The sequence below is a fragment of the Natator depressus genome, chromosome 1, assembly GCF_965152275.1.
Source record: "Natator depressus isolate rNatDep1 chromosome 1, rNatDep2.hap1, whole genome shotgun sequence".
In the NCBI taxonomy this organism is placed as follows: Eukaryota; Metazoa; Chordata; order Testudines; family Cheloniidae; genus Natator; species Natator depressus.
In genome coordinates this window covers 28,112,986-28,224,778 of record NC_134234.1, presented here as the reverse complement: position 1 = coordinate 28,224,778, position 111,793 = coordinate 28,112,986, and the positions used below count along the sequence as shown (strand labels likewise).

At 42.4% G+C, this 111,793-nt stretch overlaps 5 protein-coding genes across 18 annotated transcripts; 3 read left to right on the top strand and 2 right to left on the bottom strand.

Moving 5' to 3' along the window:
- Positions 1-1,547: 1,547 nt before the first annotated feature.
- On the bottom strand, positions 1,548-19,990 carry C1H11orf97 (chromosome 1 C11orf97 homolog). 3 transcript variants are annotated; one of them, XM_074956828.1, is made up of 5 exons: positions 19,829-19,951; positions 18,636-18,943; positions 17,612-17,716; positions 4,562-4,687; positions 1,548-3,348 (listed from the first exon to the last, which is right to left on the bottom strand). In XM_074956828.1, the coding sequence occupies exons 2-5, from the start codon at positions 18,790-18,792 to the stop codon at positions 3,344-3,346; spliced, it is 393 nt and encodes a 130-aa protein (XP_074812929.1). In that variant the 5' UTR covers positions 18,793-18,943; positions 19,829-19,951; the 3' UTR covers positions 1,548-3,343. The 3 variants fall into 3 exon arrangements, with proteins under 3 accessions (XP_074812929.1, XP_074812942.1, XP_074812935.1); XM_074956841.1 differs by lacking the exon at positions 18,636-18,943 and having other exon boundaries at positions 19,829-19,990; XM_074956834.1 differs by lacking the exon at positions 19,829-19,951 and having other exon boundaries at positions 18,636-19,124.
- A 4,727-nt stretch (positions 19,991-24,717) lies between these two features.
- ANKRD49 (ankyrin repeat domain 49) lies at positions 24,718-29,106 on the bottom strand. 7 transcript variants are annotated; one of them, XM_074956815.1, is made up of 3 exons: positions 29,010-29,106; positions 27,270-27,555; positions 24,718-25,781 (listed from the first exon to the last, which is right to left on the bottom strand). In XM_074956815.1, exons 2-3 carry the CDS (start codon positions 27,540-27,542, stop codon positions 25,320-25,322), a joined length of 735 nt encoding a protein of 244 aa, XP_074812916.1. In that variant the 5' UTR covers positions 27,543-27,555; positions 29,010-29,106; the 3' UTR covers positions 24,718-25,319. The 7 variants fall into 7 exon arrangements, with proteins under 7 accessions (XP_074812916.1, XP_074812903.1, XP_074812895.1 ...); XM_074956802.1 differs by having other exon boundaries at positions 27,270-27,637; positions 28,958-29,093; XM_074956794.1 differs by having other exon boundaries at positions 28,903-29,056.
- A 20-nt stretch (positions 29,107-29,126) lies between these two features.
- On the top strand, positions 29,127-84,973 carry MRE11 (MRE11 homolog, double strand break repair nuclease). Of its 6 annotated transcripts, none has more exons than XM_074956758.1 (20): positions 29,127-29,246; positions 30,177-30,257; positions 30,770-30,902; positions 32,011-32,171; positions 33,438-33,525; positions 34,412-34,553; positions 40,654-40,768; positions 42,374-42,559; positions 43,078-43,249; positions 43,808-43,888; positions 44,410-44,536; positions 51,972-52,072; positions 61,486-61,659; positions 64,000-64,062; positions 66,790-67,012; positions 68,525-68,608; positions 72,117-72,175; positions 78,111-78,178; positions 79,021-79,099; positions 83,283-84,973. In XM_074956758.1, exons 2-20 carry the CDS (start codon positions 30,238-30,240, stop codon positions 83,334-83,336), a joined length of 2,130 nt encoding a protein of 709 aa, XP_074812859.1. In that variant the 5' UTR covers positions 29,127-29,246; positions 30,177-30,237; the 3' UTR covers positions 83,337-84,973. The 6 variants fall into 6 exon arrangements, with proteins under 6 accessions (XP_074812859.1, XP_074812833.1, XP_074812866.1 ...); XM_074956732.1 differs by having other exon boundaries at positions 51,969-52,072; positions 83,283-84,971; XM_074956747.1 differs by lacking the exon at positions 29,127-29,246 and adding an exon at positions 29,527-29,793 and having other exon boundaries at positions 51,969-52,072; positions 83,283-84,971.
- A 4,237-nt stretch (positions 84,974-89,210) lies between these two features.
- On the top strand, positions 89,211-91,270 carry LOC141981537 (zinc finger and SCAN domain-containing protein 29-like). The gene is made up of 2 exons (XM_074943190.1): positions 89,211-89,859; positions 90,831-91,270. Exons 1-2 carry the CDS (start codon positions 89,493-89,495, stop codon positions 91,040-91,042), a joined length of 579 nt encoding a protein of 192 aa, XP_074799291.1. The 5' UTR covers positions 89,211-89,492; the 3' UTR covers positions 91,043-91,270.
- A 6,821-nt stretch (positions 91,271-98,091) lies between these two features.
- GPR83 (G protein-coupled receptor 83) lies at positions 98,092-107,922 on the top strand. The gene is made up of 5 exons (XM_074955905.1): positions 98,092-98,120; positions 98,424-98,488; positions 98,586-98,932; positions 101,663-101,796; positions 102,642-107,922. The coding sequence occupies exons 1-5, from the start codon at positions 98,092-98,094 to the stop codon at positions 103,264-103,266; spliced, it is 1,200 nt and encodes a 399-aa protein (XP_074812006.1). The 3' UTR covers positions 103,267-107,922.
- Positions 107,923-111,793: the final 3,871 nt, after the last annotated feature.

Genomic DNA, 111,793 nt, shown 5'->3' with positions numbered 1-111,793 from the left:
CCAGTGCTTCACCACCCTGACAGCTAGAAAGTTTTTCCTAATGTCCAACCTAAACCGCCCTGACTGCAATTTAACCCCATTGCTTCTAGTCCTGTCCTCAGAGGTTAAGGAGCACAATTTTTCTCCCTCTTCCTTGTAACAACCTTTTAGGTACTTGAAAACTGTTATCGTGGCCCCTTCTCAGTCTTCTCTTCTCCAAACTAAACAAACCTATTTTTTTCAATCTTCCCTCATAGGTCATGTTTTCTAGACCTTTAATCTTTTTTTTTTTTTTTGCTCTTCTCTGGACTCTCTCCAATTTGTCCAAACTTTCCTGAAATGTGGCACCTAGAACTGAACACAATATTCCAGTAAAGACCTAATCAGTGTGGAGTAGAGCACAAGAATTACTTCTCGTCTTCTTACAATACTCCTGCTAATACATCCCAGAACGGTATTTGCTTGTTTTGCAACAGCGTTACACTGTTGACTCATATTTAGCTTGTGGTCCACTATGACCCCCAGATTGCTTTCTGCAGTACTCCTTCCTAGGCAGTCATTTCCCATTTTGTATGTGTGCAACTGATAGTTCCTTGCTAAGTGGAGTACTTTGCAGTGCCCTTATTGAATTTCATCCCATTTACTTCAGACCAAAGATAGGAGTTGCAGAGGGAGCAAAGTAACAGGAATGAAAGATGATTTTGTCAGCAGTTTTTTGGCTGGATTAAGGGTGGGCCAGATTAGTATGGAAAAGACCCAAGGTGATGTGGACGTGGATGATTAATATGGCTGTTGGGTAAAAAGGAAGACTGTTCATATGGAATTTAGCACTCATCAGTGTGAAATGAAGACAATAACAACTTTGCTCTTACAAAAGAGGCAAATTTTCATGTTTGGTTCATTATTATGTTAACTGATGGTTTTAAGGGTGTATCCTCAGCAAGACCATGGCAGCTGCATGTGCCCAGCACCTCTCAGGATCAGGCCACATGAAAGGTATGGACTAGCAGCCTGCACAAAGTATGAGGAGCCAGGAACTCCTGAGCTCCAGCTCTCTCATTGACCTCGGGCAAGTCACTTAACCCCCATGCCTCAGTTTGCCCATCTGTAAAATGAAAATAATATTTGCTTACTTCACAAGTGTGTTGTGAGAATACTTGTGAAGTTCTCTGAAGATGAAAACTCTGGGATAAGGGCTAAAGGTTATTCAAAATGGAGTAAACCGTGAAACAAGTAGTTGAGAATATGCTGTAACTGTTCCTATCAATAAGTAATGGATTTCTCATTAACCATTTCTTTTTACCTCACTGTAATAATGCCTAAAGGCTGCAGTTAATGGATTTATTATTTCTGGGTTCCGTGGTGCCCATTTCTATTCTCTTTAACACCAGAATAACTTTGCTGTGTAAATATTAGACATTATGGGGGGGTGGTTATGTTCAACCTTTATTAAATGAGGATCTTGATTCACAATATTTTAATTTTGGGCCTACAAGATTCTGCCATCAATAAATGAGCCCAGACAAAGGAGGTTAAAACACTTGTCAATTGTTTTATAATCTTGCTGTGGGGATTGGTATCACTTTACAGTAAAATTGCCAGAAAGAGGGCCAAAAATACCAGCATTAATACACTTTACCCTCAAACACATTTCACTGTTCACACGTGGCAAATGCATCTTGTATTGTGGAGTTGTGCTGGCCAAGATACGTGCAGGTTTCCTTTCAGCTCAGAGATGGATGTTACAGTAATATCAGGTGACTAAGAAATACAACGTTAAGTAACAACTGAGCAGAACAGTGAGCCCAACACTTTAGATGGGCAGCCCTACATTTTCAGAAGTGACTAGTGATTTGGAGCGGCCAACTGGAGAGACCAAAAAAGGCTCAGATTTTGACAGGGCAGGTGCTCAGCATTTTGTGAAAACCAGGCCCCTCTAAGGTGTCTCAAGTTGGACACCCAAAACCTATTTGCTTTTGAAAATTCAGGCCACAGGACAAATGTCAAGGAAAGACAATAAAATATAGCAGCAGTAATATATACAGGAAATTCACTAACGTCCGCATTGTAGGTATCTCTTCTTGATTCTCCCTCTCTTCCACTTCTTACCACCTCCTTTTCTCTCTTCTTTTATCCATTTTATTGCTTCTCCTTCATTTCTATTTAATTTTCTTATTTGAATCTTTCCTTCCCCTGAAAAGCAGCATCTCCCTCTCCTTCTTTGCCTCTCTCCTATTTGCCCCGTTCTGTTATCTACCCTGCTTGTTCTCCCTAGGTTGCCTCTGTCCCCTTATTCCTCCTCTTCTGCTCTTTCCTACTTTGGCCTCCCTTGTCTCTCTGTTCCTTCTTGCTTCTCCCCTATATTGCATGGTCTCCGGATGGTCCTCCTCTCTCTCCTTCCCCTCGTCCCACTCTTTCCCATGCATTTTCCCTGTCTCTCTACCCCCAGGATATTTGCCTCTCCCCTCACACCTCTGGTTTCCATTCTTTTGCCCCTTCCCTTTTTTTCCTGGGGATCCCCTTATTCCTCCATTAAATTTCTCAGGCTCCTTGCCTATGCCCCTTATTTTTCAACCTTGCCCCATTACCCTAGTCTGTGTCCAGTTCCCCTCTTCTCTACCCTAGGATCTCACCAGCTTCTCTTTCCCCCAACTTAAGCATTCCTCCAGTCGCTTTCAGATGAGAGGGAGTGTACAGCTGGTGCTGTCATTGCTGTATGTATGTGTGAAGGGGGATGTGTTGGTGACCATGAGAGCTGAAGCCAGATCACATAGTATTAGGATAACTAACTATCAGCTGTGGGTGTGATTTTTTACTGAACTAGCTATACCAGTATAACCTATAGTGTGGACACAGTTATACCAGTATAAAGGTGTCTTATATCACTATTGCTTATTCCCCAGCCCCTTCCCATATGGGAAAAAGCTCTACTGGGATAAGCACTTTATATGTCTCTAACTGCATCCACACTAGGGGAAATGTGCCACTTTAACTATACTGCTACAATTTTTCTATGTAGACAAGACCTTAGTACAAGATCATTTGCCCAATATGTTAATTTGACGTAAAAAAACATCAATAAACCTGAGTGGCTGATCTTTACCTGCCAATGCCTGCAAATAGACAGGTTTGGCAATCAAGCCTTTACACATTCAACACCTTCTAGCTACAGCGCTCTGTAGTTAGAGCTGATCAGGTGCCAATACAGATGGCTTTATTATTTTATTGTACAAAATATAATACACAGTCTATATCGTGGTACTTTGAGTTTGCTGGAACAAAATAATCATAGGCTTGGTAACACATGGAGGTGCCTGCCCTGACCCATGTCCTCCAGAAAGGGAGAAGTTGCTTTTCATTGGAGCTATCCTAGAGGGAAAAAATATATGGAAACAACAGAAATTAGTACAGATTTTACTTGGCAGGGGATATTTTTAAACAGCCTTTGCCTCAGAATTCTAGCACATTTTATATTTGTAAGGAAGCAGGACAAGACAAAGCAAGCACTGTGTGTTGAAATCCACTGTGGAGCAGTGCACACAGCACAGCATGCGACCTTTGAGGGAAGGAGAGTAACGGTGGGGGTTGGGGAAAAATAAGGTGTAGATACTGTGTATATCTGTTTGTAAGCCAACAATTTATGGGCCCCCCAAAAATGAGTTCTTATGGGATCGATAATAGGTTAATCATAGAATCACATGCCCGGGCAGGAGGAGAGAGCTGCTACAGAAGAGCTGAAGCAAGTCCTGCCTGGAGTGCCCACTCCCCAGCCTGGTGAAGAGGAGCCCCACTCAACCACACAGTATGCAGAGAGTATGAACTCTGCATGATCCCCCTGGCCCTAGCAGCACTGCCCTGACGGAGCTTATAAACTCTGTATGCCCCTGAGCTTGGCAGCTTTCTCCCCACCACAAAGTCTACAAATTCCTCAGGAAGAGAGCTGCTGGGCATAGTGAGCATGCTATGCTGATAGCTGGGAGAGGACAGGCCCATCGGACTGAAGAGGCCCCTTGGGGATTGTAAGGGAAAAGAGAAACCTCCCCAAGCTGCCCACTACCCTCCCAACATACAAAGAAGGAAATGACCGAGATCTCACCCCAACCTCGTATCTCTCCAATGGGAGATGTGCAGAGGAACGGGGTCACTGCATTCCAAGACCTGCAGAAAACTCTGAATCCCATGAAGAGAGGAAAGCAAGTGTGACTCAGGAGCCACATAGAGCTATTGAGATCCACCCACCAACATGAATAAAAAGTAAGTATTCTACATCTTCAAGCAAAGTCCTTAGCACATGAGCTTAAGGTGACTCAACAAAGCAGCACTAAGCAGCTTTCCCATGTAGGGTCTGCAACCCAGTGCCCTGCTATTTGCTGAAGGAAAAGAAGGGGTTGGTTGATCTGTTAAAAAATGCCAAGATGCTATGGTGATGGGGGCCATATTGGTACCTAGGTAAATAGAATAAAACCAAGCAAGGTACAATTGCTATCTGTTTAATAGGTTTGTAGTGTATTATAAAACAGTGTCATCCTAATATTGCAAAATGAGGTGTTACAGTTGAAATCTACTGATTACTGTCTCTTACTTCTTATTCCTCCGTGCCTGGAATAGTACTTGGGCTGTGAAAGTAAAGTGTTTCTGTTCTGTGATGTTGGCTTCAAGCCTCCCACGGAGAAATTTCTTTTCAAACTCCATATTCCTTCCAGAGCCACTGTTAACAATGTATTAGAACAATACCATTAAAATGGATTATTCTAGCTTGGTTTGTTTTACTTTTCACCTAGGCTGCTGTAAAAGAATTAATATAAACCACTTTTAAAACAAATATCTTTAGTCAACGTAATGAACAGAAACGAGATAATTTACTAGAAACAGACGAACACTACACAAAAGATATAGCACACAATTTACTTAACATACTTTAATTTTCTAACATTTTGGATCAACAGTTATTGAATTAAAGGTTTTCATTAACTCCTTCCCCAAACAACACCAAGAGAAGCTCTACAAACTCATCCTCCAAGAACCCACACAAGGGACCTTCTACCAGCCATGGCACTCTTACTAAGGAATATAGGGACTCATAGAAACCATCCTCAAACCACTCACCATACCAAGGCCCAGCTTCCTCCAGGACATAACCAACTTCCACCACAAATGCTGCAACGTTAATAACCTACCTCAGTACACCATCCTTGCCGCCATGGATGTCACTTCCCTATATGTCAACATCCCTCACAATGACAGCATAGCTGTTTGCCTCACATATTTACAAGACAATAGACAACTCTGGGCTATCCACTCCAAACACATCACTAAACTCATCCATTTCATCCTCATCCATAACAATTTTTACATTCAACAACAAACACGTTGCCCATAACATGGGAACAGCCAGAGGTACGAGGATGGCTCCCCAATATGCCAACCTCTTCTTGGGCCACCTTGAAGAAGAATTTCTGGGCAAATGCACCACAAACCAATAATATACCTGAGATACACTGATGATATTTTCATCCTCTGAAGAGATGACTTAAACTCCCTCATAGATTTCCGTCACAACTTCAACAGCTATCACCAGTCCATTAAACTCTCTCTAGAACACTCCCATACCAGCATCAGCTTCCTAGACACCATGATCAGCTTCAACAATGGAACCCTACAGATAACTATACACAAGAAACTCACAGATCACCACACCTACCTTCATAGATCCAGTAACCACCCCAAACACACCAAGAAATCTGTTATCTACAGCCAGACACTCAGATACCACAGAATATGCTCTGAGGAGAAAGTCCAGGATATACTCCTTAAAATACTCAAAACTACCTTCACCAACCAAGGACACTCCACCAGAGAAGTAGATTACATCAGGGAATGGGTCCCCCAAATGCCCCAAGAGAATCTGCTTCAATACAAAAATAAAATCCCTTCTGACCACATACTACTAGTTGTCACCTACCACCCCACACTGGAATCCACACGGGGTATAATAAGGCTAAGATTTTGTCATGGGTTTTTTAGTAAAAGTCACAGACAGGACGCAGGCAATAAACAATAAATCATGGAAGTCCGAGCCCCGCAACCTGGCGCCAACAGCCTGAGCCCTGCTGTGCAGGGCTGAAGTTATGGAGGTCATGCAAAATCACGGAATCTGTGACCTCCATGACCAACTCATAGTCTTAGTGTATCATCAAACTATCAACCCATACTTGATGGGGATCCTATCGTGAAAGACACACCAATTCAGACCCTGCCAGAACAACAGATGCAAAACCTGCAGACATATCTCCACTACTATAATGATCAACACCCCCTACAAAACACCTTTCAAGATCCATGGTCCTACACATGCCTATCACAACATGTGGTGTCAGAGGTGCTGGGAAAAATTGTATAGTGGGGGTACTGAGAGCCATTGAACCAAACAGTAAATGATGGAAACCACTTCAAGCCAAGGGGTGCAGCAGCACCCTCAGTTCCAGCACCTATGTGCGGCATCCCTCATCCAGTGCACTAAATTCCAAAATAGCAACTGTGTGTGTGAAACCAGACAATCATTATGCTCTGGAATGAATTTACACAGGAAAACGTTAAAAGACAACAACAAACCTTTTGTTAGAACACAAAAACGCCCTGTGGGTGAACTCTATATCTGACCTATCAGCCCTCATCCTCAAAAGAAACCTGCACAACACTTTCAAAAGACGAGGCTGGGAGCTTAAATTCATTACTCAACTAGACACCAAAAATCATGGATTGAACAGAGATGCTGGATTTATGGCTTATTACAACAATCTGTAGCCCACTAACCCCCTCTTTTTGTCCTATGACTGCAGAGATTGTTAACGGGCCACTCTAGCTTGAATGGTCCCTTATACTATGTGCTAACTACCTATGCTAAACACTCTATTCCACCTGGCATTTTGCTGTGACTCTGGGAGTTCCTTTCCCAGTCCTGAAGAAGAGTTCTGTGTGGCTTGATAGCTTGTCTCTCAGGACAAGCCTACACTTAAAACACTGCATCAGCGCATCTTTGCTGATGCAGTTGCGCCACTGTAGCACTTTAATGAAGACGCTCTACGCCGACAGGACAGAGCTCTCCTGTCAGCATAGTTAATCCACCTCCCTGAGAGGCGGTAGTTATGTCCGCAGGAGAAGCTCTCCCACCGACATAGTGCTGTCTGCATGGAGGATAAAAATCAGTATAACTACGTCACTCAGGGGAGTGGATTTTTCATACCCCATAGCGATACAGCTATACCGATATAGGTATGTAGCGCAGACCAGACCTCACCAACAGAAGTTGGTTCAATATAAGATATTACCTCACCCACCTTGTCTCCCTACCAATGGTACCTTTCAATTCCAAGTGTGCTGGTGATTTATGTTACAATAGAAACAGTGCCTTTCTATATCTCCTCCCATCTAAGGATAAAGTCTTTTTATCAAAGATGATTGCCCACGCAGCCCCCTGAAAAATCAAGAGCTTCTACAGGAACTAGCAGGATGAGTGCGTGCAGACAGGAACAAGGTTTTTAAACAGACATTAACTCAGGTGCAAGCATATTTTAAAATAACAGAAAATTCAACTCTCCGTAAGCTTGGAGAGATTTTTGAAAAAGGAATAACTCATGTGGAAAGAGTTTTATTAATAGGAATTCAGACTGATTTTACCCTAGTACTGTGACGATATTAACGAGCATGTTGTAATGATTAAAGAAAAAGCCTTTTGTGATACTATGTATGAGGAGCAGGACACTATTACAATTAACTGTATAAGCCTATTAAAAACTAAGGATCCAGTCCCTTGGTATACGGTGCATTCTCAACCCACAGTGCAGTCAGTGGTAGTTGAGAACTCTCAGTACTTTCCTGGATCAGACCCTCTAATGGTCTTGTGCGGTTTTAAATGCATTTTACTAGCCCCTGCCTGTTACATAATCAGACAGATATCTCATTAATATGTTCATTCAAACAACCATTTACATAAGGGAAGCGAATGTGTGCATTCTATTACAGAATGGGTGGATGGACCTGGTAGATATGCTGTAAAAGCAGACTTCCTGGATGAACTAAGTAAATATGGTAGATTCATCAAATAATTTTAAAACTAATGTTCACCCCAAAAATAACACATTGGTTTTAATATTTGTGCAAATATTTGATTAAAATGTATTGAAGGTACAATCTTGCACCTGCAGGGAGATGTGCTGAATGACCTACATGGCCTTTTCCATCTCTACCATCAATAATTTTATGCTACCTAACATTTCACAGCTAGACAGCAATATTGCTAGATAACAGTGTGGTGCTCACAGTCAGCTGGAAAACATTCAAAATCTCACTAACGTTTAAAAGGCAGGTAAAGGAGGCGTTGAAAGGGATTAAGTAAAAATGTGGAAGAACAATAAAGAGGTTTATATTTATTATGTGGTGACTCAAAGTCCTGTAGGTGCAGATTCATTCACCTTACTATAAACTACTCTTGCATTCACTGGGAGTTTGGCCAAATCTGCGATTGCCCATTGAGCAGGAAAAAACAGCCTGAGAGAACAGATTGCAAAAAGGAACTGTTTAAGCTTCATTTACCAATAATCCTTCACATCAGCTACCAGTCAGAGCTGCTGGGTTTAGCTGTAGGAATACATAGTCATGAAACAACTGTAATATAAAGGTTAAACAATAATTAAATAAGCAAACAAAAAATATGCTGAGATGCCTTTCAGTGTAGTCAATGGAGATTTCAAAAGCAATTTAATAATGAAAAGCCAGTTAGTGACATCAGCTAAAAAATGTTCCAAGAATGTTTCAGTGGGATCTGCCAAACACCCTCCTTCCTTATTCCCAATCTGGTATATTACTATGGATCTTCTTAAACTGCAATGTGATCCTCTCATGCCTTGAGGGCAAAATCTTGCCCTCCTAGCCCACCCGAAACTCACACTGACTTCAATGGAATATTGAGTATGTATGCAAGGAATGCAAGATTGGATCTTGAGTCTGCAAGTTAGTGGTCTCACTCTCTTTGTCCAAAGACCATTGCAATGTTGCATAATAAGGACTTGGTAGGAGTCAGGAACTCTTACCCCAAAGCCTCCATTCAGGGTGGAGGATGTATGTTTGTTTTTCACAGAAAGGGAATTTAAGGTATATTGGGAACACACAAGATTAATGTTTAGCAACCAAACTGTATGGTAGGAGAGTTGAAAACATAGCCTCCCATGTTTTCACTGGAAAAAAGGTTGTGTTTTTACACTGCGATAGCCATCTGAGTAAAATCCTAGTGGAGACAAAGCACTGTAGTTTTAACTCAATATAGCTAGTTCTCAAGGGGGAGTATTGACCCTGAGTAGCTATATTGGTATAGCTATAGGTAAAACTACCTATGTCATGTCTCCATTAGGATTTTACATTGAGATAGCTTTCGCAATGTAAAAAAACACACCTTTTTTGCAGTGACGATAAAACCTGAGTTACAGTGAATCTAGAGGGGTGTAATTTACATATTCAAGGGGTGGGAAGATGGAGGATACTTCTTAGACTTACCTCTGAATTTAGCTTTTGGTCACATACAAGCTTGGCACAATAATTTTGATGGATAATATCAATATTTGTTTTTAAGCATGTTTTTATTTTTATTGATTTGAATTTTCACAGCTGCAGGAAATCCTGGGCCAGATCACATAATAATTATTTAATGACAGTAAACATTGAGATTCAAAAAGCTAAAGCTTTATAGAAGGGCTGTCAATTAATTGCAGTTAACTCAAGTAATTAACACAAAACAAATTAACTAGATTAAAAAAATAGTTGTGATTAATTGCAGTTTTAATAGCACTGTTAAATTAGTATTCTATTATTGTTTATTATAAATATTTTGGATGCTTTTCTACATTTTCAAATATATTGATTTCAATTACAACACAGAATACAAAGTGTACAGTGCTCACTTTATATTATATCGATTACAAATATTTGCTCTGTAAAAAGATAAACAAAAGAAATAGAATTTTTTCAATTCACCTCATACAAGTATTATAGTGCAATCTCTTTATCGTGAAAGAGCAACTTACAAATGTAGACTTTTCTGTTACAAAGCTGTGCTCAAAAACAAAACAATGTAAAACTTGAGAGCCTACAAGTCCACTCAGTCCTACTATTTGTTCAACCAATTGCTAAGACAAACAAGTTTGTTTACATTTATGGGAGATAATGCTGCCCACTTCTTATTTATAGTATCACCTGAAAGTGAGAACAGTGATGCTTGTTAAAAAAAAATAATGCAGTCATAAATATAAAGGGAAGGGTAACCACCTTTCTGTATACAGTGCTATAAAATCCCTCCTGGCCAGAGGCAAAACCCATTCACCTGTAAAGGGTTAAGAAGCTAAGGTAACCTAGTTGGCACCTGACCCAAAATGACCAATGAGAGGATAAAATTCTTTCAAATCTGGAGCGGGGGGAACAAAGGGTCTTCTATCTGTGTGATGCTTTTACCGGGAACAGATCAGGAATGCAGACTTACAACTCCTGTTAATGACAGGTTTCAGAGTAACAGCCGTGTTAGTCTGTATTCGCAAAAAGAAAAGGAGTACTTGTGGCACCTTAGAGACTAAACAATTTATCTGAGCATAAGCTTTCGTGAGCTACAGCTCACTTCATCAGGTGCTTCCGATGCTTCGTGGTTTTACCCACATTCTGCCATATATTTCATGTTATGGAAGCCTCAGATGACGGCCCAACATATGTTGTTCAATTTAAGAACACTTTCACTGCAGATTTGACAAAATACAAAGAAGGTACCAATGTGAGATTTCTAAAGATAGCTACAGCACCCAACCCCATGTTTAAGAAGCTGAAATGCCTTCCAAAATCTGAGAGGGATGAGGTGTGGAACATGTTGTCGGAAGTCTTAAAAGAGCAATACCCCGAAACTACAGTATCCAAACCACCAACAAAGAAAATCAACTGTCTGTTGGTGGCATGGTAGCCTGCAGGGGGCGGGCATTGGGGCTGTCTGCTTGTTTGTTTCAGGGAAGCCTGGCTGTTTAAAAATAGCCATAGCTTCGCGAACCAGCTGAGCGGCGGCGAACCAGCTGAGCAGCGGGGGACAGCAGAGCAGCACACAGCAGGAGTTTGCCTGGGATTGGTGAGTATCCGAGTGCTTGTTTGCTGAGTAAGTATCCGAGTGTGTGGGTGTGTTTGCTGGGAGGGCAGCGTGAGAGCCTGAGCGAGTGCCTGATTGGCTGGTAGCCTGCAGGGGGCGGGCATTGGGGCTGTCTGCTTGTTTGTTTCAGGGAAGCCTGGCTGTTTAAAAATAGCCAGAGCTTCGGGAACCAGCTGAGTGGCGGCGAACCAGCTGAGCAGCGGGGGACAGCAGAGCAGCACACAGCAGGAGTTTGCCTGGGAGTTCGCCTGGAGTGAGCCCAGTGAGGCTTACATCTTGCCAACTCCTCTGAGGAACCTCATAGTAGGAAGGTGATATGGAAGGGGGGGTTTCAGCTGTTGTGACCTGCACTGGATGTGCCATGTTTGTCTTTCTTCCACAGGATAGAAGCGACTTTGTCTGTACAAAGTGCAAGCTGGTCTCCATATTGGAAGAGAAGATTGAAGGTCTGGAGCAACAGATAACGACCCTGCGTTGCATACGAGAAACTGAGGATTTCCTGGACAAAAGTCAGGATATGCTTCTACGGGCACAAAGCTCTAAAGATTTAGAGCAGGTTGCACAGCGGAGCCAAGAGGCCAGTGAAGAAGCTTGGCAACATGTGACCTCCAGAAGAAGAAGGGGGAATGTCCGGGCTTCAGCAACACGGACACAGGTAACTAACCACTTTCATGTTCTCTCCACAGGTACTAATGCGGAGAGTGGACCAGATGATACGTCTGAGGGAAGGGAGCAGAAGGAGACTCTGCTGGTTGGAAGGCATGAGATGCACTGTCCTGAGATGGGGGGTTCCACGACCACCACTCCCAAGAGAAGGAGGCGGGTGGTGGTGGTCGGGGACTCTCTCCTCCGGGGGACTGAGTCATCTATCTGCCGCCCTGACCGGGAAAACCGAGAAGTCTGCTGCTTGCCAGGGGCTAAGATTCGCGATGTGACGGAGAGACTGCCGAGACTCATCAAGCCCTCGGATCGCTACCCCTTCCTGCTTCTCCACGTGGGCACCAATGATACTGCCAAGAATGACCTTGAGCGGATCACTGCGGACTACGTGGCTCTGGGAAGAAGGATAAAGGAGTTTGAGGCGCAAGTGGTGTTCTCGTCCATCCTCCCCGTGGAAGGAAAAGGCCAGGGCAGGGACCGTTGAATCGTGGAAGTCAACGAATGGCTACACAGGTGGTGTCGGAGAGAAGGCTTTGGATTCTTTGACCATGGGATGGTGTTCTGTGAAGGAGGAGTGCTGGGCAGAGACGGGCTCCATCTTACGAAGAGAGGGAAGAGCATCTTTGCGAGCAGGCTGGCTAACCTAGTAAGGAGGGCTTTAAACTAGGTTCACCGGGGGAAGGAGACCAAAGCCCTGAGGTAAGTGGGAAAACGGGATACCGAGAGGAAGCACAGGCAGGAACGTCTGTGAGGGGAGGGCTCCTGCCTCATACTGAGAATGAGGGGCGATCAGCAGGTTATCTCAAGTGCTTATATACGAATGCACAAAGCCTTGGAAACAAGCAGGGAGAACTGGAGGTCCTGGTGATGTCAGGGAATTATGACGTGATTGGAATAACAGAGACTTGGTGGGATAACTCACATGACTGGAGTACTATCATGGATGGTTATAAACTGTTCAGGAAGGACAGGCAGGGCAGAAAAGGTGGGGGAATAGCACTGTATGTAAGGGAGCAGTATGACTGCTCAGAGCTCCGGTACGAAACTGCAGAAAAACCTGAGTGTCTCTGGATTAAGTTTAGAAGTGTGAGTAACAAGAGTGATGTAGTGGTGGGAGTCTGCTATAGACCACCGGACCAGGGGGATGAGGTGGATGAGGCTTTCTTCCGGCAACTCGCAGAAGCTACTAGATCGCACGCCCTGGTTCTCATGGGTGATTTTAATTTTCCTGATATTTGCTGGGAGAGCAATACAGCGGGGCATAGACAATCCAGGAAGTTTTTGGAAAGCGTAGGGGACAATTTCCTGGTGTAAGTGCTAGACGAGCCAACTGGGGGGGAGCTTTTCTTGACCTGCTGCTCACAAACAGGGAAGAATTAGTGGGGGAAGCAAAAGTGGATGGGAATCTGGGAGGCAGTGACCATGAGATGGTCAAGTTCAGGATCCTGACACAGGGAAGAAAGGTAAGCAGCAGGATACAACCCTGGACTTCAGGAAAGCAGACTTCAACTCCCTCAGGGAGCGGATGGGTAGGATCCCCTGGGGGACTAACATGAAGGGGAAAGGAGTCCAGGAGAGCTGGCTGTATTTCAAGGAATCCCTGTTGAGGTTACAGGGACAAACCATCCCGATGAGTCGAAAGAATAGTAAATATGGCAGGCGACCAGCTTGGCTTAATGGTGAAATCCTAGCGGATATTAAACATAAAAAAGAAGCTTACAAGAAGTGGAAGGTTGGACATATGACCAGGGAAGAGTATAAAAATATTGCTCGGGCATGTAGGAATGAAATCAGGAGGGCCAAATCGCACCTGGAGCTGCAGCTAGCAAGAGATGTCAAGAGTAACAAGAAGGGTTTCTTCAGGTATATTGGCAACAAGAAGAAAGCCAAGGAAAGTGTGGGCCCCTTACTGAATGAGGGAGGCAACCTAGTGACAGAGGATGTGGAAAAAGCTAATGTGCTCAATGCTTTTTTTGCCTCTGTCTTCACTAACAAGGACAGCTCCCAGACTGCTGCGCTGGGCATCGCAACATGGGGAGTAGATGGCTAGCCCTCTGTGGAGAAAGAGGTGGTTAGGGACTATTTAGAAAAGCTGGACGTGCACAAGTCCATGGGGCTGGATGAGTTGCATCCGAGAGTGCTAAAGGAATTGGCGGATGTGATTGCAGAGCCATTGGCCATTATCTTTGAAAACTCGTGGTGAACGGGGGAAGTCCCAGATGACTGGAAAAAGGCTAATGTAGTGCCAATCTTTAAAAAAGGGAACAAGGAGGATCCTGGGAACTACAGGCCGGTCAGCCTCACCTCAGTCCCCGGAAAAATCATGGAGCAGGTCCTCAAGGAATCAATCCTGAAGCACTTACACGAGAGGAAAGTGATCAGGAACAGTCAGCATGGATTCACCAAGGGAAGGTCATGCCTGACTAATCTAATCGCCTTCTATGATGAGATTACTGATTCTGTGGATGAAGGGAAAGCAGTGGATGTATTGTTTCTTGACTTTAGCAAAGCTTTTGACACGGTCTCCCACAGTATTCTTGTCAGCAAGTTAAAGAAGTATGGGCTGGATGAATGTACTATAAGGTGGGTAGAAAGTTGGCTAGATTGTCGGGCTCAACGGGTAGTGATCAATGGCTCCATGTCTAGTTGGCAGCCGGTGTCAAGTGGAGTGCCCCAGGGGTCGGTCCTGGGGCCGGTTTTGTTCAATATCTTCATAAATGATCTGGAGGATGGTGTGGATTGCACTCTCAGCAAATTTGCGGATGATACTAAACTGGGAGGAGTGGTAGATACGCTGGAGGGCAGAGATAGGATACAGAGGGACCTAGACAAATTGGAGGATTGGGCCAAAAGAAACCTGATGAGGTTCAATAAGGATAAGTGCAGGGTCCTGCACTTAGGACGGAAGAACCCAATGCACAGCTACAGACTAGGGAGCGAATGGCTAGGCAGCAGTTCTGCGGAAAAGGACCTAGGGGTTACAGTGGACGAGAAGCTGGATATGAGTCAGCAGTGTGCCCTTGTTGCCAAGAAGGCCAATGGCATTTTGGGATGTATAAGTAGGGGCATAGCGAGCAGATCGAGGGACGTGATCGTTCCCCTCTATTCGACATTGGTGAGGCCTCATCTGGAGTACTGTGTCCAGTTTTGGGCCCCACACTACAAGAAGGATGTGGATAAATTGGAGAGAGTCCAGCGAAGGGCAACAAAAATGATTAGGGGTCTGGAACACATGACTTATGAGGAGAGGCTGAGGGAACTGGGATTGTTTAGTCTGCGGAAGAGAAGAATGAGGGGGGATTTGATAGCTGCTTTCAACTACCTGAGAGGTGGTTCCAGAGAGGATGGTTCTAGACTATTCTCAGTGGTAGAAGAGGACAGGACAAGGAGTAATGGTCTCAAGTTGCAGTGGGGGAGGTTTAGGTTGGATATTAGGAAAAACTTTTTCACTAGGAGGGTGGTGAAACACTGGAATGCGTTACCTAGGGAGGTGGTAGAATCTCCTTCCTTGGAAGTTTTTAAGGTCAGGCTTGACAAAGCCTTGGCTGGGATGATTTGATTGGGGATTGGTCCTGCTTTGAGCAGGGGGTTGGACTAGATGACCTCCTGAGGTCCCTTCCAACCCTGATATTCTATGATTCTATCTGAGTCAGATACCGAAAATGAAGGTGCGTCGGTTCGCACTGCTTTGGATCGTACCAAGTAGAACACACCTGTTCTCACTTTCAGGTAACATTGTAAATAAGAACCAGACAGCATCTTTAGAAATCTCCCCCAAGATTATTTTTTTAATGAGCATCATCAGCATGGAAGCATGTCCTCTGGAATGGTGGTCGAAGCACGAAGGGGCATACGAATGTTTAGGCATATCTGGCACGTAAATACCTCGCAACACCGGCTACTACAATGCCATGCAAATGACTGTTCTCACTTTCAGGTGGCATTATAAATAAGAAGCGGGCAGCATTAATCTTCTACAAATATAAACAAACTCGTTTGTCTTAGCTATCGGATGAATAAGTAGCGGACCGAGTGGATTTGTAGGCTCTAAAGTTTTACATTGTTTTGGTTTTGAATGCAGTTATGTAAAACAAAAATAAATAAATAATTCCACATTTGTAAGTTACACTTCCACAATAAAGAGATTGCACTATAGTACTTGTATGAAGTGAACTGAAAAATACTATTTTTTATCTTTTTTACAGTGCAAATGTCTGTAATAGAAATAATAAAATGAGCACTGTACACTTTGTATTCTGTGTTGTAATTGAAAACAATATTATTTGAAAAGAAAGAAAAACATCCAAATACAATTAAATTGGTATTCTATTATTGTTTAACAGTGCAATTAAAACTGTAATTAATTGTAACTATTTTTTCATCTTGTGATTAATTGCAATTTTTTAAAATCGTTTGACAGCCCTATTTTATAGGTGTTAAAAAACAAATTGTCAACATCATATATCAAAATATTCAACGTAAATATTCTTAAATCAAACTCTTATCTATTACCATTATCTTACTTTGCCTATAGGTAAATTTTGCTTATTATTAATGGAATTATTTTTATCAGTTTCTGTATGTACAGTGCAATCAACATTTATGGATAAAAATCTAATCCTTTAAAACCAAGTCCTATATCAAAAGGAAAAGTACAGTATAACAGTAGCATAAGTGAAACCTATCCAGAAAATGATTGTTACGGAAGCACCCTCTTTATGTGATACACAATCACTAGCAGCGCTAAAACAGGATGCTACAGAAGAAACAGTAGCCTTGTTTGTGCAGGACAATTTTAGTCTCAAATGATGGGATTTGGGAAACTCTGTTAATAGATTCAGGGAGACACAAATCAAGGCTGGAGAGATCTTAAACAATAAAATAGCCACAAGGATATGTTTTGAACATGTGACTTAAAAATAGACGGATCATATGTTCTTAAAATGATTTTAACTAGGTATAGACCGGAGCATATTAATTGAAGAAAATGATACTCAAGGTATGTTTTGAGACCTGCCATAGGATTTATTTAAACACACTCTGGGTCTTATCCAGAAAGTACCATCGGGGCCATGCAAGCCCTAAAAAGTTGCTGCAGATCCTGGTTCTCTAGCAGTCTGATTTGCTCAATGGAAAGACTGAAATGTCCTGGAAACCGATACACTGAAAATAACATTCATATCCCACGTGGCAAGTTGCAGAGCTGACTGGGAAGCAGAGATCTCTTTGCCTCTTGTAGTCTAGGTGTCATATTTTAAAACACTCTTCTGCCCCTTGTAATTACACTTCAAATGGGAATTGAAGAGTAGCATAAACCTCTTGCATGACCACAAGCAAATCAGACAAGTTCCTAAATCCACAGTCTGAGTAGCTGCAATTTAATTTCATAAAATATGGAGTTAGAAATATGCTGAACTCAGTGTTTAAGAAACAAAGAGAAAGAGCTATTTTCTCTGTGCAATGGTGTCAAGAAGGTAACATAGGTATATTTGCCATGAGAAAATTTGAGAAATATCAGGTTACTGAATCACATGGTCTTTTCCGGGTTCTATGTTGCATAATGTCAAGCTGATGAATTGCATGGACTTCTATGTACTCTGTATGTTCCCCAAGTTTTAGAATGATGGAACAAATAACGGGCCATAAGGATTTCTCCAAGTTCTGTACATTCCCATAAGGATGATAATCAACATCATGGCTTTGCTTTAATGAACTGACCTGGTTTTCAGCATACTCTCTCATCAGCATTTTAGATTCCATTTCCCAAACAAACACTTCTTATTTTCTGACTATAGAGATTACCTGCAGCTGGATGTTTAATTTGGCATCCATCTCTCCGAAAATAAAGCTCTTCTTCAAGTACTTCCTTAACTCTCTTAGGTGGCTCAACATATACAAATTTCTTCCCTGTTTGCAAAACATATTGCAAAAAATTGGTTACTTTAAAGCCCCAAACTGTTAATGTACATCTTGTTTTATCCTATTCTATTAATGTTTTTAATACACCTTCCCACTTCTCATCATTTAGAGATATCCAGAGGTATGCAGTCAGGTCCAGATATTCCAAGCGTGGGTGGCACCATGGCTCCCAATATTATGGCCAAAGGGGAACTGTTTGCAAACCTTTGCAGGGTTCAGAAAGTGCAAGACTGTGCTTGGATTCACTGAACCACCGTGACATGGCACTGCAACTTTTGAGACTATGGTACAGTACATCTAGACTACAAACAGCAGCCTGTGGCAGTGAGTCTTGGAGTCCGAGGTCTACAGACTCGGGCTCATGGGGCTCATGCTACAGCGCTAAAAACAGCTATGTAGACATTGCAGCTTGTGCTAGAGCCCCTACCCCCATCCGCTCCCCAGGGTCTCTGTGAGCTGCAGTTATCTTTAGCACTGTATTGTGAGCTCAACGAGCCAGAGTCTGTAGACCTGGGCTCTGAGACTTGCTGTCATGGGCCGCCATTTGCAGCATACATGCACCATGACCCCGTGATGTTGTTCCAGCACATGGAGAACCCAGGGGAATGGCAGTGAAGGGTAAACGGGCAGGTCACACCCCTGCCCAAGGAAAAGACAGTGTCCTCGGCAGGGTGGGGATGTCTGAGACTCCCTGGTGAAGGCTACTGCTCACTATAGGGTGGGGATGGGGTAGGAAAAGACCCCCAGGAGGAAGAGTGAAGGGGCAGGAGAGACTACACAGGAATAGTGAGGTGCCCCTACAGGGAGATATGGGAAGACACCCTCAAGGAAAGGCACTGCAGGGAAGGATGAGCTGGGAAGGGGGGAGACCACTAGAGCAGTAGTCTCCAAAGTGGGGTGCACACACCCCAGGGGGTGAGCCAGAGGATCCCAGGGGGTGCGCAGCAGGAGGAGCGCTGCCGGACGGCACTTCGCCATTTTTTTTCTTCGGTAGCAGCTCTGCACGACTGCAGCAGGCCTTCCTCTCTGGCAGCATGCCCGCGACAGGTCTTCCCCTCTCCCATCTTCGGCGGCACGCCTGCGGCAAGTCTTCCCCTCTGTGGTAAGTCTTCCCCTCTCCTTTCTTCGGCAGCACCGTGGGGGTGCACGATCCAAAAACTTTGGAGACCACTGCACTAGGGCAGTGGTCTTCAATCTTTTTTCATGTGCAGACCTCTAAAACATTTCAAATGGAGGTGTGGAGCCCTTTGAAAATCTATTGTCTGTATATATAGCTGAACAGATTCAGTCAGTTTTCAGTCGAAGTCTTTCATGGAACCCTTAAATAGTCTGTGGACCATCAGGGGTTCATGGACCAAAGGTTGAAAACGACTATACTAGGGAAAGGAAGGTGATGGGTTGTTTGGGACCCCATGGGGAGGCAATCTCACCCACATTGAAGGGCTGGAAAAGATGGGGTGAGACACCCCGCCCCCCCGAAAGGGGCTGGAGTGACACCACCAGGGCCAAGGCTGTGCCCACTACTGGGGAATGGATGGGGAGATGGGACCCCAGAGCAGGACAGTCCCACTTGAAGGGGGATGGATAGTGAGATGGGATTCCAGGGCAGAACAGTGCCCTTTGCAGGGGGAATGAATGGGACATGTGACCACAGGGGTGGGGCAGGGCAGCAGCCCTGCTGGGGGATGGCTGGGGAGATGAGACCCGAGGGCAGGGCAGTGGATGGGAGCCGGGACCCGAGGACAGGGCAGTGCCCCTGCAGGGGGGCGGACGGCAGCCAAGACACACCAGGGCAGGGCTGTGCCCCTGCAGGGGGGCGGACGGCAGCCAAGACACGCCAGGGCAGGGCAGTGCCCCTGCAGGGGGGCGGACGGGAGCCAAGACACGCCAGGGCAGGGCAGTGCCCCTGCAGGGGGGCGGACGGGAGCCAAGACACGCCAGGGCACGGCTGTGCCCCTGCAGGGGGATGGACGGAAGCCAAGACACCCCAGGGCAGGGCAATGCCCCTGCAGGGGGATGGACGGGAGCCGGCCGGGACGCCCCAGGGCAGGGGTGGCGGGGCCACGGGACCCCAAGGCCGGGGGCGGCCCCACCACTCACAGGGCTGGCCGCAGTGGCCGCTCCCCGCCGGCTCCGCACAGACGCTGTTTCCCGCATCCCCGACCGCCGGCTCCTGCTGGGGCTCCGCGGCCGCCTCCCTCATGCCGCCGCCGCCCCGGCTCTGCCGGCCGCGCCCCGCCCGTTGCCATAGGAGCTCAGGGGCGGGGGAGGGAGGAGCGGCAGCCCGGGGGACAGCAGCGCGGCCGGGCCTGGGGGCGAGAGCTCGGCCGCCGCGGGGCTCTGGGCAGAGGCGCGGGGAGAGGGGCCGAGCAGCCCGGGACTGGGCCGCAGGGCACCCCCCGGGGGAGCGGAAGAGGGCGGCGAAGGCTCAGGGCGTTCCTGGCCCTGCGCGGGCGCCGCTCTCCCCTCGCTGGCTGTTAGGGCGGCTCGATACGCCGCCCGGCTCCGGCGGTAGCTCGCACGTTTCGTCCCAGGGTCACTCAAAGCGGGGCTGCTGCAAGCGTCACCTGTCCGCCCCAGGCCCTGCCTGAGGTAGGGGAGCAGCGCCCAGGCGGGGAAGGGAGGCCAAGAGCGTGGCTCAGGGTCACCCAGTGGTAAACCGAGTGAGTTCTGAAGCCTGCTCCCCTGCTTCGCTCGGCCCTTGGCCGCCTGAAATAGCGACTGAGGCAGCAGAAGCTATGGGAAACTCCAGCTGCATCCTCTTCCTTTGGCTGTTTAGACCAGTGGTTCTCAAACTTTTGTACTGGTGACCCCTTTCACATAGCAAGCCTCTGAGTGTGTCCCCTCCCCCAAATTAAAAACACGCTTTTATATATCTAATACCATTATAAATGCTGGAGGCAAAGTGGGGTTTGGGGTAGAGGCTGACAGCTGGCAACTCCCCTTGTAATAACTGAGGGTTAGGGGTCACGACCCCCCATTTGAGAACCCCCATTTAAGACTGCACATGGTTCAGGGCAGGGATTGGGTCTTCCCCTGCCTTTCGAAAGTCCCTAGCACATTTGAGGCTCTATCACAAGCTAAAGAAATAATATTTTGGGTAAAATCAATTAATTAAATAAACACACACCTTTTCCTTTGTTGTCCCACCTTTTGGGTCTTCCACACGTTTTATAGGCCAGGTAAATGTAGTTGGGTAAACTGCCTTTTTTACCAGATTGCACTGTTTGTCCTATTGCTAGAATTGGTTCTAGCTCAAGGCTAGGAACATCCAGTTTCTGTGGCTTATGGCAAACTATGTAATAATTCTTTGCAACCTTGTAAACCGCCTGTGGCCACTATAATTAAAAGTGGGGGTGGGTTTTTAACTGTTATTGTATCTGAAAGGTTTGTGCAAGTCAGTATATTGGACATGGAGTATGCACATTGCACTAATTAACCTTTCCTTTGCCACATTTCTACATGGTGCCAGTGTTAGGCCTTTTAGAAGCAGAGCTATTTAAAGGAGAGGACCTAGAGAAAATACATCACAGTAACAAAGAAAAATGCTGCTAGATACGTTGGCTGTTGTAGATTTATAGTGTAGGAAGAATGTCTGATTTTAATAATAATTAAGTTTGCAAACTGTATAAGATTAAATATCTTGAAATGTATTCCATTCATAAAAATAAAGCACAGAGCTTTGCCTCTTCTTGTTTAGCTGATGTTTTATTTTTTCTAGATTTGAGGAAAAAAAAAGTTGGTATTTATTGCAGGACATAGAGAACGCCACTAGATGGAGGTAGGGTTGCAAAGATTGATGATCTGATGCTGGTCTGGTAGAAAATTGTGAGTTTTACCAGTCACAACAATTGGAGCAGCCTTAAGTAGACCCAGACTTTGAATTTTGAAGAAGCTGAAATTAAAGCTTGTTTTATGGATACAGTACCTAGTTGTATGGATGTAGAGTTTGTAATTGGTAAGGAGTCATATATAGGTTTCAGAGTAACAGCCGTGTTAGTCTGTATTTGCAAAAAGAAAAGGAGTACTTGTGGCACCTTAGAGACTAACCAATTTATTTGAGCATGAGCTTTCGTGAGCTACAGCTCACTTCATCGGATGCATACTGTGGAAACTGCAGAAGACATTATATACACAGAGACCATGAAACAATACCTCCTCCCACCCCACTCTCCTGCTGGTAATAGCTTATCTAAAGTGATCATCAAGTTGGGCCATTTCCAGCACAAATTTTGGATTTGGATTTGTGCTGGAAATGGCCCAACTTGATGATCACTTTAGATAAACTATTACCAGCAGGAGAGTGGGGTGGGAGGAGGTATTGTTTCATGGTCTCTGTGTATATAATGTCTTCTGCAGTTTCCACAGTATGCATCCGATGAAGTGAGCTGTAGCTCACGAAAGCTCATGCTCAAATAAATTGGTTAGTCTCTAAGGTGCCACAAGTACTCCTTTTCTTTTTGAGTCATATATAGGGAATGATGATTTTGAAAACCCAGGCTTGTCTATGCTTGTCATTTTTAGTTGTGTTTTAACATGTTACCCTGTGCTAACACATTTGTAAATTCTAGTGTAAACCCTAGCCTAGGCTTTGAGTTAAGCTTGATTAGCAGCATATGTCTGTGTCCTGGAACAAATGTTCATTCAGCATCTAGCATTTACAATCATATTAATAAAAGTGTTAAAACACCACTAAAAATGAAAATATAGACAAGACCCATGTTACTATTATGTTTGCATGTCTGTGTGATACTGGTGTAGTTTGGACTCAAGGGCTTCATTCACTTTCTGCAGACAGGCTACAAACAGAATTTACAAACGATGGGATGATTAAAAACCAGGATTGTACTTTGAAATTTCACTTTTCAGTTGCAGTTCTGTACATTATAATAGAAGTGCTGAGTAATACTACTTATGTAATACTTTTCATCTCAAACTACTTTACAAAGGAAGGCAAGTCTCCAAAGTACAGAGAGGTGAAGCGTCTACACAGAAAGCCACTAGCAAAACTGGGAACAAAATTAAGGTCTCCTGACTTCCAGTCAACTGCACTATCCAATGGGGCACCTTCTGGGCTGATGGCATTGCTGAAAATATACCATTATCTTCACCACCACCATTGATTTGAACGCAGCTCCCTGACCAAAGCCGTTGTTTTTCACAACAGAAACATGCTGTACAATTCCTTGAAAAGTCATAAATGTACACAGATAGCAATGATTTTTGCTTCAAATATAACGTACTTTAACACCTGCTGTTGATAAATCAAAGTGATACACACCCTTCTTTTCACACTCCAGGAAAAATAACTCAGGTTTGAAAAAGTATACTATTGTAGCTAGTTAATAATCCAGATATGTTCATTTTTCAAAGTGAATTGCAACATTGACAAGTTCTATATGTGCATTTTTCCCAACGTAAGTACTGGGGACAGGAGGTGCAACTCTACTTCAGTCATGAAACTTTTGCTTGCTTTCAGAAGGGCTGAATCTATTGTTGAAAGAGAGCAGGTTTACTAAGACTGCCTGACTGGGGGAGAAGATTTGAATACTCTCTCAGGAGAGTGCTTTAACCACTGAGATACAGAATGTTGTGAGGTGGAACTCCCTTAGTCTTTCTTGTTGAAGCTCTTCTGGTGTATATTTATTTAAAGAATCATTGGTCCAGAGAGAGAAAGACTCTGTAGCCTGGTGGTTAGAAGACCCAGGGTCCAGTCCCTCTCCTCCAATGACCCTCCTGCATCCCAGGTGCATGCTCTAACCACTGAACTAACCTCCTGCGCTGGTCATTTTGTGTAGAGTGAGACAGGCACCTTACTCATTCTCACAATAAATGAGTTAGGCACCTAAGCCACCTGACTGCAGGAGATGGGTTCCTAATTGTGGGCCTTGTGTCCCTGCAGCCCAAAGTTATGTGCTTATTTCTGTGAGGAGGTGGGGCTTAGGACACACCCCTCTCATCCGTGTCTCCCATTGGCTAGCTTACCTGGCTCCCCAGCCAGTACACTGACTTTTTGTGGATCACATGCTAGGGAGCCTGTCTCTTCCCAGTCACTATTTAGGTACCTAACTTAGGCTTTGTGGCTCGCCGTGTTGTTCCTGTGATTTTCTAGGCACCTAAAAGGCAAAGCTGAGCACTGCAATTCCCTTTGTGGATCTGGGCCTGAGCTGTTTGGAGAGGAAGGTGTTGGCAAAAGGAGAAAATGCTGGAGTCAAAGACTATCCAGCATTGCCAATGCTTGTGATTTCATTATGAGTCTCATCATGTTCGGTGTATGTCTTAAAGCTCTAGCTCCTGGGCTCATGTGAATACATGAGAATCTACTTTAAACTAAAAGCTGAAAGTAAGTGTCTAGCTCTCATGGTTGCAGAGAAAAGCTTGCCAATGCCACTCAAGTGCACCCCAAAAGGTTCAAAAGCCAGAAGATAAACAGTGAGAACTCAAGAGGCATTATTTTTAAAATCACATGATTTTTAATCCAATCTCATGTTTTTTTGTGCCTGCCTCATGATATTTGAGTGCTCCGAATATTGATATTTGACAATACTGGTCACTTGTCAGTTAAAAAGGGGATCAAATATAGAAGTAAACTCAGGGAGCTGTCCAAAAGTTAGAGAGACTATCTGAGAAAAAACACAAAATGAAATGTATGGAACTACAATGGTGTCCTGACTCCTGTGTTAGAATGAACTGTACAAGACTTCAGCATGGATCAGATGCAGAAGGGACTTTAGTAGTGTATTGCAAAATGTTCCAACCAAGTCAGACACAACAGTGTTTTGTTTATCGTGACATGCTTCAACTTGCAGACAAGTGTGTATTTGGATGCATTTAACCATTATTCCTTAACTAATTTTGAAGGAGAGTGTAAACAGTACCCTTAATGACAGTCATCTCCATATGAAAGTATCAATAAAACTAAACTGGAAGTGCTTTTAACACTACAGGAATAATGCTCTTGGTCTATGAACAGACAATTTCATTGATTATTAATATCATTAGATTATTATTATAACAAAGATCCATAACATAAGCAATATTTAGTGTTAAGTATTTTATTTCAAAATAAGGTAACTATATATTTTGAGTGTCCCCTGTATAAGTTAGTTATATTCAGTCGGCATTTTCATGCAGTTTTTAAGACGTTAAAACAAGTGTTTCAAAGTTTAAAACAAACAGTAACTACCAATTTGTGCATAACCTGCTAGCTTACTTAACGGTTAATGTTCCAGTTCTCTCCTTGACTTGAGATTAGTGTTTTGGACTTTAATTACAGTAGATCCTCGCTAATTTGCACTGATTAAGCAGAGACCCACTGCAAATTACTAAATTTACCAAAGTTTTATTCTGCAGAACACCTCAAGTCCCATTGTATATAAGTGATAATATGTCTGAGTAAGTATATGGTCATTTATTTTGCAAAAATAATGAAATCTTAATCATGAGACCTCCCCTTCTACAACATCGCCCATTAAATCTTTTCTGAGAAGTGGGGAGAAACCATTAGTTTTAGGTGCAAGTATAAAGAATGCCGTGTTACAAAGAGTAAGTAAGTGAAATTCACATTCAAAAGTTTAAATAATGAGAATTTTTAAGAATCTGGCACAGAATTTGTGCAATTTTCTACAATTTCAAACAGGTAGTGATATATGTCAGTTCTTCTAGCAATATCAAATGCAGTTTCATCCAAGTTATTTTTTAGGTTTGGTTTCAGGTAACGATTCATCAGCAGCAATTCAAGTGTTTCTTTACTCCCTCTGTTTCCTGCAGCAAGATGCAATGGTGTCAGCAATCCATTTGTCTGAGCGTTGATATCTGCACCATGCTGAAGTAAAAACGAAGCCACCTTTGTATTGTTCCACTTACATGCACTATGTAGAGGCGTCCAGCCATCCACTGTCACTGCATGGACATCTGCACCTTGGGCAATCAATTCATGCACAACATTTAAGTGTCCACTGTAGGCAGCTCGATGGAGGGGAGTGTACTGATCTTCGTCTTGGACATTAACCGGAGCTAGCTTTTGAGAAAGGAGCTTGTGCACTGTACTAAGCTATGTAAGAAAGACAGACAGCTTAATATAACCCTCACCGTATGAGATGCACTGCTTTTATTTCTACAATCTAGAGCCAGCCTGGCATGTAGTCAAAGGAAGTTTATAATATTGGTCTCAGGAAGAAGCTTGTACACAATTTTAAAATACCACCAGTTATTTTACTGTTGCCATTTCTTTTGGAGACCAGACATGAACACACTGGTGCATGCATACACACACACAAACTCTGTACTTTTAGACAGCAGTTTATGCAACAAGTGTAATTAAATAAGGTCAATTTATAGTCTGTTGATTTTAGTGCATATAGGATAAAGTACCACTTAACGGGAATGTTTCTGTCACAAGTAACTATCTTCCCCTTCAGTCAAAACACAGTTCATCTTCTGTATATACATATAACATAGTTTTGATGGGGGGTGGGGGGAAACCATGTTTGAGACAAGAATTTTTTGGTTTGTTTTAATCTTATGGATAAACAGGAACTGTCCCACTGGATCAGACCAGTAGTCTACTTAGTACAGAATCCTGTTTCTGGCCCCAGTTCAGGAAAGCATGTGCTTAAAGGTATTTGCTTCAGTCTCACTGACTTCAAGCAACCCCGTTTCCAATTATGGAATAACTTGCCCCATAACTTGCATTATGGAATAACATGCCTCCCTTCAGGTAGTGCTTAGTTTATGCCCTAAAGCACAAGATGTTAGATTCCTTATTTTAAAGAGTTATCCTCTACAGAGAGCTCTTGATGGTCTTATCTATATAGCTGGATTCAAATCAATCTTTCATTGAATCCTACTAAACTCTTGGCCACAATCATAACCTGTAGAACTCTGCCACACGATAACTATATGCTTCTTATAAACTTCAGTATACAAAGTTACTTCTGGCTATATTTAACCAACTTTGCAGTTGGTAGAATACTGTTTGTTAATTCACACACACAATGACAAAATCCCTCAAAAAAATTATTCTCCAATTTATTGGAAGTAGTTAACCAGCTTCAGTTGACACAGGGCGAACAGATCATTTGCAAGAGATGGACCTCATATCACCATTCAAAATTAATGTAGTTTGTTTTAATATGACATGCATTAAAGCAATACGTTAAGATTAAGAGCGTACCTGCTGGGCTCATAATTTGTATTAAAATATCCAGAATGCTCTTTCAGTTAACAATATTTTCAGATTAGTGTTAGTATTTGAGCTCTTGGTACAAATCAAGGCCTTGATCCTGCAAGCTGAGCTGCATGGAGAGACACCTGAAGTTATTTGGAGCCTTGCTGACTTGAAAGGAAGGCCACCCCTGTGAATTAACTTGCAGGACCTGGCCACAAATTTTCTATGTCCAATTAGCTGGGCTCCCAGTATGCTTTGCAAAAGTATAACAATTATGGCTAGATTTTTGTTTTTTAAGCATAATCTGCGTAGATACCAATTTAAGGTAAAACAGTAAAAAAAAAAAATATAGTGGATAAACCTCCTTCTTACCCGATTTTTTTCAGCTGCCCAAAGCAGCAGTTTTTCTGGATTGTTCTCCATTTTTTTTTCTTGCATTTGGTACCACTCCTCACTTTTTTCCTCCTCTTCATCTTCCTCATCAGACTCTCCTGACCAAAGACTCTGAGTTCCTATAGGAATTAGATGTCTGTGTGTTTCCAACAATTCAAGTTGGTTAAAGTTCTCAGTAAATTCCAGTAACTCCTCTCTGTCATCTTCTCTATTGTCAGCACTTTTCTCATTTGATTTTCTGCTTTCATTCATTTTTAGTTAGCATCTGTAAATGTCAAACGTACAGAGTTAAATATTTTTCTTCTTGCGCTGTCTTGCCTCTTTTCTGAGTCATTCATCATTACCTCCTGCCAAATACACAGACATAAATCATCAACAAAAGCTAAAACAAGGGGTGTGCTAACAGCAGCAACACTGTGAAAATTTTCAAGAATCAATTTTAAGAATTCCAGTTTTATGTACGTTTACTAAACTGGCTATGTAAACAGAAACCGAGTTAGCTGCAGTTAACATATTTGCTATCAACCCCCCACAGAAATAGAGTGCTTGTACGCAGTAATTATGACATCTGCAAAAGTATATGGAGCAGCACTGAATGTGCATTCTGCATAATGTGTTTGGAATACCCTATAGCAGCCAAATGGTTAACAGTGTTTAGAAATTTTATGTCTATTTTCAACATTAATTTTTGCTTCCGTTTTACTTTTGAATTGTAACAATAATGACTTCTGTATACATTTCATCCAAAAGCCTGGGATAGCTTCAGGGTGCAGATGAGGTGAGAAAGAAGGAGAACACTGGGCATTTCCTCTGTAAAGCACCACTGCTAGGAGAGAAACCCATGACTGGGGCAGAAAGGCAATCCTGTACTCAGCTAGACAGGATTTTTCTCTGTCAGTGAAACTGTAGGAACTGTCTGAGCATGCAATCCTCAAACGCATGCTCTCAATTTAATCCATCCTACCCCCACCCAAGAATGAGTTTATCCATCTTTAAAATTCAAAGAGAAAGGATGGAAGCCACGATCAGCCTCCTGCCCACTGTTGCCAGCTTCCTTTTGTCCATTTCCTCTGCCTATTCCCTGAGCCCACCTGTCCCTTCTGGCTCCTGCTCCCAGGATGCAGCTGGTGCACAGCAGACAAGCTAGTTAGCATTGTACTCAGCAGGGTAACTGGTCTAATACCACTTACCCAAACAACTTACTCTTGTTCCTCATCCCAGCTTTTTCTAAGGATGCAAAACACGTCTCAGATGACTGGCAACCGGAGCTGGACTCTAGCCAGGTCTGAGATTCACAATACTCCTCATGGCATTCACATTGCCATGAGATCTGTAATGACCTAGAGTAGCCAAGAGCTCAGGTTCACGTACCACCCCACAGCCAAGACCTCCAGACTCCCCCTAGCAGTCTCCCGGGGCAGCAGGTGCAATACTGATGCCAGGGAACGAGTGCCACTTACTCCACCACCTGCGCCACTGAGTTCTGGTAGCACTGGGCGCTCCTGCTAAGGAAGGCACCCAGCCAGGCACCGGCACCGATCCACCCGGGCACTGCTGAGCTTCCGAGCTGTGACTGGGTCCCGCCCTGAGCGGCTCCAGGGACAAAAAATACCTGCCCAGCCTCACGTTCTCCACGGGCGGAGCCGGCTGGCGACAATAGCACCCACCTCACTCACACTCCCGCTCCGTATGAGACCACACAAATGGAATCCAGCATACCACTTCCGGTCCGCAGCTGCTCCCGGAAGTGGCCGTGGCGCTGCCTGTGATTGGTTCCAGTCTGACCAATTGCGTCCCTTGCCTTGCCCCGGTCTCGAGGAGGCACGGGTAAGGCGGGAGCGGGTGGGCAGCTATCGCGAGAGCACACTACTCCGTCTATCCCCGCCCCTTCAGCGCTATGGAAACTGAAAGCGCGGCGCGGCGCGGCCCGGGCTGCTGACGCCGTAGAGCTGGCGGGTGCGGAGCGCGCGGCGAGGCGGGGCTGAGAGAGGGCAGAGCGGGGACAGCAGCTTCCCCGGGGCGCTGGTGCCGGCCGGGCTCGGGGCAGGCGGGCCGGGCCCCGGGACAGCCCGCGGCGCCTGTGGAGCTTGGGCCTGCCGGGCCGACGGGAGAGCCGCCCGCTTGCGTCACGTGGCGGGGTAGAACGGGGGGCCGCCAGAGCGCAGGGGCCCCCTTGCTGGGGCTGGAGCAGCAGCTCTCCGGGGGTCGGCACAGGGGGCTGTAACGCTTGGCAGCGGGTCGCACGAGCACCTGGATCCCCAGCGTGCAGCGCTCCCTCTTGAGTGGGCTGGACTGGCTGCCCCCTCCTTTCCTGGCAGCTCTGGTCCATTGGCCGTATCTCTGCCCCTGAGCTCAAGATGCAGCATCGCCGGCGCCCACGCTTGCTGTGGGCCGTGCTTCTGTCCGCTCCAAGGCGCCTTTGCTCGCAGGCAGCGTGGCCCCCTAGGCGTGGGGAAGGTTGGACGCCTGCTGATTAAGGGAGTCCTGTCTCATTGCCGATCAGGTGCCGCATCGTTACTTAAATGGCGAAGGATCGCTCTTCCAAAGCCCTGTTTCTGGGGCAGCTTCCGTGCTGTGTACCTTCGCAATGCCATTCTGGTGTGCAAGGGGCAGGAATAGAGGTTTGGTTTTGCCCCATATAAATACTTGATTACATTGTGCAGCAATGAAATCAGTAACCAAAAAAGTGTCATTTTCTTAAATACATGTGACTTTTTTGTATTGTAAAAAAAGTAGCAGCACAACTATCAGTGCAAAACTGGGTAGGTGGCATGAGCTCAGTTTATTATGCGCTTAATTGTAAACCATTTGTATTCATGTCATTTAGACACTATACTGTGTATTCTAAGCTAGAACTCAATTTTCTGCCCTGTACTGACCCATCAGGCTCTGTCCAGAACTGCTGAGTGAGGAGTCCTATCCACCTGGAGCCATTGTGAGCGCAGAGATGAGTCGCATCAACTCAGGGTAAGCTCCTGTTTTTTTCAGGCCCATAACCTCCCTATGCAAGCATTGCATATGTTTCTGTTCCATTTGAAAGGAAATAGACAACTGGCAAGCTATTCAGTTTTTTTAAAAAATGAATTAAATATAGTTTCAAGTACTTGATCTGCCCGTTTCTCTCAGCCAATATTTGTGGTTTTATGACTAAAATTTTTTTTTTCTTTAGGATTAGAAGATCCTTCAGAGGGATCCACATGGGTGCAACCCTGCACGGATCCATTTGTGGGATCTAGTCCATAACCTCTTTCATTTACCGTAATTTTAGGTGGTGTTTGAAAGAGAAGTAGGTTAAACATTTTGAGACAGACTTGATTTTTAAGTTGATGGTGTGCTGTTAAGTCTACAAAATACAATGTTTTCTGTGCCAAACTGTGCATTCAGTGATTTTTGGCAAAACAGTTTATTGTACGAAAGGCTGTGGAAATAGCTGAACTCATAGTACAGTTTTCTATTTTTATTTTTTTAATTCAATTTAGGGGTGAAGAAGATACCTTCAAAATTCTGGTTGCTACTGACATTCACCTTGGGTACTTGGAGAAGGATCCTGTGCGTGGAAATGATACGTTTGTAACTTTTGATGAAATTTTGAGACATGCTCAACAAAAAGAAGTAAGCAGTCTTACATCTTTTGGAAAATAAGGTTCTGAGATGGACTTTGGATGCTTTCTGGAAAATAATAGGAAGGTTGGCCCCAATCCTATATCTGGATCTTGTGGACCCCTTGAAGATTGCAAGATTGCGGCCCTTGTTCTGAAGTTGTTATAAGAAGGTTGCTCAATCTAAAGAGGAGTTTGAGCGAGAGTAGAAATGTAGCTGATGTTCAGGTCTTAGCAGCTAATATGGTACTTTAAATGTAATAATGGAAGTACTGGACAGTTTTCTTTTCAGGGACTCTGGTAGGAATGAATCATTTATTTTGGAAATTGAGTACCTGATACTAGAATGAGCTCCATGAAGACAGACCCACATTGGTTTCAGTGGAGGTTGTTTGCAGAGGCGCTCATTGCAGGATTAAATGTCAATGGAATTTAGGCTCTGGTGCCTCTTAAAATGGGAGTTAGGCTTCCAGGTCACTTAAGCACTTTTGAAAACGTTACCCTCTATTCTTATGAGCATAATAATTCCTAAATAGATCCAATGGTATATTTGTAATCCTGGCTGAGTTTTTTTGTTGTTGTTGTTGAATATCCATTCATTTAACATGAATTCAGAAATTCAGATTGGTTGGGCATCCTTATCAAATTAATGCAAAGTGAATTAATAATGATTTCCTAGGGCTAGAGACAATAAATTTCCAGCTTCTCCTCTGTGAAATACTTAAACATTTACTTTAGTAAATTCAGTTTAAAAAAACTGGGGTGGAACTCCTGTTTTTGGCTCCTTCCTTGTCATTGATTTTAAGAATTCTGAGGTGCTGCTTTGCAAAGTGTTGTATGCTTTTGTTGTTGTGGTTTTGGGTTTTGTAAATTAAAATTGTCTTTTAGTTTTTCTGAATCATTGTTAGACACTGAAATATTAAGGTTAGATTAATTTAACTATAAGCATTTTAAGTTTTACTTGTTTTACAATCTAAAAATATGGTATTAGCATTGAAGGCCTGGTAAGAAATTCCATACACTTCAACATAACATTAATGTTTTATAAGAGCATGTAGGGAATTGCTTTTAAGATAATACAGAATACCATTTGACTATAACAAAGCTCTTGATTTGTGCAGGTGGATTTTATTTTATTAGGTGGGGATCTTTTTCATGAAAATAAACCTTCCAGAAAAACATTACACACCTGCGTTGAATTATTAAGAAAATATTGCATGGGTGATCATCCTGTACAATTTGAAATTTTGAGTGACCAGTCAGTCAATTTTGGTTTTAGCAAGTAAGTATATTTTACTGTGATGAAATAACTACAGTATATTGTGCAATTTGCTGGTTAGGTACAGTAAACTGCCACTGCAGTAGATTTAAGAGTCTGATCATGTAAATGGCTTATAGGCAGACCTCTGCAAGTCAGTGGATTTCTGTGCACTTTCAGTAGTCCACTGTGTGGAGCAGCTTGCAGGATCAATTCCTCAGACTATTTTCTGAGAAAATTTTAAACTCGTTAAATATTTTTATGAACTTTGTCACCATCTTTGGATGACTTTTCTAGGTGTATTGCGTGTCATATAAATTCTGATATATGTAAGCCCAGTATTGGAAACATGATGTTAGTGTACTCATTTGAATAGTCATTGAATACAGTAGCACTGCTTGTATGAACTAAAATTATTCCCTCTAAGTATTTGTTGGATTGGGCCCCCATAATTCTAGCTAGGCTTTTGAGCTTTTAGAACGGAAAGATTCTAACATCATAAATTAAACTGAAAACAAAATTCAGCTTTGGACAGAGACAAGGCATGAATGTTGAAAAGGAAAGGAGTGGGTTTTGTTTTTTTAATGGAGAATGTGTGAAATAATTTTTCAACCTTAAATATAACAAAGTATGTACCAGGTGAACACAGTGATGCAGTACAATGCAAACTCCCATCTGTATTGAAAGTCTTGTTTATCCAAATTAATGTAATGCCTTTCCTCCCCTACACTCCTGCGCACTGTCTGTCTGTCTGTCTGTCTGTCTGAGCTATATCTATGGCCTCCATCTGCAGAATTTGAGCACCTCACAGTTATTAATGTATTTATCCTCACAACACTCTTGCGAGGTAAAGCAGTGCTATTATTCCCATTTCACAGGTAGGCACAAAGGCCCAGATCCTCAAAGGCATTTAGGCTCTGTGATTTCAATGGAAGTTAAGGACCTAAATACCTTTTGAGGATCTGGGCCTAAGTGACTTGTCAGCATCACCCAGGAAGTCTGTGGTGGAGCAGGAACCTGAACTCGGGTCTCCTAAGTCCTAAACTGGTGCCGTTAACCACTGCCCTTCCTCTCTTAGTCCCATTTAATTTAGATAAAGTGAAACCTCATTTAATAATCACCTGCTTCAGAGTGTTGCTCAATGCTTCTTTATTAATGTTCATAAAATGCTTTAATATGCAGTTAAAGTTTCTGTATAAGTTAAATTGTTGTTTTTATAAGAAAAAATGTGTCATGAATGTTGTGTATGCAAATAGCTTGTAAACAAATGTAAACTTTTTTCCTATTCAGATTTCCATGGGTGAACTACCAGGATGGGAATCTCAACATTTCTATTCCAGTTTTTAGTATTCATGGCAATCATGATGATCCCACAGGGGTAATTATTATAGTGATGACAAAAATTATAACATTGTACAAATACAAGTATTTTTTTTCCTTTGGGAACAAGTTACTAATATCAGTCACCCCATTTCACTTTTAAGTTTCTGTTTTAATTAACTGGGAGTATTTTCCAGAGTCCTTTGTTTTGCTCATGTTAGACTCAAACTGACATGTTAGGCTCTACATTCGATTATTAGGGGGGTGGGAGGAGAGGATATGGGACCATATGATCTGCCTATCTAATACCTTATTTTAGGGATTTCTAGAACTAGAGATGGGATGAAGGCGTTTTGGGGGGCAATAAGTAAGACACATTTGAAAGGGTTTTCAAAACATTAGGCGTAGAAAAGTTCAACATTCTTTTATGTAAGAAAATGTCTTTAATATCTTGAGTTTTAATTTCAGTCCTTTTCCATGCATTTAGATTATTTGTTAGCTGTATCTTTTAAAATGATTTACAGCTTTAGTTAGTTCTTCTGGTCTGTATGAAGGAAGCCATCACAGTGTTGGTCAGATATTTTTAATTGTTGCTTAAAATTAAAAAAACAGCCAAGTTATTAAAGTTTTAAAAGTGCAGAAGGCTCATGCTCTCAAACTACTGTTCATAAAGGTTTTCATTATGCATTTGACATGGTGGATCTGTAATACATGATTATTACTATTCTTCACAGCCTACAAAAAAATGAGCTATTTAATAACAGCAAAAATGTTACTTGGCAGTTCATACTGAGCAATCAATTTAGCCAAGCCAGATCTCATTCAGACTTCCTTTTTATAATACTTAATAAACTATTACTATTTGTCTTGCATTGTTGAACAAATTTAAAAGTTGAATTTAAGTACAAATTCATTATTTTTCTGTTCCTTAATATTTACAATAGGCAGATGCATTGTGTGCATTGGATATTTTAAGCAGTGCAGGATTGCTGAATCATTTTGGACGCTCATCATCTGTAGAGAAGATAGACATTAGTCCCATTTTACTCCACAAGGGAAGCACAAAAATTGCTCTATATGGATTAGGTAAGCTTTCTTTCTGTTCAGCTAGATATTTCAGAAGCATGTGTAGACCCTTCTTTATATCACAGAACGCTATTTCCTTTCTTACTGAGGTTTATATTCTTTCTTCATATAGAAGTAGTGAGCCAGGTAAAGAATCTTAGAATCAATATTTCTGGGAAAAGGTGTTAGACCAGAGATGGGCAAACTATGGCCCGCGGGCCACATCTGTCCCGCAGGACCATCCTGCCTGGCCCCTGAGCTCCCAGCCAGGGAGGCTAGCCCCTGACCCCTCCCCTGCTGTCCCCCCTTTCTTGCCACCGTGTGGGCAGCGCTCTGGCCTGCCACTCCTACCAGGCAGCGCGGGGAGTGCAGCTGGCTCCGGCTGGGTGGCAGGGTTGCGAGCTCCTGCTGCTCTGAGTAACATGGTAAGGTGGCAGGGACCCAGGGGGCAGTCAGGGAGCAGTGGGCGATTGAATGGGGTGGAGGTTCGGGGGGGGGGGGGGGGGAGTCAGGGAACGGGGAGGGTTGGGAGTGGAGTCGGGGGTGGGGGGTTTCAGGGTGTGGATAGGGGTCGGGGCAGTCAAGGAACAGGGAGCAGGGGGGGTTGGATGGGGTGGGGTCTCGGGGGGGCGGTTAGGGGCAGGGGTCCCAGGGACAAGGAGCTGGGGGGGTTGGATGGATTGGGGGTTGTGGGGGGGGTAGTCAGAGGGCAGGAAGTGTGAGGGCGCAGGGGCCAGGCTATTTGGGGAGGCACAGCCTTCTCTACCCTGCCCTCCGTACAGTTTCACAACCCCGATGTGGAACCTCAGGCCAAAAAGTTTGCCCACCCCTGTGTTAGACATAGCTCAAAAGCATGTGTGCACATGCTGTTTCTCTTATCCTGAGATGAGGTTCCATTTTTTTGAAATTCTCTCTTAATAGCCTTTATCATTGGCTTGTAGTTTGTTCACAGTACAGCATGTTTACTCACTGAGTGGAGCAGCCATGATCACTTTATCTCACCCTACATTCTTTTCAGAGACTGCTTGTAAAGAGGCAAAATTTGATTTTTAGTTTGTCTTGGTTTATAAAACTCTTAATGGTGCATATTTCATCTATACTTTTATGACTTCCTATCGGTCCTGTTGAGGTTAGTATCTGTGCTCTTGACAGTAGCTATCTTTTAGGGAATCTTCTATTGTGTTAGGGGTCAGCAAGTTTGATATGGTGGTATGTAGGATATACTTGTTTGTTACAGGTTTCAGAGTAACAGCCGTGTTAGTCTGTATTCGTAAAAAGAAAAAAGAAAAGGAGTACTTGTGGCACCTTAGAGACTAACCAGTTTATTTGAGCATGAGCTTTCGTGAGCTACAGCTCACTTCATCGGATGCATAGCATATCGTGGAAACTGCAGAAGACATTATATACACACAGAGACCATGAAACAAAACTTCCTCCCACCCCACTGTCCTGCTCGTAACAGCTTATCTAAAGTGATCATCAAGGAGGGCCATTTCCAGCACAAATCCAGGTTTTCTCACCCTTCCCCCCCCCAAAACAAGGGGAGATAGGCTACCTTGCATAATGACTTAGCCACTCCCAGTCTCTATCTCCCCTTGTTTTTTTTCCTACAAACCCCCCCCCCCCCAAGACGTTCTGGTTAAACTTGGATTATTGCTGTGCACATTGTAAGATGAGCTATTGCCAGCAGGAGAGTGAGTTTGTGTGTGTGGTTTTTGGAGGGGGGTGTGTGTGGGGGGGGGGGGGGTGGTGAGAGAACCTGGATTAGTGCTGGAAATGACCCACCTTGATTATCATGCGCATTATAAAGAGAGGTTTCAAAGAGGGATGGGCTATTACCAGCAGGAGAGTGAGTTTGTATGTGTGTCTGTTGGGGGGGGGAGGGTGAGAAAACCTGGATTTGTGCTGGAAATGGCCCTCCTTCATGATCACTTTAGATAAGCTGTTACGAGCAGGACAGTGGGGTGGGAGGAAGTTTTGTTTCATGGTCTCTGTGTGTATATAATGTCTTCTGCAGTTTCCACGATATGCTATGCATCCGATGAAGTGAGCTGTAGCTCACGAAAGCTCATGCTCAAATAAACTGGTTAGTCTCTAAGGTGCCACAAGTACTCCTTTTCTTTTTTGTTTATTACAGTGGAATCTCTTGCTGTTGAATGAAACCCATTCCTCCCCTTTTTTATCCTGACAACTCAACGTTGTTCGGGATTTTTTTAATAGTACCTGCTGTGCTTGTCTGAAATAGTGTTTTTGGCACAGAGGCTTTTCTTGTCCTGTCCACCTAAGTTGCTGCATAAATAGCATCTGTCTCAGTCAATTCCTCACCACTTGAGAAACACCTGAAAGTTTTTCTCTTTCAGAGGTGTTTTATGATAGATTTCAGCCTCAATTTGTAGGACCCTTTCCTTTTTCCTCCCTCTCATGTAGTGCTCTCTCTTTATTTTCTGGTTTTTTGTTTAGACGGTAGTTTTCCTCACATTTTTCAAAAATAATTGTATTACACTATGAGCCATTGTGTCGTATCCATAACATGTTGGTATTTTTAAATTTTTTTTTGCACATCCTGCCTCTTGTACCTCTTGTTTAATATTATAAGAGTTGATTTTTTTTCAAGTTATGATAGTGGGAAATGGAAATTTGATTATTAAGTGTTGCTGGTAAAATAAGGCCCTAATTATAAGTAGATTTCACTGCAGATCAGGGCCTTTATGTAGAGAGGTATTTAATAAGTGAAATCTAGTGAAACTAATAGTTCATATCTCACACAACATATAAAAGTGTTAACAAAAAATGTACCTTTTAAGTAGATGTATTTGCCAAAAGTGTTGTAGATTAGCAATAATATTTTCCTTATGTGCAAGTTAAAAGAAAAAAAAACAGCAACTTTTCTTCTTTGGTGAAGAAGTACTTGAGTTCCTCGTAGAAATGATGATTACTTTTAAGGATTTTATTGAAGTGCCTTCCTTGGTTTTTGTGGAGGAGATTTAGATGCAAAAATTTTAATTATTTTGTGCTTTCCCCCCCCAAAGGTACATGCATATGTCTCACAAAACTTTTGAAAATGGGCAATGCCTACTCCTGGGGGAATTCTGCACCACTGTGCAATGCAGAATTTAATATTTTTTGCGCAGAATGTCCTTTACTCACAGAAATAGGCTGCAGTGCTGCTGGCTGCCACTAGGGGCCACTGGACCCAGCGGAGCTGAGCTTGCACATAGAAGACACTGCCCGGGGGAGGGGGAGGGAGCTAGAGGGTTCCTGGCAGCTGCAGTTCCCAGCATGCCCTGAGAGAAGAAGACAGCGGCGTGCAGGAAATTCCACACAAGCTGGCATCAGGCTGTTTCTCCCTCTGGATCCCTGGGTTTCTGAGGAGTAGGGGTGTGGGTGTCAGGGCTAGGAGGCTCCACAGCTGGGCTCTAGCGGGGAGGGGGCGGGTGTCTGGGCAAGGGGGACCCCGCACCTGGGCTCTGGGGAGGAGGGGTTGTGGGTGTTTGGCCCCCGGCTGGGCTCTGCAGGGGGTTGGGAGGGGGCAGAGAAACAGGAACTGGGTTGTCATAGGGGTTTTTTTCAATTCTGTTACTCTTGGGGGAATTTTTGTGTGTGTCTGTATTGTTACAGACATACTTGCTGACGGGTATTTTGAAATAAATTAGCAAAATAATTGAAACTGGCATGATTATGTAGTGTTATTTTGACAAATAAAATTTTCAGAATTTTAAAATATTGTGTGCAGAGTTTTTAATTTTGGGGGGCAGAATTCCCCTGGGAGTAAATTCCAAGTAGCCCTCAAATTCTAGTATGTGGATTTATTGTTTCTGTGATGTAAGGCATAATCTTTAAAATACACACATCAAATGAAAAACACAAAAGCTTTACCAACATGAATTATTTTAGGGCTTGATTCTGCTAGGTGCTGAGTGCCTCCAGCACCTATTTAAGTCAATAGGAACGGAGGTTACTCACCCCTGGCTGGATTTGACATTGAGAGCACTGCACCTTTCAGGATCAAACGCATGAAGAAAATAGGTTGGTTTCACAGATGGCCATTTTTTGCAAACAGAGCAATTTTTTGAGTCTACTTCACTACTTCCCTGTATGTAGTCAATTTTTGTTTAGCCTTTTCACATACAACCAAAAGGGGGAGAGAAGCATGTGTGTGTATATATGTGTATGTATGAAAAAGATTCATTGTGCAATTAAACAATAATAGAATACCATTTACTTAAATATTTGTGGATGTTTTCTACATGTTCAAATATATTGATGTAAATACAACACAGTATACAAAGTGTACAGTGCTCACTTTATATTTATTTTTTATTACAAATATTTGCAGTGTAAAAAACAAAAGAAATAGTATTTTTCAATTCACCTAATACAAATACATTAGTACAGTCTCTTTATAATGAAAGTTGAACTTATGTACAAAAAATAACTGCATTCAAAAATAAAACAGTGGAAAACTTTAGAACCTAAAAGTCCACTCAGTCCTACTTCAGCCAATCACTCAGACAAACAAGTTCTGTTACAATTTGCAGGAGATAATGCTGCCCACGTCTTGTTTACAATGTCACTTGAAAGTGAGAACAGGTGTTTGCATGGCACTGTTGTAGCCGGCATCGCAAGATATTTATGTGCCAGTTGCGCTAAAGAGTCACATGTCCCTCATGCTTCAACCACCATTCCAGAGAACATGCGTCCATACTGATGTTGGGTTCTGCTCGATAACAATCCAAAGCAGAGCGGACCAACTCATGTTCATTTTCGTTATCTGAGTCAGATGCCACCAGCAAAAGGTTTATTTTCTATTTTGGTGGTTCAGGTTCTGTAGTTTCCGCATTAGAGTGTTGCTCTTTTCAGACATCTGAAAGCATTTTCTACACCTCGTCCCTCTTGGATTTTGGAAGGCACTTCAGATTCTTAAATCTTGGGTCGAGTGCTGTATCTATCCTTAGAAATCTCACATTAGTACCTTCTTTGCATTTTGTGAAATCTGCAGTGAAAGTGTTCGTAAAACGAAAATGTGCTGGGTCATCATCCGAGACTGCTGTAACATGAAATATATGGCAGAATGCAGGTAAAACAGAACAGGAGACATATAGTTCTCCCCCAAAGAATTCAGTCACAAAAACACTTTTTTTTCTCTCTTTTTTTTTTTTTTTTTTTTTTTTTAAACGAGCATCATGAGCATGGAAGCATGTCCTCTGGAATGGTGACCAAAGCATGAAGGGACATATGAATGTTTAGCATATCTGGTGTGTAAATACCTTGCAATGCCAGCTACAAAAGTGCCATGAGAACGCCTGTTCTCATTTTTAGGTGACATTGTAAATAAGAAGAGGGCAGAATTATCTCCTGTATAAATGTAAACAAACTTGTTTGTCTTAGCGATTGGCTGAACAAGAAGTAGGACTGAGTGGACTTGGAAGGCTCTGAAGTTTTTATATTGTTTTATTTTTCAGTGCAGTTATGTAACAGACAAATGTGTTTGTTTTTTTTAAGTTGCACTTTCACGATAAAGAGATTGCACTACAGTACTTGTATGAGGTGAATTGAAAAATACTATTTCTTTTATCATTTTTACAGTGCAAATATTTGTAATAAAAATAATATAAAGTGAGCACTGTACACTTTGCCATCTGTGTTGTAATAGAAATCAATATATTTGAAAATGTAGAAAAACATCCACAAATATTTAATAAATTTCAGTTGGTATTCTGTTGTTTAACAGTGCGATTAATTGTGATTAATCGCACGAGTTAACTGCGATTAATGGACAGCCCTGATAGATAAAAAAAGAATAAACTTCATTGTAAAACCTGATAATTGGCAGGGGGACTCAAGGGCAGATGTAAAATTAATTCCAGCAGGTATTAACTTTAGTCCTTTTTAAAAAAAAAAAAAAAAAAAAATTTCAAGTTTGAGTCTCCGTTTTACAGACAGAGTATAATAGATAATAAAATCACCTTGATCAAATCTGTGTTAGTGCCTCAAGGTTCTTTAACAATCAAAAGATAAGGTGTAATCTTGCCACACAACTTCACTTTCCATGCTTTTGCTGATTAAAAACATAATTTATTGTACAGTAACATTGATTTACATTTTGCCATGCACATTCCAGGATCTATACCAGACGAGAGGCTATATCGAATGTTTGTCAATAAGCAGGTAACCATGCTGAGACCAAAGGAAGATGAGGATAATTGGTTTAATTTGTTTGTAATTCATCAGAACAGGTAACAATATTGACTGGATTGTGATTTTTTTTTTTTCAAAGTAGATGTACAGTTTTGTGCAACAAAAATATTCAAAATGCTATGTAGGAAAATTAGGTTCATGACCTGACACCTGCTACCTTGGGGCTTGTCAACACTGGCAATTTACAGCACTGCAACTTTCTCGCTCAGGAGTTTGAGCTCCCCTCCACCCCGAGCGCAGCAAGTTTCAGCGCTGTAAAATGCCAGTGTAGACAATGCACCAGCGCTGGGAGCTACGCCCCTCGTGGAGGTGGCTTTTTAAGAACGCTGGGAGAGCTCTCTTCTAGCACTCTGCCGCGATTACACGAGCCACGTTAAAATACTGCCAGTGTAGACTAGCCTTAAGACTGTTGGATATTAGGTGCATCAAGAAAGTGGAATATGTCAGTTCTTGCTGTAACAACCCTGTCCAGCTGATCTGATTACAGAATAAGGAGGTTGAAAACAGCACTGCCTCAGCAATTAGGTTTCTGGAGAGGGTGCAGTTTGTCACAAAACAACTGTAAATTGTCTACTCTGTATTACTTCATTGTGTGTGAGGAGAAATATGAGTCTATAAATTTGCATGTTATAACTGGAATAACAACTCAGCCACTGATTGATTATAGTAGAGAAAGGCACAAGAACTGTAAGTGAGTTGGGTTTGCAAGTCCCATGTTTTCCCTTCCATTTTCCAACATTTTAAAAATCTACCTTGGCAAGAGTATTGTACATGCCTGTACTGTTCCGCAGCTGTTATTTCCCAGAAGTGTTAGCAGGCAAAGAGTGAAAATCACAACATTCTCATCAGTTTTGCTCTGTGTCTGTTCAGGAAAGAGTATGTGAAGGTGTCACAGATACTTCCAGGAAAAAGATGGGGAGGCAAAAGTCTGGGAACGTTGTAGAGAGAACACCATCAGATAGTGCTTATTATTGACCCCATCCAGCTGGCTGAAGGAGCAGCAATAACTGGATAGAAGGGGTCAATTTTGGGTCCCCATTTTAGAGGAAAAAAGGTAAAGGGGAGTGGGAAATGAGAATTAAGGATTTAGGACTAACCCTAAAAAGAGAGAAGTGGAGGAATTTTTTTCTTTAAACAGCGGCTGTAACAAAAAGGTTTGAGAGATGGGAAAGAGGTTCGTGTGGAGGAAAAGTGAAGAGCATGCAAGCCAAGTGAAAAGAGAAAGGAATGGAGGGATGGGGCAGGGGAGAAAGAGCCCACATCAAAGCCACAGCTTGGGGGAGGGAGAAAACAGAATTAAATAAGCTTAATGTTAGAACAGAAATGATATTTGAGTACCTTCTTACTTGTTAGGAGAAATAACCTCTATTAAAAACCAAGAGAAATAGTATTTCTCTTAACTCAGCATTTGGATAATAACTCTTATCTGTTCATGGACATTGTAAAGGAGGAGTATTTATTGTCCATGTGCATGTGAAATATAGGCATTGTCAAATGTTGTAAAAGTGCAAACGAAATTTAATTGTAATACTGGTTATTATTTAAATTTAGTGCTTTACCACTGTTCTCTCCCCCTACCCCCGCTCCCACAAAACAGCCAAAGCTGTACTTTATTCTAATTCTCTTCCTTTTCTTTGAAACAGGAGTAAGCATGGAGCCACCAATTACATTCCAGAGCAGTTTTTAGATGACTTTATTGACCTTGTTATTTGGGGTCACGAACATGAATGTAAAATAGCTCCAACCCGAAATGAACAGCAACTTTTCTATGTGTCTCAGCCCGGAAGTTCAGTGGTTACTTCTCTGTCACCAGGGGAAGCTATAAAAAAGTGTGTTTTCTCTTGAGCTTTGTTCTAACATTTTTCTTGCATGCTGTGTTGAGCAGTACATCTCCTACCCAGAAGATAAATGTATTTAAATATGAGGGAATGTATTGGGATATAGTGTAGTTCTGCTGACAATTTATTACATAGTATAATCAGCCAAAAGGTTAAAATCAGTATTTTATGATAATGTAGCCTTGGCTTCTTTAAGCTAAATTCAGCTTTGTATGTAGGTTCAACTCTATTCACTTAGGTGGAGTTAGCCTGGAAAAATGAAGGGGCTCCTTGCATCCTGTCTACTTCCACACGTACACACACTCTCATGTAATGACTAGGTACAATCTGGCCTTTACAGGTGTAATGTCCTGAAGGCAGGACCTGAAGTACTGCTCTGAGCACATTGTTACTGCTTTAAGGATTTTCAGTGAGGTTAATGTAAGAATGAAGGAGACATTAACCAAAGTTTTGATCTGAATTCTGTGACTTGTCTGTCCTCATTTGAAAAATTATTTATCTAATTCCAGGCACATTGGTTTACTTCACATTAAAGGCAAAAAAATGAATATGGAGAAGATTCCTCTTGAAACAGTACGAAGTTTCTACATAGAGGACATTGTTCTTGCTGATCATCCAGACATTTTTAATCCAGACAATCCAAAAGTAACACAAGCGGTACAAGTATTCTGTATGGAAAAGGTAACTGCCTTATACTTGAACTGTAGGAAGGGAACGTGATCTTGTGGTTAGCATAGGACTGGAAGTTGGAGCACCTTCATTTTCTCCCCATGTATGCCACTGACATGCTGATGCCTGGGGAAAGTCTCTTCATTACTCTGTCTCTCAATACTGGCCACCCCCTCCCTTCCTTAGAATCGCCAGTCGAGTGAAGGATCACAATTGTATCTAATACTGCAGTATTCACATAGTATAGAACTTTATAATATTTGATATGACACTGAACTACCTAATGAAAACCTGAGGAGACTTGTTAGCTACTAGCAGGAAACTTAATTCTAATACCGCAGTCTTTTTGTGTTGAGATTGAGTGTTTGTGTTTCACACATTTTTGGCCAAATTCGGCCATCTGTTATGCATATGTGCATAAGCTCTTTATTAATTCGACACTTTTTTTTCTCCCTAACACATTTAGTTTTAGACAATGGCTGGAAAGGTCCAAGTAGCTACAACCAGAGAAAGTAACAGTTGCTGAAGAGTAACTTTTATATTTACCCCCTTACTGCTTGTGCTACTCAGGTTGAAACACTGCTGGATAACGCAGAAAGAGAGCGTCTGGGAAATTCACGCCAGCCAGAAAAACCTCTCGTAAGATTACGAGTAAGACTTAGTTGCTTTATTCTAAAACTCTTGTTGATTTGATTGCTTTATGCTACATTTCTTTACAAGTTTTATATTTAATAATTTATCTGCTCATACACAATTTAAATTTTGTTTGTTTTATATCCCATCCTCACCGTACATGTACCCTGAGCCTTTTTGGCATGATCAATACTTTCCAGCAGGCAATTGTACGGGATTCCCATCAGTGCATGTCACAGCTTTTCCTTTATTGGTTGGTGGAATAGAAAGCATTATCAGTTATTAAGGAATGTGATGATGTTCTTTACAGAGGCATACATGCTACCTTTGCCACACTTCCAGACATAGGCGTGAGAGACTGGATTGGTAATTAAGCGTATGGTGTTAACATTAGCACCTGACTGGCTCATTGTTCAGACTTTTATTTAAAAAAATAAAAATAAAAGAGCGAGAAAGAAACTGATGCATCTTAGACTATTTGAAGTGCTTGGTTTCCTTGTCTCTATCCCAAATTTCATCTATTGACGTTCCCATTTTAGGTTGATTACAGTGGAGGTTTTGAACCATTCAGTATTCATCGTTTCAGTCAGAAGTTCATGGAAAGGACAGCTAATCCAAAGGACATTATACACTTTTTCAGACATCGTGAACAAAAAGAGAAAAATGGTAAAAACAGAATTTGTCAGTTAAAAGTAACATGGGAATTTTATTTAACTTTTAAAACTAATATAGGGGTTCACTATCTGTGTAAAATATGTAATTAACAGAGACAGTATTACTATTTTCTTTACCATAGCACCTAGAACCTTAGTCAAGGACCAAGACTCTAACAATAGAAATCTGCAAGGACCCTTCCAAATCCATACAATTTTTGCAGGAGTATGTGTTCTTTGTTTGTTGGTGTTCAGAGGAGCACCCTCTCTCAACAGTTTACAGAAAGTGACTTAAAGGCCTCAGAGGACCTTTCTGAACTATGTGTTTAATGCTGTGCATGAAATTGCATCACAGCTGGGTTCTCAAAAAGTGAACAAATTAAGAGGTAGAGTAGCAGTTCTTATATGATTTTAAAAGCATCCATAGGGGCTGTGAAAACTTTGGAGAGTTGGGTTTTTCAGTGATTTCTTTCCTTGAGACATGTCAACACATTTACCCATTTGACAAGGGATTTGTCCTGACTTCAGAACATCTGAGCACCACTGGGGGTAGGAAATAGCTTTATTATCCACATACAAACTTCCCTAACCCTTTATAAGTCAGTGCACACATGGAGGCTATCAGAGCTTTTTCTCTCTTCCCTTCCTGGCTACATCCATTTACTTAGTACATGTTCATCTAAAAGTTGTAGGAAAAATTTGCTGAGGTATATTTGACATCTCTGAAAACCCAATAGCTAAATCTTTGCCTAAAATCCCAGTCTGAAATGGTGCCATGGTTTTTCTTTTTGGTTTTAGTAAGAATGAGAGTGCTTGATGTGGAATAGTGTGATCTATTTGCCTTGATCCATTACCAGAATATCCTATTCCAGGTGTCTTCTATCAGAGTGACAGGTTTCAGAGTAACAGCCGTGTTAGTCTGTATTCGCAAAAGGAAAAGGAGTACTTGTGGCACCTTAGAGACCTACCAATTTATTTGAGCATAAGCTTTCGTGAGCTACAGCTCACTTCATCGGATGCATACTGTGGAAAATAGAGAAGATGTTTGTTTTTATACACACAAATCGTGAAAAAATGGGTGTGTGATCACTCTCCTTACAATGTGTATGATAATCAAGGTGGGCCATTTCCAGCACATATCCAGGGTTTAACAAGAATGTCTGAGGAACGGTGGGGGGGGGGGAGGAATAAACAAGGGGAAATAGGTTACTTTTTATGACTCAACCACTCTCAGTCTCTATTCAAGCCTAAGTTAATTGTATCCAATTTGCAAATTAATTCCAATTCAGCAGTCTCTTGCTGGAGTCTGGATCTGAAGTTTTTCTGTTGTAATATCGCAACTTTCATGTCTGTAATCGCGTGACCAGAGAGATTGAAGTGTTCTCCGACTGGTTTATGGATGTTATAATTCTTGACATCTGATCTGTGTCCATTTATTCTTTTACGTAGAGACTGTCCAGTTTGACCAATGTACATGGCAGAGGGGCATTGCTGGCACATGATGGCATATATCACATTGGTAGATGTGCAGGTGAACGAGCCTCTGATAGTGTGGCTGATGTGATTAGGCCCTGTGATGGTGTCCCCTGAATAGATATGTGGGCACAGTTGGCAACGGGCTTTGTTGCAAGGATAGGTTCCTGGGTTAGTGGTTCTGTTGTGTGGTATGTGGTTGCTGGTGAGTATTCGCTTCGGGTTGGGAGGCAGTCTGTAGGCAAGGACTGGCCTGTCTCCCAAGATTTGTGAGAGTGTTGGGTCATCCTTCAGGATAGGTTGTAGATCCTTAATAATGCGTTGGAGAGGTTTTAGTTGGGGGCTGAAGGTGACAGCTAGTGGTGTTCTGTTATTTTCTTTGTTAGGCCTGTCCTGTAGTAGGTGACTTCTGGGAACTCTTCTGGCTCTATCAATCTGTTTCTTCACTTCCGCAGGTGGGTATTGTAGTTGTAAGAATGCTTGATAGAGATCTTGTAGGTGTTTGTCTCTGTCTGAGGGGTTGGAGCAAATGCGGTTGTATCGCAGAGCTTGGCTGTAGACAATGGATCGTGTGGTGTGGTCAGGGTGAAAGCTGGAGGCATGTAGGTAGGAATAGCTGTCAGTAGGTTTCCGGTATAGGGTGGTGTTTATGTGACCATCGTTTATTAGCACTGTAGTGTCCAGGAAGTGGATCTCTTGTGTGGACTGGACCAGGCTGAGGTTGATGGTGGGATGGAAATTGTTGAAATCATGGTGGAATTCCTCAAGGGCTTCTTTTCCATGGGTCCAGATGATGAAGATGTCATCAATATAGCGCAAGTAGAGTAGGGGCATTAGGGGACGAGAGCTGAGGAAGCGTTGTTCTAAGTCAGCCATAAAAATGTTGGCATACTGTGGGGCCATGCGGGTACCCATAGCAGTGCCGCTGATTTGAAGGTATACATTGTCCCCAAATGTAAAATAGTTATGGGTAAGGACAAAGTCACAAAGTTCAGCCGCCAGGTTAGCCGTGACATTATCGGGGATAGTGTTCTTGACGGCTTGTAGTCCATCTTTCTGTGGAATGTTGGTGTAGAGGGCTTCTACATCCATAGTGGCCAGGATGGTGTTATCAGGAAGATCACCGATGGATTGTAGTTTCCTCAGGAAGTCAGTGGTGTCTCGAAGGTAGCTGGGAGTGCTGGTAGCGTAGGGCCTGAGGAGGGAGTCTACATAGCCAGACAATCCTGCTGTCAGGGTGCCAATGCCTGAGATGATGGGGCACCCAGGATTTCCAGGTTTATGGATCTTGGGTAGTAGATAGAATATCCCAGGTCGGGGTTCCAGGGGTGTGTCTGTGCGGATTTGATCTTGTGCTTTTTCAGGGAGTTTCTTGAGCAAATGCTGTAGTTTCTTTTGGTAACTCTCAGTGGGATCAGAGGGTAATGGCTTGTAGAAAGTGGTGTTGGAGAGCTGCCGAGCAGCCTCTTGTTCTGGTTCCTTCCCCACTCTGAACTCTAGGGTACAGATGTGGGGACCTGCATGAAAACCTCCTAAGCTTACTTTTACCAGCTTAGGTTAAAACTTCCCCAAGGTACAAATTAATTTTACTCTTTGCCCTTGGAATTTCCACTGCCACCACCAAACTTTAACTGGGTTTACTGGGAAACGTAGTTTGGACACGTCTTTCCCCCAAAATCCTCCCAACCCTTGCACCCCACTTCCTGGGGAAGGTTTGGTAAAAATCCTCACCAATTTGCATAGGTGACCACAGACCCAAACCCTTGGATCTTAGAACAATGAAAAAGCATTCAGTTTTCTTACAAGAAGACTTTTAATAGAAGTAAAGGAATCACCTCTGTAAAATCAGGATGGTAGATACCTTACAGGGTAATTAGATTCAAAACATAGAGAATCCCTCTAGGCAAAACCTTAAGTTACAAAAAAGACACATAGGGATATCAGAGTGTTCCTTCCATTAAAATAACAACCACTTGTCACAGTGAAAATCCTACTATGCCTAGAATTTTTAATAACTGGTTAATAGTTGTTGACAATTTAGTCCTAATAATGAATCTCTAATGGTCACTAATGAAGATGTGGTTTGCGTAAGAACATGCTGTGCTGATCTAATGGACTGCTAATGTAGTACATTAGTGCTTTATAAGTAATTTAATTCCATTGACAGGTGTGTATACAGCGGCACTTGAATTAAGTTGAAAACATAATGCTTCATGATTAGTAAACACACTTAAAAAGCTCTTAACTAATTTTGAATTAGGTTACTGTTCTTCTGGGCAGGATTGTTTGATTTAATTGAGCACATAATTTATTTAAAAATCTTTACCTTATTAGTCTTTTGAAAGTACAAAATAGCTACTGTAAGCTTGATCACTTTGGGTTGAAGAACTTTTCACTTGTCTGCTTAATAAGCAGCTCTACTTTGAAAAGTGAATGTAAAAATGGCATTGTGGGGTTCTGTGTTTGTGTCTCAGTGGCTTCTTTGCTTAATGCCTTTTTACACAAGGTTGGTGACTAGTAGAATTAATACAATTCATGACTCAGTACAGAATGAGGCACTTGACTTTGCATGTATAACAGATCTGATTGGAAGACACTACAGGTTCACTGTTGTTTCCAGGTGGATAAATGGTTCAGCAGGAGGTGAAGGGATACAGCTGGAGTTTTTACATCTCACCTCAAATGTAGATTTCCCATTACAAGGCTAGATCTGATGAGCGTATTAACATTGTGTATGAGTGCCAGAAGGGGGATAGGATTGGACTAGTGTTGTTGTAGTGGTTTCCAATGGAAAAGACCTGTTTGGGCTTATCCGATTACTCAGCTATAGTGGTGCTGAAGTAAGTGAGGTTGATTTAGTCCAGTGGTCTCCAAACTGGGGTGCACAAGATGATTGCAGGGGGTGTGCGGCAGCAGGAGCGCCGCTGGACGGCACGCCGCTGTTTTTTTTCCTTTGGCAGCAGCTCTGCATGTCTGCGGCTGGTGTTCCCCTCCGACGGCGTGCCTGCGGCAGGTCTTCTGGTCTTCACCATGGGGATGCGTGAGCCAAAAAGTTTGGAGACTACTGATTTAGTCCATGGTGTCTGTAGATGTTGATTCTTCTAGATCAGCTCAGATTTTTAGATTATAACTTCTGTGGGACGTGGATATAGTTGACTATATTTTTGCACAGAGCCTAGCACAATGAGGTTCTCGACAGGGGGGTAACTTTTGGGCATTACTGCAGTAATAAGATCTTGGTTGGCACCACTAGTAAAACTGAGCGCACGCTCTGGATCTTGTGTTTGGCTTGGAATTGGAAGTTGGACAGATGGATATTACGGATTTGCTGAGTGACCATTGTCCTTTTGGTTTGAAGTTAGTATAAACCTATCCTTCAGGGACCTGTTTTTGAAGGTCTTCCTCAAGTCTGATGGAACCAGTGAACTTTCAGGACAGCTTTGATAGAGAATATTGATTAGCCAACTGATTGCTTTATCAGTGCTTTGGTGGGACTTCATAATGTTCCACTAATGGTGAGGTGGCCCTGAATGCACTCTTTGAGAAGGAAGGCAACACAGGTCACCATGGTTTACAGGTGATGTCTTGTGTAGGATGTTCATATTACTTTGTGGATGAACTTGCTAGCTGTTGAAGGCCAGCAGAGAGATACTGGCTGTACTGTTGGTGGAATTTGCCAGTACTGTATTTTTCTATGGAGGAGTTGTTGTGTACCCTCTGCTCAAGAAACCAAGTCTTGACTTGGGGCTTGGATGAATGCTAGCTGGCTACCACTTGATCTGGGTAAGACAGAGATAATATACATGACTTGTGGGAAGTAGTCCAAAGAGTTTGCAAAGAATAATTTGGCACCTTTCGCTGAAGGATTGTAACCACCATTTGCAGTATAGGTGCATATTTAAATATATTACTAGGTCCTGGACTTTTGGATGCTCAGGGTGTGATTGTGGCCAAGATAACTTTTTCCTTCTACAGGTGAGTCGCATCATACGCACATTTAATTTAAGTGAATTCAACTATACACGCTCGGCCAAAAAAAAAGAAAAATAACAAGATACCTGTAAATAGTGTGGGCAGTTCTGCCCACCATTCCACTCAATGAGTGTAAGATGGGAGACATGAATCTGCTGTTCCCTCAGTCAGTCTCAGTTCCCACGTGCCTTTCGTAGGGTGAGCATCTCGCCGCGCTGAGTGTGATTCTAATGTTTAAAGATACATATTTTTCGTACAACATGGCCCCTAAATGCAAGCCAACTACTTCATCTGGTGCTCAACCGAAGAAACAGCGATCTGTTCCAACGCTGGAACACCACCACCCTCCTAGCGAAAAAGTTTTTCCTAATATCCTACCTAAACCTCCCACACTGCAACTTGAGACCATTACTCTTTGTTCTGTCATCTGCTACCACTTGAGAACAGTATAGATCCATCCTCTTTGGAACCCCCTTTCAGGTAGTGGAAAGCAGCTATCAAATCCCTCTTCAAATGTCCTCCTGCTGCATTTGAAATCGGCAAAGACATTTGAGCTTTAGCTCCTTGAGTATAAGAGAGGGAGCTGCTGACATGATGTTCTCCATGAGGGGCCTTTGATTTTGGAATTTGCTCTCCTTTTGATCTGCCAAAGCCCAGTTTTTGTTGCTCAGTCCCTCTCTTCTTCCAGGCATTTAGGGGGGTTGGAGGGATTTTATTATTATGCCTGCTACAGATGGAATTCTATTTCGGCATATTTGTATATTTATTATTGGAGTAGAATGAGCAGTCAGGGTATTTATTGTGGAAAATTTAAGTTATAGAAGAACTCCTAGACTGGTGGCCAGTGCTGTTGCAGGAGTCTTATTTTCAACAATGACAGGTTTCAGAGTAACAGCCATGTTAGTCTGTATTCGCAAAAAGAAAAGGAGTACTTGTGGCACCTTAGAGACTAACCAATTCATTTGAGCATAAGCTTTCGTGAGCTACAGCTCACTTCATCAGATGCATAAAGTGGAAAATACAGTGAGGATGTTTTTATACACACAGACCATGAAAAAAAATGGGTGTTTATCACTACAAAAGATTTTCTCTCCCCCCACCCCACTGTCCTGCTGGTAATAGCTTATCTAAAGTGATCACTCTCCTTACAGCGTGTATGATAATCTAGGTGGGTCATTTCCAGCACAAATCCAGGGTTTAACAAGAACGTCTGAGGAACGGTGGGGGGGGGAAGGAATAAACAAGGGGAAATAGGTTACTTTTTATAATGACTCAACCACTCCCAGTCTCTATTCAAGCCTAAGTTAATTGTATCCAATTTGCAAATTAATTCCAATTCAGCAGTCTCTCCTTGGAGTCTGTTTCTGAAGTTTTTCTGTTGTAATATCGCAACTTTCATGTCTGTAATCGAGTGACCAGAGAGATTGAAGTGTTCTCCGACTGGTTTTTGAATGTTATAATTCTTGACATCTGATTTGTGTCCATTTATTCTTTAACGTAGAGACTGTCCAGTTTGACCAATGTACATGGCAAAGGGGCATTGTTGGCACATTACAACAGAAAAACTTCAGAAACAGACTCCAACGAGAGACTGCTGTATTTGTGCTGGAAATGGCCCACCTTGATTATCATACACGCTGTAAGGAGAGTGATCACTTTAGATAAGCTATTACCAGCAGGACAGTGGGGTGGGGGGAGAGAAAACCTTTTGTAGTGATAAACACCCATTTTTTTTCATGGTCTGTGTGTATAAAAACATCCTCACTGTATTTTCCACTTTATGCATCCGATGAAGTGAGCTGTAGCTCATGAAAGCTTATGCTCAAATAAATTGGTTAGTCTCTAAGGTGCCACAAGTACTCCTTTTCTATTTTCAACATTTCAATTTTTATTACCTTTTGTATTATAATGAATCAGGGTGATGTTAGTAGCTTTTAACACCTAAATTGATGTATGAAGACAAAAATAGGTTCTTATTTTAATATATATCTCTTTTCTAGAAGATGAGATTAATTTTGAAAAGCTCACTCGAAGACCTGCTTCGGAGGGAACAACCCTGAGAGTGGAAGACCTTGTGAAGCAATATTTCCAGACAGCAGAGCAGGTAACTTCATTGTTGTGTTTTTAAGTCCTGGGTGCATTTATGAAATCACACATTTGATTGCTATGGTGATAGGGTTTTTTTCCTGTGGAGGTTTGACAGAGCTCTGTCCTTTGTGCCCCTTCTTGTCTCGCTCTACATCTTATCTTTGGGTAATCTCGTCTGCAAACACAAATTCAGTTACCCTCTCTGTACTGAAAACTCACTTGTCTCTTTCTGTCCAAACTGAAATATCTGCTCTCTCTCTGACATCTCCTCCTCATGGATGTCTGGCCATCAGCTCAAGCTCCATATGGCTTAAGCTGAGCTCCTAAACTCTCCCTCCCGCCCCTCAACTTCCTTTCTTGATCACTGTGGACAGTGCCAGCATCCTGCATGTCACTCAGGTCTATAACCTGGGTGTCCTGTTTGACTCAGATCTCGCTCTCTACATGCTCATGTACAGGCTTAGCGTCTCTAAGATATATGCTTTCTAATCCATCCACACAGCTAAAATTCTTGTCCAGGCTCTTATCATCAATATCTTTCTCTTTGGTCTTGACAAATGCAGTCTTGTCTTACTCAGTCAAAATGATGCTACTGAGATCATTTTCCAAGTCTGTTGCTTTGACCATGTTGCCCCTCTGTTTGCATCCCTCCACTGGCTCCCCGCCCTTCTCTGTTGCATCAAGCATAAGCTGCTTGTCTTAATTTTCAAGGCCCTTCATGGTCTATCCCCATCATACCTATCATCTCTTATTGGCTATTGAGATGTTAACTCTCTCTCACTTCAGATCAGACTGTGGCACCAACCTCTATCTCCCACTTCGTGCTTTCTCTCATGCTTGGGAGGAGCTCCCAGTCAACATCCACAAAACTAACAACTTATCCTCCTTCAAAAACCTCCTCAAAATTCTCCTTTGCCAGGATGCCAACAAAAAACTTGACAACAGTTAGTCACTGTGTTGAGCCTATCATGCTGACCAGTATTGGCTCGTTGTTTCTTTGTATTCTGTCTATATCCGTCTCTTGTCTTATACTTAGATTGTAAGCTCTTTGGGGCAGAGACTGTCTTTTTTTGTTTGTTGGTTCATAGGTCCCTAAGTGCTACTGTAATATATTCATATTCTTTCTCTCTCTCTCTCCCTCTCCTCTCTTCCCCCATCTAAGCCACCTGAAATGAGTATAAATTGTAGGGTTGTCGTGCGGTTTAACAAAATTAATCATGTGATTAAACAATAATAGAATACACTTAAGTTAATATTTTTGGATGTTTTCTGCATTTTCAAATATACTGATTTCAATTACAACACAGAATACAAAGTCTACAGTGCTCACTTTATTTATTTTTGATTACAAATATTCGCACTGTAAAAAAACAAAAGAAATATTTTTCAATTCATCTAATACAAGTACTGTAGTGCAGTCTCTTTTTATCATGAAAGTTGAACTTACAAATGTAGAATTGTGTAAACAAACAAACAACAGCAACAAAAAAAACCCCAAAATGCATTCAAAAATAAAACAATGTAAAGTTTTAGAGCCTGCAAGTCCACTCAGTCCTACTTTTTGTTCAGCCAATCACTCAGACAAACAAGTTTGTTTACATTTGCAGGAGATAATGCTGCCCACTTCTTGTTTACAATGTCGCCTGAAAGTAAGAACAGGCATTCTCATGGCACTGTTGTAGCCAGCGTCGCAAGATATTTATGTGGCTGATGTGCTAAAGATTCATATGTCCCTTCATGCTTCAACTACCATTCCAGGAGACATGCGTCCATGCTGATGACTGGTTCTGCTCAATAACAATCCAAAGCAGTGCAGTCCAACGTTTGTTCATTTTCTTTATCTGAGTCAGATGCCACAAGTAGAAGGTTGATTTTCTTTTTTGTTGGTTCTGTAGTTTATGCATCAGAGTCTTTTAAGACTTCTAAAAGCATGCTTCACACCTCCTCCCTCTCCAATTTTGGATGGCACTTCAGATTCTTAAACCTTGGGGTGAGTGCTATAGCTATCTTTTAGAAATCTCACATTGGTACCTTCTTTGTGTTTTGTCAAATCTGCAGTGAAAGTGTTCTTAAAATGAATAACATGTGCTGGGAATCATCCTAGACTGCTATAACATGAAATATATGGCAGAATGCGGGTAAAACAGAGCAGGGGACATACAATTCTCCCCCAAGGAGTTCAGTCAGAAATTTAATTAACTCATTATTTTTTTAACAAGCGTAATCAGCATGGAAGCATGTCCTCTGGAATGGTGGCCGAAGGGGCATATGATTGTTTAGCATATCTGGCATGTAAATACCTTGCAGTGCCGTTTACAAAAGTGCAATTCAAATGCCTGTTCTCACTTTCTGGTGACATTGTAAATAAGAAGAGGGCAGAATTATCTCCTGTAAATGTAAACAAACTTGTTTGACTTAGTGATTGGCTGAACAAGAAGTAGGACTGAGTGGACTTGTAGGCTCTGAAGTTTTACATTGTTTTGGTTTTGAGTGCAGTTATGTAACAAAAAAAAAAATCTACATTTGTAAGTTGCACTTCCATGACAAAGAGATTGCAGTACCGTACTTGTATGAGGTGAATTGAAAAATACTGTTTCTTTTGTTTATCATTTTTACAGTGCAAATATTTGTAATCAAAAATAATATACACTTTGATTTCAGTTACAACACAGAATACAATATATATGAAAATGTAGAAAAACATCCAAAATATTTAATAAATTTCAATTGGTATTCTATTGTTTAACAGTGATTAAAACCACAATTAATCGTGATTAATTTTTTTGAGTTAATTGCGTGAGTTAACTGTGATTAATCGACAGCCGTAATAATATCCACTTTGAATTCAACATTTTTTGAACTAACTAAATATTAAGAATGTACTCTAAATTAGGCACAGTCAAGCTAATCACTTTACCAGATTTTGAAAAAAAATAACATGGTTAATAAAGCCGCTTTTATTCCCCTTCGCTCAAGTCCAAACTATAAGTTGCATTAGGTCAGAAACTCTTACTATGGGTATGTCTACACTACGAAATTAGGTAGAATTTATAGAAGTCGGTTTTTTAGAAATCGTTTTTATATAGTCGATTGTGTATGTCCCCACACAAAATGCTCTAAGTGCATTAAGTGCAGTAACTTGGCGGAGTGCTTCCACAGTACTGAGGCTAGCGTCGACTTCCGGAGCGTTGCACTGTGGGTAGCTATCCCACAGTTCCCACAGTCTCCGCCGCCCATTGGAATTTTGGGTTGAGATCCTAATGCCTGATTGGGCAAAAACATTGTCGCGGGTGGTTCTGGGTGCATGTCGTCAGGCCCTCCCTCCGTGAAAGCAACGGCAGACAATCGTTTCACGCCTTTTTTCCTGAGTTACCTGTGCAGACACCATACCACAGCAAGCATGGAGCCCGCTCAGCTCACTGTCACCGTACGTCTCCTGGGTGCTGGCAGACGCAGTACCGCATTGCTACACAGCAGCAGCTCATTGCCTTGTGGCAGCAGACGGTGCAATAGGCCTGATAACTATCGTCATCATGTCCGAGGTGCTCCTGGCCGCCTCGGTAAGGTCGGTCAGGAGGGCCTGGGCAGACATGGGCGCAGGGACTGAAATAGGAGTGACTCGACCAGGTCATTCTCTTTAGTCCTTCCAGCAGTCCTATTGTACCATCTTCTGGTGAGCAGCCAGGAGATGAGTATGGCTAGTAGTCCTATTGCACCATCTGCTTCCAACCAAAGATGTAAAAGATAGATGGAGTAGATCAAAACAAGAAATAGACCAGATTTGTTTTGTATTCATGTGCTCCTCCCTCCCTCTGTGATATCAACGGCCAACAATCGTTTTGGTGAGGTCTGTCAGGGGCACCTTGAAAAGTTTAATGGAGATTCAGTCCTGCCTGAAATACCAGGGGGAGGGGTAGCTCAGTGGGTTGAGCATTGGGTTGAGCATTGGCCTGCTAAACCCAGGGTTTTGAGTTCAATCTTGAGGGGACCATTCTGTGTGACAGTTTTTTTTTTCCTCCTTGATGTAAAGCCACCCCCTTTTGTTGATTTTAATTCCCTGTAAGCCAACCCTGTAAGCCATGTCGTCAGTCGCCCCTCCCTCCATCAGACCAATGGCAGACAATCGTTCCGCACCTTTTTTCTATGCAGACGCCGTACCCCGGCAAGCATGGAGCCTGCTCAGATCACTTTGGCAGTTAGGAGCACATTAAACACCATCCGCATTATCCAGCAGTATATGCAGCACCAGAACCTGGCAAAGTGAAACCGGGCGAGTAGGCGACGTCAGCGCGGTGACGAGAGTGATGAGGACATGGACACAGACTTCTCTCAAAGCATGGGCCCTGGCAATGTCGGAATCATGGTGCTAATGGGGCAGGTTCATGCCATGGAACGCCGATTCTGGGCCCGGGAAACAAGCACAGACTGGTGGGACCGCATAGTGTTGCAGATCTGGGACGATACCCAGTGGTTGCGAAACTTTCACATGCGTAAGGGCACTTTCATGGAACTTCGTGACTTGCTTTCCCCTTCGCGGAGGTGCAAGAATACCAAGATGAGAGCAGCCCTCACAGTTGAGAATGAGTGGCAATATCCCTGTGGAAGCTTGCAACGCCAGACAGCTGCCGGTCAGTCGGGAATCAATTTGGAGTGGGCAAATCTACTGTGGGGGTGCTGTGATGCAGGTAGCCAACTCAATCAAAGATCTGCTGATATCAAGGGTAGTGACCCTGGGAAATGTGCAGGTCATAGTGGTTGGCTTTGCTGCAATGGGATTCCCTAACTGTGGTGGGGCCATAGACGGAACCCATCTCCCTATCTTGGCACCAGAGCACCAAGCTGGCGAGTACATAAACTGCAAAGGGTACTTTTCAATAGTGCTGCAAGCACTGGTGGATCACAAGGGACGTTTCACCAACATCAACGTGGGATGGCCGGGAAAGGTACATATGACCCTCGCATCTTCAGGAACTCTGGTCTGTTTCAAAAGCTGCAGGAAGGGACTTTCTTCCCAGACTAGAAAATAACTGTTGGGGATGTTGAAATGCCTATAGTTATCCTTGGGGACCCAGCCTACCCCTTAATGCCCTGGCTCATGAAGCCATACAGGCAGCCTGGACAGTAGTCAGGAGCTGTTCAACTGCAGGCTGAGCAAGTGCAGAATGGTGGTAGAATGTGCATTTGGACGTTTAAAAGCGCGCTGGCACAGTTTACTGACTCACTTAGACCTCAGCGAAACCAATATTCCCATTGTTATTACTGCTTGCTGTGTGCTCCACAATATCTGTGAGAGTAAGGGGGAGACAGAAGAGCACAGGAGGGCACGGTGCGCATCAGAGAAGCTTTGAAAACCGGTTTCATGACTGGCCAGGCTACGGTGTGAAAGCTCTGTTTGTTTCTCCTTGATGGAAACCCCCCTCCCCTGCCCTTGGTTCACTCTACTTCCCTGTAAGCTAACCACCCTCCCCTCCCCACTTCAATCATCACTTGCAGAGGCAATAAAGTCATTGTTGCTTCACATTCATGCATTCTTTATTAATTCATCACACAAATAGGGGGATAACTGCCAAGGTAGCCCAGGAAGGGTGGTGGTGGAGGGAAGCAGTGGGTGGGGTGGTGGAGGAGGGAAGGACAAGGCCACACAGCACTTTATAAAAGTTTAAAACTTTAAAACTTATTGAATGCCAGCCTTCTGTTGCTTGGGCAATCCTCTGGGGTGGAGTGGCTGGAGGCCCCCCCACCGCGTTCTTGGGCATCTGGGTGAGGAGGCTATGGAATTTGGGGAGGAGGGTGGTTGGTTACACAGGGGCTGTAGCGGTGGTCTGTGCTCCAGCTGCCTTTTCTGCAGCTCAACTATATGCTGGAGCATATTAGTTTGATCCTCCAGCAGCCTCTGCATTGAATCCGGTCTTCTCTCATCACGCTGCCGCCACCTATCAGCTTCAGCCCTCTCTTCAGCCCGCCACCTCTCTTCCCGGTCATTTTGTGCTTTCCTGCACTCTGACATTGTCTGCCTCCACGCATTCATCTGTGCTCTGTCAGTGTGGGAGGACAGCATGAGCTCAGAGAACATTTCATCGCGAGTGTGTTTTTTTCACCTTCTAATCTTCACTAGCCTCTGGGAAGGAGAAGATTCTGTGATCCTTGAAACACATGCAGCTGGTGGAGAGAAAAAAAGGGACAGTGGTATTTAAAAAGACACATTTTATAGAACAATGGGTACACTCTTTCACGGTAAACCTTGCTGTTAACATTACATACATAGCAAGTGCTTTTTGTTACAAGGTCGCATTTTGCCTCCCCCCACCGCGTGGCTCCCCCCTCCGCGTGGCTAACAGCGGGGAACATTTCTGTTCAGCCACAGGCAAACAGCCCAGCAGGAACGGGCACCTTTGAATGTCCCCTTAAGAAAAGCACCCTATTTCAACCAGGTGACCATGAATGATACCACTCTCCTGAGGATAACACAGAGAGATAAAGAACGGATGTTGTTTGAACGCCAGCAAACATACGCTGCAGTGTTTTGTTCTGCAATGATTCCCGACTACGTGCTACTGGCCTGGCGTGGTAAAGTGTCCTACCATGGTGGACGGAATAAGGCTGCCTGCCCCAGAAACCTTTTGCAAAGGCTTTGGGAGTACATCCAGGAGAGCTTTATGGAGATGTCCCTGGAGGATTTCCGCTCCATCCCCAGACACGTTAACAGACTTTTCCAGTAGCTGTACTGGCTGTGAATGCCAGGGCAAATTAATCATTAAACACGTTTGCTTTTAAACCATGTATACTATTTAAAAAGGTACACTCACCAGAGGTCCCTTCTCCGCCTGGCGGGTCTGGGAGGCAGCCTTGGGTGGGTTCGGGGGGTACTGGCTCCAGGTCCAGGGTGAGAAACTGTTCCTGGCTGTCGGGAAAACTGGTTTCTCCGCTTGCTTGCTGTGAGCTATCTACAACCTCATCATCATCATCTTCCTCATTCCCCAAACCTGCTTTCGTGTTGTCTCCCTCTCCATTGAAGGAGTCAAAGCACACAGTTGGGGTAGTGGTGGCTGAACCCCTTAAAATGGCATGCAGCTCATCAAAGAAGCGGCATGTTTGGGGCTCTGACCTGGAGCGGCCATTTGCCTCTCTGGTTTTCTGGTAGGCTTGCCTCAGCTCCTTAAGTTTCACGTGGCACTGCTTTGGGTCCCTGTTATGGCCTCTGTCCTTCACGTCCTGGGAGATTTTGACAAATGTTTTGGCATTTCGAAAACTGGAACGGAGTTCTGATAGCACAGATTCCTCTCCCCATACAGTGATCAGATCCCGTACCTCCCACTCGGTCCATGCTGGAGCTCTTTTGCAATTCTGGGACTCCATCATGGTCACCTCTGCTGATGGTCACCTCTGCACTCACCTGTAGCTTGCCACCCTGGCCAAACAAGAAATGAGATTCAAAAGTTCGCGGGCCTTTTCCTGTCTACCTGGCCAGTGCATCTGAGTTGAGAGTGCTGTCCAGAGCGGTCACAATGGAGCACTCTGGGATAGCTCCCAGAGGCCAATACCATCTAATTGCATCCACAGTACCACAAATTCGACCTGGCAAGGCCGATTTCAGTGCTGATCCCCTTGTCGGGGGTGGAGTAAAGAAATCGATTTTAAGAGCCCTTTAAGTCGGAAAAAAAGGGCTTTGTTGTGTGGACGGGTGCAGGGTTAAATCGATTTAACGCTGCTAAATTTGACCTCAACTCCTAGTGTAGACCAGGGCTAAGATGCTAATGCTTTACACTTTCTATTTTCAGATGACATTGATGTGTATAAAACTTAGGAAAATAGTTGCACTGATGTGAGTATGAGTAAGAGTTGGCAGGATTAGGCCCATATGTCCTGATTCTATGAAATGCTGAGGAGTTTGCAGGACTTGGGTCTTTAGAGACTCCCAGTGGTGTTAATTCAAGTAGGCGCAGGGTACTCTCTCAAAATGTTATGAAATGAAAGAAAAAGGATTCGGTATTCTGCATTTATCACAGTGTTGGAAGTTTTTAATGTCCTGTTATAACAGCTTGCTATTGCATTAGTTTTCTTTAATGACAGTAATAGCTTTTTCATTTTGTGACAGAATTCCTGTTAATACATTTATATACGAATTTACTGACTGTCAAAAATAATACTTCCTTAAAAAAAAAAAAAAAGACAGTTCTACGTGTAATGCTGGTGCATTTGCTTCATGGGGACTAAAGCTAACAGTTAATTTTAATGAAAAAAAAAATCCTTTTTAGCTAAGTGTATTTAATTTAACTGTTTTTCAGGAGAAAAGGCTCCACTGCTTCTGACATAACTCTTTTTATAAAATAGCACCTTAAGGGACAGCTGGAAGATTGGAAAATAAATTAAGTATATATAATGTTCCCGAGTAAGAGTGTTAGTGCTGCATTATCACAGACTAAAGAGAGCATGCTATTCAAATGTCAGTATCCTTGCTTGGGAATAGGTATCTTGCTTTGAAAATCTGGCTACTCTGAAAAAAAAAATATTGCAAAATAACGTTAGTAATTTCTACATTTTGGTTTAATCAACAGCTGTAGCACTATCCTGGCATGACATAACTAGTAGGAATTACTATTGGTTACAGAAATTACAAACGTCCAGTGTTAGGAGCTATTGATCATTCAGAACACAATATTACCTGTCCTATAATTTTTACTGCTTTCTCGATGAAATAACTTTAATATAAATATAATAGATTCTGCTTTATAGAAATCCTAAGAATAACCGCTTCCGGTTAATGGAAACATATTGCCAGGAACCAATCTGTCCCATTAATATTAATGTTAATAGGATTCGGATATTAACCACAGGTATGCCACTTAGTAGCAACTTTTTTAGAGGAGAGGTCGATCCTATAATTAACTTTCAGGCTCTGAACATGTGCAGCTAAATGCTTCTGCTGTGTGCCATGGCTTCCAAAGGCATGGACCTAACTCTCATCAATAAAGTTTGTGTGCTGGAGGCCCTACAAAAGCACTGTGCTAAGCAAGTAAGAGTGGCTGAAAGGTTTGATGTCTCCAAAGTCCATTGATTCTTGCATTCAGAACAGCCATAACATTATCACTTCCTCCATTTAAATGATTCATTTGTGAGATGTATTTTACTCTTTTCTTCCATCACTAATCATAATGCTTTTTTAGCTTAATTGATCCTTAATTTGTTTTACATAATACATTAATCCTTTAATGCTAAAGGTTCTTGACTAGAAAGAATCTCCTGTTAGCTTTTCCTGATGTTATCCAATTCTTTGACTAACATCTTAAAATATTTTTGTGTATTTCTCTTTTCTGAAGAATAATATGACTGTAATACTCTGGGATATATATTGCTGTTTGAGGGAAGTTTTTTGTCTTGGATTTTGTTTTTGTTTTAACCTTTTCCCCCCTCCCTCTCTATCGCTTACAGAAAGTACAGCTTTCACTCTTGACTGAAAGAGGCATGGGTGAAGCAGTGCAGGAATTTGTTGACAAAGAAGAGAAAGATGCTATAGAAGAGTTGGTGAAATTTCAATTAGAAAAAACTCAGAGGTTTCTTAAGGAACGTCACACTGATGCAGAGGAGGCAAAAATAGATGAGGAGGTTAGTACTAAATTACTCAGTCCTTCTGGTTAGGAGAAGCCTAGGTTGTAGCTCAAGATTGTGGTTTATTGACAGCTTTGTGAGTATTTTGAAGCTTGCACAACACCTGCCTCTAGCCAGTCCCCTCAGTGGTTCACATTCGTGAGCACACACAAAAATTAAATATATTACTTAAAAGCTGCTTAATCTGTTTTTAAAATTGTATCTTTTAGTTTGATATGTTGCTTCCTATTTCATCTTAGTGAATCATAATAGGATCTTACGTGTACACAGTCTGTCAGTTTTTAAGTATATGTGGCCTACAAGTTAAGCTCTGCACAAACTCTGACTGAGATAACATACATACTGGCACGTGTTGGTAGATACAGATGTTTAGTTTGCCTTTTAAGACTTGGGACCAAATTGACCACTGATGTTTATCAGTCATCTTTGGATTGCACTTGCTCATGCCAATGGTGAATATGGCCATTGGTTAAAACAGTAGCAGCTTGATGACTGTTTGAATTCAAACTTTTTACTGTAAACAGAGCAGTGGGTCTAGATGTATATTCTGTGATGCAAGTTTTCTCTTTCCATTTTTTCCTTTCTCTCTTTCACCTCCTACTTACCTTCACTTTTATTTTTCCTCTTTATTCCTGACCTCTACCCATGCTTTCTCTGGGGTCTACTGTATTTCTTCATATCCCACTACCTCTCGTTGCTCTATTGCCCATTCTCTGTTACTTTTACACTTTGCCCATGTTGTGACCGTTGAGCTTACAGACTTACTTCTTACAGCTGAGTTCACAATTAAAGTATGTAAAAGTTCATAAGATGTTACAATAGCATATAATAATAAATGTTGATAGGAAAAGGTAGGAAAGGAAGACTGAATAACTGAATTAGCTTTAACAAAAAGGCTAAGTTGATATAATTTAAAGACTGTGTTAAAATTATGCTTGCTAACAACAGGAGATGTGGAGCCAGAAGTTAATGAGCCAAAACTGGTGTACCGCATATTAGCCCTAATTAGTAGATTAAAATAACAAGGGGATGGGCAATTCTACCCTTTTTGGATCCTTAAACGAAAGAGATTTTGTGGGGAATGAAAAAAGAAAAACTGGAGGGAAAAACAAACAGAAGCTACGGCAACCGAGTTTCACCATCATGGCTGCTACCCCCTGTGTTTTCTGGGACCCCAGGCCTTCATTATCATGGTCCTGAAAGGTGTCCTGACCAAAACAGGACAAAGAAAGAGGAACTCAGATGACATCACACCTCTACCAGCTCCAGCTGAAAGCCAAACACTATGTGGGATAACATTTATTACCATCTTTAACATTCTAAAAGACTGTCAAACAATGGGGCTTTTTTCCTTCTAAAAACAGTCTACAACTAAAGGGAAATAGAACAAGAGATGCTGTTAAAATGGAATACTTTACATTTCAGTTGCTTTAACTGTTTTCCCTTCTTTTTTGTGTCTTTAATAAAAAGGTAAAAGGATTTTTAATAGTGTATTTGTCATGGTGCTAAACAAGCTGAGGTCTCTGTATCTTAAGGCCCAGACCTTGTTTAACATTGTTTAATGTTAGATAGTGACTATGTTATGTTAATGCCTTTTTGCCTGTATATTCTATCTAAAGTAATGCATCTCCTTTCCTTTCTACCCCATATCAAGCACGTTTTCAGCCAGTGCTGAGCTTTATTGCACTGGCTCACATCCCATGAAATGTGAGATTCATGGGCTGCATGCAGCGTTGGCCTCCCTTCCTCCTATGGATTTTGAACATGTTGTTGGGCATCCTTTGTTCTCACGCTAGATCGAATGTGAGAAGAGCACCAGCCCCATGATTTTTTCTGCAGATGCCCGTTGCTGGCATGCTCTACTCTCTAATGGTGCCAATAAGTAGTAGTGGGGCTGCAGACCTACGTAGAGCCTTCAATCTCTGGTGGTGATTTCTTTTTACTAGGAGTGGACTAGATTAAACTATTCTACATTACTTAATGATTTTTTATTTTGCTTCTCAAAAAGAGGTGTGTCTATATCTCCTGTGTATTCTGGACTCATCCTATCACAAACATATCTCAAATGTATTGTTTGTACCTGGTAATATAATTGTTGCTCTTTACAGTCAGAAAAGCCTTCCTGGCAAAGCGTTGAATAGTGATGATACCATTCGATTTCTGTTCAAAACAAATCCGGTGAAATAACAACAGACATTCATTTGATTTCTCTAAAAATCTAAGTTCACCACTAAGCTATTAAAACAGGAACACTTTTCTTGGAATTTTTGTGTCTTCAGGGTATTGTACAGTCCAGAATATGAATTTGGTCTTATATTTTATATCACTGTGACCTAGGTGCGAAAATTTAGGGAGACCAGAAAAGAAAATATTGAAGAGGAAGAGGAAGAAGTTCGTGAGGTAATTCCCCTAAAACAGAAATGTAGGGTGTAGAATATGTGTCTTTATTGATGTTGCATGAGTGGAGCACTGTCGTCTTCTATTAATGTATAATAAAATAAATAATAGATACATTCTGCATCACCCAGGCCTAATTGTTCAAGAAGGATGAGAGAATTCTATGGCAAGTTTTGTTGATTTCTTTGAAAGAGAGAGATCCCTCAAGGTCTTGTGTGGGATGCAGAATTGCAAATCACCTGAAAATATCCTTGTGTATGATACGCCCTCAAAGTCACAGCATGCTTCTGGTTTAAAAGTCAGACAAAAAACATTCTGAATCTGGATGTCTGGTTTACAATTCTCTTTAGATTACAAATAACAAATTTCGTTGTTTTTCTCTACATTATAAAGTCACTACAGTTTATTTTTAAAAGGTAAAAATCTCAGATTATATCACTATTCATCTGGGTGAAAACAAACAGTTTCATTGTAGAAGACACAAGAACGTGTCAGTAAATTGCAGAATAACTAAGCAACTATCAAAAATTATGCAAATCGTAAAGAAATTCAAACATAAATATCCACTTTGCTATGTATAATTTACTTATGTGGACTCTCTTCCTGGTACATAATTGTGGGGCATAATCCCACGCATAAAACCTATATTAAGACTCCTAATAAGTGAAGTCCCAGAATCTATTAAATTGACCTTTATGTAAGTGGTTTTGCAATTACTGTAGATTTTTTTTGTATGACAAAAGGATACCGGGTTTCTGTTCTGTCTTTTGGCAGCAGCCTCGTGCTGTATATCTAGGGAGACATATTGAAGCATAGAATGTATTCAAAAGTCCAGAGTAAAGTTTTTAATAGTCCATTTATGCAGGGTATATTTATGAGAGACAGAGCACAAAATAAATGGCCTAACTGGAGCCACTGCCCAGTCATCCCTATGACTGGTATCATTTGGATGACTGGGCAGCCATTTGGGAGACAGCTCTACCAAAAAAACCAACCTCGGATCCATAAGATTTAGACAAGCAATTGCATATTTCCAACCCAAAGTTAGCAGTGCCTGAGCAGTCCCAGAAGCAGTGAATTAATGTCCCTATTGATGAACTACATTTCAGGCAGATGTCTGAATCTAATGTTCATAGTGTTTGTAGTCAGGTTGGTCCCAGAATATGAATAATTTAAAAAAAGAACGAGTAGATTTCCTGATTTTTTTTTTTTCTTTATTCCAGTGTGTGGGAGCATGTAATGGATTTGGGTTGTTTTTTTCTGAGGTGGTCCATTCTGGAGTATAGGAGGTGAAGGAGAGAGTTCCTCAATTTTTCTTCAGTCCTTCTGCAAAGCTGTTCAGAATCTAATGTCCATTTATCTATAAGAAGGAAAATGTCTACTTGAGCAATGTATATTCGGGTTCACCACCATAGAATTATATGTGACAGGCAACCTCTGGGCGTGTCAAAATCAGCACTTAGTTTTCAGCAAGCCGGGCTGTAAATCTCCACACTAGGCTGTCGTGTGCTAAAAGTTCCCTCGTATGTGCTTTGATCTATCCTGCTTTGAAACAGGAGTAAAGGGCACTAAAAGTTCCCCGGTGCAAGGCAGTAGGGTCCACACAGATACTTAGTGTGTGGCAGGCTAGTGTGGGGTAGATTTATACCGCAGCTTGCCGTTAACTAAAGTTTTTGTGTAGACAAGTCCTTTCAATAGGCAGTGATGAACTCTAGCTGTAAAGCTGTGTTTCAGGTTAGTGAGGTGAAAATTACAAATACTACCTAGTCAGGAGGCCCTTTTACCTCAGATGGTTCAAATTTATAGTGTAGATGGGAAGTTAGTTATGTTCTTATGCCCTGGACTGTCTCTGGATCAAATTTTCAAAACTGCCTAAATGACTTAGGCTCCTAAGTCCCAGTGAAAGTCAGTAAGGGACTTAAAGTCCCTTAATTATAACAACAACAATAATAGCACGTATGTCCTCTGTATGGTTAAACTATGATTTAAGTTCATGTCTAAACTACAAATGGGAATATGGACCAGGGGATCACTGTGCAGACAGGGGCTTGTGGAAATCTAGAAATGCCAAATTCACTTCCAGCCTGGTTCTTCTCATTTAATGACTTCAGTGGATTGGTGTAAGTGAAAGCAGAATAGAACCCTTAATCTTTTTAAGAAAGAAAAAAAGAAATAAATGTTAACAGTCCACTCATTCATAAACCCCATTAATCTTTATACCAGATGGCAGTTCCCTTTCTTTGTATCTTCACTTCTCCTCCAAACTGTTTTCGCTCTCATTTGTTTTTTAAATCACAGTCCTTTGGGTTGTAGAAACTGCTCAGTTGTTCAAATACTTTTTCCCCTTTTCTTTTATTAAGCCTTAATGAACCATCTTTCATAAGCAGTTTTTGCTAAGTTAATGGAAAAATATGCATGTTGCCTCTTGGAGAAAGCTGTTTTCTCTGTTGTAAGTTGGCTGACTTGTTAGTCCATTTCACAATTTGTTGTAACAGTAGTTTTTTCAGACTTCTTTGAATGGCAGTGAAGCATTTTGTAAACAATCATGACTTAGTGTACAAATTGGGACTGCATCAAAATGATTAGAAAAGAGACATCTATTTTCTGACTGATTTACATTACCGTTGAAGTTGGCCCTAAATCTGAGTTCTTATAAACACATCACCACTATGATTTCAACCCTTGTGCATTTTACTGTTAACATTAAATATTCTGTATCGTTTCTTTCAGGCTATGACCAGGGCTAGAGCTCACAGATCCCATGAGGCTGCTCTTGCCTCTGGCTCTAGTGATGATGATCTTATGGATATTGGAATGTCAGAACAAAAAAACGATGATTCAGATGCTGGCACCTCTGCGTCATTCAGCAGAGGAAGAGGTCGAGGAAGGGGTCAGGCAAGAGGTGGAAGAGGGCAAGTCTCAACATCAAGAGGAGCCTCTCGAAGGGGAAGAGGTCCGTAGTTTCTTACATTCCTTGTATTGCAATTATTAGCAGTTTACCCTTGTAAAAAAAAAAAAAAAAAAAGGCCTTTTTTGTAATGCTCCCATGAAATGCACTATTGGCTTGTTGTTTAATTAGGTTCCCGATGTAATAATCTTTTTATTGCCACCATTTTTGGCACCAGTTGCTGCAGTAATTTGCCACCTTACAAAGATTAAGTTGAAATATTCAGGTTTTGACAAGAGGAAAAAATACCATGCTCCTATGCTGCAGTAGTTATCGCAGTTTCTTGGGGAAGCCCCATGAAGAGAGATGTATGTCTATTCTTTTGTATTAAAATTAGGCAATACCTCTGCTGGCTGGTGTTTGTATTATGATAGCTTCCAACATGGGCTAGGTGCTGACCATGTGCAGAAGGTAGTCTCTTCCCCCAAGGGCTTGTAAAACCAGTAGTCCTTCCCAAGGCTTAGAAAACTTGTCTTAATCAGGGAAGTGGGAGGGCTTGCTTTTTTTTTTTTTTTTTTTTTAACCAAAAATATCAAACCACCTCCTGGTCTGGTTGTAATTGATTGTGCCCTTTAATGAGTTACAGTCCTTGTTGTTAATGCCTTTAATAAAATTTTTTTCTTTTTAAAGTATCCAATTCTGCAGATGGATCAGCTAGCCAAGACTCCCACTGACTTCAGTGGGCCCAGCATGTTTGTAGGGGGACTAGAAGATCTGACAGCAAGATCAAGGCCTATGAATTCAAATTAAGACTGGGCACTTCAAAAATAAATTGGTTATAGAAACCACTAATGGGAAAATGTGCCCAATGTACTGTCAAGAAAGGGAATGAGGTTTTTGTCCATGGCGTAGACATTATGTCAAAAGCTAAATCATGCTCTCATTTTTATCCACTTTCTAGGCGGAAGAGTATGAATTGTGATAAAGATGAGTGGTGTTTATTAAATTTCTTACTCGGCCCCCTAATATTCTTGTTGATTATTGGTATCAATCACTGCAATGTGTTGTATATGTTCTGTAGGCTCTTCCTTATAAACCATTAAAGAAATGAAAATGGGCTGTAAATATTACTGAATTGGTATTCCACTGAAAAAAGCAGTGTAGCTGGGGGTAGCGTTGATGTGGCTCAGGCTAGCCACCCAAGTACATACTCAGAGTTTCTGGGGGGGATGTAGGGGTTGTACTCAGGCGGCTAGCCCAAGCCTCCAACAATGCTATCCCCGCAGTACAAACCCACCCAGACACCCTGGGTATGTATTCAGGTAGCTAGCCTGAGCTGCCACCTCTGCTATCGCCAGCTATGCTGATATTTTCTGCTCTCTAGTTCATGCAGAGCTAGTGAGTGTCTGTCTGTCTGATCTGGAAAGCACTTTCCTGGCTACAGTGTAGACGTACCCTTAGTTATGGACTTTTGATGCTTGTTTTTTAGAATTTCATAATTAACAGAAAAAATGCAGAGTGCTAAATATTGATTTTTTTAAAAAAATTTTTGTGTGTGTTTGTGTATTATCCTTACAGGAAACACTAGCCAAGAACAGTCTAATAGCAGTAGAAGTTACAAGCCTGTGTCTACTCCTACCAAGAATATGTCTATCATAGATGGTATGTTCAGAATAGTGTGTTATTTTCACATGCCCTCTAAAATTGCTATCACTTTGCAGAATGCCATAATGAAATTAAGAAGTTTATGATGCAACCTTTATTTCCAGTAGGTAAAATTCAGCCATCACATGGAGCTTAGTTTGCCTTTATTAAGTAGGGAGGTGAACTGTTAGTGAGGTTTAGTCCAGCTAACTTCTTTTCCTGCCCCATCTCTTACCTATTATTTTAAGAAGATTAATTAATGGAGTTAATTGGTCTGCCGCTCTCTACTTTACCAGCTGATGAGTTCAGGTTGTTTCAAGAACTTCCCCCTTCAGATGCAAAATGTATCCAGAAGAGTGTCTTTGTCGAATCCTCCCAAATTGTGTGACCCAAACTGATTGGCTAGTTCTGGATTTGTGATGAAGCCTTCTCTTAGAGAAGGGGACAAGCCTGGCATGGAGCGAGAGGTGTCTATTCAGGTCATGGTGGGTGAAACAAAATACTGTGAGAGAGTGAGCATGACACAAGTAATTTAGGAATCCAAAGGATGCAATTGCCACTAGGACCAGTGAGTGCAAAAAATAACACAGTTAGGCACTAACAGTAAGCAACAACTTTTGCAACAAAAGAATTTTTTGTAGAGACCATGACAGATAAAATGCTATGTTTAGAGACCATGGGCTGGATCCTGCTCTGATCTATTGATTCTGTTACATCAATATAAATCTGGAGAAACTCGATAAAGAAAATGGTAAACTTAGATTTACCCAGTGTCATTCAGATCATTATTGGCACCCCTTAGAAACAAAGTGCTATAAAACGCATTTTTCAGTTGCAGTTTTAAAAATTTTCTGTCTCGGGATCTCTGAAATTATTACACTGGGTTAGTAATCTTCAAAATCTCGTCATTAAAAAGTTTGGGATCCTATAAAAAGACCAATTTAAAATTGCAGACTGGCTGGCTTCTTTATGCAGATGTTAGTTTTTAAAGTCATCTTTTAAAATACATTAGCACCTGTCCTTATAAAACTTGATGCACAACCTCTGCATCTTGGAAGTATATTGGATTTATACTGTATTTTTTTTTACTTATATTAATAAAAACATTATTTTCAATTTTCCCTTGTACCTCCTCTCTTGTGCTCACTTTATTATAAGTATTCAGTTGGAGTATATCATGTGGAACAGAAAAATTAATACCAGACATTCTGACATTATTATTATTATTTATTATTATTATTACCACCTTCGTGCACATGAATGCAAATGAACCACTGTAGTCTCCAAAATTACCACTTTCAAAGTCTCTTTTAATTCAAGGATGTTTAACTCGATGATATCTGAAAATTAGCTGTGAAAAGAAGTGGCTGATAATTCATTAAAATATCCTTTGTCTCATCTGCATCACTGCCCAAGTAAAGGCTAGTTTCATTGTTTGAGCATCACTCAGAAATGAACTGGATTTTATAGGATCAGTTTAGCACAAAGTGAACCTATTCATTTTATTTGAAATTACTACTGATTTCCATTTTATATTTTAAACAGGACCACAGCACAAGTGGGGTTTTTTTATGGAGTCCTTTAGAATTTAATAATAGCGCTGCCCCCAATCCTGCAAGCTGATCCATAGGGCTGGGTCCTAATATCTTCCCGGAGTCCTAAGGAAGTCAGTGGGGCTCTCAATTATTATGGGCTTGCACGAGTGCATCACACTGTAGGATCAAGGTCTAGGTTTCTTCTGAATCGCTGTCACAACTTGTGCATGTTTGAGTACTTTAGTCTAAAACTAATATTTTTAGGAAGTATTTTTTTAAAAAACTCCTATTTTGCAGATATATTAGACAACTTTCCATTGGCTAGGCAGTACATGCTAAAAATCTTTTAATAAACATCTACATTTCTTGTGAAAGTTATACATGCTCTTGGTTAAAAACATGACTGATTTTTGAAGTTGGTCGTGTCAAAAATGGAAAATTTTAATTCTTTCCAGACTTGAAGTGCTGAAAATGTAGTCTCTCTTGAACTAACTGTATGACAGTGATAGAAAACTCTAACTTTTCGTAACAAGATGTTTTCATGTCTGTCTGATTTTTACTTTAGATAATTGGAACACCTTCAGAGGTCTGGCTCTGAGGCGGTCAAATTAAATTGTTAAATTAGAAATATAGTAGGAGAGCAAGCTGACAATAAAACGTTCTGCTGGCATGCATTGCTTAAGTACAGGCCACTTTAATTCTGGTGTATCTCGCTGTGGCAAATTGTTTTCCGGGAGCCACTGGAATACCAGGCCTTACTGGAGATTTAACTTATCAACATTGCACAGAAATTAAGAAACTTGCTTTTGCCACAGAGCCAAAGCATTGTCCAAAAACACAAATGACTTGATAGAGCCAGTGTATTCAAATCCAGTTTAAAAGGCAGATTTGGGGCAACTTTTGAGAATTTAAAACTGTAGTGGATGCACTTAAAGACAGTAGTTTCTTAATTTGAAAACGAATCTGCCTATGAGTTGGGAATCCAAGCATGCACTTTGGCGAATAAGTTTTTCAGAACAAAGCATTATTAATGTAGCAGTGTTGAACCGCTTCAAAACCTGAGTACTATACCAGTGAGGCACTGCTCACAGATATCTGTAAAAGAACGCAGCAAGTTTTCTACTTGCAGTTTAAACAAGGCCAGGTTTATCATATCCCATGTAAAAGGTAGCAAGGCAAATTCATCACAATTCAGTGAAAGTGACTAAGAAGAAGTCATTTGTTTTATGAGGTCGTTTTTGCATTTGTTTGATAAATAGAAGAATGTTTCTCTTCTTTACTGAAAAGAAACCTCATACAATAAGTACGATTAAGAAATCAACATTTTTCTCACAATTAACACATCACAGTATCCGAGATACTGCAGGTCTTGCCTATTCTAAGTACTGTATAGGAAGACACTGCAGCATCTATTTATCTAGGCTCTTTCCACATGAGCACCCTGTTCTTTCAGATACCACATTGCGTGGGGCAAAGGGAAACACATGATTATTTCAGTTTTCTTGATGTGTGCTACAAGAATTAGAATAAAACTCTTGATTACTGAAAACGTGACTTAAAATAAAGCAAAAATATGTTAACTAGAAAAATTGGACTTCTCAAATTGTAATGTTAATATTAGACGATATGAACTAAATGTTAATTTAGTTTGTATTTGTGAATGTTTTATCTAACCAGTAGGATTATACTTTCCCCAGCTAGAATAGGAAGCTTCTGATAACGTTAGGGAATTAATTCCTATGGGTTTTGCCTCCACTCACTATCTTGGGAAAATCACAACGCTATTTTATCTGGAATGTTGTGGGAGAAATCATAAAAAGCAAACTATAGTAAGTCTGTGTACCATGCCTTTTTAGTCATACATTGTAGTAAAATACATACCAGTCAAAATGTGAAGGTGAGACCCTTGTGTGATAAGATGTGATCAGATAATTAATTGTGGTTATTTCAAGTGCCTTCCGTATGATATGTTCTCATCTGTTTTATTTTAGCCTTTAAATCTGCCCGACAACAGCCCTCTCGGAATTCATCTGCTAAGAATTACTCAGAGGTGAGAAGCTATTTTGCATATGTGTACAGTTATAATACTACTGTGTTGTGTATAGCACTCTGAGGCCGGGTCTATGTTACAAACTTACGTCATCTCAAGTTACATCGGTATACAGCCACTGCACTTAGTTCGTCACTTGTGTGCATGCTTACTTGGCTCCTTGTGTCAGCGGTGCACATACCGACCAGGAGTTCTTGTATCGATGCAGAATGCAGTGCACCATGGGTAGGTATCCCACTGTGCAACTTAGCAGTGCACTGTCTTCTAGGAAGTTTTGGCAATGCATGATGGAGCTGAAACAAGTCATGCAAGGGCAACTGGGAGCATGGGGCCAACTTCCTAGTTTGTAACTCTCTCCATCCCCTAATGTCATCTGTATCCCACAAACCCGTGCAGCCTTTCTCGTTGTCTGCCATCTCCGACAGAAGCATGGAGCCTGCGAGATCTGTGCTGTTGTCATGAGCACTGCAAGTAGGATGCACGATCGTACAGTATCTGCAGAGCTGCAAGGAATGAGACTATTTCTTGGAGGACCGATTGCTGTGGGACATAGTGAGAGCCAGTTCCATGTTGTTGGTAGCTTTCACGGAGCAGCTACAGATGGTGGAGCACTGCTTCCAGGCAGAAGAAACAAGCACTGACTGGTGGGATTGCATCGTAATGCAGGCTTGGGATGATATGCAGTGGCTGCAGAACTTTCAGATGTGCAAGACCATATTCCTGGATCTGTGTGCTGAGCTCTCCTCAGCCCTCCAGCACAGGAACACCAAAATAAGAGCTGCACTGATAGTGGAGAAACGAGTTGTGATCACACTGGAAACTTGCAATTCGCTACCAGTAAGTCAGGATTCAATTTGGAGTCAGGAAACTCACTGCTGGGGCCATATTCATGGAAGTGTGCAGGGCCATTAATCACCCCCTGCTATGCAGGACTGTGACTCTCGGCAATGTGTAATACATAGTGGATGGATTTTCAGCAATGGGGTTCCCGAACTATGCGGGGGTGAGAGATGGCACACAGGTCCCTATTTTGGCACCAGACCAACTTGCCACAGAGTACATCAACAGAAAGAGCTAGTTTTCTATGGTTATGCAAGCGCTGGTGGACCACTGGGGATGCTTCACCAACATCAGTGTGGGCTAGTCCAGAGAAAGGTGCATGATGCTTGTATCTTTAAGAACACCGGACCGGAAACAGGGACTTTGTTTCCCAACTGAAAGATTATCATTGGCGATGTTGAAATGCCAATAGTGATCCTGGGCAACCCAGTTTACCCCTTGCTTTCCTGGCTCATGAAGCCGCACGCTGGCCACCTCAGCAGCACCAAGGAACGCTTCAACTACCATCTCAGCAGGTGCAGAATGACAGTTACACGTGCATGTGCCATTGGTCGTTTGAAGGGATGCTGGCATTATTTACTCACAAGATTGGACCTCAGAGAGAAAAATATCCCAATGATCACAGCTGCCCACTGTTTCCTGAATAATAATGTGAATCGGTTTCCACTGGAGCGGATGTGGAGTGGCTGTCTGCTGAATTTGAACAGCCAGATACAAGGGCTATTAAAAGAGCTCAACACAGAGCTATACGGCTCAAAGAGGCTTTGAAAGACCATTTTAACGGGTGAGCCAGAGTAGTGTGTGCTGTTTGTAGTGTACGCTACCTGGCCCTTCTCTTCGTGGCCTGAAAGGAATTGTATGGTGACTGCTGTACGTGTAGGGGTATAACATTGTCAGTGCACCTGTTAATTTTGTTTGTGAATGATCTTATGAGTTGTGTGACACTGAGCAGTAATTGTCACTTTCAAAACTGATGATCACCAGTCAGCATATGTTGTGAACTAATAAAGATGAATTATGTTCCAAATAATAGAATTTTATTCTGTAACAAAATCAGTGACACCCCCCCCCCAACCAGGCAATTTTAAAAACAAATACATTAAAAACTTAATCAAATTTAATAAATTACGAGACCAGAACTTATGAGGGGAAAAGAATGTTCATGTCCATTTCAGCTGCACATACAATGACCTGTGAGAGCCATGATTAGTGTATGTGACTCTGTGTCAGTCTTTACTCTCCCCCAGGGTGGAGGGGTAGGGGTAGTGGAGCAACCCCTGATGCCATGTGGAATGTTGAAGGGGGAGGGGTAGGCAGGTCATGATATTGAGCTCTCAATGGGCTGCAGAGGGTGGTGAGCACAGCCTTGTTGAACCTGCAAGTCCACCAGAGTCTGCAGCATCTCTGCTTGCTGCCTGAGAAGCCCCGTTATGTCCTGGTGCATCTCCCTCTCCTTTTCCTGCGCCCCTCTTTTCTCGTCTCTATCCTTCTCGGGGCTGTCCACAATGTTCACCCTTCAGACTCTCTGCTCTCAGTCCAGTGCAGCACTGGCTTGCAGGATCTCACTGAACATGTCATCCTGAGTCCTCTTTCTCCCCCACCCCACCCCCTTATCTGCCTCAGGTGTTCTGTGGTCATAGAGGGGGAAACCCTGAAAGCCGCAGTGGTAGCAGCTGCAAATAAAACACACACAGTTATCGTCAGTGTATTCACTATGGAAGGTGAAACATAAGGTTCTGAACTCACTCCCCTTGCACCTCTAAAATTTTAAGCACTACATTCTCACTTCCACTTGGGATTGCTTGTTCACAGCACCTGCCATGGTGAGCATGGCTTGCCAAGGGTTGGGGAAGTGCTGAGTTTCATGATTCTAGTAGTATAGGGCAATGTCACTGAATCCTGGCACTGTTTTCCATAGGCGGTAGTGATTTTAGCTGATATCTCACTCCTGAGGGTAGCACAGGCAGAGAGAGCACAGCTGCTGCAGGCATCCTGAAGTCACCTGCCCCGTATGCTGCTAGCCTGTGTACTGCAAAGGTGCCTGCAGAAATTATTGCTGAGTGGTGTGGGAAAGTGTCCTACCGTGGAGGAGGAATTAAGGCAGCCATCCCTAGAAATCTTTTGGAAGAGGACTGGAGAGTGCCTCCATGAAAGTTTCATTGACATTTCTCTGGAGGATTCACAGGACACCCCTGTGTACATAAACAAACTGCTTTGCTTTGCCTCCCCCCCCCCCCCCAAAAAAAAAAAAACTCTAAAGGGATAGCAGCACCCCCTCTGTTGGTCGTACCATGACCTCTTCTAGCACAAGAAAATTAATAAGTCAAAAGATGTGTCCTGCTATTTTTGGGGTGCATCCCTGTAATTTAAAATTAAACTGCACACTTACCCGACGTTGCTTCACCTTCATCAGGCTTGCCCGTGCTTGACTCGCTGGACTGTGGTGGAGTCAAAAACAGGTCTTGGTTGGCTGCACAGCTGGATTCCCCCAGTTGCCTCTCCCCCATACTCTTCCTCCTCCTCTTATGACTCTGGCTTCTCAGACGTATCCACAGTGCTGGGAGGAGGGGGGATGCTTGGGTGTCCGCCAAGTGTGACATGTAGCTTTTTGTAAAAGCAGCAGGTCTATTGTTGGTCTCCCTGGCCTTCTGGTACACTTGCCGGAGCTCCTTGGCTTTCATGCGGTACTGCTGCTGGTCCCTGTCGGTTCCCTTCTGCATCCCCCAAGCAATCTGCTCGTAGATGTCAATGTTTCTGCAGCTGGTTCGTAACTGTGCCTGCACAGCCTCTTCTCCCCACAGGCCCAGGAGATCTAATGTCTCCTGTCCACTTTAGGCTGGAGTGTGTCTGTAGCATGTAGCTAGTATGGTCAGCTGGGCAGCTGCACTCAACAGTGGAGAGCTGCTAGGTGTGTTCACCAAGCCAGGCAGTCAGGAAAAGGAATTTCAAAAATTCATGGGGCTTCAAAGGGGAAGCAGGCTCTTCTGGCCTCCATAACCCCTGGGCATCAGAGTTCACAATGGTGACCAGAGTGGTCAATGTGGGGCATTGTGGGACAGCTGCTGCAGGACATTTTTGGTTGACATAAATAACCCAGTGTCTAAATTGATCTAAGTACATTGACCGTGACACTCTGCCACTTGGGGAGGTGGTATTAAGTTGGCGTAATGGAGCACTTGCATCGGTAGGAGCCAAACTTAAGCATAGACACATACAAAGCTACGTCGACCTGTGTAGTGTAGATCAGCCCTGATTAACTCCCCTTTTCAAAATAAAGGCAAAATATACTAATTAAGGCCAAAATTTATTTCTTTACTACACCATGTATAGCCAATGTGTGAGATCCATGGAAGGCCAGCACGACAAATATTGTGACAGAACTGATTTGAGAACTTGAAAAGAAAATGGGTCAATTTGCAAGTCAATAATTTGGACAACTTAATAAAAGGTTTCAGAGTAGCAGCCATGTTAGTCTGTATTCGCAAAAAGAAAAGGAGTACTTGTGGCACCTTAGACTAACAAATTTATTTGAGCATAAGCTTTCATGAGCTACAGCTCACTTCATCGGATGCATTCAGTGGAAAATACAGTGGGGAGATTTATAAACACAGAGAACATGAAACAATGGGTTTATCATACACACTGTAAGGAGAGTGATCACTTACACTTGGATGTGCTTAAGTGCTTTACTGGCTTGGATCGTACAGTCTGCAAAGTGACTGGCAGACTGGGACTGAGACTATCTCTAGGCTTATAACTGTTATTAAGTTAAAAGAAAAGGAGTACTTGTGGCACCTTAGAGACTAAAAAATTTATTTGCGCATAAGCTTTCGTGAGCTACAGCTCACTTCATCGGATGCATTCAGTGGAAAATACAGTGGGAGATTTATATACACAGAGAACATGAAACAATGGGTGTTACCATACACGCTGTAAGGAGAGTGATCACTTGGATGAGCTAATACCAGCAGGAGAGCCGGGGAGGGGGGAGAAAACCTTTTGTAGTGATAATCAAGGTGGGCCATTTCCAGCAGTTGACAAGAACGTCTGAGGAACGGTGGGGGGGGGGAGTAAACATGGGGAAATAGTTTTACTTTGTGTAAAGACCCATCCACTCCCAGTCTCTATTCAAGCCTAAGTTAATTGTATCCAGTTTGCAAATTAATTCCAATTCAGCCGTCTCTCATTGGAGTCTGCCATGTACATTGGTCAAACTGGACAGTCTTTACGTAAAAGAATAAATGGACACAAATCAGATGTCAAGAATTATAACATTCATAAACCAGTCGGAGAACACTTCAGTCTCTCTGGTCACTCGATTACAGGTCAAAAAGTCGCAATATTACAACAAAAAGATTTCAAAAACAGACTCCAACAAGAGACTGCTGAATTGGAATTAATTTGCAAACTGGATACAATTAACTTAGGCTTGAATAGAGACTGGGAGTGGATGGGTCATTACACAAAGTAAAACTATTTCCCCATGTTTATTCTCCCCCCACTCCCCACTGTTCCTCAGATGTTCTTGTCATCTGCTGGAAATGGCCCACCTTGATTATCACTACAAAACGTTTTCTCTCCCCCCACCCCCGCCTCTCCTGCTGGTATTAGCTTATCTTAAGTGATCACTCTCCTTACAGCGTGTATGGTAACACCCATTGTTTCATGTTCTCTGTGTATATAAATCTCCCACTGTATTTTCCACTGAATGCATCCGATGAAGTGAGCTGTAGCTCACGAAAGCTTATGCGCAAATAAATTTGTTAGTCTCTAAGGTGCCACAAGTACTCCTTTTCTTTTAACTTAATAACAGTTATAAGCCTAGAGATAGTCTCAGTCCCAGTCTGCCAGTCACTTTGCAGACTGTACGATCCAAGCCAGTAAAGCACTTAAGCACATGGTTAAGGTTAAGGATGTGAGTAGTCCCTATGAAGCTTTTTTGTTTTATCCAGATTAAATTGTTTGACGTGTAGACACTCCAGAAAACACTAAACAAAGAGCGAAATAACTAGTGCACTGTAACTGTCACTACATGTTTCATCCCAAAAGAGTATGTAATGTACTACCTTCTGTAAAGTATTATTGTTTTTTCCAGGACATTATAGATGATGACTCTGATGTGGAAGAAGTTTCTTTTACTGCTGCTTCCAAAGTTACTCAAAGGTTGGTACAGTTATTTCAAAATGGCCAAAGAGCCGTTTGAGGATCTGTAAGCCCCTCTGGAGTGGTATACATGAGTTGGGCCGAAGCACTATATTCCTCTGATTGTCAATAAAGAGTTACATTAGCTGAAACTCACTTTTAAAAAGTCATAATTTAATATTTAATTAAAAATTTTCTCAACTGTTTTAAATAGAAAAATTAGCTTCTATGTGTAAGAGAATTTCATAGTGGTTGAGAGAGGTTCCGCCCCCTTTTTTTTTCTTTTGAGACATTCAGCAACTAGTATTAGAAAATGTAGTTGAAGGACTTGAAAGTGCATGTTGCCATGATGAGAACAGACCATGTATATATTTTACCATTTTTTAAAGTATATTAATTACTAGCCAGATTTTCAGAAGTATTCAGTTCCCCCACTATATGCTCACATTTAGGCATCTGGCCAGACTTTTTAAAAAGGCATTGGTACACAGCAGTTCCTGTTGTCTTCATTGAGAGTTGCTGAATACTTTTTAAAATCTGGTCACTTTCTTTAGGGATCCACCTGGGAGTGTATCTCTTCTGGAAATATAACCTCCATTGCTAACAACCAACAGACAATTGATTGCCACTTAACATCACTTCTGAGTTCCTTCACTAAAACCTTATTTGTTATCAGTTTTCAAAACTGATACATACACTTAACAGCAACCTGAGAACACCATGACCTGGATTAACAGGATAATAGGATCTACAAACAATATTTTTATTTAGGTTTGGTCTGGCCAAACAGAAAACTTAGAATGTCTGGTTCTGGTGCCATGCTCTGTGATGATCATTAAATGTTTCCTGTTGTAACCCTTAAGGTTGTCAAGCATGTCTACATCCAGCAAAAGGAGCTCGCAAAGCCAAATAACTAGAGGGGTTGACTTTGAATCAGATGAGGTACAGTATGGTCTTCTCTTGTCATAATTCTCACAACTTCATATGATCACTTTGCAAAATATTAAACTGATTAACGGTATATTATCATAATTTCAAAAAGGGAGGGGCACAAATGAGGGAACTAGTTAAACAGAAATTTAAAGGAAAAGTTACAAGGGTAAAATGCTTGCAAACTGCATGGAAACTAGTTAAAGATACATAATAAAGGCTCAAACTAAATGTATGCTGTTTAGTCATGGTGATTTTTTTATTTTTATTTGGGGCAGAGTAAAAAACATGGTTGGAAGCAAAAAGGCAGCCTTTAAAAATTCATAAAAGTCATATCCTGCAGAAATGGATCTGGGGGGTATAGTGGATCACAGTCTAAATATGAGTTAACAATATAACACCATTGCAAAAAAAGCAAACATCATTCTGGGATGTAGCAGTAGGAGTGTGATAAGCAAAGCATATGAAGTACTTCTTCTACTCTACTCCACACTGATAAGGCCTCCACTGTGGTATTGTGTCCAGTTCTGGGTGCCACATTTCAGGAAAGATGTGGACAAATTGGAGAAAGTCCAGAGGAGAGCAACAAAACGATTAAAGGTCTACAAAACATGACCTATAAGGGAAGATTGAAAAAATTGAGTTTGTTTAGTCTGGAGAAGAGAAGACTGAGAGGGAACTCGATAAGTTTTTTCAAATACATAAAATGTTATTGTATGGAAGAGGGTGAAAAATTGTTCTCCATAACCTCTGAGAATAGGGCAAGAAGAAATGGGCTTAACCTGCAGTAAGAGAGGTTTAGGTTGGACATTAGGAAAACCTTCCTAACTGTCAAGGTAGTTAAGCACTGGAACAAATTGCCTAGGGAGGTTGTAGAATCTCCATTACTGGAGGTTTTTAAGAACAGGTTAGACAAACACCTGTCAGGAATTGTCTAGTTATTACTGAGTTGCGCCTTGAGTGCAGGGGACTGGACTAGATGTCCTATTGAGGTCCCTTCCAGTCCTACACTTATGATTCTATGAAATATGAAATTGCACAGCTACTAACTGGGGTATGTAATCTATCACTTAAAACAGCCTCTGTGTCAGAAGGCTGGAGAATAGCTAATGTAATGGTGATTTAAAAAAAAAAAAAGGCTTACTGGTTTATAATTGCCAAGATTGCCTTTGCAGCCTTACTTCAGAACCAGGCAAACTGGTTGAGACTATGGTAAAGAACAAAATTATTAGATTCATAAATAAACATGATATGGTGGCAAAGAATCAAGATGGCTTTTGTAAAGAGAAATCATGCCTCACCAATCTGTTAGAATTCTTTGAGGTTGTCAACAAGCATGTGGACAAGAGTGTTCCAATGCATATAATGTATCTGGACTTTCAGAAAGCCTCTGACAAGGTGCTTCACCAAAGGCCCTTAAACAAAGTAAGCAATCATGGGATAAGATGGAGGCTCCTCTCATAGATCAGTAACTGGTTAAAAGATAGGAAACAAAGAGTAGGAATAAATAGTTAGTCTTCACAATGGAGAGAGGTTAATAGTGCCCTCCCACACCCTGCAAGGATCTGAACTGGGACCTGCACTCTTCAACATATTCATAAATGATCTGGAAAAGGTGGAGAGCAGTGAGGTCACAAAATTTACAAACAATGCAAAATTACTTAAGATAGTGAAGTCCAAAACTGACTGTGAAGAGTTACAAAGGGATCTCACTAAACTGAGTGGCTTGGCAACAAAATAGTGTGTTAAGTGCAGAGTGTACTGCACATTGGAAAAAATAATCCCAACTATATATACAAAATGATAGTATCTAAATGAGCTGTTACCACTCAAGAAAGAAATCTTGGAGTCCTTGTGGATAGTTGTCTGAAAACATCTGTGCAGCAGCAATCAAAAAAGCTTACAAAACATTAGGAACCATTAGGAAAGGGATAGTAATATGACAGAAAATATCATAATGCCACTATATAAATCCAGGTACAGCTGCCCTTTGAATACTATGTGCAATTCTGGTCACCCCATCTAAAAAAAAAAAAGATGTTAGAACTGGAAAAAGTACAGAGAAGGGCAACAAAAATGATTAAGGGTGTGGAACAGCATTCATTTGAGGAGAGATTGAAAAGACTGGGACCTTTCAGCTTAGAAGAGAGATGACTAAATGGGGATATGAAAGAGGTTTATAAAATCATGACTGGTGTTAAGAAAGGGAATAAAGAAGTATTTACCCCTTCACATAACTGAAGAACCATGGGTCATCCAATGAAATTCATAGGATGCAGATTTAAAAGAAACAAAAGGAAGTACTTCTTCACACAACCTGTCTACCTGTTCTTTTTGCCATGGGATGTTGTGAAGGCCAAAAGTTTAACTATTAAAGAAAAAATGGGATAAGTTCATGGAATATAGGTCCATCAATGGCTATTAGCCAAGATGGTCAGGGTCACTACCCCATGCTCCAGGTTGGACACCACCCCATACTCTAAACCTCCAACTGCCAGAAGCCGAGGCTGAACAAAGGGATAAGTCACTTAAAATTGAGCTTTTCTTTTCATTCCCTCCAAAGCATGTTGCACTGGTCACTTTCAGGAGGCAGGATACTGGTCTGGATGAACCATTGGTCTGACCCAGTCTGACTGTTCTGTTGTTCTAACGAATATTTATAAGGATTCCTTTACACTTGTTTCCAACAGCACTGTACTGCATTGTATATTGAAATCAATAAAACTAATAGTTGCAGTTCACTCAGTAAGGACAAGAAAACCAAGTTGTCACTTTCACTCTTCTTGTCCTTATGCACAAGAAAAAGTGGGGGTATTTTTGGGTTCCCAGCCCCTCATGATAACGTTTGAACTAGCACGACGACTCCCCTGTCTGCGTCCAATGTTGTAAGTACATGGCTGTTCCTTCCTATGTTGTGGTACTACAAGATGAGTTCACTCTGTTGTTTCGGTATGTCTAATGGGCTTATGCTGCTACGCATCACTGTGGTATATGAGCACCTGATTCTGTTCTGTTTTCCAGAGCGCTCTGACTGTAAGATGCTTAGTACAAAAGAAATGTAAATAAGCTAATACGGTGTAATGGTGTTTAGCTAACAAAATGCAAATATAGTAAAAACGAATTCCAGATACCGTACTACTTGCTTTTCAAATTCTTAGTATTCTGTGGATCTAAAATATTTTTATCTTTTGTTAAAATTATTGTACATCTTTGTGTGCATTTCAAAATAAGGCTGCAGAAATTGTCCCTATTCAGGACAACATTTAAGCGTGTTTTTTTCCTGAATCAAAACCAGCATAACTACAGCATGAATTAGATGTTTCCAACATACCCAAGCAATAGAAACTTTACTTCTGCATTTAAAAACTTTTTGGAAATGAATGGGACAGAGCTCCCTATCTCCACTGCTGTTACAAATTATGAAAAATATATAAGAAAGGGTAAAAATTAATTTTTGCCGTGTGTGTTTAAAAATTGAAAGCTGAACTTCATATTACTAAGGAGGCAGTGTTTTTACAGGACCAGCCCTTACCTGCTAAGACCAGTCCTGTAATCCAATAATAATAATACCTAGATCATATATAGAACTTTTCCTCAACAGATGTCAGAGTGCTTCACACTTGATTCTCAGTGTCCCATCAGGTTTTATTTATATTAAACTACCTTTATGGACATCTAACTTACAGAGATACATAGGATTTGACAAACCATATTGGACTGTTGGTTCATTGAGTCTGGTATCCTAACTGGCAATGGCCAGTGTCTGACATCCAGAGAAAATCTTAACCAACCTTTCCGTCTCTTTTCTTCAGACCCTGTCCTCCCTCCAGCTCCTGATACACAAACAGTTGTGCAGTGCTATATGATAAGGGGGGACAAATTCTTCCCTGACCTCTGCAGATATACTGATTTCTCTTTCACAGAAATCAGGATTTAATTTATGGATGCTGTGTGTGTGTGCGCACCTGATTACTGCTCTCTTTATGATGTCGTATTTACAGTTTATATCAATAAATAATATCCTCCTTCATATTGAAAATAATAGAACAAGAACAAAGAAACTAACAGAAACAGGCAGAGTGGAAAATATGGAGTAAGATGGTGGGCCTTCTGATTTAGCCAACTCTTTATGTTAATTCTGCCTTTTTAATTCAAAATGCCTTGATAGCTTTTTAAATGAACTTTTACATTGCAGGATGAATTTGACCCCTTCAAGAGTACTGCTGCTTCAAGAAGAAAGCAGAGATGATTCTGGATTCATTATATAAAATCACACTGCAGAAATGCCCAGGTCTTGTGATGGAATCAGAAAACAATATGCAAGGTTTTAGATAGTGTTTTACTCTAAACTATTTTTTGCCTTAATGTTTCAATTCTTTTGTGAAAGATTAACTCTCAGTGGTACTGTGTATGCAACATAACTTCACGTATATGTTGGGTTACCAGTGCCTACTAGTAAAAACTTTGAGAAATATTCCATAGGAAAAATTCTTCCTTCTGTAAAACTTCTAAAAGGTTGTGTTCATCTCTGGGCTGTATATAAAAGAATTCTTCCTTCTATAAAATTTCTCACTGTGCTTTACATTTTATAGAGGAATAAATTAAAGCAATATGCATGGATGGATACAGTTAACTTATTTTTCAGGCCTAACGAACATTACATTTATCTGCAGTTTGGTATGGTTAGCAGAAAAATTCAAGGATCCAAAGATGCAACTTTCAATTTTAAAACTATTAATGCCTGGAAAGGGTCTCCTGTTATTGTCTTATAAAATGTCAGAAATACAGAAGCGACATTCTGCTCTGCAATTCTAGAAAATGGCTTGTATATTTCTAACTCTCAAGTGAGACTTGTAGGATAGAACCTTGCAGCTGTGCAAGTAAAACTCTCAGAAGTTGGCATGAGTCTTACCTGCATAAAAAATATGGAATTGGGCTAGTAATGGACGAGACACTGCCTCTGTATATTTGTGCAAATGACGCATTTCATGTATTTTTTTTTTATTTTCAGTATTCCCACTGAAACAGCACAAATTCAATAATGCTTGAAATATTTGTTTCCAAAGTGAGCACAGAAAAACATGATCAAAATAGGAATTACAGCAGTTGCTATTTTAAAAAGTCAAGATTTCCCCACACTTGCTGCGTGGTGCTAACTGAGAACCATAGCTATACCCTTCATTAGTTTCATCCTGAGAGCTAGGACAGTTTGGGGCTTAACTGCAAGACCTTTCAGTGGGCTGTGTGACCCATTTGGTCTCCCTGACTGACTGCCTCTGGGATGTTGAAGAAGCACTACACTACATACAACAGTTGGGTGGGAAAGTGCAGAAGCATGAACTATTCCTGGAACGAGATGGAGTTTGGCCACTGTATGGCCCTGGTTCTGGCCTATCATGGCCACCCCTGGGTCTGCATTCACTTCTGCCATTGTGAACCCAAATGAGCCATAGAGGCCCTGAGAACTCTGTGGAAGTTGTCAGATCCGGGACTTGTCCCTCAAGGTATTAAATAATTGGTGGTAGTTTTTAAAGCAATCTGTTCCCTTATGGTATCAGAACATGCTTGTTCTGGCAATATTTGCAATGGCCTGACTCTTCTCCTGCCTCTTCACCAACAGCTATTATTGCTATGCATAGACTAGCTGCTCTAAGCTTCTCTCTAAAGGGGGGACTATTTATGTTTTGTGCCAGAAGCCAAAAATATGTCAGATTGCCATCGATCTCACTAGTAAGAAAAGTTACCTTATGTTGTTCCTATGATAAAAACCCCATATAATGTTATGTGAACAATGGATGTAAGTTGTATCGCCCTGTGTATTTTGCATTGAATCTGAAGGATTTAAATGTAAAATCATAGCTTTTTTTATATGTTGCTAGCTAAATAAAATTTTGTACTGAAAATAGATTAACAGGCTCCTAATTATTTTAAAAAAAAAATCTTCATCATAGTGTGTGTTTGAGGGGAACTTTTTAAATGTTCCAGTCACACAGGTTGTCAAGAAGCCAATTCTGCATTTTCTTTTTAGATATTTTGTCCATTTTCCGTGTGAAATCAAATGCTTCCCATGTCTTTTCCTATTATCCCTTTTACATGGTCTCCTATTTAGTGCTCAGATTTATAGTATAGTTGTGTGCACCATTTCTAGATTAATTGCCACAGTTCTCAAATATCACTATAAAACTCAAAGGTATTACATTTGTTACACCATAGAGAGGTGTAAAAACCTCCTTATGTATAAACATAACTAGCTTTATATTTAAACATCACTTCTAGAACTATTAATGTTGAGGATGATACAGTGTGCTCTGGCCTTGTAATAATAGAATCATAGAATTGGATAGGACCTCGAGAGGTCATCTAATCCAGTCCCCTGCACTCAAGGCGGGACTAAGTATTATCTAGACCATCCCTGACAGGTGTTTGTCCAACCTGCACTTAGAAATCCCCAATGATGGAGATTCTACAACCTCCCTAGGCAATTTATTCCAGTGTTTAACCACTCTGACAGTTAGGAAGTTTTTCCTAATGTCCAACCTAAACCATTGCTTCTTGTCCTATCAGAGGTTAAGAAGAACAGTTGTTCTCCCGCCTCCTTGTAACAACCTTTTATGTACTTGAAAACTGTTATCATGTCCCCTCTCAGTCTTCTCTTCTCCAGACTAAACAAACCCAATTTTTTCAATCTTCCCTCATAGGTCATGTTTTCTAGACCTTTAATCATTTTTGTTGCTCTTCACTGGACTTTCTCCAGTTTTTCCACATCTTTCCTGAAATGTGGTGCCCAGAACTGGACATAATACTCCAGTTGAGGCCTAATCAGCATGGAGTAGAGCGGAAGAATTACTTCTCGTGTCTTGCTTACAATATTCCTGCTAATACATCCCAGAAAGATGTTTGCATTTTTTGCAACAGCATTACACCGTTGACTCATATTTAGTTTGTGATCCATTATGACCCCACATCCCTTGTTTGCAGACACTGCCATCTGTTGATTGTGTCTCCTTCCTCCATTCCTGCTGCCTTGCAGAATGTGAGGCTATGTTAACAACAAAGAGTTAACCCTTGAGGGCTCAGACTCGTATTTAGCTTGTGATCCACTATGACTCCCAGATTCCTTTCTGCAGTCATTTCCCATTTTGTATGTGTGCAGCTGATTCTTCCTTCCTAAGTGGAGTACTTTGTATTTGTCCTTATTGAATTTCATCCTATTTATTTCAGACCATTTCTCCAGTTTGTCCAGATCATTTTGAATTCTAATCCTATTCTCCAAAGCACTTTCAACCCCTTGTAGCCTGGTATTGTCCACAGACTTTATAAGTGTACACTCTATGTCATTAACTAAATTATGGATGAAGATATTGAACAGAACCGAAACCCAGAACTGATCCTTGCGTGACCCCACTTGATGTGCCCTTCCAGCTTGACTGTGAACTCCTGACAACTGCTCTCTGGGAATGGTTTTCCAACCAGTTATGCACCCACCTTTATAGTAGCTCCTCATCCACCTCTTCTTCCTGGTTAGATGGTCTGTTTTTTACCCTTTTTATCATTGCCCAGAGACTTTCAACAAGTCTGTCTCTTATTTACAACTCAACCTCAGTCTAAGTCTATACATTTTTAATATATAAGGCAACATGTCCTCCCTTTTCCCCTGCCTGTCCTTCCTGAGCAAGCTGTACCCTTCTATACCAATATTCCAGTCATGCGTATTATCCCACTAACTCTCTGTAATGCTGTGTCATAGTTGCATTTATTAACTAGCATTTCAAGTTCTTCCTGCTTATTCCCCATACTTTTCGCATTCGTATAGACATCTAAGATACAGATTTGATTTCCCCTCTATGTTCTCTCTTGTCTCTCCCTTATCCCTGCAATAATGGCCCATACTCCCCCCCAAATTCTGACCCTTCTCCCAGGTCTCCATGTTTTTGACTTACCTGTGGGCTTTTGTCACCTGTCCCAGTAAATCCCTCCTTACTAGGTTAACCAGTCTATATCCAAATACGCTCTTCCCCTTCCTCGATAGGTGGACCCCATCTCTGCATAGCAGTTCTTCCTGGAACAGCACTCCACGATCAAGGCAGCCGAAGCCCTCCTGGCTCAATAAATAGTTTAATCTGACTGATTAAATAGTTCAAGACCTTTAAAAGTTGGGCATCATGCTCTGCCAGGATCTTTCCAGATACAATCAAGGTAAATGAACACTTCACTGAAGTTCATGTCTTTTACAACTGGCTTCATTAAGACTGTACCGTATCCAGGGATACTGTGGGTCATACTTCCAAATGGGTAGAAACTGTAAAGCTCTTCTCCTTTTTAATTAAACTGGAGGGGGTGTGCAGGTGAGACAAAACAGGGATTGTGAGCTGTGAAACGTGGTTGGGTATGAGAGAAGCCAGCATGCATGTGCAGGGGAATGTGGAGATGGGAAACATGCGGGGATGGCGGATGTGCAGATGAATGGGAAGGCAGGAAGGAAACTGACCTACTTCCCCCTAAAATTGCCTATTTAACAACACTTACGGCATTTGTTAGAACACAGAACACATCCCTGAGCCTGCAACATTAGTCCTTTTAGTATATATTAAAATAAAGGTGTGTACTAATTGTAGAAGGCCGCTCTTCTCTTTCCTGAGCCGCCATAACTGTCATCTTACGATCTCAGAATTCCCCAAACATCCTGCAATCACAGCAAATTGTCACGGATGTCCAAGTATGACTCCTTACCCAACGGTCTGCTTAGGCCACAGGACGGATGCCACTATCCTCCCTGACTATCACAGTAAAGGAAGCCATCATATTGTCCAGTAGCGCATTGAGCCACATGGAAGAGCACTTGCCAATATTCTTCCTATTGATCTCCTGAGCCACCTTATATTAGACCTTAAGACTCTTGATGTTTTCCTGACTCTGCCAGATCAAGGGGCATCTGGTTTGTTCGGGGTTAAAATAGAAAACTGAGTCACAACTCCACCCAATTTAGGCTTAATCAATTTTTGCCTTTATTATACAATTTCAGACAGAATTATTGTCACTTATAATATCTGAACATGCATTTGTGCCATATAACAGCAGACAAGATGGAATTGATAGGGGCCCAAGTTACCACATTCCAAGGCACTGGGAAGTCCTTCCATGATGTTCATTGTCTCCTCTGATTTCTAGGTCTGGTCCTTCACTCCCATCCTTCAGTTTCCCAAAGTAATGCATACTGGAAAACATAATTCCAACTATACATATAAAATGATGGGGTCTAAATTAGCTGTTACCAGTGAAGAAAGAGATCTTGGAATCATTGTGGATAGTTTTCTGAAAACATCCACTCAATGTGCAGTGGCAGTCAAAAAAGCGAACAGAATGTTGGGAATCGTTAAGAAAAGGATAGATAAAAATAAGACAGATAATATCGTATTATCTGTATAAATCCATGGTATGCCCACATCTTGAATACTCTGTGCAGATGTGGCTGACCCATATCAAAAAAGATATATTGGAATTGGAAAAGGTTCAGAAAAAGGCAACGAAAATGATTAGGGGTATGGAATGGCTTCCATATGAGCAGAGATGAATAGGACTGGGACTTTTCAACTTGGAAAAGAGTCAACTAAGAGGGGATATGATAGAGGTCTAGAAAATCATGACTGGTGTGAAGAAAGTAAATAAGGAAGTGTTACTTACTCCTCCCATAATGCAAGAACTAGGGGTCACCAAATGAAATTAATAGGCAGCAGATTTAAAACAAACAAAAAAAGTATTTTTTCACACAGTGCACAGTCAGTCAGAGGATGTTGTGAAGGCCAAGACTATAACAGGATTCAAAAAAGAACTAGGTAAGTTCATGGAGGATAGGTCCATCAATGGCAATTAGGATGGACAGGGATGGTGTCCCTAGCCTCTGGCCTGGTCTACACTACGAGTTTATGTCGGATTTAGCAGCATTAAATCCAAATTAACCCTGCATCCGTCCACACAATGAAGCCATTTTTTCGACATAAAGAGCTCTTAAAACCGATTTCTGTACTCCTCCCCAACGAGGGGATTAGCGCTGAAATCAACATCGCCATTTCGAATTAGGGTTAGTGTGGACGCAATTCAAAGGTATTGGCCTACGGGAGCTATCCCACAGTACACCATTGTGACCGCTCTGGACAGCACTCTGAACTCAGATGCACTGGCCAGGGGTACAGGAAAAGCCCCGGGAACTTTTGAATCTCATTTCCTGTTTGGCCAGGTGAGCTCATCAGCACAGGTGACCGTGCAGTCCCAGAATCGAAAAAGAGCTCGAGCATGGACCGAATGGGAGGTACCGGATCTGATCACTGTATGGGGAGAGGAATCCGTGCCATCAGAACTACATTCCAAAAGACGAAATGCCAAAACATTTCAAAAAATCTCCAAGGCCATGAGGGACAGAGGCTACGTCCAGGACGCATCACAGTGCCAAGTGAAACTTGAGGAGCTCAGACAAGCGTACCAGAAAACCAAAGAATCAAACGGACGCTCCGGGACAGAGCCCCAGACATGCCACTTCTACTCTGAGCTGCAGGCAATTCTAGGGGGGGCCGCCATCATTACCCCACCCCTGTCCGTGGACTCCGAGGATGGAATACTCTCCACCATAGCTGAGGATTTTTCAGATGGGGAAGATGAGGAGGACGACGAGCTTGGGGAGAGCACACAGCACACCGTTCTCCCTGACAGCCAGGATCTTTTTATTACCCTGACTGAAATACCCTCCCAACCCAATGAAGCCGGAGAAGAGACCTCTGGTGAGTGTACCTTTTAAAATATAATACATGTTATAAAAGCAAGCGTTTTTTAATGATTAAGTAGCCCTGAGGACTTGGGATGCATTCGTGGCCAGTACTGCTACTGGAAAAGCCTGTTAACATGTCTGGGGATGGAGCGGAAATCTTCCAGGGACATCTCCATGAAGTTCTCCTGGAGGTACTCTAAAAGCCTTTGCAGAAGGTTTCTGGGGAGAGCAGCCTTATTCCGTCCTCCATGGTAGGACACTTTACCATGCCATGCTAGTAGCAAGTAATCTGGTATCGTTGCATGACCAAGCCTGGCAGCGTATGGTCCCGGTGTTTGCTGGCATTCAAGCAACATCCGTTCTTTATCTCTCTCTGTTATCCTCAGGAGAGTGATATCTTTCATGGTAACCTGGTTGAAATAGGGGAATTTGATTAAGGGGACATTCAGAGGTGCGCGCTGTTTGCCTGTGGCTGAAAAGAAATCCTCTCCACAGTTAGCCACGCGGTGGGAGGGGGGGCCATTGGCGCTGAGCTGTTTGCGTTTGGCTAGCAGGGATCTTCCCTGATACCAGCCACACGGTGGGGGGAGGGGAAAAGCGATCATCCCAGAGAATTGGATGGGGGGAGGGGGTTAGTTTGGTTTCCGCCGCTGCAGGTTAACAGGAAAACTGCAGCAGTAAATGGCCAGCTCAACGGGCTTCGTTTGGTATGGGAAAGGAGGAGGCTGCTGTTATGAAGGTTGTAGAAGCTGAAAGACTATGGCTTACAATGGCCGCCTGCAAGCCGAATTCTGTTGCCTGGCCTTGCGTGTGTGATCTCTAACACCAAAGCCGCAGGCACTCAATATAAGATGCAAAATGCGACCTTGTACCAAAATCTCATGTGCTATGTAATGTGAATAGTGTTGTTCACCGTGAAAGAGTATAGCCATTGTTCTGTAAAATGTATCTTTTTAAATACTTCACTCTCTTTTTTTCCTCCAGCAGCTGCAAATGTTTCAAGCGTTCCTCCTCCATCCCAGAGGCTATCTCAGATAAGGCGGCGAAAAAAACGCACACGTGATGACATGTTCTCTGAGCTCTTGCAGTCATCTGGCACTGACAGAGCTGTGTGGAGGGACACAATAGCAGAGTACAGGACGGTGGCTGATGAACGTGAGGGAGAGGAGGCGGCAGGAAGATCAGAGGAGGCATGAGGAAACGCTGGGGATACTGCAGGATCAAACGGACATGCTCCGGCGTCTGGTGGAGGTTCATGAACAGCAACAGGATCACAGACTGCTGCTGCAGCCCCTGCTTAACCGCCCTCCCTCCTCCCCAAGTTCCATAGCCTCCCCACCCAGACGCCCAAGAACACGGGGTGGGAGGCTCTGGGCACCCAACCACTCCACCCCAGTGGACAGCCCAAGCAACAGAAGGCTGGCATTCAACAAGTTTTAAAGTGGCCTTTTTCTTCCCTCCTACCCTCCTCCCACACCCCACCCGGGCTACCTTGTGAGTTATCTCCCTATTTTTATAATCAATTAATAAAGAATGCATGTTTTTTAAATGATAGTGACTTTATTTCCTTTGCAAGCAAGCTGTGATCGAAGGCGGGAGGGCGAGTGGTTTACAGGGAATTAGAATCAACCAAGGGGGCGGGTTTTCATCAAGGAGAAACAAACAGAAGTGTCACACGGTACCCCGGCCAGTCATGAAACTGGTTTTCAAAGCTTCTCTGATGCGCACCGGTTCCTGCTGTGCTCTTCTAACCGCCCTGGTGTCTGGCTGTGCGTATGCAGCAGCCAGGCAATTTGCATCAACCTCCCACCCCGCCATAAACGTCTTCCCCCTTACTCTCACAAAGATTGTGGCGCACACAACAAGCAGCAATAACAATGGGAATATTGGTTTCGCTGAGGTCTGAGCAAGTCAGTAAACTGCACCAGCGACCCTTTAAACGTCCAAATGCACACTCTACCACCATTCTGCACTTGCTCAGCCTATAGTTGAACAGCTCCTGACTACTGTCCAGGGTGCCTGTGTACGGCTTTATGAGCCAGGGCATTAAGGGGTACGCTGGATCCCCAAGGATAACTATTGGCATTTCAACATCCCCAACAGTTATTTTCTAGTCTGGGAAGTAAATCCCTTCCTGCAGCCGTTTAAACAGACCAGAGTTCCTGAAGACGCGAGCGTCATGAACCTTTCCCGGCCATCCCACGTTGATGTTGGTGAAACGTCCCTTGTGATCCACCAGTGCTTGCAGCACCATTGAAAAGTACCCCTTGTGGTTTATATACTGGCTGCCCTGGTGGTCCAGTCCCAAGATAGGGATATGCGTTCCGTCTATAGCCCCACCACAGTTAGGGAATCCCATTGCAGCAAAGCCATCTAGTATGACCTGCACATTTCCCAGAATCACTACCTTTGATAGCAGCAGATTGTGATTGCGTTGGCTAGTTGCATCACAGCAACCCCCGCAGTAGATTTGCCCACTCCAAATTGATTCCCGACTGACCGGTAGCTGTCTGGCATTTCAAGCTTCCACAGGGCTATTGCCACTCGCTTGTGAACTGTGAGGGCTGCTCTCATCTTGGTATTCTTGCGCTTGAGGGCAGGGGAAAGCAAGTCACAAAGTTCCATGAAAGTGCCCTTATGCATGCAAAAGTTTCGGAGCCACTGGGAATCATCCCAGACCTGCAACACTTGCGGTCCCACCAGTCTGTGCTTGTTTCCCGGGCCCAGAATTGGCGTTCCATGGCATGAGCCTGCCCCATTAACACCATGATCTCCAAATTGCGGGGAATGCGGTTTTAGAGAAAAGTGCGTTCAGGTCCTCATCACCGCGCTGCGGTCGCCTCCTCACCTGGTTTTTCAGGTGTTGGTTCTGCATACACTGCACAATAATGCGCGAGGTGTTTACAATGGTCATAACTGCTGGGGTGAGCTGAAGGGGCTCCATGGTTGCTGTGCTATGGCGTCTGCTCCTGCTCGGGCAATCCAGGGAAAAGGGCGTGAAACGATTGTTTGCTGTTGCTCTGGCGGAGGGAGGGGCGACTGACAACATGGCTTACAGGTTTGGCTTACAGGGAATTAAAATCAACAAAGGGGGTGGCTTTGCGAGAAACAAAATGGCCCCCTTAAGGATAGAACTCAAAACTGGGTTTAGCAGGCTGTTGATTTCACGGAGGGAGGGAGGAGAAAATGAATACAAAACAAATCTGGTCTATTTCTTGTTTTGATCCACTTCATCTATCTTTACACATCTTGCTGGAGCAGACTGTGCAGTACGACCGCTAGCCATCGTCATCTCCTGGGTGCTCGGCAGAAGATGGTTCAGTATGACTGCTGGCCATCGTCTTCTGCTGGCTGCAGATTAAAAGACAGTGCACTGCCGGTCGGACTGAATCGCCATGAGACTAAACTTAAAAGGGAAATGACCTGGCTGAGTCACTCACAGGTTTGCCCAGGCATCCCTGACCTCATCGAGGTTGCTTAAAAGAGCACCCTGGACTACGTCGACGATGGCTACCAGTCATACTGCACTGTCTGCTGCCAAAAGGCAATAAACTGTTGCTGTGTAGCAATGCATTGCCGCGTCTGCCAGCACCCAGGAGACGTACGGTGACAGTGAGCTGAGTGGGCTCCATGCTTGCTGTGGTATGGCGTCTGCACAGGTAACTCAAGAAAAAAGGTGCAAAATAATTGTCTGCCCTTGCTTTCACGGAGGGAGGGGAGGGAAGGGGGGCCTGACGACATGTACCCAGAACCACCCACGACAGTGTTTTAGCTCCATCAGGTACTGGGATTTCTACCCAGAATTCAAATGGGCGGCGGAGACTGCAGGAACTGTGAGATAGCTACCCACAGTGCAACGCTCCGGAAGTCAACGGTTGCCTTGGTACTGCGGACACACTCCGCCGACTACATGCAATTAGAGCATTTGTGTGGGGACACACACAATCGACTTTATAAAAACGCTTTCTACAAAACCGACTTCTATAAATTCGACCTAATTTCGTAATGTAGACAAGGCCTCTGTTTGCGAGAAGCTGGGAATGTGCGACGGGGGATGGATCACTTGATGATTACCTGTTCTGTTCATTCCCGCTGGAGCTCCTGGCACTGGCCACTGTTGGAAGACAGGTTTCAGAGTAGCAGCCATGTTAGTCTGTATCCGCAAAAAGAAAAGGAGGACTTGTGGCACCTTAACGAAATTTGTTAGTCTCTAAGGTGCCACAAGTCCTCCTTTTCTTTTTGTTGGAAGACAGGATACTGGGCTAGGTGCACATTTGTTCTGACCCAGTATGACCGTTCTTAGGTTCCCTTTGGTGTTTCTCCAATTCTTCTATACATTTTTACATTATAGATCACATAATTATTCTCCAATTGCCTCTTAACACATCAACCCTTTTGGCTTTATGTAACCTGTACGTTATGCATGCGCAATCTTTAATTTATCCAACTTCCGCTTTTTTTTTTTTTGCTCTTTATGTATGTTTTATAGCATGTCGTTCTGTGTCACCCTTCCCCTGTGTTTTCCCAATAAAAGGCTTGTTGTTGTTACAGGTTTGTTTGTTTCTACCTTAAAACTTCCAGCACAACATATTATCTTTGTTTTGTCAGCACAGCATCGTTTTAAGCAGATCAGCAATACGACGTAAAAGAAGAATTGGCAACACCAACTTATGCCAGCAAGGCTTTGGCTTAAGTGTTATCTCATCTAGACTCATTCACTATCCATAATTACAAATTATTAAAGTATAACTCATAAGCTCGTAATCTTACCGTTTAGCAATCCTTCATTTTTATATTTATCATATTCAGTATGTGTGTATTATCCTCCCCCTTAACCTATGAAGGGAGGAGTGTTATGGAAAACACAACGATTCTTTAGTGTCAGCATATCGTATCTTTAGACATGGGTTTTCAAAGCACAGTTTTATTCAAAGTCCAGTTTTGTTTGTGAATCATTACAAAGAAAACTTTATTAGAAATTTTCCTGTTAATGCATTTTGAAGGGTGTCTCAGTTATAGGGCCTTGATGTTTAGTTGCTTGTAATGGTATCCCAACAGGCTTGAGAAAGTGTTTGGATGCTCCGTCATGGATCAGAACATTCTGAATCGGCTACAACTGGATTTTTATTTTGCCCCAGATGGTTACCATGGACTGCACTCTGGCCAGCTGGTATCACATTCATTAGAAAGCTTCCTCTGAGCCATGCTTGTTGCTAAAGGAGTTCATCCATTCTCTCATCTGTGGAAGAAGTTAAAACTGGCAAAATAGCATGCAAATGAGCTCCATAGAGAGTCTAGCTCTATCTATACCAGTGGTTCTCCATCTGCAGCCCATGGGCCACTTGCACCCTAATCAGCACAAGCTGCGGCCCATGTGACATCCTCAGGGCCATACAAGTAGTATTGGATGCAGCCCACAATGGTAAATAGGTTGAGAACCACTGATCTATACAGATAAGTGGCTTCTGGCACACTAATGCCCTCTGAAGCAGAGTGCATGAAGTAGACTGGATAGTTCACCTTAGGAGTGCCCAGTGCACTGTGGGATGATGGTGGGAGTACTAAATGCACTAATGAGACTATTAACCTAAATTACCCCCAAGAGTTTACAAGGGCTTCTAATAAATGTTTGTATAAGGTCTAGCCTATTGAGACCCAATCCTGATTGGGGCCCATAGGAACCACTGTAATATAAATGATATTATATTACACCAGCATTTCTTGTTTGTACTGGGTCTTCCCAGCAGAGATTGGCACAATAGTTAAACACACAGACGTTAACATTTAAGTCAAGTGCGATGGACTAATAGGAAGAATATACCCCTCAGGGTGGGGAGTGCCTCATTTAATATGTATATTATGCACACATAGAATTCTAGAATCATAGAACCGAGAGGTCATTTAGTCCAGTCCCCTGCACTCAGGGCAGAACTAATTATCTAGACCATTCCTGACAGGTGTTTGTCTAACCTGCTCTTAAAAATCTCCAATCTTGGAGGTTCTACAACCTCCCTAGGCAATTAATTCCAGTGCTTCACCACCCTGACTTTTTTCCTAATGTCCAACCTAAACCTCCCTTGCTGCAGTTTAAGCTCATTGCTTCTTGTCCTATCCTCAGAGGCTAAGAAAAACAAGTTTTCTTCCTCCTCCTTGTAACAACCTTTTACATACTTGAAAACTGTTACCATGTCCCCTCTCAGTCTTCTCTTTTCTAGACTAAACAAACTCAATTTTTTCAGTCTTCCCTCATAGGTCATGTTTTCTAGACCTTTAATCATTGTTGTTGCTCTTCTCTGGACTCTCTCCAATTTGTCCACATCCATTCTGAAATGTGGTGCCCAGAACTGGACACAATACTCCGGTTGAGGCCTAATCAGAGCGGAAGAATTACTTCTCGTATTTTGCTTACAACACTCCTGCTAATACATCCCAGAATGATGTTCGCTTTTTTTGCAACAGTGTTACGCTGTTGACTCATATTTAGCTTGTGGTCCACTACGACCCCCAGATCCCTTTCCGCAGTACTCCTTCCTAGGCAGTCATTTCCTGTTTTGTATGTGAGCAACTGATTTTTACTTCCTTTGAGGAGTACTTTGCATTTGTCCTTATTGAATTTCATCCTGTTTACTTCAGACCATTTCTCCAGTTTGTCCATCCATTTTGAATTTTAATCCTATCCTCCAAAGGCTCTTGGAACCCCTCCCATCTTGGTATCATCCACAAACTTTATAAGTGTACTCTGTATGCCATTATCTAAATCATTGTGGAAGATATTGAACAGAACCATACCCAGAACTGATACCTGCAGGACCCCACTCATTATGCCCTTCCAGCATGACTCTGAACCACTGTAACTACTCTCTGGGAAAGGTTTTCCAACCAGTTTTGCACCCACCTTATAGTCGCTCCATCTAGGTTGCATTTCCCTAGTTTATGAGAAGGCCATGCAGGACAGTATCAAAAGCTTTACTAAAATCAAGATATACCACATCTACTGCTTTCCCCCTATCCACAAGGCTTGTTACCCTGTCAAAGAAAGCTGTCAGGTTGGTTTGACATGATTTGTTTTTGACAAATCCATGCTGATGGTTACTTATCACCTTATTATCTTCTAGATATTTGCAAATTGATTGCTTAATTATTTGCTCCATTATCTTTCTGGGTACAGAAGTTAAGCTGACTGATCTGTAATTCCCTGGGTTGTCCTTATTTCCCTCTTTATAGATGGGCACTATATTTTCCCTTTTCCAGTCTTCTGGAATCTCTCCCATCTTCCATGCCTTCTCAAAGATAATCGCTAATGGCTCAGATATCTCCTCAGTCAGCTCCTTGAGTATTCTAGGATGCAGTTCATCAGGCCCTGGTGACTTGAAGACATCTAATTTGTCCAAGTAATTTTTAACGTGTTCTTTCCCTATTTTAGCCTTGTCTGATCCAACCTCACTGGTATCCACTATTTTCACTGGTATCCACTATGTTAGACGTCCAATCACCACCAACCTTCTTGGTCAAAACCGAAACAAAGAAGTCATTAAGCACCTCTGCCATTTCCACATTTTCTGTTATTATTCCCCTTACCCCCAATTGAGTAATGGAGCTACCCTGTCCTTGGTCTTCCTTTTGCTTCTAATGTAATTGTAGAATGTTTTCTTGTTACCTTTTATGTCTCTAACTAGTTTGATCTCATTTTGTGCCTTGGCATTTCTAGTTTTGTCCCTACAGACTTGTTTGTTTATATTCATCCTTTGTAATTTGACCTAGTTTCCACTTTTTGTAGGACTCTTTTTTGATTTTTAGATCATTGAAGATCTCCTGGTTAAGCCAAGGTGGTCTCTTGCCATACTTCCTATCTTTCCTATGCAGTGGGATAGTTTCCTCTTGTGCCCGTAATAATGTCTCTTTGAAAAACTGCCAACTCTCTTGGACTGTTTTCCCCTTTAGACTTGCTTCCCATGGGATCTTACCTACCAACTCCCTGAGTTTGCTAAAGTCTGCCTTCTTGAAATCCATTGTCTTTATTTTGCTGTTCTCCCTCCTACCATTCCTTAGAATCATTAACGCTATCATTTCATGATCACTTTCACCAAAGCTGCCTTCCGCTTTCAAATTCTCAACCAGTTCCTCCTTATTTGTCAAAATCAAATCTAGAACAGCCTGTCCCCTGGTAGCTGTCTCCACCTTCTGAAAGAAAAAATTGTCTGAAAGAAAAAACAGAATTTACATGAAGCTGCTGCTGCAGGTCAGGATGCTGACAGGGGAGAAAAGGATGCTCAGGTGAAACCAGACAGATTTTCTTTTTCTTACACAGTACAGATGTAATTATCCCAGAGGAGAAGGGGGGGCATGGAGTAAAACCCAGTAGGAGTGCAATCTTGGACAAAGCGAGCACATCGGAGTAGCAGTAGTATTAAGCATCGAGTGCGCGGAGATTCTTGCTAGCAGCCTGCCTGAGACGGGAGATATAAAAGTGCTGAAAGAGAAGTCTACACTGACTGAGTGTCAGATCTGCATAGCCACAGCACTTGTCTGGATCACCTGCTGTTGTTTTGGCTGATAATGTTTGCATTTTGTTCACAGTTATGAAGACTGTGCTAAGGGAAGCAAGCAAGAGCTCGTCAAGCCTCCCGCTGACTGGACACACAGTATTGTTTCATAGATGAGCTATTTCTGAATCTGAAGAAAGAAGCAGCGTTTCAGAAATGGTTACTCATTATATATAGCTCTCTCTCCCGTATTTAGCTAATGCCTTTGACAGATCAGCAAAGCTTCCCATCAACAGAAGTTTTGAAGGATCTTTTGAAATACCCAGCATCTCCAGTTTTTTTTCCTGGAATAACTATACACTTGCTGACTGGCAGAGCTTTGTGGACAGGAGAAGATATGGGGCAGAGTCTCAAAATCTTACAGCGAAAGCCCTGCTCATTGTGGCATACTCCTTCATCATAGTGTTCTCGCTCTTTGGGAATGTCCTGGTCTGTCACGTCATCATCAAAAATCAAAGGATGCACTCTGCTACCAGCCTGTTCATTGTGAATCTAGCTGTAGCAGACATAATGATAACGCTGCTCAATACTCCCTTTACTTTGGTAAGAACCTGACAGAGGTCTGTTCCCTCTCGCTCTACTTTTTTTCTCTAAACCGTGGGCATCTGTAATGGAAAATGTATCATTTGCCTTTTCTTCCCTTAACAGAAATAGCTTAGTGTGTGGAGTTCGCCTCTGATTGTTCTTGCTTGCACTCACGGGAATGACAAATGACACTAGTAAATGTGAGGCTGCAATTTCAGCTTCCAGTCATGTTAAAGCATTAGAGTTAGTTTAATGACTTTTTTTCTTTATCCTGTTATATAGAGTTATATTCTCAGTTTATCCTCTGCTAATGCAAGATAGTTCTATGAGACACTTGCTAGTAATCTTTCCAGACTAGTTTTAAATGTCTGTAGGGATGGAGTCATTACTTTTTGGAAGATTTAACAGGTCTTTTCCTTTTCTAATTGCTATGATCCAGTTAGAAACGTAATAATACTAAAAATTGCACCTGTGGTTTATGCCCAAGGACATTGTTGGCACTAAACTAGTCAGAATAATAGGGCTGTAGTTTCACAGTTTTACCGTATTTAATTATTTTCCCTCCCCTGAGGAGCTTCCAGTATAATACAATGAATCTCCCTTATTTAAAAAAATGGTTAATGGTCAGCATCATGTTACATGATCTGGTGAAAAGAGATACTTGCATCGTACCTAGATCAGGGATGCGGGAGTATCCATGTATCCAGTAGGGATGGTGGGATGAGGGGAACTGACTTGTTGGCAGTTCTTCGGGTACGGAGGAAAATATTCTGAAGGAAGTCAGACAAATGCTTTAGAAGTTGCTCCACCATACTGGCTGTGTGCATATTGCCAGGTCAGTAAAGTGGCACTAACATAACTGTATTTCTGGATCACCTCCCCAAAAATCTTGACTCTATTTAATGTCCTATTGCAGACTTCAGTAATCAGCCAATAAATCAAAGGAGACAGAAGTTAGATAAAAGAAAGGAGTGATGTGTTAGCCTGTTTGTGACCTGCAGATTTTTAATAATCCTCTTGGGATGGAAGTCAAAAAAATGACCACAAGAGCAGCTAGTAGTGTACTGACAATGGCACAACGAGTCGAATGTCAGGCATGTGAAAAGTACCCTAATTATGCATGTAGAAAGCTAAATATATTCCCTGATGGGATTGTTCCTAGGCTCGGTTTGTGAACAGCACATGGATATTCGGGAAGGGGATGTGTCACATCAGTAGATTTGCACAATACTGCTCCCTCCATGTCTCTGCTTTGACTCTTACAGCAATCGCAGTGGACAGACACCAGGTGAGAGTTCCCTTAAGCTAAATGGCCATGAATTGAAAATGCTGGAGCAGTCCCTTATTTTAAAATAAGAAATTAAAAACCATTTTCTGAACACCTCAGACCCTAAGGAGTTTAGCACAGGGCACTCTCTGTAAGACTTGTCAGGGTGGTGGTGTATTTTTTTTTCTAATCAGCTCTCTGGTATCACTTAAGGAGGAGGAATAAGTACAATTTAGGGGCTAGAGGGTGTGCTGGCAGTCTGGAATCCTGGCTTCTGTTCCCAGGGCAGCCACTGGCTTTTTACTCAAACCTCTCTGCATCTCTAATAAGTTGGTAGTAATACCTGCCTCAGAGAGGGAGAGTGAAGCTGAATGAACTGCTTGTACTCCTTCAGCCAGGGATCTCAAAGCACTTCACAAAATATTATGTATTATTCTAAATGCAGGTACATGCTGCATCTTCAAATCTTAACTTAATATGCTAAATTCACATAAGAAGCAGAGCTGTCAAATAAATGATTTCCAAGGGACACTAATTTAAATAGTATATTTAGCTCTGGGCAGGAACTGGGATTTCTATCCCAGGGAAAATTTTGCATTTCCAAAAAAATGTGTGTTCTGAACGGGCACACAAGGCGGGATATGCAAAATGTGCTGGGAGAGGAGCGTTCTCCATACATTCCATTGCAGAATCACCCACATGGAATTTTTCAGTAATGTACAATTTAGGTGCCACAGCAGCCTGCCTAGCATGCTGAAAGCCCACAGAGCCTGGGTGAGCAGGGAGCCCGGTCGCAAGCTCCACACCAGAGGGGCTGCTGAGGAGCCAGGGAGCTGGCCAGCTTGGAAGCCTTGGGATGCCAGGGCAGGGTGCTGGGGAGCCCGCCAGCCTGGGAGTGAGGAACCTGGGCTCTTGGGAGCTTTCATTTCAATTTTCCCAACAGGAAATTTCAGTATTGCAGAAAATGCATTTTCTGTCGGAAAACCATTCGGCTGTAATGATACAGGAAACCCACCATTCTTTGTGTCACTGGTGCTGTCAAATACAAACATTGAAAGCATTTTAAAAACCTCCATTCCCCCCTTTATTTATATTGTTGAATTAGGCCCATCCTGCAAACTGATGTGCAAGGGAAGAACTTTGTGCCTGCCCGGGAGCCCACGGAAGTCAACCCATCTCCATGTCGGTGCAGAAGTTCACCTTCGCAGCTGCAGTAGCGGGATCGGGGCCTTTCTTTATCCATTTCTCTCAGCTTGGACTACGAAAGTTAATTACTTCAATTCAGCTTTCATTCAGAGTCAAGTTCGCTTTCTGGTTCTGTAACCTGAAGTCAATGGAAGTTGCATGCAGGCAACTCCCATGCAGTGTTGGCTCATTAAACTGCCACGATTACTGCTGTATTTAAGAGTGGGAGATTATGTGAGGAAAATCTCATAATTATTAAAATGTCATCAGGCCACGTGTTTGTTTATTCCAAACAGGTTATAATGCATCCTCTGAAACCACGCCTATCCACTGCAAAAGGCATTGTCTACATCTCTGTCATCTGGAATATGGCAACGTGTTTCTCCCTCCCACATGCTATTTACCAAAAACTATTCACTTTTGAATACAGGTAAGGCTGATCCCTGCTTTTGATCTGCAGAAACATATTGGGCCAGATACCCAGCAGGGACAAGCAAGTGTAGCCTCATTGAAGACAAGGGAGCCATGTCAATTTACACCAGCTGAGGATCGGATCTGGTCCATAGTGTACATCTATACCTTTCCCAATGGCTACTCTTCTACTATTATTCATCAACAACACAGTGTGTCAGATGCATCAGGCCAGATACACAGTTCGCATAAATTGGCAGTTTACACCAGCTAGCGATCTGGCCCATTGATTGAGGCGAGGATTGGAAAGGCGGCCCTAACTGGTTCTTATCTAACCCCAGCTCTGACTCTGACTCCCTGACCAAGTGACTCAACCTCTCTGTCTTAGTTTCCTCTTCTGCAGAATAAAGATAATAATACTACCTGTCACCCTCTGTTGTGAGGGTTAATTAATGTTTGTGAAGTGTTTTGCTGATGGAATGGATCATAAACGTGATAGACTTTTTATTACTGTTTACATACAGAAGTTCATTGAAAGGTAGAGTGAGTTTCACTTCACTCCTAAGAACTTAATTTTGTGCAGCTGGTAATTAGACGTTGCAATTAATTAGTTTCGTAAGGAGATCATGTCATGCATGCTGTGAGAAATTATTCTGATCACATTTCTTGTAAGCTACGCTATGGGCCACCTCCTCAGTTGGTGTAAATTAGCATAGCACTGCTGAAGTCAATGGAATGATGTGAATTTGCACCACTTGTGGATCTGGCTCTTTGGTTTTATGACAGGAGTCTTGTCTTTCTCTCCCTTACTGTGATACCCAGGCATATTTGTTCATTCATTGTGATCAGTCCTTTTATCTGCAGTGAAGAAGTCACCCGATGCCTGTGTCTCCCAGATTTCCCTGAACCAGCTGACCTCTTCTGGAAGTATCTAGACTTAACAACATTCATTTTGCTCTACGTTCTGCCCCTTTTAATCATCTCTGCTGCCTACCTGAGAGTGGCCAAGAAACTCTGGCTGCGCAATGCCATTGGGGACGTGACCACAGAGCAATACTTCGCCCTTCGGAGGAAGAAGAAAAAGACCATTAAGATGCTGATGTTGGTGGTTGTCCTCTTTGCTGTTTGCTGGTTTCCTTTAAACTGCTACGTCGTCCTCCTTTCCAGCCAAACTATTCGTACCAACAATGCCCTGTACTTTGCTTTTCACTGGTTTGCAATGAGCAGCACCTGTTATAACCCCTTCATTTACTGCTGGCTCAATGAACATTTCAGACTGGAACTGAAGTCTTTTCTCAACATGTGCAAAAAACCACCTACCCCGAGAGAGCACAGGTGTCCATCCACAGTTCCATCCTACAGAGTAGCCTGGGCAAAAAACAGCAACTTCAAGAGGTCTCAGGTCTCCCATGTCCTTCCATCAACCTCCAATCTCCAGTCAGGAAAGACAGACATCACTTCAGTTGAACCTATAGTAGCTGTGAGTTGAATGATGCAATAAAATGGGAACATGTGGGGTATGCACCAGGATTGCAGGCGGATTTGGTGAAAGCTGAAGAGTGTGACACAGAGACACAGGGATCCTTGACTACTTCACTATAATGCACACACATATGTGTGTGCTGTTTGTGCAGAGAACCCAGAACCATAGGAGTCAATGCATTCCTATTAGCAAGAGAGTTATCTCTTTAATGCAGACTGGTAGTATATCTATACAGCCTTCAAAGAGAAGACAGACAGCATAGCCATTGAGAAGGGAGGGAAAAACCCTTTTCTTTGTCAGGCTGACTTTGAACTGGTGGCTAGCAAAGAACTCTCTGTGTATCTGTAACTATTATCTGTCGGTACTGCTGTCCAGTGCGGTCCTTTTTCCTCGGAGGTTTGTGTGTGTGTGTGTTGCCTGTTGTTGAGCTAGAACCAAAACACTGAAACCATTATCTAAGTACATTGAGTCTCAGTATTAAAAATGTCTTTTAGTGAACACAGGATTGGTAGAGACAATTTCACCGTTATGGTGCTGCTTGAATCCAGCCCAATTTAGGAGTGACAGAAAGCTGTTACCAGGGCTCTTTAAGGCAAGCCAGGCTCAACCTTGCCTATGACCTAGCAGCCATCCCCTGCTAATGGTGATATGGTAACTTAATGCTAATTACTGACCCCAGCTGTGAAAGGGTTAGGAGAAGACTGTACAGCCAGGGAGGGAGAGGCTGAAGAGAAGGCAAGGCTCTCCTGCAGGCAGGCAGAACTCACAGGGAGCAGCACCGGCTCCTGTGGGGGAAAGCCCTAAGCTAGGGCTACAAGGAGTAGGGAGATCCCTAGGGGAAGCTGCCAGAGTCCCTGCGGAAGACTTACTAGTCTTCAGCAGGGAAGGGAGAAGCCAGAGGCCTGAGAGGCAAACGGAGGCCATGTTAAGCAGAGGCTGTTGGGAAGCAGCACAAGGGGGGATTTAGAGGTAGGAAGTGGCCCAGGGAAACAGCAGCATGTTTGAAGAAGCAAAGCCAACCGCTTACTGCAGGATCCTGAGGGTGGGCCTCAGTTTCCCTACTTGAGGAAAGGGCACGCAAGCCTCACTGCAGAGGCAGATTAGGCTCCTGTGAAGGCGGCTCAGAGGGAAGGCCCTGAGGACACTTCAGTGCAGCCATAGAGGGACAGAAGAATTATTATTTGGGTGTTTAGCTTGGACCTTTTGTTACCCCTGAAAGGGACTGAACTTAGGTGACTTGGCCGAAGGGCCAAGTCACCTAAGACCTGGTGAGAAGCAGAGGGCCAATAGGAGGTGGTGGGAATGAGGAACCCTTGCAGTGTTGCACTCTGACACAAGGGTGCACTGCATGTGGTTAGTACACTACGTTACACCTTGTAATGGGTCTTCATGGGCCCGTGTGATATATGGTTTGGTCTTAGTCCATTTCCAAGTGAAAAAGTGTCTGCATCATAAGTACCATCACCCAAACTATCATCAGAGATGCAATAGGTTGGATGGACGTGGAAAAATGGAACTGTGCTATTACCCCGATAGATGCTTCCTGGAAGGCAGGGTTGAGGCACACTGAGGGAAGAAACTGTACTTTTTAAAATACATAAACAAAAGATGACTTTGGACTTCTGGCTGACAGTTCAGCAAATTTTGCCAGGAATTTTTTAAAGGAAATCTAGTTACAGTCCCATAAAATCAAGTAAATGAAAGAATATTTAAGCAGTTCCTATGGTCAGAGAATTAAAATCAGGAAATCATTTCTCAGTGCATTGAAAGTACTGCACAAGCTCATTTAGAACAGTAATGTTTACAAACCAAATTGTATTTGGTTTAGAATCTTCTTTGCCAGAGTATGTCTGAATCATCATCACGTAGTAGCTAAGGAATCCTGCAACTTACATCTAGAATTTAGCATTGCTCCCTTGCTCTGTAATGCAGTTGTGTAGCTGTTCTCAGTTCAGAGATGGAGGGACTATATATGTTATCTTCTAAAATGCTGTATACATTACCTCTTTGAAATTGTGTCCACACAAACTATCTGCTTTAAAATAGTAGGACTGATGGTGCATGATATCAGGCAAGGAAACTCCAGAGCCTCCAAAAGCTGTGTTGTGAGCGGTGATGTTTACCTATGTGCTCATGGTGCGGAAATCAGCTGGCCATTATCAGCGTAGTGCTCCCAAAGGTGCCCTGTTCTACATGAAACACTCAGCAGCTAACAGTAAAAGGAGAGAGAAGACTGTTGTTTTAAAGGAAAATAACATGACTGGAAAGAGAAACCAGTTGTAACTGATGTCCTGTACCAGTTTCTGGTGCCTTTGACTTGTGCCAAGTTTTTCATGGCTGTATATTTACAGAAAATAAAATGTATGCAGCATTTCTCAGCTAGCCTATCAGTGTGCACACCACTGTGTTAAACAGAGGGAATGTCACACCCCCTGGTCTCTCAGGGCTTTTCTTCTCAAGGCATCATCCAGCTCTCTCTCAGAGTCAGGCTTTACTCTGTTACTCTCTTGTTAAGGTCCTAAGAGTCAGCATGTCCCTGATATGTAGAGTCAGCTGCTTCTATCACCCCTTCAACCCAAATATGTGAGCAACCCTCTCTACCACTAGCCCCACCACCACCACCAATATGCCAGTCGCAGGAAAGTAATTCTCAGGGCCTGTTGCCATTACCCCCCACTCGAACAATAGATCTTGATACATTTGGGGGGAAATGAACCTTTTGACATTTGAGTTTATAGCAAGAATGTGACAGAAAAAAATCAGTCGTGGGGTTTTTTTTAACCCACAAACATAACCCATGGGGCAGATCCTCAGCTGATTAACTCAGCATTGTTCCACTGATTTCCAATGACTGAAGATCTGCCCTCCCCCCCCCCATTAAAACTTACAGTAAAGAGCATATAGTATGTGGGCTGACAGAGGCAAGAGGCTGCCTGCCCAAGCACATCTCTGGTCCAATGGAAAGAGCTGGGGAAAATCAAGCTAAAACAGGCCACCGCTGTGGTCACTGTGGGGACTGGAGCACAGTCCCCTTACTTTGTACCAGTTCCCATGTGTATGTAAAATCAACTTGTTGAAAGCTGCCCATCTCTGCTCCATTGGGAGTGGAAGACAGGAAGGTACGGGGCTGTAAGGAACCCTCCTCCATGTTAAATGTGTAAAAGTGGCCAATCCCATATATCATTTGTTCAGTGTATTGATCCTTTCATTTTTCCCTTCGCCTTTGGTTCAGTCTTTCTTGTCATCATGTTGATCTTATTTTATTTCAGCCTCTCTCATAACCCCTTTGCTGCCATCCATCCTTACTCCATTTTCGCTTATTTTTCTTCTCCTTCCAAGGTACTGAAAATGGTTAGAACTGACACATCCCCAAGAGAGCCCAATAGAAGAAAGAAGAAGGTCAAAGTCCCAGACCCCCTAAACAGCTCCTCCTAGAGATACCATTCCCCAGAGGCACCCATTCCTCCACCCTTCTCTTGTGGGTTCTGTTGAGGCAGGGGATGATGTGGGCACTAGTTCAGTTTCTGTACATAATCCAATGGCATTTGACGAGTTTAAGACATAACGTGTAGGGGAAGAAAGGGGGTGGTTCATTAAAGACTTTGCCCCCTTTGGCCACTCCTCCCCATCTTACTGTCTGTATCCCGCATATACTTTCAGAGGATCATATTTTTAATTATTAATATTTGTTTTATAGTAAGGCCCACAGGTCCTAACCAAACCAGGACCCCATGTGCTAGGGAAGCAATGGTGGAGAGGGAAATGCAAGTGTAAGCAGAGTGTGAATGAGCTCTCCCCTGACATCTGGTCATGAGCTGAGGGGAAAGACTTGAGGAGAAGACTGTATTTGCATAGACACATCTATTCTGCTGAGGTGTGCAGCAGATGGAGCTGCTTTTGCCAAAATGATCAATTTTGGCTGATTTTGGGTTACAAATTACTCTAGTTTTTGAATGCACGGGTAAGAAAATGTTATCTTCATTGCACAAGTAAAGGGCAGCAGAACTGTTCTTAGCATGCGCTGATGTAAGGGGTTCACCCTAAACTGAACCTTATTTGCAAAGCAGGGGATAGGGATGCCAAATCATAGTGAAGATGAGAGTGGGTGAGGGAGGATATTCCTGTCTGGGGGGTGTATGCTGTTGAGAGAGGCCCAGTGACTGTGTGGTTTCCCCCTCTCCAACATTTAATGATTAGACTCCACTGAAAATCCTTGTTTCAAGGTGGTGGTTCCTGGAGCTGATATCAGTGCTGTATGGGGATTGAGGAGTTAAGCCTTAGAGCTTGTGTGGGGGCAGTGAGCACAGAGACTGCACTGGCTGTGAGGTTCCTCACTGCCTGCTGGAATTGCTGAGATCTCAGTTAAGCAGTGATATCTCAGAACATGATGTCGTGGGAGCAGCAAGTGGCAGTGACCAGCAGCAGTAGAGAGCAGTGGTAGCAACAGAGGCATTGCCTGATGCTCCCGACCCCCACAGGGATAGGAAGGGAACCCTGTGAAAGCACCTCTGAACTCTGGGTCTTCGCTAGCCAGGGACAGCAACTGTGAGTGGGATGCAGAGGAGGGAGAGGGGAGTGATGTGTTAAAGGGACATTTGTTTGTTGGCCTTTCCCACCACACGGTGGGAAACTGAGGCAAAGGACACTGCCCAACACACTGTGGGGTTGGGATTTTTCTTACAGCTGCATGCTTTTGAATATGGTTGTGTTGTTTTCCAAAACTAATGCTTGGTTCCCTTTCCCTTTTAATAAAAGTTCTTTTGTTTTACACAGACTCTGTGCGTGCAAGAGGGGAAGTATTGCCTCTTAGAGGCATCCAGATATGGTTGTAAATTTTTCCAGATTACTGGGTGGGGGCTCAAGCTGGTTCTGTTGCTGCTGATTCCACCTGGCAGAAGGGTTACCCTGTGAAAAAGAATCACAGGGACATATATCAATGGACGAAGATAAGTAATCTAGGAATGACCGCAGGCCCTATGCTCCCCACACTGTCATGGGGAACCCAACCCAGTAAAGACAAAGATTTTTAAATTTCTGCACGTTTAAGTGAATCAAGACCAGATTTTTCAGTACCTTACAAGACTGAGACCTTAAAAAGGAAGAAATGCATTTGATAGCATATTGCCAATAAGAAATCTTTCAGCACTTTGTTAACGTGGTATTTTTTGAACTAGTTATGTAATAATTAACCTTCTCCAGCACTTCAAGAGGAGACTGGCCACCAATATTAAATACTCTATAAAACAAGTCCAGGTTAATGCATGAAAAGAAACGTCACTGAAATACTCTTTATTGACGTCAGACAAATATGCATTCGTGCTAAAGAAAAATACCCTGCAGTGATTTTCAGAATCTGATGGTTTTTCCCAGCACTCTTTTTTTATTTGTTATCTAGATAAGTAAAAAGGGAAAAACTGAGGAGGGTTAATCATTAATATCTCAATCCATCATGAAGTAAATCAATGGAATTTGTTTCACAGAAAATTGCCCAAGCTGTGCCAAAACTTTAAGCCTTGAATGGGGGTAATTTTGCTGAAATCTATATGTTTGGTAATACATGAAGGTAATTACTGAATGAAGTTCTAGGTGCTTAATTTAATTGTGACATTAACACCAGTGATCTAAAATTATCACCTAACACCTCATAATGGCAAAGATGACAGCGATAGTTTACTTTTCATAGAGGCAATAGTAGGATGAGATGAACAAGGAGGGACAAAAATAATTTGCGACATTAATACATCTAGTATACATGGCCTTCCAGTCTCTGAAGCTGCTTTCCCCTTAAAAGACAGAGTACAAAGCAGCAGGAAGATTGGAGGTTGTGTTTACTCCTTGACAGGAAAATAAAGCCAGCTGTCACTATACAAAGCGTGCTTTCTGAACAATTGCTCTTTCTGTTTCATCCCCAGGGTAACATGTTTTTTTTTAGCCAGTTTTATCCAAGTGCAAAAATTAATGATTCATAATGTATAACAATGGAAATACAGGACCCCTCTTCCATTCCGTACCCAGGAATGATATGCTGTGGGATGAATCAGCATTGTGTAGTGTGGGAGGCTTGTCTGTAGGACCCCTTCCTCATTCGCTGTAGAAGTTGGAAGGTGTATAATGAATGAAGCAGCGGATTGCCGGTACCGAATGGATGGTCTCATGGTAAATGCAATTCATTGCTATCCTGGAGAACTGGATTCTGTTCCTGCCTGCACCATAGAGTTCCTAGGTGATGCTTTTTACAGAAGGTCCCTAACTGCATGTTCCTCATTTTCTGGATGTCTGACTTGAGACCATAGACTATAATTTGCAGAAATGCTGAGCACTCACTGCTAGAAGTGAACTTAGCTGGAGCTGTGCTTTGAACATGTGACATGCTATATACAGATCCTAGGTGTCTCAAAGTGGGCACTCAAAATTAGCAGATACTTGTGACCTCACTCTGTGCCTCAATTCCCCCCTCTGTAAAATGTGAATAATATCATCGTGACACTTCCTGGGGGTACCCAAGCTGTGAGGCACCTTGCTACCACCTGTCCTCAGTGTAGAGAAGCCTTGTCTGTGCCTGCAGTGGGTCAGCACCCTGGCCCTAGGCAACCCAAGCACTGCAGTCCTCCACAGGCCCTGATGTCACTCTACAGATTAGCTTGAGCCCTCTGAGCCCTCCCTGGAGTGTTTCAGCCCCTGGTCCACTGGACACTTGCTGTGTTCACAGATTTGCTGCCTCCAAAGAATCAGGGCAACGCAGCTCACTGCTTCACTTACCTCAGCACACATATACTTGATTTCACTGTAATCAAATCACAGTTTATTGAACAAAGCAGGTTCAAGTAGTAACAAGTAGAAGCACCGGAAACAAACTGTTCCATATAAAATAAAATCATAACACACATTCTAGAGCCTAGACCTAATTAAAGGGTACTCTCATGCCTAGTAGAGTGTTGCTCACCCAAAATCTTTGCAGAGCTTTACAGCCAGGCTACTTGTGACCCTCTTTTTAAGAGACACTCACAGAGTCAGTTTGTGTCCTAGGTGAAGGATTCCATGTGTCACTCTGTACTTCAAGAGTTACTAGAACAATCTTTTGCCTTTATTCATAAACAGGACACCTGTGCCTCCTCCCCCAGCTGTTTTTTAATGCCTGTAGATTTTCTTTCTTGTAGATTTCACAATCTCTCAAAAGCCAAGACCTTAAGAACAAAAATTTTAGTATAAATACGTATATCCTTAAATATTATCCATCCATACATTTTGCAATGATTATGATGACTGGTGGGCTATGGGCTCTCAGTAAAGACCTCACATGCCACCTTGGGTATGCATATATCTGACTCAAGGGCTCCCTGTAAAACCCTATGCACCCCCTGTGTCCTCTGCCTGTTGGCATCAAGGGCATCTGTGGGCCACAACCATTTCATCTCACAAGGCTGTTGTGAAAATAAATTCATTCATGTTTGTGAAGCATTCAGCTACTAGAGTGATGAGCCCCAAAGAAAAGCCCATAAGGAAGTTATTCTGTCTTCAGAGCACACTTTGAATACTGTGCACTAAATAAGACTAGGGCCACACACTGAACCACAAGGAAGATAAATAGTGAATAGCTGACCATTAAGTGAGCACTGTTCATCCTGTGCACTGAATGGAGGTGGGCCTCTGTGGAAAAATAGTATATGATCATGTAATTAAAGACTGTAGCATAATGGGCAAAGGAGCTGAATTAAGGATGCACAGGAAACCTTAATTCAGGCATGTCTGAACTTTTGAATGCTTGACTCGCAACATTAATTCTTTAGTGTAGTCTTCACTATGTACTAGTATTGTATTTAAAAGAGGAGTTATGTCTCATGATAAGGCTAATTTCTTCCTTCTCAAGTTCCTCATAAAATGTTCTTTTGGATCCTGGACCACTGAAAATTAAGTTACAGCTCCAGAATTCAGCTGCTCTTGTTCCTAATGGGTATTCATTCCCTATCTTAAAACCTATATCCTGAGAGTTTTGTTCATCTTCATACAGAATTATACAGAGAACAAAGGAACAAAGACTGTGGTAGCAACTGGCTGAGGCGGGTTGTGAGTGGCAGCTCGCTCTAGCCTGAATGCTCAACAAGAAAAAAAATAGTGTCTTCGAAATGTCTCCCTAGTGCCTGTCAGGCTTGTTGTTTAAAATGTGCAAAAGTTAATCAAACCAGGAGTGGAAGTGTGTTCATTTCAATGGGTAAAAGCAGCAAATGTTGAAATGGGAGACGTAATGGCTGAGTTGTTAGTGAAAGACATGACTGGTGCTGTGCTAAGGATGCTGCCTTCTTCTGAAGGGTGAGGCCTCGTAAAGGACAGGCAAGTCTTTACTAATAAGCACATGTGTCAAGGTTCCTCCCCCACTCTGAACTCTAGGGTACAGATGTGGGGACCTGCATGAAAAACCTCCTAAGCTTATCTTTACCAGCTTAGGTCAAAACTTCCCCAAGGTACAAAATATTCCACCCTTTTGTCCTTGGATTGGCCGCTACCACCACCAAACAAATACTGGTTACTGGGGAAG

Excerpts from the sequence above, each read along its gene's own strand:
- MRE11 (XM_074956732.1), top strand. The coding sequence starts at position 30,238 with ATGAGTCGCATCAACTCAGG. Across the intron at positions 64,063-66,789 it reads AAGAGGAAGAAGTTCGTGAG|GCTATGACCAGGGCTAGAGC; the intron begins GTAATTCCCCTA and ends CGTTTCTTTCAG. Across the intron at positions 67,013-68,524 it reads AGCCTCTCGAAGGGGAAGAG|GAAACACTAGCCAAGAACAG; the intron begins GTCCGTAGTTTC and ends TTATCCTTACAG.
- ANKRD49 (XM_074956815.1), bottom strand. The coding sequence starts at position 27,542 with ATGAATGAAAGCAGAAAATCAAATGAGAAAAGTGCTGACAATAGAGAA. Across the intron at positions 25,782-27,269 it reads GGGCAGCTGAAAAAAATCGG|CTTAGTACAGTGCACAAGCT; the intron begins GTAAGAAGGAGG and ends TTTCTTACATAG.
- GPR83 (XM_074955905.1), top strand. The coding sequence starts at position 98,092 with ATGCTGACAGGGGAGAAAAGGATGCTCAG. Across the intron at positions 98,121-98,423 it reads GGGGAGAAAAGGATGCTCAG|TTATGAAGACTGTGCTAAGG; the intron begins GTGAAACCAGAC and ends TTTTGTTCACAG. Across the intron at positions 98,489-98,585 it reads TCCCGCTGACTGGACACACA|CTAATGCCTTTGACAGATCA; the intron begins GTATTGTTTCAT and ends TCCCGTATTTAG.
- LOC141981537 (XM_074943190.1), top strand. The coding sequence starts at position 89,493 with ATGAGGGACAGAGGCTACGTCCAGGACGCATCACAGTGCCAAGTGAAA. Across the intron at positions 89,860-90,830 it reads AGCCGGAGAAGAGACCTCTG|CAGCTGCAAATGTTTCAAGC; the intron begins GTGAGTGTACCT and ends TTTTTCCTCCAG.
- C1H11orf97 (XM_074956828.1), bottom strand. The coding sequence starts at position 18,792 with ATGGGAGAGGGGAAGACCTGTCGCGGGCATGCTGCCAGAGAGGAAGGC. Across the intron at positions 17,717-18,635 it reads CCTCTGGCTCACCCCCTGGG|GGAAGAAATTTGTATATGTT; the intron begins GTGTGTGCACCC and ends TTTTGCAAACAG. Across the intron at positions 4,688-17,611 it reads AATTAAACATCCAGCTGCAG|TGGCTCTGGAAGGAATATGG; the intron begins GTAATCTCTATA and ends CATTGTTAACAG.